Raw genomic sequence first — 144,179 nt, forward strand, 5'->3', positions numbered from 1 at the left:
AGTGGACTTGACAAGATTGAGCTGAAGTGAATGAAATATGCTGTTTCTATGGAATCAAATTTTTGTTTCGACATGACCGACTTGTTCAGATATGTTTTAACTATTTCTAAAACGTCACCTCTAGAAGTTTGAAGACCATTTTACGGGACACGATTAGGTGGCTAGGTGCAGCTGGTAAGAGGCCTTATATCTTAACGTCCGATAGTCGGATCTGAGGGTTTTATGGAGAGCAATTGGTGTGCTACAGGATATTTCCCAGTAGACAACGAGTTGTGGTCTGTACCCCCAACCTCGCGAATCAAAGCGTGGCGGGCGAGACTTCTAAGAACCGTTTCACAAATTGAGAGCTGATCTACGTCTGTCAATCATTATTTGGTTCACAGACAGAGATGTAATTACGGCATGCGTCCCTTCCGCAGCAGCGGAGAAACGTTGCTTGTCGAGAAATTTTTACGAGTGACTGAAAAAAGCAGGATGTCAGACTTTATTAAACACTTTGCCAGCATCAATGCTGCATTTATCTAGACAGCGCAATTTGCAACTTTTTTTTCTTTTTTTTTGGGGGGGGGGGGAGAAGTAGTTGTGTTATGGCTTTCAGGAAACCTGATTTGTTTTCGCTAGCAGAAAAGTGTCCGAAGTCGAAGTGCACCAACTTGAAAATGCATTTTATAAACGTGACGTATTATCTGAGTCACAGATCCCATGAATACTGGATGTCATTAATTGCACAATTTACCAAATTCTACGAGAGAATCAACTATAGCACAGAATATTGGAAATAATTGTTATTTACATTATTTTTATCTAGAAAGCCTGTGTTGTTTTCAGAATGTGACCAGTTGTTAATGAGAAACTTCATATGCTGTTGTCAAATCCTCGTGGTTAATATGATGTTCAAATGGACTTATTTTCGTCGAGACATTGCGATCATTCGGAAGGTCTTTATGTACCTTGTATCGCCAGTCACTCAGAACAATAGAAAGGCTTCATGCAAAGGACATGGACGACGACTCAACGGTTTGGTTTCCTCGATATAGGATCTTCCTCCTCGACTTAATAGATGATATCTCGCAGGCGACATAAGATTAATTACAGGGCAAAGAAGCTTTTTGGTATTTTTTTCTTAATGCCCAATCTTCGCACAAATATAAAAATCCGTACCAGCTATCCTGAGTTGCAGCCTACAGGACGGCGTTTGGAGTTAATGTTCCTGGCCCTTAAACTGAGTGTCCAATGTCTCTACGAATGCCAGCTGTCTTTCTTCTTCTGTTCTGGTGATGAAGTTTGTCAGGATGAAATGAAAAAAAGTTATCCTTTACTGTTTTAGCCTATTAATCGTGACTAGCAAAAACAGTGAGAAAATCTATGGTACCTTGCTTTGCTGTGTTGTATGTAAAAGTCACAACAGACACCTCTTCGTATCCCTGTGTTTCTGTTCGACGTCAGAGTCCAGTGAATATTTTCCTTAAAATGTTATTAAAGCGTTCTTTGAAGGCATTTGTCTATAGGGGTTGGTAGGTGTCACTCTGTGGACGCTGTTGCATCGTGAAATTACTCCAGGCATCGGCCGCGATGGAAACAGTTTATAACGACCAGAGATCATTAAACTTTGGTGCTATATATTTCAAAACTGTGTCTACTACAAGATACGTGCCGACTTCCAGAACTTTGTAGTCGGTACAGTGCTGAGGTGTGGGTTTGATCTGTTATTCTGCGCAACGGATTTATCTGAGATGTACACTTTACCCTGTGGCTCCTGCAAGATGGAATTTTCACCCCCACACTACTACAGAAGTCAGACAGACGCTCCTAACGTTCTAAAGAGAAATGCCTGAAAAACTTTCAGCAATAAATATCTTCTGGAGTCGTCCGCTGTCAGGAAATGACACAAAAATTCACAAAATTTCTTACGTAACTAGTGGGATACTTGGGTACTGGAGTAGTGCTAGTTAGTGTAAGAAAAACATGAAACTAACGAAAGTTATTATTTATTTTGCAAAAATTCTGAGAAATCACAACGGTACTTTTAGTTATGAATTGAACAAGTTATATCCTGGTTCTTTTTGGAATGTGAAGTTACCTCTCAAGGACAGGATTCGATAATGAAATTTCTATACAAAGTTTCAGATGGTTGTTGACTTGGCAAAATGGCTGAGAGGCACGCCTACTCAACTTGAATAATTATCCTTTAGAATGTTGCTAGGTACTGTCGAGGCTGTCGTGTGTGAAATGCAGTGAAGTGTACTGTTGTGGAGGAAATATGGGGCTCGCAATAGCTGTAGCTCACAATACCATAAGCTGCGATGACTGCTGTCTGCGCCGCTCGTTGCTGAAAAATAAGGTAACTCTCGTTCTATCTGGATTGATCTTCGCCAATCAAACTCTCCCTATGCCTTGATGAAGTCAAGGATTCCTATTCGCCCTTAGTCTAACTATTGGCGTGGTACACCGGTCAGATAACCAGTCCACCGTGATGCCACTCAAAATTCGCTCACAGGCATTTAACTATAACTCTGTCCGTTCACACTGCACAATAAATGTGTCGGCCAACACAGTGAACAACGCTTAATCGCAAGGACTCAATATAGAGTAGCACTTCGATTCACTCTCGACAGAGGTGCTCTCCCAGTGAAGTACTGAGGAGAGATTTGTTCCTCGCTCTTCGAGTACACGTACGAGCGCGCACGCTCTCGTTACGTGTTCTCGCTCCAAGAGCGACAACAGAACGGCCTCTCCACGCTAGACGTGAAGGGGTATATCTTTGGTCTTTTCCATTATTCCTTCAGCTCAAGGCGTCAGAAATATCGTCTGCCAATCAGCATTGATCTTCTAAAACGGGAGAATGGCGTTTCGTTCAAGGCGACCAATCTGGAAACCTGTAGTATTGGCGTTTGGCGTTTGCTGTCTCCCTGTGAAAATCTCTGAAACTGCGTCCTATGTGTAAAGAATGCGTAGGCTGGCCGCTCCCACACAATGCAGCGGAATTTGATTTCAAGCCAAACACGGGGTTGTTCCCTCCTTTTACTCGGGCCCACGCTGTCCGCTACACGGGCGGTCACCAGCCGACATAGGCTGGGTCGTCCTCTGAAGGGACCAGCGTCCCATTGTGCGGTTTCCCTCCAAAACTAAAAGCTCCTGTGACTGTCATGTCTGGAATGTAGGTGTGTACGCCAGCCTCGAGTATTTCAACCACGGTGCGCTTACTTGTTAATTGCATATCGTTTACATGAATTCATACAACATTGACTTTATCTTATTGAGTTTGGGTTCGAATGAAGCGTCTTGATGTGGGGAATATAATTGTGAGGGCGGAGTATGTAAGCAATGAAGGTCAGGAGACCACGACGTCTTACACAGTTTTGTTGATGGTGTGGAAAATAAGATGATTAGCGCATATTAGTAGCCCTTTATTACCATCTGTCGGTGTGGGGAACGTCTCCACGATGTCGTTTCCATTCCGATGAAATGGAGCAACTGCACGAGCATCGGTACCAGATGACTGGGGGTAAGTAAGAGACATGCTTCAGTCGTTGGCGTTCTGTAGTACAATGATTCTTCTTGGAGAAGTATGGATACAACTTATTCAGTTCCAGGCTTGCGTGCCTCTTTAGGAGAGGAAATGAATTACCGAATAAAAAATACAAGGTGCCATTTAAAAAAGTCAAAGCGCTGTTCGTATCTTTGTAAAAAAAAAAGCTACAACGAATCTTACTGATGTCCTTCTCACGGCTAAAGAACATTTGCTTGAAACATTTTGTAACTTGCATCTGGACCAACAGTTATTTATGGTGGTCGAGATAAATGGGACATCCTCTAGCGTTATTTAACTCCGTTGGGGTGCTCTCCAAACTACCTTAAAATCTGTCGATTTTGCTCCATTAAGAGTGAAGAGTGGTTTGTCAACACAAAGTAACGTTTCGTAATGAATGCACGTTTCGTAAGCGCTCACGAAATTGCGGACCTAGCTGAACTGCCTGCTTCTGCATTATCAATACATAAACCGTTCTAGCTCAGTATAATTTTAATATGTGATAATATATCTAACTACACCCCTACCAATGAACCATGGACCTTGCCGTTGGTGGAGAGGCTTGCGTGCCTCAATGATACAGATAGCCGTACCGTAGGTGAAACCACAACGGAGGGGTATCTCTTGAAAGGCCAGACCAATGTGTGGTTCCTGAAGAGGGGCAGCAGCCTTTTCAGTAGTTGCAGGATGACTGACCGATCTGGCCTTGTAACACTAACCAAAACGGCCTTGCTGTGCTGGTACTGCGAACGGCTGAAAGCAAGGGGAAACTACAGCCGTAATTTTTCCAGAGGGCATACAGCTTTACTGTATGGTTAAATGATGATGGCGTCCTCTTGGGTAAAATATTTCGGAGGTAAAACGGTCCCCCATTCGGGTCTTGAGGCGGGGACTACTCAGGAGGACGTCGTTATCGGGAGAAAGAAAACTGGCGTTCTACGGATCGGAGCATGGAATGGCAGATTCCTTAATCGGACAGGTAGGTTATAAACTTTAAAAAGGGAATGATTAGCTCAAAGTTAGCTGTAGTGGGAATTAGTGAAGTTCGGTGGCAGGTTAGGTTACGTTAGGTTAGTGTTTAACGTCCCGTCGACAACGAGGTCATTAGAGACGGAGCGCAAGCTCGGGTTAGGGAAGAATTGGGAAGGAAATCGGCCGTGCCCTTTCAAAGGAACCATCCCGGCATTTGCCTGAAACGATTTAGGGAAATCACGGAAAACCTAAATCAGGATGGCTGGAGACGGGATTGAACCGTCGTCCTCCACAATGCGAGTCCAGTGTGCTACCACTGCGAAATCTCGCTCGGTCGGTGGCAGGAGGAACAAGACTTTTGGTCAGGTGAATACAAGGTTATAAATACAAAATCAAGTAGGGGTAATGCAGGAGTAGGTTTAATAATGAATAAAAAATAGGAGTGCGGGTAAGCTACTACAAACGGCATAGTGAACGCATTATTGTGGCCAACTTAGACACGAAGCCCACGCCTACGACAGTAGTACAAGTTTATATGTCAACTAGCTCTTCTGATGACGAAGAGATTGATGAAATGTATGATGAGATAAAAGAAATTATTTAGATAGTGAAGGGAGACGAAAATTTAATAGTCATGGGTGACTGGAATTCGATAGTAGGTAAAGGAAGAGGAGGAAACTTAGTAGGTGAATATGGAATGGGGGTAATAAATGAAGCCGCCTAGTAGAATTTGGCACAGAGCATGACTTAATCATATCTAAGACTTGGTTCAAGAATCATGAAAGAAGGTTGTATACATGGAAGAGGCTTGGAGATACTGTAAGGTTTCAGATAGATTATATAATGGTAAGACAGAGACTCAAGAACCAGGTTTTAAATTGTAATCCATGTCCAGGGGCAGATGTGGACTCTGACCACAATCTATTGGTTATGAACTGTAGATTAAAACTGAAGAAACTGCGAAAAGGTGGAAACTTAAGGAAATGGGACCTGGATAATCTGACAGAACCAGAGGTTGTAGAGTTTCAGGGAGAGCATAAGGGAACAATTGATAGGAATTGGGGGAAGAAATACAGTAGAAGAAGAATGGGTAGCTTCGAGGGATGAAATAAAGAAGGCAGCAGAGGATCAAGTAGTTAAAAAGACGAGGGCTAGTAAAAATCCTCGGGTAGCAGAAGAAAAATTGAATTTAACTGATGAAAGGAGACAATATAAAAATGCATAAAATGCAGCAAATGAAGCAGGCAAAAAGGAATAGAAACGTCTCAAAAATGATATCGACAGGAACTGCAAAATGGCTAACCGGGAATGGCTAGAGGACAAATGTAAGGATGCAGAGGCATATCTCACTAGGGTAAGATAGAGCCTGCCTACAGGAAAATTAAAGGGACCTTTGGAGAAAAGAGAAGCACTTGTATGAATATGAAGAGCTCAGATGGAAACCCAGTTCTAAGTAAAGAAGGCAAAGCAGAAAGGTGGAAGGAGTATATAGAGAGTCTATACAAGGGCGATGTACTTTAGGACAATATTATAGAAATTGAAGAGGATCCTAAGTCGAAACAAGTCCCCAGGAGTAGACAACATTCCTTTAGAACTACTGACAGCCTTGGGAGAGCCAGCTCTGACAAAACTCTACCATCTGGTGAGCAAGATGTGTGAGACAGGCGAAATACCGTCAGACTTCAAGAAGAATATAATAATTCCAATCCCAAAGAAAGCAAGGGTTGACAGATGTGAAAATTACCGAACTATCAGTTTAATAAGTCACGGCTCCAAAATACTAACGCGAATTCTTTACAGACGAATGGAAAAACTGGTAGAAGCAGACCGAGGCAATACAGACCCTACGACTTGTCTTAGAAGATAGATTAAGCAAGTAAAAACTACGTTTCTAGCATTTTTAGACTTACAAGGGGAGGCCACGACGCTTGGAACGCGGATTTACTGCAAACTTCGTATACTCGTAGTACTCCATGAGGACAACAAAATGTCTAAGCAGTAGCGCGTACTTCTCAAGCGTTATTGAGAAAATTGCAAGATAATTTCGGTCGTCAAATATGCATCTGTACGTGGCCATTTTTACCATGAAGCGGCGACAGCCGAGTGGCTGTCGGCACGGTAGCTCAGCGTGTTCGGTCAGAGGGTTTAGTTACCCTCTGTAATAAAAAACTGAGTAGAATGATCAACAAACGAACTTGAATGGACGCCATGTACCGTCCGTAATGACCAAACGCAACGATCAACAAGGAACAAAATGGAAAAAAGTGGTTAGCGTTCAATCCCTGTAATCGCTGGATCGAGTCTTGTTCGTCAGTTTTTCTTTCATTTTCACCACAGTCATTTTCTTTGCTATTTATATTAAAATTGATATTATGGGAAAAATACGTGTAATCGGATGAACTTCTATTAAATTTACGATGTTATTTGGTAGTCTACAATTTTTTTATCACAAATAATATAATATTCATAACTATCGACTAGTAAACGACCAAACGCATAAAGTGATACTGAAAATGTGTGCTTGTCCGTGTCTTCAAAATTGTTCGTATTTAATCACAAGAGAAGGAGAAACTGCTTCTCGTGAAGACACTATTAAAAAACACTCGATACCGCATGATCAATTATCAGCGCCGATATTTAAGGAAATACTGCGTTATGCATGGTTTGCTTTCAAATTATCGGCTGAAAGAGAGGTTTTTGAAAATGTTAACGAGGTTTGTTTTTCCAAGGAAAACCTCAAAAGACCTTGTGTATGCGGAAACATAGCATTTATTCAATGCAGCTGGTGCCGTTTAACTTTATGTTTTCCATGTTTTTACGAAAAATCCACCCTGAAAATTGTACCCGTAATGTGGATAGCGACGATTAATTGTACATCTTAGAAAGCCGTCTGTTGCGGTCAAAACTTGCAGGTAACAAGTAGTTTCGGGCTCCTTCCAGACATAAGGGATTTCTCAAATCACGGAAAAGCATACATTTTCAGTATCACTTGATGCGTTTGGTCCCTTATTAGTCGATAGCTATGAATATTATATTATTTGTGGTAATAAAAATTTGTAGACTGCCAAATAACATCGTAAATTTAATAAAAGTTCATCCGATTACACGTATTTCTCCCATTATATCAATTGTAATATAAATAGTAAAGAAAATGACTGTGTTGAAAATGAAAGAAAAAAAAACTAACGAATGGAACTCGATCCAGTGATTACGGGACTTGAATGCTAACCACTTTTCTTTGTTGTTCATCTCATTTTGTTCTATTTATTGTTCGTTTAATTTGTTCGTGGCGGACGTCCGATGACACTCGCTCAGGTTGCTCATTGATCCGTTCACTCAGTTTTTTATTACAGAGGGTAGCTAAACCCTCCGACCGAACACGCTGAGCTACCGTGCCGGCAGCCACTCGGCTGTCGCCGCTTCATGGTAAAAATAGCAACGCACAGGTATATATTTGACGACCGAAAGTATCTTGCGATTTTCTCAATAATGCTTGAGAACTACGCGCTACTGCTCACACATTTTGTTGTCCTCATGGAGTACTACGAGTGTAAGAAATGTACAGTAAATCCGCGTCCCCAAACGTTGTGGCCTCCCCTTGTCAGAGAGAGCTTTTGACAATGATGACTGGAATACTCTCTTCCAAATTCTGAGGGTGGCAGGAGTATAATACAGGGAGCGAAAGGCTATTTACAATTTGTACAGAAACCAGAAGGCAGTTATAAGAGTCGAGGGGAATGAAAGGGAAGCAGTGGTTGGGAAGGGAGTGAGACAGGGATCGGTATATTGAGCAAGCATTAAAGGAAACAAAAGAAAAATTCGGAGTAGATATTAAAATCTATGGAGAAGAAATAAAAACTTTGAGGTTCGCCAATGACATTGTCATTCTGTCAGAGACAGCAAAGAACTTGGAAGAGCAGTTGAACAGAATGGACAGAGTCTTGAAAGGAGGATATAAGATGAACATCAACAAAAGCAAAACGAGGATAATGGAATGTAGTCGAATTAAGTCGGGTGATGCTGAGGGAATTAGATTAGGAAATGGAACACTTAAAGTAGTAAAGGAGTTTTGCTATTTGGGGAGCAAAATAACTGATGATGGTCGAAGTACAGAAGATATAAAATGTAGACTGGCAGTGGCAAGGAAAGCGTTTCTGAAGAAGAGATATTTGTTAACATCGAGTATAGATTTAAGTGTCAGGAAGTCGTTTCTGAAAGTATTTGTATGGAGTGTAGCCATGTATGGAAGTGAAACATGGACGATAAATAGTTTGGACAAGAAGAGAATAGAAGCTTTCGAAATGTGGTGCTACAGAAATAAAAACTTTGAGGTACGCCAAGATTGCTGAAGATTAGATGGGTAAATCACATAACTAATGAGAAGGTGCTGAATAGAATTGGGGAGAACAGAAATTTGTGGCACAACTTGACTAGAAGAAGGGATCGGTTGGTAGGACATGTTCTAAGGCATCAAGGGCTCACCAATTTAGTTCCAATGGTTCAAATGGCTCTGAGCACTATGGGACTTAACTGCTGTGGTCATCAGTCCTCTAGAACTCACAACTACTTAAACCTAACTAACCTAAGGACATCACACACATCCATGCCCGAGGCAGGATTCGAACCTGGGACCGTAGCGGTCGCTCGGTTCCAGGCTGTAGCGCCTAGAACCGCTCGGCCGCTCCAGCAGGCACCAATTTTGTATTGGAGGGCGGCGTGGAGGGTAAAAATCTCTAAAAAAATGGTTCAAACAGCTCTGAGCACTATGGGACTTAATATCTATTGTCATCAGTCCCCTAGAACTTAGAACTACTTAAACCTAACTAACCTAAGAACAGCACACAACACCCAGTCATCGCGAGGTAGAGAAAATCCCTGACCCCGCCGGGAATCGAACCCGGGAACCCGGGCGTGGGAAGCGAGAACGCGACCGCAAGACCACGAGCTGCGGACTAAAAATCTTAGAGGGAGACTAAGAGATGAATACACTAAGCAGATTCAGGAGGATGTATTTTGCAGTAGGTACTGGGAGATGAAGAAGCTTGCACAAGATAGAGTAGCATGGAGAACTGCATTAAACCAGTCTCTGGACTGAAGACCACAACACATATTACTAAAATATTTCATAAACAAGAAAGTCCCAGAAACTTGAAAAAACCATACATGATAATCTTTAAATAATTCTAGGATGCGGGAATGGAAACGGTGAGCCAGACGTCGCCTGCCAGTGACTATAATAGTTATAACAAGAGCGATACACCTAGCATGCTGCAAGATATAATCACCTGTGCGTAATGCAACTCTTATATTTAAATGGAAAATTGCGTTATTTTATTAGTCATTTTGCACTAAAAGAAAGTAACCACATTAAATGAGTTTTCGACAGTTAGATACAAACATCTATCTATTAAACGGGGAACAAAACTTTTAAAAGCATATCCTAAGACACAAAAAACGACACACCACGAAGGAATTATCCGAAAGGGACGGAAATCGTTAGACGTGATGTACATGTACAGACTAATAAATGGCCCCTTACGGCACAGCGGCATGTCGACGACATTCTACACCAGATTTTGTTGCTCTTCCTGTCACCGCTAGCTGAGTGGACAGTGCTGTGCTGCGAGGCGGTCACGCGCCACAGCGCTGCAGCCGAGGGGCGCAGCGTGTGTTTGTGTTTACTTCGGCCGCTGTAAGTGCTGTTTCTCTTCTAGACCACCATGGCGCACAAGTATCGCAAAAAGACATTACCTTTCAACTTTTGTTTCGACTTCTCCCGATCCAAGGCAGTGGAGGTAGAATGATTTATTGGCGATGAAGTTGAAATACCACCAACGGATCTAATTGGTATCCACTTGTCATAGTTAGCAGTACCGTATACGTCAAAATGATCAACGATACGGCCTGCGACAAGGTGCTTCAAGAGGCAAAACGTGGACTGCGCCTCTGTCATTCCGACGACAACGTCGGACCCGTTACTGTCGATCACGCAGGTCTCGGCTCACGAACGATAAGCATCTTCGAACTGCCGTTCGCACTACCTACAGACGTCGTCATCGCGGCGCTCCGTACCTGTGGCAACGTTCTGGAGCATGTCGCTGAACGATGGGTACAATTTCAAACCCATCCCGTTTTAAACTGTGTCAGACAGGTCCGCATCGAGTTGCAGAAACACGTGCCTTCCTATCTACGTATCGGAGGCTGCCGTGCCATTATAATGTACGACGGCCAATATCGGACCTGTTCAGGTTGCGGGAAAGAAGGTCATCTACGGTCTGATTGCATTCAACGACGTGTCGCGCAGCTCGCGTTGTCGGAAGCGTCCGTCACACACATGATGACCGCCCTACCGGTCACTTACACAGCGGCTCTCGCCACGTCTACAGTCTCGTCCAGTCGGTCGCCCGGTCTCTCCAATCGGCACGTCCCACCGTCCCAGACACCTACGGACGGTGCAGACGTCCCACCTGACAACATTGCCGCCGAACAGGCTCCCGCACCGGACGCTGAGGAGACCAGTACTTCTTCACAATATCTGTTTGACAATTTCATTTTACCCACCGACGCCTTCGAACCAGGTCGACGCTCCTCCTTGCCATCGTCCGACACTGGGGAACACGTGCGCAAACAACGCTCGCCACGTGGGCGCAACCGCCGCCGACGTTCACCCACGAGCTCTCAAATCGTCGCTACCAAAGACGACGAAGACGACACCCAAGCAGCCGACATTTCCACCCAGAGGTCGGCGGAGAGCTTTCACGATGAACAAGACGTTTCGCAGGACGGGACCACCATGCAGGTCGCCACGCACAATGAAACGATCGGTGCGCAGGTTGAGACGCCTGTCTCCCCGCCGATAGCTCCAGGTCTCTCTCACCACGACGCAATACCCTTGGACATTGGACAGACCCACAGCACAGGAGCATGGGTCGACGACGTTGAGGAAGGTACGCCCCCTCCTCCGGATGAGTTGCCTCCCCCTGACGAGGCTGCCTGTTAACATCAAAAGCGAGGCACTGCAGCTGATGGGACGGGGCTTCCTGTCGTTGCCCTCCTCATACTTCCTTTGGTGATGGTAGATGCGTGTCCACAACCACTGAAACAAACGTACCGGTTCGCCACACTGAACAACAACATGATCGGGACTGCACCCAAGCTGCAGCTCCTATGTCACATGCTTCGGGCCTCTGACGTCGGTCGCCCTTCTTCAGGAAGTACGCGTTGCCACGCTACCACCGGTCTACGCTACGACTCATACACTTCCACATGTGGTCAATCAGGGCGTGGAGTGGCTTTCTATACATGCGAAGGAATCCCACTCACGGACACGACAACCCTTCCCTCTGGTAGGGACATGGCTGCTACCATCTTCGACACGCGCGTCATCAATACCTACACTCCGTCTGGCTCCACGAACCGTCGGCAGCGGTGTACTTTTTTCGGACATGACGTGGCCGCCCTATTTTCTGGGTACTATGATCGCCTTATCATGGGAGGCGATTTCAACTGCGGCCTCCATCCGCAGGACCAAATGCCTGGCTATTCGCCAAGCCCGGCGCTGCTCACCTTAATCGAAAATTTTCATCTAATGAACGTTTGGGAGAACATTCATGGAATACCCCAGGTTTTACCCATTATACAGCACATTCTGCGAGCAGACTGGACCCGTTTTATGTCTCTGCCCACATTGGCAACAAAGTCTCCCAAGCAGAACGATGGCCCCTTGCATTTTCGGACCACTGCGCCGCCATTTGCTCCCTGGCTTTGCCACCTCAGTCTGTATGGCGCATCAGAGGTTACTGGAAGCTTAATACCTCCCTCCTTAATGATCCACACTGCCGACAATGTATTGCCACTACATGGGCGTCTTGCGAAAGACGATTCCCGCAGTACACATCCACATTCCATTGGTGGCTCAAATGTGCCAAAGCTGCGATCAGAAAGGTGTTCATGCAGTGTGGCAAGGAAGCAGCAGCATGGCATCGAGACACCACAAATTTTCACTACGCCGTCCTCCGTAAGCTCGATGCGCTCCCTCCATCACCTGAAACCCATAGTGAACGACAGCGTACTAAAGATCGTCTCCTCTCTCTCCAACGTGCAGGACTGCATGGTGTCGTGGTGCCTTCCCGACGACAGGACCTCCTCCACGACGAGACGCCATCCACAATCCATGCCGCATCCGACCGTCGCCGTCGACATCGACTTTTCGACCCCAGCATCACGACCTCCGACGGTGTTCTCCACACAACACAGGCGGCAGTGATGTCTGCCTTTGCTGAACTTAATCGCCAATTTTATGACGACGAACCGATGGCAACGCCAATTCCTAATGATCTTCGTCCTTCCCCTGATCGGACCCTCACCGTCGCTGAGTCAACGTCCATGATGTCTGCAATCACCGCAGATGAGGTGGTAGATACTATCAACAAAGGGGCCAAGAACTTATCACCAGGACCGGATGGTCTCCCTGTGGAGTTTTACCGGGCGTTCACCACGTTAATGCTTCCTCGCTAGACGGAAATGATTCAGGAACTCTTTACTCCGTCCTTCCCATTTCCCCCTGAATTCGTCACTGGCATTCTTCTGCCTGTGCCTAAGCCGAAGGGAGGGTCTCATGTCTCTGCATATCGCCCCCTTACATTAATGAATACAGACTATAAAATCTATGCACGCCTCTTAGCAGCGCGCATACGCACCGTCTTACCTACTTTCCTTTCACCAGAGCAAACTGCACGTGGTACAAAGTTGTGACCGCGCATAGCACCCTCATCCGAAAACCATCTTACCGACAAACTTTTGCCGGTTATCTCCGCAGCATCTTCCTTGACCCCCCTCAAAGTTGGGGTGTGCGATGCCTACCCGTCACGTAATGCAACACCCTTATCCACGTTCTCATGCATCTCAAAAAAAGCAAGAAGACAGAATATGTTATATTTTGTTGTATTTAATGTTTTTCTAATATTTTTGTTCAACTTACAATCATTTGTATATGTTTAAATGATACCATGCAGGACTGTTGCATTGTATATATATATATATATATATATATATATATATATATATATATATATATATATATATGTGTGTGTGTGTGTGTGTGTGTGTGTGTACTGTTAGTTTTTTTCAATAAAGACTACTGAAAAAAAAGCGGTCAGGGTGACGGATTGCTGTCCTACGGGCCCGGATTCGATCCCGGCTGGGTCGGGGATTTTCTTCACTCAGGGACTGGGTGTTGTGTTGCCTTCATCATCATTTCATCCCCATCCGGTGCGCAGGTCGCCCAATGCGGCGTCGAATGTAACAAGACCTGCACCAAGGCGGCCGGACCTGCTCCGTGAGGGGCCTCCCGGCCAATGCCACCAAACGCTCATTTCCGTTTTTTCCATGGCAAGCAATGCTATGCTTCATTTCAACAATATAATGCCCCTCTGCACACGGAGAGAGTTTCTACCACTTGCCAAGCCCCTCCTTGGCTAGCAAGGTCGCCGGATCTCTCCCGAGTTCAGAGCATTTGGAGCATTATGGGCAGGGCCTTCCAAGAAGCTCGGGATTTTGAAGATCTAAAGCGCCAATTGCGCAGAATTTGGCACGATGTCCCTGAGGAAGACATCCAACAATTCCGTCATTCAATGGAAAGCCGGATAACTGCCTGTTTTAAGTGGAGGTACCGGTGAAATTTCAACCCGGTCGTAATAAAATCACAAGAGGCTGAAAATTTATTTCATAATTTGTTTTGGCATGCTGAATTAAATAAGTAAATCCAATTTTCGGAACGAAATTGTTTTCATCACTTTCGAAGTTTTGGTTATCGAGAAATTTTTTTATTGTGACCATTTTGTCTCAAAAATCTTAAGAATATTTAGTTTTCTATCACTAGGTAGATATGTACAGTGCAGAAATTTAATTGAAACATTAATGTTACGTATGTCAGTATACAGGGTGAGTCACCTAACGTTACCGCTGCATATATTTCGTAAACCACATCAAATACTGACGAACCGATTCCACAGACCGAACGTGAGGAGAGGGGTTAGTGTAATTGGTTAATACAAACCATACAAAAATTCACGGAAGTATGTTTTTTAACATAAACCTTCGCTTTTTAAAATGGAGCCACGTTAGTTTTGTTAGCACATCTGAACATATAAACAAATACGTAATCAGTGCCGTTTGTTGCATTGTAAAATGTTAATTACATCCGGAGATAATGTAACCTAAAGTTGACGCTTGAGTACCACTCCTCCGCTGTTCGGTCGTGTGTATCGGAGAGCACCGAATTACGTAGGGATTCACTATGCTATTTGTTGTAGCTTACCCGCACTCCTAATTTTTTTTATTCATTATTAAACCTACTCCTCCATTACCCCTATTTGATTTTGTATTTATAACCCTGTATTCACCTGACCAAAAGTCTTGTTCCTCCTGCCACCGAACTTCACTAATTCCCTCTATATCTAACTTAAACCTATCCATTTCCCTTTCTAAATTTTCTAACCTACCTGCCCGATTAAGGGATCTGACATTCTACACTCCGATCCGTAGAATGCCAGTTTCTTTCTCCTGATAACGACGTCCTCTTGAGTAGTCCCCGCCCGGAGATCCGAATGGGATGCTATTTTACCTCCGGAATATTTTACTCAAGGGGACACCATCATCATTTAACCATACAGTAAAGCTGCATGCCCTCGGGAAAAATTAAGGCCTTAGTTTCCCCTTGCTTTCAGCCGATCGCAGTACCAGCACAGCAAGGCTGTTTTGCTTAGTGTTACAAGGCCAGATCAGTCTATTATCCAGACTGTTGCCCCTGCAACTACTGAAAAGGCTACTGCCCCGCTTCAGGAAACATAAGTTTGTCTGGCCTCTCAACAGATACCCCTCCGTTGTGGTTTCACCTATTTCACCTACGGTACGGCTATCTGTATCGCTGAGGCGCGCAACGGCAAGGTCCATGGTTCAGGGGGGGGGGGGGGGAGGGGGATAAGAGTACTAACAACAGCTATTCAATACAGCAGCCTTTTATTTTGAAACAATGTCACATTCACAAATGCTTTTAAGGCAGTGAATAGTGATGTTAAAATTCTTATTAGAAGTCTTAGTCCTGCAAGAACTTATGTGGTAATTCATATCCAGATCCCACACTGTTTCCCTCCCTATGACCATGAATGAATGAAACTGTGGGCAATACAGGAACAGATCTCTCACAGATTGATTACCCAGTGAAGTGGTGTAGTGGCTAAGATTGCAGTGTAGGAATTTGGAGCAACTTAGGTCATACCGCAGTCCTGTTGCCGTGTTTGTGTGGACTATAATATTTTTCCCTGACTATTTCTGAAGAGCTGTTAGTATCTCTCTCTAATGACTCGCACGACACTGAGTCATTATACGCTGTCAAGTGACATTAAGTGACCATCTGGCAAACAAGAGAGTCAATGAGTTTCTGGAAAGTGTCAACAGGAATGTGGAGCCATGACGACACAATAGTCATGGTCCGCTGCGCTTGGTTTTCCCGTTGAAGATCAACGGTGCGAACTGCCCGATCGAGGTGGTCTCACAGGTTCTCTATTGGGTTTAAATCCGGGGAATTTGGTGGCCAAGTGGCTACGCTAAACTCCTCCCTATGCTCTTCGAACCACGCGCGTACACTACGAGCTGTGTGACGCTTTGCATTGTCCTACAGGTAGATGATGAGGAAAACAAACTACACTACTGGCCATTGAAATTGCTACACCAATAAGAAATGCAGATGATTAACGGGTATTCATTGGACAAATATATTGTACTAGAACTGACATGTGATTACATTTTCACGTAATTTGGGTGCATAGATCCTGAGAAATCAGTACCCAGAGCAACCACCTCTGGCCGTAATAATGACCTTGATACGCCTGGGCATTGAGTCAAACAGAGCTTGGATGGCGTGTACAGGTACAGCTGCCCATGCAACTTCAACACGATACCACAATTCATTAAGAGTAGTGACTGGCGTATTGTGACGAGCCAGTTTCTCGACCACCATTGACCAGACGTTTTCGGTTGGTGAGAGATCTGGAGAATGTGCTGGCCTGGCCAGGGCAGCAGTCGAACATTTTCTGCATCCAGAAAGGCCCGTACATGCGGTCGTGCATTATCCTGCTGAAATTTAGGGTTTCGCAGGGATCGAATGAAGGGTAGAAAATTGTTCAAATGGCTCTGAGCACTATGCGACTTAACTTCTCAGGTCATCAGTTGCCTATAACTTAGAACTAATTAAACCTAACTAACCTAAGGACATCACACACATCCATGCCCGAGGCAGGATTCGAACCTGCGACCGTAGCTGTCGCTCGGCTCCAGACTGTAGCGCCTAGAACCGCACGGCCACTCCGGCCGGCAATGAAGGGTAGAGCCACGGGTCGTAACACATCTGAAATGTAACGTCCACGGTTCAAAGTGCTGTCAATGCGAACAAGAGGTGACCGAGACGTGTAACCAATGGCACCCAATACCATCATGCCGGGTGATACGCCAGTATGACGACGACGAATACACGCTTCCAATGTGCGTTCACCACGATGTCGCCAAACACGGATGCGACCATCATGATGCTATAAACAGAACCTGGATTCATCCGAAAAAATGACGTTTTGCCATTCGTGCACCCAGGTTCGTCGTTGAGTACATCATCGCAGGCGCTCCTGTCTGTTATGCAGCGTCAAGGGTAACCGCAGCCACGGTCTGCGAGCTGATAGTTCATGCTGCTGCAAACGTCGTGGAACTGTTCGTGCAGATCGTTGTTGTCTCGCAAACGTCCCCATCTGTTGACTCAGGGATCGATATGTGGCTGCACGATCCGTTACAGTAATGCGGTTAAGATGCCTGTCATCTCGACTACTAGTAATACGAGGCCGTTGGGATCGAGCACGGCGTTCCGTATTACCCTCCTGAACCCACCGATTCCATATTCTGCTAAAAGTCATTGGATCTCGACCAACGCGAGCAGCAATGTCACGATACGATAAACCGCAATCGCGATAGGCTACAATCCGACCTTTATCAAAGTCGAAAACGTGATGGTACGAATTTCTCCTCCTTACACGAGGCATCACAACAACGCTTCACCAGGCAACGCCGGTCAACTGCTGTTTGTGTATGAGAAATCGGTTGGAAACTTCCCTCATGTCAGCACGTTGCAGGCGTCTCCACCGGCGCCAACCTTGTGTGAATGCTCTGAAAAGCTAATCATTTGCATATCACAGCATCTTCTTCCCGTCGGTTAAATTTAGCGTCTGTAGCACGTCATCTTCGTGGTGTAGCAATTTTAATGGCAAGTAGTGTACATGGTCCCCAAGGATAGATCCATATGTCTGTTGATCAGTTGTTAAGAAAAAGGTTCCTCAGACCATAACGCTCCTTACTCCGGCCTGGGCCGTCCGGACGACTGTTGCACGTTTTTGTTTGCAGACGATTCACGTCTATTGAGCATGAAACGTGATTAATCAGAAAAGACCAAATTTCACTACTCAGTGGACGTTCAGTTGCGCTATTGGTGTGCTAATTGAAGCCTTCGTCGTAGAATGAACAGTCAGTGTGGGGGCATGGTCCAGGCACGTGCGGCTACGTTCGGTGAACGGTCGCTGAGGAGACATTGTTGGTAGCCCTCGGTTCATCTGGACGGTCAGCTGCTTAACATTTGCACGTCTATTCGCACGTAAACATCTCCGCAGTCGTCACTTACGGCCCGTGCTGCACCAAAGTTGCCCAGGCGCTGTCTTCGCATAGAGCCATTTTGCCATGTAACGTTAACGACGTTTACAGACTTCGGGGTTTCGGAAGTACTTCCACTCTTGGTCCTAAATCCATTGATCTTGCCCTATTGAAGGCTACGTAAACTGTTCCATTTAGGCATCACGACAATGGCTGCAGTTTTTTCCGCGTAACCCGGACACGTTTTATGTACCCTCCACTGCTAATGCTACCATCTGCCGTCTGTGAATGGTTATTGCATGCTGACATCGAACATAGGTGGTGATCATATTTATGTGATTGAACCGTGTACAAGAAATCCCTGAAATAAATAAGGTATAAGAAATCGACTGAGTGTAGACATCTGTGATCATGTCGGAAACATTTTTACTTGTTTGCTACTGCTAGATTCCTAAGCCAAATAGTATATGTATGTGTATTTTGAGGTTATAGAATGTTTTGTTACAATAATCTTAGAATGCAGTGTTACAATTTTTTTTCAGCACAGCAGTGCTTGTGCTTGATCAATAAGTGATTATAATAAATACAAAATTCTGGAAACATCCCCCAGGCTGTGGCTAAGCCATGTCTCCGCTATATCCTTTCTTTCAGGAGTGCTAGTTCTGCAAGGTTCGCAGGAGAGCTTCTGTAAAGTTTGGAAGGTAGGAGACGAGATACTGGCAGAAGTAAAGCTGTGAGTACCGGGCGTGAGTCGTGCTTCGGTAGCTCAGATGGTAGAGCACTTGCCCGCGAAAGGCAAAGGTCCCGAGTTCGAGTCTCGGTCGGGCACACAGTTTTAATCTGCCAGGAAGTTTCATATCAGCGCACACTCCGCTGCAGAGTGAAAATCTCATTCTGGAAACATCCCCCAGGCTGTGGCTAAGCCATGTCTCCGCTATATCCTTTCTTTCAGGAGTGCTAGTTCTGCAAGGTTCGCAGGAGAGCTTCTGTAAAGTTTGGAAGGTAGGAGACGAGATACTGGCAGAAGTAAAGCTGTGAGTACCGGGCGTGAGTCGTGCTTCGGTAGCTCAGATGGCAGAGCACTTGCCCGCGAAAGGCAAAGGTCCCGAGTTCGAGTCTCGGTCGGGCACACAGTTTTAATCTGCCAGGAAGTTTCATATCAGCGCACACTCCGCTGCAGAGTGAAAATCTCATTCTGGAAACATCCCCCAGGCTGTGGCTAAGCCATGTCTCCGCTATATCCTTTCTTTCAGGAGTGCTAGTTCTGCAAGGTTCGCAGGAGAGCTTCTGTAAAGTTTGGAAGGTAGGAGACGAGATACTGGCAGAAGTAAAGCTGTGAGTACCGGGCGTGAGTCGTGCTTCGGTAGCTCAGATGGTAGAGCACTTGCCCGCGAAAGGCAAAGGTCCCGAGTTCGAGTCTCGGTCGGGCACACAGTTTTAATCTGCCAGGAAGTTTCATATCAGCGCACACTCCGCTGCAGAGTGAAAATCTCATTCTGGAAACATCCCCCAGGCTGTGGCTAAGCCATGTCTCCGCTATATCCTTTCTTTCAGGAGTGCTAGTTCTGCAAGGTTCGCAGGAGAGCTTCTGTAAAGTTTGGAAGGTAGGAGACGAGATACTGGCAGAAGTAAAGCTGTGAGTACCGGGCGTGAGTCGTGCTTCGGTAGCTCAGATGGCAGAGCACTTGCCCGCGAAAGGCAAAGGTCCCGAGTTCGAGTCTCGGTCGGGCACACAGTTTTAATCTGCCAGGAAGTTTCATATCAGCGCACACTCCGCTGCAGAGTGAAAATCTCATTCTGGAAACATCCCCCAGGCTGTGGCTAAGCCATGTCTCCGCTATATCCTTTCTTTCAGGAGTGCTAGTTCTGCAAGGTTCGCAGGAGAGCTTCTGTAAAGTTTGGAAGGTAGGAGACGAGATACTGGCAGAAGTAAAGCTGTGAGTACCGGGCGTGAGTCGTGCTTCGGTAGCTCAGATGGTAGAGCACTTGCCCGCGAAAGGCAAAGGTCCCGAGTTCGAGTCTCGGTCGGGCACACAGTTTTAATCTGCCAGGAAGTTTCATATCAGCGCACACTCCGCTGCAGAGTGAAAATCTCATTCTGGAAACATCCCCCAGGCTGTGGCTAAGCCATGTCTCCGCTATATCCTTTCTTTCAGGAGTGCTAGTTCTGCAAGGTTCGCAGGAGAGCTTCTGTAAAGTTTGGAAGGTAGGAGACGAGATACTGGCAGAAGTAAAGCTGTGAGTACCGGGCGTGAGTCGTGCTTCGGTAGCTCAGATGGTAGAGCACTTGCCCGCGAAAGGCAAAGGTCCCGAGTTCGAGTCTCGGTCGGGCACACAGTTTTAATCTGCCAGGAAGTTTCATATCAGCGCACACTCCGCTGCAGAGTGAAAATCTCATTCTGGAAACATCCCCCAGGCTGTGGCTAAGCCATGTCTCCGCTATATCCTTTCTTTCAGGAGTGCTAGTTCTGCAAGGTTCGCAGGAGAGCTTCTGTAAAGTTTGGAAGGTAGGAGACGAGATACTGGCAGAAGTAAAGCTGTGAGTACCGGGCGTGAGTCGTGCTTCGGTAGCTCAGATGGTAGAGCACTTGCCCGCGAAAGGCAAAGGTCCCGAGTTCGAGTCTCGGTCGGGCACACAGTTTTAATCTGCCAGGAAGTTTCATATCAGCGCACACTCCGCTGCAGAGTGAAAATCTCATTCTGGAAACATCCCCCAGGCTGTGGCTAAGCCATGTCTCCGCTATATCCTTTCTTTCAGGAGTGCTAGTTCTGCAAGGTTCGCAGGAGAGCTTCTGTAAAGTTTGGAAGGTAGGAGACGAGATACTGGCAGAAGTAAAGCTGTGAGTACCGGGCGTGAGTCGTGCTTCGGTAGCTCAGATGGTAGAGCACTTGCCCGCGAAAGGCAAAGGTCCCGAGTTCGAGTCTCGGTCGGGCACACAGTTTTAATCTGCCAGGAAGTTTCATATCAGCGCACACTCCGCTGCAGAGTGAAAATCTCATTCTGGAAACATCCCCCAGGCTGTGGCTAAGCCATGTCTCCGCTATATCCTTTCTTTCAGGAGTGCTAGTTCTGCAAGGTTCGCAGGAGAGCTTCTGTAAAGTTTGGAAGGTAGGAGACGAGATACTGGCAGAAGTAAAGCTGTGAGTACCGGGCGTGAGTCGTGCTTCGGTAGCTCAGATGGTAGAGCACTTGCCCGCGAAAGGCAAAGGTCCCGAGTTCGAGTCTCGGTCGGGCACACAGTTTTAATCTGCCAGGAAGTTTCATATCAGCGCACACTCCGCTGCAGAGTGAAAATCTCATTCTATAATAAATACACTTATGCCATTTGAAGTTGAGGACCAATGCATTCCCAACTCTATGGTTTTTATGTGTATTACTGTTAGTTTGTAAATTAACAATGAGAATATTGCGCACCAGTCGTCTAAAGTGTGTAATTTATTTACCAAAACATGTTTCGGGACTACATAATTCCCGTAGCAAGTTCTATGACACATGGAAATACAAATCATTGCTTCGCATTACTAGACATACTGACACACATGCAGATTTATCTACTTTGGTCTATAGCATCAAATACATAAAGTTAATTTGCCATTCGTCACCATAAAAAGTAGAAAGCAAGTAGTAAATATGCAACGAAAGCATATAAAACTTTTTCTTGCACATCTCATATTGGCGCGTAACACTCCAACAAAAACACGTTCTTGTGTTATGGATTACACTATCATTTTATGTATAGATCGTACCCCCCACAACTATACTGCCGTCTACAGTAAGTTTATGTCTGAAGTCATAGCAAATTCTGAAAAACAATGTTTCACCTATTTCGCATTGTCAGCATCCACTGAGAATAACCAACAACTTAACGGCTGCTAGGGAGATTAGGTTGGTGGCTGGTTCTCACGATGACGTCACTGCAGTGGGCTCAAAAATGCCCCTTGGACACTCCTGTATCATCTAATGGGCAAAATAATCTCTGTTTCCCCAAATTTAACAGTGAACCATCTTTTCTCCCACGTACCATAAATGGATACTGTCTGTGACGGTTCCCAAGAAATCGTGATCAATCTTGAGGTACTTTGCTACCATCGATGAACCATTGTCTTTATTATTATGCTCTTCAAACCAACAAAGCAATGTAAATCCACAGAAATATAGAGTCATGCCATATTGGGTAATTATCTCATTTAAAAGGGCAAGATTATTCAACAACAAAGGTGTTGAAATTGCTTTCCAGACGGACAACGAAATGAAGCATAAGATGAAATGTAAGACTGACATAGGTGTCAGGATTGTGAGATGAAGCATGTGGTCAAGTACGAAGAGTCTTTAAAATAAAGTTTAAATCTTCATTGTAAAAAACAGATGACTAAGAAATTATCATTACCAAAAACATTTAATGTGTACCATCACTATAATAGCATGTGTAATGGAGTATTAAGGTGATAAATACAAGCTTGAGACTGAATACTGCATCATTGTTACCGTTTGGTTGGCTGTGCTGCATGGCGGTGGCACAGAGGCAATCTTTGCTAAAGGCTTAACGCTGCTGTTATACTTCTCTCTCTCTCTCTCTCTTTCTATCTATCTATCTATCTGTCTGTCTTTCTCTCTCTGTCTTCTCCCCATCACTCAGTCTCGCTCTCTCTCACTAGGAACGGCCAGATCTGATTCTCTGATCAAGCAGGAAGGATGATCTCCTAGGAATCAAACTATATTATAAGTCAGCGCCTTTATTTACATGGCATAAATACACAGATGATCAGCGAATTCCAGGGCAAGAGTTTATGTAATAGTCATACGTCAGTGGATGTCTAAAAAAGGTTCAGCGGAGGTAAGCTCTACCGTACGGGTAGAGAGGGGCAGCGTAAGCAGCCCTGGCGAAGGGTGCGGCGGCGTAGGTGGCGTAGGCTGGAGCTGCGATGGCTGCCCTGGCGATGGGGGCGGCTGCGATGGCGGGGGCGGCGACGGCGGTCCTCACCACAGGGGCGGCGGCCACAGCAGGGGCGGCGATGGCTGTCCTAACCACAGGGGCGGCGGCCACAGCTGGGGCGGCGATGGCAGCCCCGGCTACGGCGGGGGCGGCCACGGCCACAGGGGCGGGGGCGGCGACCGGCGGGTGGACTCCGCCCTCCTTGTGAACGACGGCGTTGAAGCCGTTGACGGGGTCTGCGGTGTAGTCGACGGTGCGCACGGAGCCGTCAGGCTCGACCAGGCTGTAGCTGCCCTGGACGACGTCTCCGTCGCGGCTCTCCTGATGGGTCTTGGAGTCGCCGGTGAGGGCGTCGGACACGCTGTAGCCGTAGCTGTACTGCGGGTGCGGGTCGTACTCGGCGGCGGCCACGGCTGCGGGGGCGGCGGCGGCTACCGGCACTGCGGCGGCCCTCACGGCGGGGGCGGCGACGGCCACAGGGGCAGCGCGGACGGCGGGGGCGGCGACGACGGCGGGGGCGGCGGCGGCGACTACAGCAGGGGCGGCGGCATAGGCGGGGGCAGCATAAGCGCGGGCAGCGTACGTAGCATACGGAGCGTCCAGGTAGATGGCGCGGGCCACAGCCACAACCGCCGCGAAGATGATCACCTGGATGGAGAATAAGAATAAGTATCATTGTTGACAGAATAAGTATCATTGATGTCTCCTATAAACACTGGTTTACATTCTGAAATTTGGGGTAACTAATCCGGCATATGGAATAAAACTTCTTTTACGTTGTGGCTACTAGAATACTCTGATCATATTATAGTTTCTATCACTGCTTGAATGTGCACTAGGACATTTAAAAATGATCTACCTAGGAGATACTAGAGTGCGAGTGCCGCATTACTAGCAGTCATAGCTTTACATACGAAAAACATCACTAAGTAGTATGTGGCTGTGTCCAACCAATACATGGACTCTCCTTCGACGAAATATGTTAACTGTGTGGCTAATGACGCTGTATGTCTTAGGAGGGGGAACGTGGAAATAGTGATAGAAGGGGACCACTCTGGCGATTTTCCAACTAATTCCCTACAGTCACGGGCTTAAAAGTGAGCTCAGTTACTGGCTCTTTGTTTCCTGTGCAACGCCAGCTGAGATTTGATGAATATTTGATAGCATCTGGTGGTAGGATGACATCGATGCTCACCAATGAGCGTTCGTGACATTTATCGTCACTGAATGAAGTATTTTAAGCCCCTGGCATAAAATGTGGTTGCTGTTAAGGAATGTAAGTTAACTGTATATACCAGGCGAGGTGGCGCATTAATTAAGACACTGAATTCGTGGTTCAAATCCCCGTCTTGTCCCAATATTAGTTTGTACTTCTCCTCTAATGACTTCGTAGCCCACGGAACGTTAAGCTCCTATGTTCTTTTTTCAACTCTTTGTAAAAGAAAGTAATAATCTTCGTAAACATGCATGTAGTGAGATGGAGCGGATCTGGGTGGTAGAAACAAGGAGGGCATCTCGAACCAATGACATGAAAGTGTTACTAGTTGCAGAATGATAGCAGAGTCCTTCATCCATCAACCCAACGAAGCTGATGGAAATGGTACGCACTGAAACACAGAAAAAAAAGCATGTCGACGAGGTATTTATCACTGTCAGGTGAAGAATCAAAATTCTTGTCTCATAGCAAAAGTCCATTTTTTGTGAACATTTGTGAACTTTTAGCTATAAAAATAGCCAAACGTGACACCTAAGGAAGGAGTGATAGTTTTGTTTGTGAATGGAAAGTGAGGACAAAAGATAGGAATTGTTTTATTCTGTAAATGAAATAAGCTTAGATTCGTAGAGTATAGGTTTAGATAGTGAGACGAAAACATCGACTGACTGAGTATTCTTTTCACAACTAACTGTAAGTTTTACAGCATTCATTCGTCAGATTTTAATGATAATTTATATGCTTCTAGGTCCCCTTTGTGTTCCATAATTTTAACAAGCAGGAAAGAAATCAGTGGTTGATAAATTTTGGGCTTCCTGCATTCCACAATTTTGAAATTATAATCAGGAATTAAGCTAGTGATTTCGATCGAACATAGAACAAAGCCAGTTAAATGAAAGACAAATTAACAGACGCTCAGAACGTAAACCAATACACAGTACACGTGCCACCACAAGCTTCAATTTATTTTTGTCTTTTGTGGCTCTCATTCACTCTGTCGTCACTGATAAGCTAAAAAAAAAGCAATTTCTTCGTAGTAAAGCTAAACGTAAAGTGATATAGACGATGATGGTAACGCTCTATTTTTCTCGCGGTTTCATGAACACTGATAATGAATCATGTTTCTCTTACAATGATATTAGTATTGAAACGTCCCCTTAGAAAAGTTCATGAATTACTGTGCTGATAAACCCCTTACGTTATTTGATTTTCGAACAGCTGAACAAAACTGAACGTACTCAGACATTTCTCTCTTTACTTATTCTGATCACCACCAAACTGACACACAATATTTTTTGCGCAACGCAATCTTTCAACAATCCCTACAAAAGAATGGCCCTGACTAACAATAACTTGTAACTTTCATGAATCACTTACCTCACAAAAATCTTCGTTACTCCAACTACTGCAATACAAACAGCGCCAATACTGGTAGCTAAATAAAAGATACTAACTACTGAAGGCCGTAACTACTGATAGGCATAGTTAGCGAATGAAAGATTTTGATAGAGAACAAACAATGTATTTACCTTAATAGTGTTCAAAAGTCATAATATATATATATATATCAGTTCATGACATACAGTCTTACAAATTTACTCTTTCTGATGGACACACGTCCAGATCATCCGCTCTCAAAACTCCGCCATCTCACTCCCCACATCCACCACTGCTGGCGGCTCACCTCCAACTGCGCAACGCTACGCGCTGTTTACATCCAACTGCCCAACACTACAGTAGAGAATATTTCAACAATGCCAACCAGCCACAGACTGCACACAGCACAGTCAGTGATTTTCATATAGAGCGCTACGTGGCGTTACCAACATAAAAACCTAAACAGCCTACTTACAGTATCATTGTAAAATTGTTCGAGTACCATCCTGTTAGGTCCACTATGCTCCACTATGGGAAACAAAACCCCCTGCTATTTCATGTTCAAAACAGATTATTGTTTAGGTCAAAACAGAGTATTGCTTACGGCTGGAAACGCCTCTGTTCTCAGATAACGAACAGTGGAGGTAAGTCCTAGCAACAGCTTTCCGAATTCAGCGTAGAAAAAAAAAATACGCCTGTTTCCTCGAGACACAGAAGGTGGGTGCAGTGAAGAGACAAAGCGCGCGCTCGCCTACCTTGTAAGCCATGCTGCTGCCCGGATGCTTTGCGAACTGTGCTGGGCTGCCCTCGCCGACTGGCTTTTATAGCGCTCAGTGCGGGAACAGATGGCCGGGCACCCAAATTCTACATCATGCACCTGACACGTTACAGAATCGACTGTGCAGCAGCGCCGTAACTTCAAAGTCGAGCCAGATATCCTTCTGTGTTGTTCGTAACGTTGTCCATTGTGGGTGCTAGAGTCACTATAGGAGCTGGGGGTTCAGAACAAAGAAATGGCGCAAGCTTGGGCGCGTCTTTTTCACGAATGCATTACGAGACTAGTGCTTCAGACTCTTCAACAGCTGTTAGCTATCTTCCAGTAAGGTACGTTGGAAGTCGATTTTTGTCTTCCGCTGAGGGACGCTCGGGCAATAGCAATACATTGAAAATACACACGGCCAAGGAATCTCCAAAAGGTAGAAATTATTGTACTTAATATCAGTTTAGGAAGTCAATAACGTAGCAAAACTTTAGACTGTTTTGCACTTCTAAAACACTGCAAGACAGATTGTCATGTTGGTTTTTCTAGCTTGTAAGGCATTCATTAACATTTAAAAAAATCAGTTTTATGTCTTCGTTTACTGTTTTTGTCTGCATGCTGAGTGAATAAGTTTTCGTAACACAATAATGGTTAAAATCTAAGGTCTCTTTCTTTCTTCTGTCAAACCGAATAAATGTTGTAAAACTGACATCAAGTAACTGTTTCAATAATTAAAAGTACGACATGCGTCGTCGTTCAGAATCTCGTTGATAAGTTTTGATAAACGGATCGCCGTACAAAGGGTTGTCATTTTTTTTTTAAGGTTCATATCCTTATGACCCTTATTCGTCAGTTACGAGGTGCATTTGTAATGGTATACAATGAACGACAGTTCTATGGCAGTTATTTTATTTTTTGTTTTGCCACTTCTATATTTTATATGTGTTAATGTGTCACATTTCTTTAAATTTATTTATATTTATGTGTGGTTAAAAAACAAAATAAAATTAGTAGTGTACTAATGATTTGTACGAGGCTCTTAGGCAGTTTTCTGTGTTGTAGGAGGTTCTGTAGGAGGTTCTTACACCATTCGTATTTAAAATGGCAATAACTGAGTTAAGTCATGGAAGTATAATTAGACAGTGCCTTGTGTATTTCGTGTCTTTCAGCTTTGTTAGCTAGTGTGCAGCAAAAAGCGTATCCCATTTCTTCAAGAGTCTTGGAGCCGTCCTTGTAAATTTGGACGTAATTCGTTCAGCCGTGTTTCATAGGGGTAATTTTGCACTAACTGTCGATGAGGACATACCATATAAAATGATATCCGAGAAACTTGCTCGCTGTTTTACTGCTGAACTGCAAGTGACGTAGTTCGGATCGGATGCTGTCTTGTTTTTAGAAGAGTCGTCTATAGACATGACTCTTGGTTTTGTGGCGCATAAGTACATGTAACAACTGTATCGTACTGACCATCACCCTGTTCGAATTTCTTTGACTATGTAGTATGAAAGTCTTTGCTAACAACTGTTGTCATCCGTAGATTTTTTTTTCTGCAAGGAACGCGTTAGTCGGTTATTTATCATTACGCTCAAAAATATTCACAGTACACAGTAGTGTAGCTTTCACAAGTTTTCTAGTAAATAAAACTGAGTGTTTCTGAACTATATGCTCCCGTAATCCATTACAGAACATATTAATTAGAGCTAGAAAGGGATTCCGTTTCCCATCAAGTGTGTAAGAGAGATCGAAGGGTCGAAGGATATTGTACGGCTTCATTAACTTTCAATGTGGCCTATTCGAAATGTGGATGCCATTATAATCTGTAGGTCAGATGTATTCTTAGGAAGCTGACTGAGGATTTATTAGGAAAAAAGAAGGGAGATGAGGTTTTCACGTCCCTTCTATGACGAATGAGGTAAGACAAAAGCTCTGTCTGAGGACGATTAGGAAAGAAAATCAGTCGTGCCCTTTCAAAGCAACAGTCCCGGCTTCTGTCTTACGCGATTTAGGGAACACAGTAAAAGTAAATGTGAATCTTATCACTGTGCCGCTTCGCTCAGTATTTTTAATTGTTAAAAGTATAACTTATTTTGTCATTAACACATTTTTACCACTTAGGATGCAAGAGTATTATGACAACTCTGAAGCATATCTTCTTCTTGTTTTCGTTACCGCTTACCTTGTCTTAGGTAACTTAGGTAACTTTAACTTTGCGGTCTGATGCTCTTCTTGTCGCCACAGTCGTCAGTCATCTGGGGGAGCGAAGTCGTGTTCGCCTCCTGTCTGAGAATTTTGCGAACTTTGACTATGTGTCATCGTATCTTAAGTGTTAGAGCAACGTCCTGTCTGAGGCGGAAAGTGGAGACCAGTGCAACATTTGCCTAAATGAGAGTGCGAAACCACCTCAAACCACAATAACGCTGGCTGGTGCTGTAGCCACTGTCGTCAATCCGCCGCGCGGATTCTATCCCGGTGTGGGTCACCTTGGTGTCCCGTAAGCACGCACACTGCACACTGCGCTGCACGAAGAATTATTCTGAAGCACTTGTGTACTAAATGATTTCGACTGGTTTCCGGGCAGGTCAAAAGTCGGTGTAACATTACTATTACATTCAAAGTTTGTCTATATACTTTAAGAAAAATAACGATGTACCGCGAACGAAATATGCGAATGGGATGGAAATCGGTAGAAGTGACGTGCATGTACAGACGAACAAATGATTAAAATTTCGGAGAAATTCGATGATTCGTTCAAGAGAAAGAGCATTAGAAATTGAGCAAGTCAAAAACGCGTTAGTCTAGCTCTGGCCCTTATACAAGCAGTTATTCGGCTTGGCACTGATTGACAGAATTGTTGGATGTCCCTCTGAAGGCCGGCCGTTGTGGCCGAGCAGTTGTAGGCGCTTCAGTCTGGAACCGCGATGCTGCTACGGTCGCAGGTTCGAATCCTGCCTCGGGCACGGATGTGTGTGATGTCCTTAGGTTAGCTACTTTCAAGTAGTTTCTAAGTCTAGGGGACTGATGACCTCAGATGTCAAGTCCCATAGTGTTTAGAGCCATCTGAACCATTTTTCCCCCTGAAGGATATCGTGCAAAATCCCCAGCTGCCTCGAGAGCCCTGCCCCATAATTCCCCATACCTTCTCAGTTGAGGAGAAATGAGCAAACGTGCTGGCTAAGATATGGTTTGGCAAACGCGAAGACAAGCAATAGACACTCTCATCGTGTGCGGGCGAGAATTACCTTGCTGAAATGTAAACCTAGAATTGCTGCAAAACAGATAGTGGAATATCGTGAAATAACACTGTGTTGTAAGAGTAACTCAAGTAGAATTCAGTGATAAGTCCCGCTTCGAATTTAGCCCCGATGACCAACGAAGACATGTGTGAAGACGTCCCAGAAAGCGGTAGGATACGTAACGCATTGTCGCCCACCACACAGCCCGACAATCAAGAGTGGTGGTCTGGGGTGCCGTTTATTTTCATAACAGAACCTCTTTGGTAATCATCCGGGGCACCCTTACATCACAGCGCTACGTCAACGATAATCAACTCCCAGTTTTCTTGCTCTTCGTGGTAAACCATCATGGGCTTATACACTGGTGTCCAAAACTAAAGCAGCAAACAGAAATTTTGCAAAATTGCGTTTATTTTGCCACAAAACTGTAAAAACAGGGATAGTAAAATGAAAACGATCTAAAGAATACAGAACATAAATAACTGCAATATGCATAACGGTAGACAAAGATGTTTTTCGGTTTTTCCAACTTATAAGATTTGCACACACATCCCGACAACTGGTTGATGTGCTCAGTATAGAGTGTGACCGCCTCTGGCAGCAATACAGGCTTGACAACGATGTAGAATGCAGTGAATGATGTCATCAATCTCATGTTGAGGCAATAACACCCATTCTTCCTGCAGAGCTGCTCTTAAGTCTTGGAGAGTGGCTGATGGGTGCTGACTTATGCAACCCCTCTCCCTAATGCGTCCCAGACACGCTCTATGGGATTCAAATCAGGAGAGCGAGTAAGCCACATCTTGCGTGCAATATCTTCCGTTTCCAAGAAAACATCAACCACCCATGCCCTATTACATCGAGCATTATCGTCCATCGATACGAAATGCTGAGCGGCTGCTCCCGCGGAGGTTCGAGTCCTCCCTCGGGCATGGGTGTGTGTGTGTTTGTCCTTAGGATAATTTAGGTTAAGTAGTGTGTAAGCTTAGGGACTGATGACCTTAGCAGTTAAGTCCCATAAGATTTCACACACATTTTTTTGATACTAAATGTGGGCCCACAGCACCTCGTAAAACCCCCCATGAGATCCTAAGATCTCGTCCCGATATCTGAGAGCAGTTAAACCTTGCCGAGTCACCTGTACAGTTTCATGAATAGGTGTTCGAGTGGTAAAAATAATCCCTGCCCATAACGTTAGGGATGCTCCTCTATATCGGTCTCTTTCCATAGCGTTTGAGTCCACAAATAGTGTTCCATGTTCCCTCGAGATGCGAATCCGTGAAGAATCACTCTCCAGCCCGAATCGGGACTCAAGAACAATGCCCACAGTGCGACCGTCCAGGTGTCATGTTGACGACTCCACGCTACACGTTCCCTTCTGTGAAGACGCGTCAGAGATACACATACAACAGGTCTCCCACAACAAAGGCTACTCTGCCAAAGCCTTCTTTCACCGTTTGCCTCGATACAGCACATCCAGTGCATGTTGCCAGGTGATATGCCAGTTGCCGTGCTGTACTAAGGCGGTACTGTCGTGCTCTTACAGCCAAATAACGGTACTCCCTTTCTGGTGACACACGTGGTGGACCCTGCTCTGGTCTCTTGGATACAGTTTCTGTCTCTACAAACTATCGCCACATCCGAGAAACAAAAAAGTGGTTCACTTAAGCCGTCGGGTCACATCAGTTTGCGACTCTCCTGCTTCCATTCTTCCTATGGCTCTCCACTGCAGAGACACTGGTAGACGTCTTCTTTGTACCATAATGCACCGTCTGTGTCTGCGTCTACAGCGATTGTGGATGTAGAACTACCCGGCGAAGACTACCTCGTTTTAGAGGTACTGTGACGTCATCGCTGGCGTGGGTGTCCGTTGACTGGAATGCCATCTTCCGTGTAGAACACGATCGTACGGATATCTGTTGAGAGTTTGTATGATTATATCGTGAAGTGGACACGGGACTGGGAAATTGCGATTTGTTCAAAATGGCTCTGAGTACTATGGGACTTAACTGCTGTGGTCATCAGTCCCCTAGAACTTAGAACAACTTAAACCTAACTAACCTAAGGACACCACATACATCCATGCCCGAGGCAGGATTCGAACCTGCGACCGTAGCAGTCGCGCGGTTCCAGACAGTAGCGCCTAGAACCGCTCGGCCACTCCGGACGCCTGCGGTTTGTTGCTTTAACTTTGTTCACCAGTGTATTTCAGCAACATAATGCCGCCCGCACATGGTGAAAGTTTCTCCTACTTGTCTTCGTGCTTGCTAAACCCTACCTTGGCTAGCAAGGTCGCCGCATCTCTCTCCGACTGAGAAAGTCTGGAGTATCTTGGGCAGGGTCCTCTACCAACTCGGGATTTTGACGATACAAATCGCCAACTGGCACGACAATCCTCATCACGACATCCAACAACTCTATCAATCAAAGCCAAGCCGAATAACTGCTTGTGTAAGGGCCAGAGATGGACCAACGCCCCGGCCGGAGTGACCGTGCGGTTCTAGGCACTACAGTCTGGAACCGAGCAACCTCTACGGTCGCAGGTTCGAATCCTGCCTTGTGTGTAATGTCCTTAGGTTAGTTAGGTTTAATTAGTTCTAAGTTCTAGGCGACTGATGGCCTCAGAAGTTAAGTCGCATAGTGCTGAGAGCCATTTGAACCATTTGGACCAACGCGTTGTTCTCAATTTGTGAAGCATTTTCTCTTGAATAAATCAGCCATTTTTTTCTGAAATTGTGGTCATTTGTTTGTCTGTACATGTACATCAAATGTACCGATTGCTGAACTATTCGCATAGTTCCTTCGTGGTGCGTCGTTTATCTCTGTCTTTTTCTTTTTTTTTTTCAGTGTGTACAAGGTTTACTAGTGGTGTATGTTTCTCAATATTTCTACGGTCATGTCGAAAATGCTGCACGTTTTAATTCCTGTCTGTGTCTGTGTGAGTTCCATGACGCGAGATGTAGGCCGCTACCGTAGTAAATAAACAAGGTAGTTTTGTTAGCATTCAAACATTTTTTACACTGATTGCAGTCCGCAGCGCCAACTGCATCTAGACGCGTGGAGAACAAATCATAAATAATTACTGCATTCTATAACTGGAGAAATATATAGCTTTATTAGGTACCTCGTGCCCAAGACAGCAACGTAGTAGGACAGTATATGTGTCTCACATGCAATCAAAGAGGACACAAACTTCACAACTTTTCCTGGTTTTCTAGCAGCTCTTCGCGTGAATAACGCTTATGTTCAAATGTGTGTGAATTCCCAAGAGACCAAACTGCTGAAGTCATCTAGACTTACACACTACTTAAACTAACTTGAACTAACTTATGCTAAGAACAACACACACATCCATGCCCGAGGGAGGACTCGACCTCCGGTGGGAGGGGCCGCGCAATCTGTGACATGGCGCCTTTAATTGTGCGGCCACTGCGAGCGCCAGCTCAGTGTGGCAGTAACGCTAATCACATTTCTTTAGTTCCATATATATTTCTTTGGCTTTGCATACATTTACTTATTTGATAGAGCTGTGAGAACGTTATATACGTCCTACAATTCTGTAGCAAGACACTGCAGTCATACAGATCCATCTTTTTGTGTTTAATTATACACGGTTGAGTCACATTAATGTGACCAGCGCCTATATTCGACGTCAGTGTGCAATAACTACTCAGAACGGCAGGTGGAAGCACAGTGAATGGTATATAAAGCGTGTCGTGGCGGTGGCGGTGGGCCGGCGGGGGAAGGGGGGGGGGGGGTTGTGGTAAACGGTGCAATCATTGTCACAGTGCAGCAATGCAGAAACGGAGCAATTTATCTGACGTTCAGTAGCCCATGATCATTGGTTCTCGAGCCGTGGGTGAAATGATTTCTGAAATGGCTCAGTACGCAAATTGTTCGAGTGCCATAGTGGTTAAAGTACATTGGACACGCCCAAATGGCGCAATCCAAATCGGGCGGCGAGGCAACTGAGGGGCACCATGAGCTGTAAATATCACAGTGAACGATGGCTGCGGAGATGTGTACTGGTGAATAGACGTGCAACTGTAGAATTATACGTTTAAAGCCGGCGGCAGGCATAAAACATCATCCGAAATTGTACTGAATGCTTTCTCAGAAAATTATTTTGAACAATTAGATCATGAGTCCACTCGAAGCGTAAATCGTTGCGAAAGCATACTTACCTTTTAGCAACAAATAATCCTGGACAAATAGTGATTGTTGTTACGAATACAGGGATTAGCGACCACAAGGCAGTTGCTGCCAGGCTGAATGCCGTAACACCTACAACCGTCAAAAAGAAACGCAAAGTACATCTATTTAAAAAAAGCTGATAAAAATGCTCTTAACGCCTTTTTAAGAGACAGTCTTCACTCCTTCCGATCTGATCATGTAAATGTAGAAAAGTTGAGTTTTGCAGAAGTTCGAAATATAGCGCGTATTCAATGCGAGATGCTTTTAATAATTTCCACAGCGAAATTCTGTCTCGAAATCTGGCAGAAAACCCAAAGAGATTCTGGCCATACATGCTGCACACCAGTGACAAGACGCAATCAATACCTTCACTGCGTGATAACAACGCTGAAGTCACTGATGATGCTACTAAAGCAGAGTTATTAAACACGGTTTTCTGAAACTCCTTCACCAAAGAAGACGAAGTAAATATTCCTGAATTCCATTCAAGAACAACTGCCACGATGAGAAACATAGAAGTAGATATCCTCGGTGTAACAAAGCAGCTTAAATCACTTAATAAAGGCAAGGCCACCGATCCAGATTGTATACCAGTCCGGTTCCTCTCAGAGTAAATATCTCCATATTTTGCAATTATACACAACCACTCGCTCACAGAAAGATCCGTACCTAAAGACTGGAAAAGTCACACCAATATCCAAAAAGGAAAGTAGGAGTAATCCGCTGAATTTCAGGCCTATATTACTAACATCGATTTGCAATAGGGTTTTAGAACATACACTGTATTCGAATATTAGGAAGTACCTCGAAGAAAACGATTTATTGACATATAGTCAGCACGGATTCAGAAAATATCTTTCTTTTGAAACACAACTAGCTCTTTATTCTCATGAAGTAATAAGTGCTATCGACAGGGGATGTCAAATTGATTCCATATTTTTAGATTTCCAGAAGGCTTTCGACACCGTCCCTCACAAGCGTCTTCTAACCAAACTGCATGCCTACGGAATATCACCTCAGCTGTGCGACTGGATTCGTGATTTCCTGTCACAGTTCGTAGTAATAGACGAAAAGTCATCGAGTGAAACAGAAGTAATATCCGGCGTTCCCCAAGAAATTACAATTACAAATAACCTAAATTGGAACGATCACATAGATAATATTGTGGATAGAGCAAACCAAAGACTGCGATTCATTGGCAGAACACTTAGAAGGTGCAACAGGTCTACTAAAGAGACTGCTTACACCAGGCTTGTCCGCCCTATTCTGGAGTACAGCTGTGCGGTGTGGGATCCGCATCAGGTGGGACTGACGGATGACATCGAAAAAGTACAAATAAGGCAGCTCGTTTTGTATTATCGCGAAATAGGGGAGATAGTTTCACAGACATGATACGTGAGTTGGAGTGCCAATCATTAAAACAAAGGCGTTTTTCGTTGCGACGAGATCTTCTCATGAAATTTCAATCACCAGTTTTCTCCTCCGATTGCGAAAACATTCTGTTGGCACCCACCTACATAGGGAGAAATGATCATCACGATAAAATAAGAGAAATCAGGGCTCGCATAGAAAAATTTAAGTGCTCGTTTTTCCCGCGTGCCGTTCGAGAGTGGAACGGTAGAGAGATAGCTTGAAGGTGGTTCATTTAACCCTCTGCCAGGCACTTTATTGTGAACAGCAGAGTAATCACGTAGATGAAAACTGATCGCCCAGGTAAACCAAGGGGTAACAACACTGTCTCCTCAACGACTGTTCAGTGAACGTTCCTGCGTATGGGTGTCCACAGCAGGTGTCTGGTTCTCGCAGCATTGCTGACTGCTGTTCATCGGAGACGAAGGCTGAAATTTGCACGCAAGTATCGAAACTGTCAGTCCACAGGGCAGCAGTTGGTGGCCTTTTCATATGAATCACATTTTATGCTCCATCGGACCGACGGCCGTTGGCGTGTACGTCGTTAAACGTCTGAAAGCGAACACCCTGCGACAATTGTCGGAAGACACTAGGCCACAGGAGGGAGCGTTGTGCTCTGTGGAATATATTGGTGTCACTCGTTGGGTGATCTCATCATTCTGGAAGGCGCACTGCATCAACACAGGTAAGCGTCTATCCGTGGGGATTATATTCAAGCTTATGAAAGGTGGTCACATTAATATGGCTGGACAGTGTAGATAACTCTGTTTGAATGACTGCTGCTGTCGCTGGTTTCATCTGAACTCTAATTCTCTTACCCTTACCATTTATATTCTTTCTAAGATGGGCGCTGTACGGATACATCTATCTGCCGGTGCTTTTAGGGTGTAAACAGCTGCTACTTCTATCGAAAAATTAAATAAATTGCTCAAGTTCCGTTCTGCTATTTATTTCCATACGCAAAATTATTCTTAGAAGAGGTTGGTAGTCTCTGAACTGATTGTTTACTCCTTGATTTGCAGCTTTGCTGAGCTACTTTCTCCAGTATGTGAAAATATTGTCTGTACCACGTCGACGACCACTTGAGATCATGTGTTCGATTCAGCAGAAAGACGTTTGTCATGTGATCCATATTCTCTTGCTACGTGATAGTTGTTATAGTTGAATTTACATTTCTCAATAAGCTATTTGACTTCTTGATGTTCACATGCATGGTGTTTCAAAATATTGGCGACAAACGTCGAGGAGTAATAAATCACCTCGTCGGGAACAACTTCTGTTCGAGACAAAATATTCGCTGACATTTCCCAGCGGTGCTAGGTGTCCTATAGTATTCGCCGATCCTGAGACGACGACATTTCACAGAAGTAGTAGGATCCACTAACCAGGTGCGCAACATACTACCTACTTCAGTAAATTGATAGTTTATTTTGAGCAAGAAAACGGTAAGAATGACTGCCTCTAAGCGGAGGAAGACATTTTAGAAACGAATAAGGAACTCCAATTTTGTGCGACCTACCGCATTCCACACGGAACAAATGACTGAGTGACAGGAAACAGACAATGCGCCACAGAGTGCCTATGCGCTGCCACCTCTCAGTAGATCAGTCAACGAAGTCCGGGAATGATCGCATAGGGGGAAAAATACTGTAGTCGCTAACTTTATTGCTTTGGTAGGAATGAGTGACATGAACAAAAACTAAAAATCGCCACCGGTGGGATGTGAGCGTTGGGAGGGAGGGCGGTTTAAGGTCACAAGATTCAGAAAACTACGGGTTCCGGCTTCTAGATGTAGATAACCGAACAATTCTTTCAATAAATGCAGAAGTACGAGTATTAACAAGAGCATCAGACGTTCTTCACTCATGAGCAGTACCTGCTTTAGGGGTTAAAATTGACATCACACCAGGTCGACTAAATCAAGGAACATTTAGAATAAACCGACCTGGACTATTTTTCGGCCAATGCTCAGAAATTTGTGGAGCAAACCACAGATTTATACCAATTGTAATTGAAAGAACTTCAGTAAATTTATTTATCAAGTGATTATCTAAGATAATCTAAGGAGTTAGTTAAAATGTATAACATTAGAGTGTCAATCTAAAATAACTATGGTCGTATTATTATTAATTACGGTAATTGTAGGTGATGCCGTAAGTTATATATTATTTATTGCTTATACAAACCGAAACGTACTTCATGGACATTTAATTGAAACCATCTGAACAGCATTACCAGTAATTACCCTAATTTTTATTGCCCTCCCATTACAAATGATCGCATAGGAGGGAAAATACTGTAGTCGCTAACTTTGTTACTTTGGTAGGAAAGAGTGACATCAACAACAACTAAAAATCGCCACCGGCGGGATGTGACCGCGGGGAGGGAGGGCGGGTTAAGGTCACATTTGTATGTTTTTCTTGGATAACTCGCAAACCGCTGCTTATAGAAAAAGCGTTTCCAAGTTCGAAATTGAACTACATTTAAATTTCGTGTAAGAAATGTCATATTCATTTTTGTCAAGGACTTATAATTTCCCCGTTACAGGGGATAGAAAAATTGCAGATTATAAAAAATAATGTTTTAATCGTATAAAATTAATGTTACCCGTTAAATGAAGTGGGTTAAGAAGAAATGTGTGTACTCAAAAATGGTTCAAATGGCTCTGAGCACTATGGGACTTAACATCTGAGGTCATCAGTCCCCTAGAACTTAGAACTACGTAAACCTAACTAACCTAAGGACATCACACACAACCATCCCCGGGGCAGGATTCGAACCTCCGACCGTAGCGGTCGCGCGGTTCCAGACTGAAGCGCATAGAACCGCTCGGCCACTGTGTGTACTCTTCTCATTGTTTATCGGAACGTATTATACTTAAAAGCTCACTTAATAACTTGAAATAAGTACTCATTTAATAAGCTGAAAATAACTCCACTGCATAAACGTAAGCTTAGTCATTTGGTCTATTCACATACGAGAATTGGTCATGAAATGCTGGAGAGGTATAGCTTCTCTGCAAAATAAAAGGCAAGCAGCACTCGCATTGAAGAAAATCTCCTTCCCTGAACGGATGTTAGAGTTGCCGTACGGGGAGACTAAGAATCAGTCTCTCTCCCTAGCAGTGTGCAACAGTGGGCAGAGATTTACGTAGAGTCTGTCCATACGCGTTTCTTGTGTTCGTATTATTAGTAACTCGTATCTGTACCCCACCTAGTGTTAACGCACTCTGTGGAAAATACACAACATCCGGCCATGTCTAACCACTGTATCGTCAGTGATTCCTAAGGCGCCCTGCAGAGGGTCGCTGTAACTTCGTGGAACGCCCTGTAGTTGCTTCGTGTGACATATTAAGTTAGGTCGAGTGGAGAATACCTGCTCACTTTGCAGTTTGCAGATATTTGAAGCAGGGAACTGCATGACCACAATCTGACGACCTACCTTTCCTGGCAATTCATGGTCCACCTGCCCTGCCCTCTCCACGCAGTCTGACCCGACAGCACAGTTTATCCTTCAACACGGGTCTGTAGCACTTAGACGTGATACACACATTTAATTTTGTATTAGCCCACTTATTGAGCAATAAACTCTAATTTTATACCACTGCAACACTATTTTTATTGATCTGTGATTTTTCCATCCCCTGCCACGCGGAAACGAGTAGACCTCCGGAAAAAAAAATGAATACGATCATGTTTGTAGAAAATTTTATGTAGTTTATTTTTGTACTGGGAAACATTTTCGTTGGAAGTCGTGGTTTTTGAGCTATTCAGTAAAAACATACAAAACTGGCCCTTAAACGTTGCCCCCCCCCGTCCCCCGCCCGTACACTCACGCTCACACCCCAACTGCGGGGCATTTTATTATCTAGTACATGACACTTCCTCCTACCACTGTACAAAAATTTGCAATTACAGGAATTTTCTCCTGAGTTTATTTGTCTTTTTTCACTTTTCTGCTGTTTTCATTTAATAATGTTGCAGCAGAACACTGAAAAATATAAATGAACTCGTAGCACAAATATAAGACTTACATATCCCAGAAACCTCATCACTCATCTTTTTCGACATAGAGAACATGTACACCTCCGTACTCACTGCAGGCGCAATAAAACTAATTGAAGAAAACTAACAGACGTACAACAAACTACCTGCAGACAATATTAATGAAATAACTAAAACCCTTGAAGCAATCACATCCCAAAATTACTTCAAATTTCAAAAGGAATTTTATTTACAAGAAGATGGGCTTCCAGTGGGATCCCCAATATCAGGAACACTGGAAAACATATTCTGTCTTTAGTTGCATAGATTGAACATACTTCCATGAGCTATCTATCTACGGGTGGCAAGAGACCGCGACAGGACAGGTGTTTCGCGTATTTTGTATATAAAGATACTGCTCATCGAGAAATTTCATGTGCTTTCACGTCGCTAAAAATTGCTGTCGACGTGGAACAACGATTGGGATGGATTTCATGACGAGCAACAATATGAGCGCAAATGTTAACCAGTAGCATCAAAAAGGGCGGAAGTGTCAGACCATTGCAGAAGCCAAGAAGTTGTGGTGTTGCTCCTAACTTACCAGTCAGCTCCTCTAACGAGTGAAACGAAGGAAACAAACCGTCTTCCGTGTGGCCTCGGAAACAACGCGTTTGATTGTGAATCGAGCAGTGAATGATGCGCTGATTAATTAAAGTTAACCAAGGGAATATGACTGAACTGGAACGACCGTACCACAGTCGTAATAGCGGAAAGAAGCCAAATTTTACTCGACGAATAAAATGTTTTGTGCAGTTAATTAAGCAAACAAATAACTGATGTGAATTCATAGTGTTACCAAGTCTCTAGCGCAGGTTTTCCCAAATTGTGTCCCGCGTAACACTGGTGTTCCGCAGGTAGTGAATAAGAGCTCTGCGAAAACTATTAATAACGTGCCGATTTTTTCCGACATTTTGACGATACTAATTGTTTTTAAAGATTTTATTATGATTTCTGCGTTATTAGTTATGATTTAAAATTGAATTAATCAGAAGCTAAAACAAATTTTTTCTCATTTTTTAAAATTTTCTTAACCTCTAAAATAAACAAGCAGTTCGTTCAGATCACAGATGCAGTACCAGGATTCTCAGACTATTCAGTCAGAGAAAAAGTGAGGGAACCCCTGCCCCACCTTACAATAGAGAAAATCATGAAGATACTTCAGACCTCATGAACGGTAAATGTTACTATCTGTATTAGGTGCACTTAGTATTCCTGTATGTACGTCTGCTCTCAGTACAATTTACTCGCCAAAAAGACACTTAGGAAGGGGTCCATTGCGGTGGACACTAACAACCCGATGTAGACGTTAGAATTCAGAAGAATTTCAGAAGAGTGACAGAACGGAGACCTTGCTAGGACTCATTAAAGGAACCTGTCTCAGCAAGAAAACACGATTTTACGGCGTTTGTCGCTGTTTTCTACTAATACAAGATAACATTAGAATCCAGTAAGCTGCCTCACAGCTTAAAATCCAACAAAGACAAATTTTTGAACCTAGATTTAAATGCTTTTAAGAACAACACCCCCAATAAAGCTGCCCTAATTAACGGTGCATGACATGCTTTGAAAACACAGACAATAATTTAACATTGCTTCGTAAACTAAAAAATGGACACAAATTGAACCTCTATGAAGAATTTGAAATTTTTATTCACAAGTGAAAATAGACAGAACACGCTCAATGACAAAGCTGAGAAAGTGGCAGAGAAGGTTTTTATAAGCTTCTCAAGCATACTAGACGATACACAGTAACTTTTGCAACTATTTATTTTTGAATGTCCTAAATCATAAATCACTCCCAAATTCCCAAACCGAAATAAATAAATTTCATATTCTTATTTTTTGCGACAGTCGTTTTCTTAAGATAAAAGGTAGGAAAGAATTAAACACTTATATATTTGTTACTGGTGTCTTTGACTCTCAATATATGCTAGTAATGAGTACCCTTTGAGGTACAAGGCACTGTGTGTCTACATCTGTACAATCTCTGTACTGTTGATTTTCTTGTTTCGTGTTTTTGTGACATCTAAGGTTGAAAATCTATATTCATGACGAATCTCAAGGTTTTAGTAGCGAAATGATACTCAAAAGAGACAATTGGCTACGTCCAGCAAACAAAAATGTGATGTAATCCATTTATCCACTTGAAGATGAATGTGTAAGACCTTGAAGCGCGCCTTGGTAGAAAATAAAAAGTGATTGACTCATATAATTGTTTTAAGTTACCTGTTGTTGTCGTAAACAGTAGCAGTTTCCTAACAAAAGTTCAAAATGGATGACATAAGGTAATTTTCTACTGCCATCCTGAAAGAGCGTTCCTGGAAATAACTAGTTAACTTTCACAAGAGCATTCTGAGGGAACTCCGCAGATTTGTTACATTGCAATTATCTGGCTGGTAAAACCGCTAAGGCTCCCGAGATTATTAAAGGTACTTAAATTTTGTCCTTGATGTTTACAGCGCCATTACCGATATTATACGGAAAAAATGATCTCATTCTTTGTCACGTTATGAGGACTCCAAAACCAGGTTATCGAGAAAAAACACAGGGAAACTTTGGAACATGACGCAACAAGTGGGGCGGATAAAGGAAAGCAGGGAGGATACGAAAGAGCTAGAATTAGCCCTGGCGATTTGCAAAACAAAACATACAATTTATAGGAGCTGAAAACATCGAAATGTAATTTATACCAAAAGCAGACAAATGTCAAACAAAAGAATGTTTACAGATGAGGAACGACAAAAACAAAATATGTGACATAATAATCGAGTACTTGATATGCAAAACAGCAGTGTATTTTGTTGATCAGATTATCGCTCTCAGAAATAAAGAAGATCTAGAACATGAACAAATAGGAATAGAGATGGATGAGTAATACCAACTGTTAGAGAATCAGTGATTAGTAGTAAAAAAAATAGATTCAATGAGGCAGATAAATGTGGTACTTATAAAAATAGAAATCAAAAACATTTGCAAAACGTGATAAAAGTTCAGAATAATGAAATGAGAAAAGAAACTGGAATTTGATGGGACTACGGCACAGACTAAAATTAGGGCAGGATCACGTGCATGCAGCACTCAGAGACTTTCGTCCAATAAAAAATCTGATAATGAAGAGTTCGTGCACCCCACTGTTTCGCCTGATTTGTGCTTCAATCCGTTCCGCGACGAATGTACAGTGCCAAAATGATCACAGCTCCCTGGCTGCTGAAGTGGTACAGCCTAGGCAACAACGCGTCGCTTCACAAAATGAAAATGTCATGTAGAGCGTGAGTTACTATTAATTAAAAACTGTCAGATCTTAATGCTGAATCCTCTATTATCCAAATTCCTCTTGCATTAGTTACTCCCAAACAAAATGTACAACGTAAGATCTTTCACGTTGTGACATACATTAAATGATTTTTGCTCTCTGTTCGCACATTCCGACTAGAGTAGTTCTAGCTGCCTGATTTCTAAAACTCCTGTCATTGTGAATCTGTTTGTGAGTCACCCAAAGATGGAAATTTTGTGCTGCTGTCACCGATATTCAAGAAAGGTAGTAGGAGTAATCCACCGAATTACTGGCCCCTATCATTAACGTCGATTTGCAGCAGGATTTTGGAACAAATATTGTGTTCGAACGTAATGAATTACCTCGAAGAGAACTGTCTATTGACACACAGTCAACACCGATTTAGAAAACACCGCTCTTGTCACATATAACTGGCTCCTTACTCACACGAGGTGATGAGTGCTATTGACAAGGGATTTTATATTGAATCTGTATTTATAGATTTCCAGAAGGCTTTTGATGCTGTACCAGGCAAGCGATTTATAGTGAAATTGCCTGCTTATGGAGTATCGTCTCAGTTATGTGGCTGGATCCGCGATTTCCCGTCAGAGAGGTCATTGTTTGTAGTAACTGACGGATAGACACCGAGTAAAACAGAAGTTATTTCTAGTATTCCCCAAGGTAGTGTTACAAGTCCTTTGCTTTTCCTTATCTATCTAAACAATTTACGAGACAATCTGAGCAGCCGTCTTAGGTTTTTTGCAGATGATTCTGTCGTTTATCGTCTAGTGAAGTTATCAGAAGATCAAAACAAATTGCAAAACGATTTAGAAACGGTGTCTTCATGGTGCGAAAATTTGAAATTGACCCTAAGTAGTGAAAAATGTGCGGTCATCCAAACGTGTGCTAAAAGGAATCCGTTATACTTTGGTTACACGATAAATCAGTCAATTAAATGGACGTAAATTCAACTAAATACCTAGGAATTACAATTTCGAACATCGTAAACTGGGAAGAACACATAAAAAAAATGTTGTGGGGAAGGCGAACGAAAGACTGCGTTTTATTGGTGGAAGATGCAACCGATCTACTTCAGAGACTGCCAACACTACGCTTGCTCGTCCTCTTTTATAATTCTACTGCGACTCCTTACCTGATAGGATTAACAGAGTACATCGAGAAAGTTAAAAAAAAAGCAGCACATTTTGTATTAGCGAGAAATAGGGCAGAGAACGTCACTGACATGATACAGGAATCATCAAAACAAAGGCGTTTTTCGTTGAGACGGAATCTTCTCACGAAATTCCAACCACCAACTTTTTCCTCTGTATGCGGAAATATTTTGTTGACGCCGACATACATGGGGAGGAACGATCATAATAATAAAATAAGGGAAATCAGAGATCGCACGGAAAGATATAGGTGTTCGCTTGTTCTGTGCGCGGTCCGAGATTGGATTACTAGAGAGTTATCGTTAAGGGGGTTCGATGAACCCTCTGCCAGGCACTAAAATATGATTCGCAGAGTATCCATGTGGATGTGAATTTGCTGTAGCACTACGGCATTTTCACGTGTAAATTTTCACGTAGTGTATGCTTTTAGCTATTGATCAGTCGCACTTTTCTCGAGTCTTTAATATTAATTTCCCACGAGTACATTACATTGTGCTCACATGTAGGGCAATAATTACAATCAAAATAATATTTTCACTCAATTACGTTTAGATATAGTATAGACATAGTTAAATTATTCTATAATTCTACCTTTCTGCCTTACAGTCAAGGACAAGTTTCCCCATCCCTATGGTCGTATCTGTGCGCAATCCGAACATTCTGTATCCCACAGATAAATTAATAGACTTACTTCCATCCATTGTTTCCAGAATGAGATTTTCACTCTGCAGCGGAGTGTGCGCTGATGTGAAACTTCCTGGCAGATTAAAACTGTGTGCCGGACCGAGACTCGAACTCGGGACTTTTGCCTTTCGCAGGCAAGTGCTCTACCGACTAAGCTACCAAAGCACGACTCACACCCTGTCCTCGCAGCTTTACATCTGCCGGTACCTTGTCTCCTACCTTCCAAACTTTACAGAAGCTCTCCTGCGAACCTTGCAGAACTAGCACTCCTGAAAGAAAGGATATTGCGGAGACATGGCTTAGCCACAGCCTAGGGGATATTTCCAGAATGAGATTTTCACTCTGCAGCGGAGTGTGCGCTGATATGAAACTTCCTGGCAGATTAAAACTGTGTGCCGGACCGAGACTCAAACTCGGGAGAGCTTCTGTAAAGTTTGGAAGGTAGGAGACGAGGTACTGGCAGATGTAAAGCTGTGAGGACGGGGCGTGACTCGTGCTTGGGTAGCTCAGTTGGTAGAGCACTTGTCCGCGAAAGGCAAAGGTCACGAGTTCGAGTCTCGGTCCGGCACACAGTTTTAATCTGCCAGGAAGTTTGCATCCATTGTATTTAACTACGGAGCATTCATAAGTTCAGCATATGAGACTACATACTACAGAGATCAAGAAGAATAGAAACAATTACCATTCGCGACGGTGAATAAAACTTTTTCACCACAATTGTCAACACGTCGCTCCTGGAGGCTTTTCATTATCTCGCTGCAGCCATATGAGGATTCAATAGTACGTTTTGTTATTATGTATTATTATGTGTCGTATAATGATGTGTGACATAAACATTTTCTTGTATGTTTCAAGTGTTTTCACCAAGAGCAGCTGAGACAGTCTGAGACAACGACTTATATTCACTTCATTTTATAATCTTCTCATAAAATTGTATAAGATTCATGTATACGGGTGTAATCGCATTCATGCATATGAGGAGGTACGTAGAGTTTGAGTACATTAGTAGCTGACATGGTGTTTTGTGTTCCTTCAAGGCTAAGGTAAAACATTCTTCCTTCCGCTTCCAACAGCCGTATACCAAGTTCCCGTATGGAACTAATTATTATTCTTTGATGTACCGATTCGTCTAGCAAATGTCCGAAACAGTACTGAGACATGGCATTGTCGATGCGTTGAGTGTTTTCAGCAAGTGTAGCTGAGACAGTCTGGGACAACGACTTATATTCACTTCATTTTACAACTTCCTCTCATAAAATTGTATAAGATTCATGTTCGTGGGTGTAATCGCACTCGTGCATATGTGGAGGTACGTAGAGTTTGAGTACATTAGTAACTGACATAGTGTTTTGTGTTCCTTCAAGGCTAAGGTAAAATATTCTTCCTTCCTCTCCCAGCAGCCGTATTTGTTTTTCCTGCGCGAATCATCATTTCTATCGCCTTTATCATATATAATATCAGTTAGTTAGTAATCAATTAGTTAGATTCTGGTTCCCACGGATCTACCAGGTTGTTCATACATTCATACTCATTTACACAAATGGTTCCTAACGAAGAATATCTACCAGCAAACTAACATGTAGATATTTTTATACTTTCGGATTACAGGTATTTCAATTAAGTTTATACTTCTTTCCTGTTGTCGACTCAGCGTAACTTTGCTGTCTGATGTTTTTCTCCTCCTTTCCTTGGAAGTAGTTCGTTTTTAGTATCATACGGTATACTAGATTATAGCTTTAGGTTTAATATTTACTTCAGTTTTAGTGTAGTTGTTAGCTTAGACTTAGTGTACATATTTATTTAACTAGACATGGTTAGTTTGTAGATCGTTGCGTTGTTATAGCTGTATACACTGATAAGCCCCGCGACGCTGGAAGCCGCTTGGTGGTGTTCAGGGCAAGTGTCGCGGTAAGGAAAATATGTAAGCGGAGCAAACACGGACAGGGGATCACCCTAGCGAAGATGTGGGCTACAAATGGGGAAATCCATTGATATAAGCGACTCTGGCGAAGGGCAGATAATTATTACGCAGAGTCTGTGCAGGAGGATCTCGAAAACGATCGAATGTTCACGTGCTGCTGTCGTGAGGATCTACAGAAAGAGGCAGAAGGACAGTGAAACTACCACCAGGCGTTAAATCGTTGGACGTCCACGAATATTCACAGAACGTGGCTTCTGGTGGCTTGCCTGCTTTGTAAAGTAGGATAGATGGTGATCTGTGCCATCTCTGCCGAAAGAGCACAATGCTGGTGCACGCACAAGTGTTCAGGAGCACACCGTTCATCGCACATTGTTGAACATGGAGCTCCGTAGCAGACCACTCCTACGTGTGCACATGTTGACCCAACGACATCGACAACTGCGATTGCAGTGGGCACGGGACCATCAGGATTCGACCGTCGATCAATGGAAACGTATCGGCTCTTTGGGTGAATCACATTTTTGCTACACTAGGTCGATGGGCGTCTCCACAAACGCCATCATCGAAATAAACAGCGGCTCGAAGCGTGCAGTTCGCCTTGGACGCTGGCTGGTGGGAGCAGTATTATGCTAAAGGAGAAATTCTCCTGCGCTTTCATGGGACCTGTGGTAGTAAAAATGGTTCAAATTGCTCTGAGCACAATGGGACTTAACATCTGAGGTCATCAATCCCCTAGAACTTAGAACTACTTAAACCTAACTAAGGACATCACACACATCCATGCCCGAGGCAGGATTTGAACCTGCGACCTTAGCGGTCGCGCGGTCCCAGACTGAAGCGCCTAGAGCCGCTCGGCCACAACGGCCGGCCCTGTGGTAGTTATCGAAGACATGCTGGAAGTTGCGAACTACCCTTCATGCTCGATGTCTTCCCCGACACTGATGTCATCTTTCAGCAGTGTAATTGTTGTGTCACCGCCAGACACCACACTTGCTAGGTGGTAGCCTTTAAATATTCCGCGGTCCGTTAGTATACGTCGGACCCGCGTGTCGCCACTGTCAGTGATTGCAGACCGAGCGCCGCCACATGGCAGGTCTAGAGAGACGTCCTAGCACTCGCCCCAGTTGTACAGCCGACTTTGTTAGGAAAGGTTCACTGACAAAATACGCTCTCATTTGCCGAGACGATAGTTAGCATAGCCTTCAGCTACGTCATTTGCTACGACCTAGCAAGGCGCCATTACCAGTTAATATTGAGATTGTTATTAATGTATCAACAAGAGCGATGTTCTCCAATTATGGATTAAAGTTAAGTACTACATCAACTACGTACTTTATTTGCTACTATAAATTCCCTTAACTGTTCCAGACCTCACGCCAGTCTGCGTGAGATTAACGCGTGCCTTTCGGCATCCTCGCATAGTGACTTGGCTGTCTTGCCAAGTCACAACAGTAATTGTCCATAACTCGCAGCCAGAACCGTACTTCGATGGTTTGAGGAGCATTATATGAATTCTCGTTAATGTATCGGTGACCAAATTCGCTTAATGTAAGTCCTATGGTTCCCACCTGGGTCGCTTTCTGGTGCCACCACTAAGTACGCAATCAGCGGCCCACTATATGATCTGTGCGTAGTCATCTAATGCCACATACCTCCACAAAACTACCAACAAACTGTTGGATCCATGATACGCAGAATCAGTGATGTATTTCGTTCCAAAGACGGACAAACAACCTATTAAGCAGGCGGTTATAATGTTTTGGGGGTTCTCAGTGTATATTCAAGTATACTTACACATATCTTTTAGCTTAGCATATGTGGTTCCACTGTATCATATGCCAAAAATATGCCACACAATTTATGTGCATCGATTGTCCTCCATAAAATATTCAAAACTCTCTTACGTGCGTCATTTTCAGGTGTCTTCCCAAGTAGAGAGGCAAAATGGATCTTTATCCATGTGCCTTCCCGCAGGACAATGCTCATAATTTAAACTTATTACTAACTATATTTTAACTTATTACTATTTATATATTTACATCATTCGACCTTTTATCCCAGACTTCCTGTGTTCGTATGTTTACCGAATAAACTTCTTCATATCTTTGTGTGCATACAGTCGTTTCACCTTTCCGAATTTGGGAGAAGGTAACAAATAGCATCGTTTATGTGGAATGTTACCAGGAAAGGTTCTGAATGTAGTATTTTCCACTTCTTGTTTGCCTTTTAACTCTACTAGATTTCTGATGTATTCATAACACAAGGTCTTCTATCAAGAAGGTACAGATCTAGCTTAAATTCCTGTCATGTTGGGTTTCTTTTTGTGCCTGTTCACTCAGAATAATTGCAGCTTATATTATTTTCTCTTTGAGTGAAGGTTCTTGTACTGGTATACATGGCAAATGTTTTGACCACTTGTAAAGTTAGTTTTTCCGTATCATTAATTCAGTACGAATAAATCCTATAGATGGATGTGGTAAATTATTAACTGTGTGTTGAAAGAGAGCAATGTGCTCTACCCATATCGTTTGCTTACTTGGTATATAAATCCTATCAAAGCTATTACACTCTTTAAATATACGTTTAACTGGACTTGCTTCTTCGTGAAATCGGGCTACTAAAATGTGTTTTACTTGTTCTTTGAGAAAGATTTTCCATTTAGGATTTGTAAAATATGATTCATTGTAAGTTAATATAGCCTTAGGTTTACCTGTTCTAGGAAAATATTCCTCTACTATCCTCCTCATAATTGTACTAGTTACAATGGTTCTCATAGCATATGTAGGTGACAGTTATTGAACTACACGAAAAAAAAACGTAAATTAGTTACAAACTACCGCGAGCATACACTTTATTCAACATGTAAACGTCGCTACAGATATTCGGATTTAGGTTATGACATGTTCGACTGGGCGATGATGTAGCGCAGACGAATAGCGAAATTTTTATGACTCGCTGAAGTGTCGGAACATCGATGCTGCCGATGACCTCGTGAATGGCTGTTTTCAGCTCAGCAATGGCTTGGCGATTATTTCTGTACACCTTGTCTTTAATACAGCCCCACAAACAGGAGTCGCATGTATACAGATCCGGAGAATATGGTGGCTAATCGAAGCCCATACAAGTGACCTCTAGGCACCCCAGAGCCAGAATGCGATCCCCAAAGTGTTCCTCCAGGACATCACTCTCCTGCTTCGATGAGGTCGGGCTCCGTCTTGCAAGAACCACATCTTGTCGAAACCTAGGTCACTTTGGATAATGGGGATTAGATCATCTTCCAGAATCTTCGGTAGTCACTGTGCCATCAAGGAATATCGCATCGACTTTTCCGTGACTGGACACTTCACACCACAGTCACCCGCTGAGGGTGAAGAAACTTCTCGTTCGCGAAATGTGGATTCTCAGTCCCCCAAATGCGCCATCTTTATTTATTGACAAACCTATCCCAATGAAAGTGGATTTCGTAGCGAAACCAAACCATATTCACATCAAAGTCCTATTCGTCAATTCTGTGAACAATAGTGTTGGCGAAACACAACCGCTGTTCCACGGCCCTGGGGCTTAGTGGCTGATCGGTCTGAATTTTATGTGGGAAGAGATGCAGGTCTTCAACGACAATTTGTCGCAGTCTCTTCCAGTTGATTCCCATCTGTTGTGCAGCTCGTCTGATCGATTTCATACGGCAAGTTTTCATCGTTTTTGGACGACCGACATTGCCAACACTGTAATCATGAAAACTACCCATTCTCTCAAACATGCGAATCAAATGCCTGATTGTTAGCATACTTGGACCGGTTGTCTTCAGCTTGAACTCGGTCGCAAACTTCCTTTGAGCCGCAGTTGGGCAATTATTGCTCGCATAGTAGGCCTTCAAACGCGCTATATACTCAGGCATTTTCACGTGCAAATGGCTGACAGCAACAAGGTGCGTGCGCATATGTGCATACTAATTCCCATCACTCCCCGCGGCCAGCAGCGCAATTTGAACGTCCTAACGCAAATCGTTCAGAAGGTATGACGATTTTACTTCATGTAGTTCAATAACGGTCACCCTGTACATATGCATTTTATAAAGACATTGTACGCAGCACCTCTTCTTCTCCAAGGAAATGGTCCAGCAGTGTTAAGTGAGGCCATTTCTAGTGGTTTCGTTGTAATGATAAGATGTAATTCATTCATGCAGAACAGATTCGAATGTCAGGCCTTCTGACATATGATACACATTTTTATTACTCTTTGCACCTTGCGTAGCAAATTTGGACAGTAACAATACAACATAAATTTCTCACTACACTTCTTTAGTCCACAATGACACCACGTGTGGTGTGTAAACCTAACAACATCGGTTACGTAGTCTTCACGTATTCAGACGCACCATTAGTTTAATTCCGGCGCTCGTCCATTAAATAGCACACCCCTTTGTAAATTATGTAGTACGTACATACCTAGATTTCCAACTTTCTTTTTATTAAGTTTCTCTTTTACCTTCCTTCAAGGAGGGTCCCTTTCTCCTAATTTCCCAGTTCCTGACACAGTTTTAAGTTACAGAGTCTGTAATTTTTATTTTGTATTAATAAGATTTTAAAATCTGAAATCTGTTCATTTAGTTCTGTAAATTCCTTTAATACTTGTGGGAATCTCGAAAGTGCTATATGTTTTGTACCCCTTTCATATGTATTACTTCAGAATTGATTTCTTGTAAAAATAAGGACCAACTTGTGTAACAACTTACAAGTAAACAAAAAAGATAAAGCTTGGTGGACACAATAAACTTTAGTGTGTTTTCCCCACAAATAGTATTGAAACTTCCGAAAGGCCCACACTGTGGTTAATGTTTTGAGTGCGGTAGCCGAGTGTGATCTTTCTCACTCGGTGAGTGTTCAGCTAGCAAAACTAATTACACGACTCGTGCTCTTTCCGTCTGTTTCTCTAATCTGAAACAGACAAGCACCGAGACCCTGTAAAGATGGATCTGTGCTTAAACAAAAATCTTGTGTCATGTCTGGATGGTGTCAAATATTTTCATTAACTAAAATTTCCTTTATGGCCCCGAAGTCTCTTTGACATTCTTCAGCCCATACCCAGGTATTACTTTTTCTTAACAGGTTCAGGAGCGGATCACTATTTAACAGTTGTTTAGGTACAAACTTTCTAAGTAACGTAGGTAGTCGTAGAAAAGCGTTTGTTTCCTGTTCTGTGATGTAGAAAAGTTTTTGAAGCCGCACTCTTCCGGGATCAGGTAAAATATCTGTGAGAGAGATAAAGTGATCAAAAATTTTATTTTTTCTTCCAAATTTGATCTTTTGTAAATGAACAGTAGCAAAATATTCAAGAGTTTTCTTAAGTACCTTCTCATATATGAGGTAAAAGGCATCAACGACGGATAGAAAATACTCTAAATGTTTTTCTGGTATAGTGACTAATTTCTCCTTGATGTGTACAGGTAGTCTACCCTTTAAAATTTTAAGAACATTTACATGTGGCATAGGTTTACTCCAATAACCAGTAGTACTCAGATATTTCTCAAAATACTTCCTTAGTGATTTTGTCTATTATTAAATGGTTCCGGGTCAAAAAATTATCGTCTTAGTTGTTCTTATACTCCATGTGACCAAAAATTAGCAAGACAAGCCTGTTCAAATTGATTATAAGCTTCAGAATCCTCAGCAGCTAATAGCAAAGCGTCCCGTTGTGTGTCTTGCACTACGTAACGAATCTTCTGCTGTTCATTCCAGCAATGCGATGTAATATTTCTAAAAGATCTAAGGAGTACTATGACATGTACATTCTTTGTTTCAGTGAAAATACCTGAAATTATGTTTTAATAGGCTTTCGTCAGTCAAGATTGTCGACAGGGAAGATATATTACCGTGTGTAGGCGTACAGCTGGCGGCGTCACGTATCGATAATTTCCTAGCTGTACACAATGTACTGATCACTTTTGTCTTTTCGTTATTAATGACAAAAGGTTCACTTGAACCCAAGCTTCCTCCGCCTGTTTCATTACATATTTGTTTAATGGCAGTCTTCAGTCGCTATCGAGTTTGTTAACAATCTTATCCTCGTGATTCTTGAGATTCTCCCGGCGTATTTGATAATCAAAATATCCACGGGTGTGCTGCCGGTCTATAGTGTCCAACGGGCACAATATTTCGGCGATCATACATGTCTCCATCATCAGGTGAACTGACGGACTGAGCTCCTGTGAACGTGCCGGCACGGAGATCCGTACGTTATGGCTGCTCAGAGGGAACTGGGTTCGGTCACGGCGGCGGCCGATTTAAATACCCTCCGCCCGCGGCGCGCTCCCTCCGCCGTACGCGCCCCGCGCCACGGTCGCGCGGTGGAGCAGATTGCGACGGCGTCTGAGATGACGTCGGTGTGATGGCTCTGTCCGCCGTGGTCGTCACAACTATACGTTTGCTCGATTTACTCTTGATTAACCCAATCGCTGGTTCCCAAGCCTTGCTAAGATTATAGCCACAGTCACGGTTTATGAGGTCGTCATTGGTGCGAATTTCGATGGCCTCTCTAACAACGCTGTCCCAGTATCTCGACGTCTGTACCAGAATCCTCGTGCGGTCATACTCCATGGCGTGATTTTCCGACAAACAATGTTCAGCACGCACTCCGAGCTGCGATATCGAAGCGAGAGGACGTGTTTGACGATCGAGCGAAGGGTGTGGCGGATCGCTGTCCGGCGGGGTCAGCTCAGGTGACTGAGTTGCTCCCGTCGGCGGCCCCATCCGGCCCCCCACTTATGACGAACCGGCGCCGACTACCTGACGATGACTTGGACGTTTTTTTTGGTGATGTTTCTCGCTCCCAGCAGCGCATGCACGTGCGCATGCACAAGCTTGCACATGGGGGTGACTACCCCGGTTGTGAGGACGACGTAGCTGCCGTGCTTGCATACTGCAGGATCCGGAAGGCTGCTGCACTGCCGGGCTCGGGGCGACAGGCGACCTGGTGGGGGCCTCGCCAGGCGCAGTCTGCGTCCCTGGCGACGGCGGTCTCACAGGGTGCGCCACAGGGGCCGGCCATGCAAGAGGTCCGTTCGCTCGTGGCTGCTCCTACAGCCCTGCAACATCAAGAACCCGTAGCCACGCCAGTTTCTGCCACGCCCTGCGCGAAGGGCACTACCGCGGTCTGGGCGGGTGCAAAGCCAGCTCAAGAGGCCGCCGTGATTGCCGACGACGACGATTTGCCAGACGCAAATCTTGCGGAGGCCATTGCAGACGCAGACAGACGTGACGCTGACGGTGCTCGTGCGCTCCGGAAGCGCCGTGCTTTCGCGGCCGACGACTCTGACGTCCGCTCCCAAGCCTCCGACACTGCTCGGCCGCGGAAGAAGGCCTCTAAGGCCTCCCGCGCCGCCGCTGCCACTGCGGCCCTGACGGTCGCGACGACGGTGTGCGCGAGGGAGCAGCGGTCCTCCACAGGGACTGCTGCTGCGCGCCACCTTGATGAGGACGGTTTCGTCACCCCTGCCAGGCGGCACACGGCAAGGGCGGCTGTCCTACAGCCTGCGCTGTCGCTACCGACCGCCAACGCCTTCCAGGACGCATCTGATGATGTCTCGGACGACGCCGGGGTTCCGCCCCGGCCTGCTGCGCCGCGCCCCCCCGCCGATTGTGGTCCAATGGGACGGCCCTTATAAGCCGTTCGAGTAGAAGATCATTCGGGTGGCGCCCACTGCCAGCATCAGGACTGCTGGCAATGATCTTTACTGGCTTTTCACGACATCTGCCGAGGACTACCGTGCAGTCATGGAGGTCATCTGCAAAGATGGCCTCCATTGCTACACGCACCCGTCGGAACCACTCAAGCTGTTGAAGGTGGTGTTCCGCCGCCTCCCCCTCCAGTTTGAGGCGGATTACCTACGTGAAGAACTGGAGGACATGGGCTTCAGCATCCGCCACACGGGGCTCATGAACTCCCCACGCACCCACCGACCCATGCCGCTGTACCTGGTCGTTCTTGTCGACAACCTGGAAAATCGCAAGATCTTTCAGGTGCGGCGGGTTGGGCGGGTCGACGTCGAAGTGGAGCCACTGCGGGCCAAAGGCAGGAGGGCCCAGTGCTTCTCCTGCCAACAGCTCGACCATGTGGCTCGCTACTGTTCGATGCCGCCCCGCTGTGTCAAATGCGGGGCTCAGCATCAGAGCAAGGAATGCACGCTCCCACGAGAAGATAAACCGACGTGCTGCAACTGCAGTGGCGCGCACGTTGCGAGCTACCGGGGATGTCCAGCCTTCCAGCGTGGCCGCCATCAGCACTGTGGCCGGGCTGCCCCTTCCCGCAAGGTACAGCATGGCACCAGCTTCGCTGATGCCGCCAAGGAGGGGGGAGCCCGCCCCCTCCACTCAGCGGCCTGCTGCCTCCGATAGCGCTGCGCCGCAGCAGCCTGCCTCGTCCGATGTGGCTGCTGCCCCTGCACCCACGCCTCCCGCACCGGCTGCCGCCCCCCGCCGGCGCCGCCGACGGCCGCGGCGTACCGCCCCCGCGGCGGAACGTCCGGCCACTGATGCCCCGCGACAGCGGTCTACCCCTCGGGCCGTGCCCCCGCAAACGCCGCCTCCTGCGGTCCCACCGCAGCTTGCTGTTCCTGCCTTGGAGGCCGCCCCAGGGGCCCCCACGGCTCCTGATGCGGCTGAGCTCCGTACGCTCCTGCGTTCGGTGAGCCAGCTGCTCGAGCAGCTGCCGGTGCTCGTCACCGCCGTCACGTCCGCCCTCCAGGCCGGCGTTGTTCCTGCTGACCGCCATGGAGAATGAGCATGTCCATGGGCTCACCGTGTGCGGCTTTAACGCTCGCGGCTTGGTTCCCCAACAAGGGGATTCCGCCAATTCCTCCAAGATGAGGCGATAGACATCTGTCTCGTCTGCGAGACGTTTCTGAAACCTGGCGTGGCCGTCGGGGTGGCGAACTATCGCTGCTACCGCACCGACCGGTCCACCCATGGCGAAGGCACCGCCATATACGTGAAGAATTCGCTGAAGCACCATGCAGTCCTGATGCCGCCTCTAGCTGCGGTGGAGGCCACTGGGGTGGCTGTCACCACCACAGGGGTGTCATTATCTTCGTCGCCATCTACAGGCCACCGAGGGGCCACCTCCTGGAGGCCGACCTTGATGCCCTGCTGACGCTGCGTGGGAAACTGTTCATTGCGGGTGACTTGAACGCCAAGAGCCCGCAATGGAACTCTCGAGTCACCAACGTCAGCGGGCGACGCCTTCTCCGCATCACTCAACGTCACGGCGCTCTCGTCCTGGGTCCATTTGACCACACATTCTTCCCCAACAGAGGCCAGTCCGACGTGCTCGACGTCGCAGTCCTGAAAGGCGTCGGGCACTTTACGTCGGCTACTGTCCACTGCGCCCTGTTCTCCGACCACCTTCCGGTGGCCTACGACATGGACGTCGTCGGCGCCTCTCTGTCGCCTGCCCGCCGCACCTTCCGCGGCATTGATGAGGCCCGATTTCAGGCCAAACTGCTCGGTCGCTTCGACGGTGCTCCAGATCCTGCACTGGAGGGGGCCGATGCTGCGCTGGCCTTCTTTACGCGGCACACCCTCAGCGCTGCTGCCGCTGCGTCTCCCCGACAGCCGCGGCGGCCCCGCGAGATGTCCCAGCAGCTTCCTCCGCACATCTTGGAGGCTATAACGGCCAAAAACCGTCTCTTCCGTGAGTGGCAGCTCACTCGCCAGCCTGCGACCAAGCGTTGTCTCAATCGGGCACGGCGGAAATCCGGGCCGCTATCGACCAACACCGGAACCGTGACTGGGCTGGCCTTGTGGCCAACCTGAACACGACTGATGGGAGTGCCTGGCGGACCGCCAAGCGCTTCCTCCACCGCCATCAGCCTGTTCCTCCGCTCCACGTCGGCGACGAGGTTGTCTGTACCCCGGACGCCAAGGCCAACGCCCTCGCCGACGTGTTCGCCGACAACTTCCGCCCGGTCGCGGACGTTTTCGATGCCAACCACGTCCATCTCGTGGAAGACCGCCTGCCAGTTTTCCTCGCCGCCAGGGCCGCTGACGATGTGATCACACCCATCACAGCTGATGAAGTTGGACTCCAGCTCCGCCGCCTCAACCCGAGGAAGGCGGGTGGCTCCGATGGTGTCACAAACCACCTGCGGTTACTGCCGCCGGCACTCCATCAATCACTGGCGGACACTTTCAACTGTGTTCTCCACTCTGGGATCTTCCCTTCCGCTTGGAAACACGCGGAAGTGGTGGCTTTCCCGAAGGCCGGCAAGGATCCGCGTCAGGTGGAGCACTACCGGCCGATCAGCCTGCTCCAGTCTCTCTCCAAGATCTTTGAGAGACTGTACGTGGAGCGGCTGTGGCGCCACGTCACTGCCGAAGGGCTCCTTCCAGCGGAGCAGTTCGGATTCCGGCGGGGCCACTCGACCACGCAACAGCTCCTACGCCTGGTGGAACAGGCGATGCGGGCGCTGGAGTCGCGGGAGTACCTTGGGGCGGTGCTCCTCGACGTCTCCAAGGCGTTCGACTGCGTGTGGCACGAGGGCCTCGTGTACAAGCTCCTTGTACATGGGGTCCCGACGTCCCACGCCCTTCTACTGCGGTCCTACCTCGAGGGCCGCACCTTCCACGTCCGGGCCGCCGGCGGCACCCCCACCGACCGGCCGATTCGTGCAGGGGTACCGCAGGGGTCGGTTCTCGGCCCCCTGCTGTACACCTTGTACACCGCTGACGCACCGCGGGTGGCGCGTGTGGAGTTGGCTCTTTACGCCGACGACACTGCGCTGTTCACCCGCAGCATGAACGTGGTCGCTATGTGCCGCCGACTCCAACTTGCGTGCGATGTCCTGGGGCGTGGTCCACCAAGTGGCGTCTCAAATTTAACGCCGCCAAGAGCCAGGCGGTCGTCTTCACTCGGAGCTGCCTCCTGCCCTGCCGCCTGTCTCGATCTCGGGAGGCCCCATCCCGTGGTCACCAACCGGCCAATACCTCGGTGTGACGCTGGACAGGCATCTCACCTGGCTGCCGCACATCCGAGACATCAGGGGGCGGGCGATTGGGCGTCTCTGGGCGCTCTACCCGCTGCTGAACCCCTCATCCACTCTCCCCCCTCGGCACGGCCTGACCGTGTACTTGGCCCTCGTCCGGCCGGTACTCGAGTACGCCGCCGTGGTGTGGGGGAATGCCGCTCCGTCGCACGTTGCGATGCTCCAACGTGTCCAGAATGGGGCGCTACGACTCGCTCTCCACAAGCCGCCTCGGTACTCCACGAGGCTGCTTCATGAGGAAGCTGGCGTCCCGTTGCTGCGGGATCGCTTCAGGCAGTCCGCCAGGGTGTTCTATGCCTCTGCAGAACACTCTGGCAGTCGTCTTATACGCAGACTGGGACACCAAGTCCACCGCAGGCCAACCACGCGTTGGCCTGATCTGCTGCGGGAGTAGTTTCTTCCGCAGCCCCTATGACGCTTTTGACGCAGCGTCCGACCTCACGCGGCCGCTCTATAGGCCAAACCTAACAGTGAGGCCATACAATAGTTCTTGAGGTCCACACAGGAACAGCAGCTTCGCTGCTTAGCCTGTCCCCCTCCTGGTAGATGAAACCAGAGATTTGCAGTGCAGTGCAATGCAGACCTAACCCAGTTCCCTCTGAGCAGCCATAACGTACGGATCTCAGTGCCGGCACGTTCACAGGAGCTCAGTCCGTCAGTTCACCTGATGATGGCGACATGTATGATCGCCGAAATATTGTGCCCGTTGGACACTATAGACCGGCAGCACACCCGTGGATATTTTGATAATCTTATCCTCCATTCCTGTTACCATCCTTTCGACTTCCGCAACATAAGTGCTATGTTGCTCTGCCACCTTTTCTACAAGTGTAGTATCACTGCCAGATATCCCAACATCAGTACGATTGTTTAATTTTTGCACATCGTTACCGACGCGTTTTTGTTCTATTTTAAGAAATCCCGTATCCTTCGACATTTTTTGCATTTCATCTGGAAAATCACCGCATGTGTTGTGTAAATCCGACATGCTAATTTGCACCACAGATAATGCATTTGCTAAGCTATCATGTACTGTATGTAAACTATTTAAGACAATCTCATCTAACCGTTGAGTGTTTTTCTTCTGTTCACTTATAAGTTCAGAAAAATTTTGAGCAAACTTGTGTTCTAACTTACGCTCAAAACTCGAAAATCTTGTTTTTAAAAACGAAAATTCTGTTTTAAACTCGGAAGTTTCCGGTCAAATCTAGATGACATTTGATCCAACTGCGCCGGCCGCGGTGGTCTAGCGGTTCTAGGCGCTTAGTCAGGAACCGCGCGACTGCTACGGTCGCAGGTTCGAATCCTGCCTCGGACATGGATGTGTGTGATGTCCTTAGGTTAGTTAAGTTTAAGTAGTTCTAAGTTCTAGGGGACTTATGACCACAGATGTTGAGTCCCATAGTGCTCAGAGCCATTTGAACCATTTTGATCCAACTGCTTAGACTGTTCAGACTACTTAGACATCTGTTCCAGATACTGTAGTATAAGACTGTCACCCCTAGATGGCGGTAAGACGGGATTTCCTACTCTTTGGTGTTGTTTCTTTTCAGTTGGTATTTCCTGTTCCACTATTTGCAGACTAGTAAAGATATGTAATTCACGTACATCATCACGTTAAAAACTATCGCGTGCGAATGCGCTTGTGAGCGTCGATCGAGACGGCCACTTATCTTAAGTTATCATTGTGGGTCATCTATTTTTGACAAACCATTCTTTGTTATTTTTACTGTTTAAAATACGGTTATCAATTGCCCTACTTCCATTGCTTTCTTGTGTTGCCGCAGTTTCCATTGTCGACTCGTTACCAATTTCTGGTACATTCATATCGTCGGACTGCACTATTTCGTCCGGTTTTCCAGTAATATTATTCACTTCTATAGTAAAATTCTATCAGTGATTTCTATATTTACTAAGAGATACTACTTGTTACTGTGTTTATGACTAGTTTACTGGCAGGATGTTTTCCATCTACACCTAGAATGTAACAACTATACAAACGGCTACGCCATTGGCCAGTTCTGTAAGACGCTATTTCAGTAAGAGAAATTATCTGTACGAAAGAAAGAAAGAAAAACTATTTTCCTAGAAATACTAAGACTAGATTTCCATAAAAATTGTACTGTTGTTGTTGTGGTCTTCAATCCAGAGACTGGTTTGATTCAGCTCTCCATGCTACTCTATCCTGTGCAAGCTTCTTCATCTCCCAGTACCTACTGCAACCTACTTCCTTTTGAATCTGTTTAGTGTACTCATCCCTTGGTCTCCCTCTACGATTTTTACCCTCCACGATGCCCTCCAATACTAAATTCGTGATCCCTCGATGCCTCAGAATATGCCCTACCAACCGATCCCTTCTTCTAGTCAAGTTGTGCCACAAAATTCTCTTCTCTCCAATTCTGTTCAATACCTCCTCATTAGTTATGTGATCTACCCATCTAATCTTCAGCATTCTTTTGTAGCACCACATTTCGAAAGCTCTATTCTCTTCCTGTCTAAACTATTTATCGCCCACGTTTCACTTCCGTACATGGCTACACTCCATACAAATACTTTCAGAAACGGCTTCCTGACACTTAAATCTATACTCGATGTTAACAAATTTCTCTTCTTTAGAAGAGTCTACATTTTATATCCTCTCTACTTCGACCATCATCAGTTATTTTGCTCCCCAAATAGCAAAACTCCTTTACTTCTTTAAGTGTTCCATTTCCTAATCTAATTCCTTCAGCGTCGCCCGACTTAATTCGACTACATGCCATTAACCTCGGTTTGCTTTTGTTGGTGTTCATCTTATATCCTCCTTACAAGACATTGTCCATTCCGTTAAGAGTTGTACAAGTGGATGCAAATGTGCCGAGTATGATTCAACTGATACTATTAACTGAATTTTTACTCATGTATTTCAAAATGTCGTTGCCTGTAATACTTATGCTTCCTTCGATAATTATATTCTTTAATTATTGTTACTTTTCCAAGATTCGTCTTATCACGTGAATAAATTCCGTTTCCGATTATATATCGGAAAGTTTCATCATACTTACTTACACTGGCCACAGAAACTGCAGCCGGTCCGTAGCCTCACTCAGTCCAACCATCCCCACTTCTGCACCTTCATCTCCCAGACCAGTAATTGCATGTCTCCCATGGTATTATCCTTCCACCTCATTCTCGGCCGTCCTAGTGGTCTCTATCCTTCAGCTTCTCCATCCATTACAGCCTTTATTACCGTGTTCTTTACTCTCCTCCTCACATGTACGTACCATCTTAAATGGTTCAAATAGCTCTGAGCACTATGTGACATAACATCTGAAGTCATCAGTCCCCTAGAACTTAGCACTACTTAAACCTAACTAACCTAAGGACTAAGGACATCACACACATCCATGCCCGAGGCCGGATTCGAACCTGCGACCGTAGCGGTCGCGCGGTTCCAGATTGAAGCGCCTAGAACCGCTCGGTCACACAGGCCGGCACGTACCATCTTAGTCTCTTAATTTTCACACTCTCTAAGACGTCAGGCAGTGTGTATAACTGAGTTCTCTGTTTTTCCTTATTCTCCACTGTTCATTTTCTTTCACTGGTCCATATATTTTTCTCAGTACTTTATTTTCAAAAGTGATGAGTTTTTCCTCTGTTTTCTTTGTCAGGGTCCATGTCTCACTTGCATAGCACACTATTGGCTTGATGACGGTCTCATATAATCTTATTTTTGCCTGCTTAGACAGTAACTTCGATCTTATGATGTTGTGCTTAGCTCCTGGACATCTCAGCCCAGCTTGAATTCTTGTTACTATCGCTTGTTCCATAAGGCTTTGTTGGTTGATGTTGACACTGAGGTACGTGAATGAAGTTTCTTCATTAAATGGAAAATTGTAGGCATTAGTACGTTCGTATTCGAACTATTCTGGAAAATCATACTCAAACAGTTTTAATGCTACTGTTTTTACGAGATCAAAACTCTCTCGTGATTCGAATAAAAGGCACATAATTAGAATTTTATACAGGTCCTGCCACGCACAGACGCCATTATATTGTAATTTATACAGTATAGTCGGTGTAACGGTGACGATACAACGGTGTGACTGATCTCGGAAAGTTACATATGTGTTACAAAATTCATTACAATTGAGTCCCGATACAAGTTTGGAATCTGCGTATTTCATTTAATGTGTATGCAGTTTCTTATCAAGCCGTTGTGCAGGGATTTTATTTCGTGCGTGAGAAAAATTCTTCCGACGTCTTTTATAGCCACGATGTTGAATCTCTTCATTCTTGACCGTATCGCCTAGATTTTGAAACAATGAACTTTACTTCTGAGGATGGCTTATGAGAAGGGTCAAAATAAATTTTCTTTCTTTTGCAGCTGTACAGTTGATGTACGTACAGCAGCGGTACACTATAACTGATATACTTTTTCACATCACTGATAAATTCGCTTCTATTTATTATATAGCAACGGAAGCAGAAGCTCAAATAGTATAATGTTCGTAAAACTTCGTATGATACCACGTCTTCTAATGTGGAGTAAGCTACGGGGGTTGGAACTTTATAGTGGCAACTATTAATCTACAGCTCGTGCAAAATAGATACGTGTTTCAAAGTTTTAGTGACCTTTAAAGTAGTCATTAGCATTGTGTATAACCCGTTGCCAGCGATGTGAAAGTTGTAGGATACTCTTAGCAGTGCCAGTTGTGTTGACAGTTCGAGCGGCGCGGTCTATTGCCCGACGAATTTTGAGCCGTTCTGAAGCGAATGCCGTGAAGTGTTTCTTTCAGTTTAGAAATCGAGTTGAACTCACGAGGGCTTAAGTCAGGGGAGTGCAGTAAGTAGTATAGCACTTAACAGCCCCATCAGTCAAACAATTCAGTAAGAGCTTGCACTGTACGTGCTTGAGCATTGTCCTGCAAAATGATGGTCAGGTCCTGCAGAAAGTGTCATCACTTCTGTCTCTAAGCTGTTCACTTTTGGAACACAACCTACGACCAGCTACACTCCCCTGACTTAAGCCCTCGAAAGTTCAACTCGATTTCTAAACTGAAGGAAATACTTAACGGCATTCGCTTCAAATTCAAATGGCTCTGAGCACTATGGGACTTAACATCTGTGGTCATCAGTCCCCTAGAACTAACTAACCTAAGGACATCACACACATCCATGCCCGAGGCAGGATTCGAACCTGCGGCCGTAGCAGTGCCGCGGTTCCGGACTAAGCGCCTAGAACCGCTAGACCACCGCGACCGGACATTCGCTTCAGAACTGCTTCAATTTCGTCGGGCAGTAGACCGCGCCGCTCGAACTGTCACAACTGGCACTGCTAAGGTGAAATGGTCCTCATACCGAAAACAAGGGGTCGACCTGATCTTGAGTCACTTAGTCCGATTACTTTCCTAAACTTCGAATATAAAACCGTCGCTCGAGCTAGAAACATGCGTCTCTCTTAGTTGCTCGACAAGAGCATTACCGTTCACGAAAGTTGTGCGCCTAGACGCACGATACTGACTCCAGTCATCGAATGCCGAGATGTTGTTCGGTGGCTGTGGCCACTAATATCTCCAAGACCTTGCATTTCCTCGACCTACACAAGACATTTGACTGTGTCAGTCACAGTTCCTTTAATTAGTGTGTTAACCGCTTTGGGCTTAACTTACGGCACATGCAGGTGCTAGACAATTTTAAACCGGTATCCACGCCTCAGTGGTTGTGAACGCTCACCTTAACCCCCTTCCTAGGGATTTCGATCGGGTGTGGTCTATCCGAGGGAAGCAAGCCCCTTATCCATGTCACTCTTTGCTCTTTGCTTTGTTCTTAAAACCCTTGCTTCGGCGTATTGCCACGCGACTACGTGGCTGGACTATACTGGGAGAACGATTCTCAATCCTCACTTAGGCCGATGACGTCATGGTTTTACTACGAAATGCCCACCACATTTCCTGGCTCGAGGATGCCTCGAATTGCTTTCGTTGCCTTGCTGGTGCTCACATTAATGATCGCAAATGCATGTTCCTGTCGTTACGGGCTTTAACTAAGTGGTAATTCCTATGGCGACGGTGGTCGATCGCCACAAGACTTTAGCGATCATAACACATCGCAACCCGACCATAATGACGGCTTTTAACTGGCAGGAGGTTACGTCTCTTGTTTAAGGAGTGATTCTTGAACACGAACGCCGTTCCCTTAACCTCCATCCCTAAGAGCCGTTCTTAGACACATGCATTTTCAGTAAACTGTATTACATTGCTCAGTTAGCCCTTCTTCCCGAGATGATGGCCCGCAGACTCAAGCAACGACACATCTTTCTAGCTCAGTGTGAAGCGGTGGCACAGGCCCCACAAGCTCCGAGGGTTAGGTCTTCCCGATACTAAAGTAAAGGCGTCCATCTTGTTTGTACTTCACAGTGTCTTAACATGTACATGGGGGCCATATTCCGTTACATCTCTTTTATTTTCCTGTCTCCTGCCTGTCAGTCGGGCTCCGCCCGTAGATACTGGACGTGTTACCCGTACATTGCGACGTATCGGCGAATATTTCACAGTCGTCAGATTCTTAGGTGCTGATATCCTTTCAAAGACGCACTTGACTACCGGCGATTTATTAACCGGCTCGGATCAACTACTTTTTTCTCTTCCCTATTGAAATAGCTTCCCCGTCAACATACTGGGAAACTGTCTGGCCTCATCCTCATATTATCTATGGAGACTGCTTCGCCATGATATTGGGTCGTTCATCGTACGATACCGATTGGCGACGGTCTTTTTCGCACAGGCCTTCACCCGACTGGTCAGTGTGACAAATATCACTACATTGATACCTTACTTCACTGGATGGTCTCTTAGTGACGGGATCATTGGCTCTGGATTCGTCGCCAGTTGGCATTTCTTTCCTCAGAACTTGAATCCGCTTTTTCCCATGAATTTCTTATTCGTTCGGACGTATCCTTTTTACCTCAGACGAAAACAAACACGGTGGTCTGGCTCCTGGGTCACTACGTTGTTGATGGATGGAACAATCCTGATCCCCATCTCTTTCACCATTATCTGGAGGCCGCGCACTGGAAGTGGCTATGGTTCCCATGTTATCCAGCGTTTTTGCAAATATGCTTGTTTTTAATCAACATGATGTTGGTTAAGTACCCCTGTGGTCTTTGATTCCTCCATCTTTCTGGTACAAGTCACGCAGAGCATTGCTTTCATCACTATTCTTCCTTATACACATGAAAAATTTGCAAAAATGTAACACAAAATAAAAAAATCACAAATAAATTAACGTATTAAAAACAAGCAATAGGCCGTGGGTTACTTTTCTGGTTGCTTAGGCTCTTTTTCTCTCGTTTGGTTGCTAATAATTACCTGTTTTCTTAATTTTTAGCTCATATTACTTGATGATTTTTACTATGCTCGTCTGAATTTCCATGAAACTAACAAATGAATCTGATAATAAAAAAATTGAGAATGAGTGGCAGGTGTCCAGTTGAAACTGTAGACTACAGGCAGAAATCTCTAAATTTATTTGAACAGTCGAAACATTGTTGCATCTAGAGTATTAAACTTCATAATTATTTTGTTTTCATAATGATCCAAATTATCGGCGAATTTTAGAAAAGAAAACGTTGTCCTTTATGGGCTGTACAATTTTCAGTTTATAAACTGAAGGAACAGTGTTTGCTTTTCTATACTTTATAAGTTTGCAATACAGCACATTTTACTTTTTAGTATTCGCTGCAATAAAAACAATAAATTTCAAGGTAATCTGCACATTTCAGCGCCTGCAATGGCGAGTACAGTCGTTTCTGCTTGCCGGTTATTGGATCGATGGTAAAAACCCGAAGCAGTGGGTACGGTACTTAATTGTTTCCATTTAGGTAGGTACTGGTCACAAAATTTTATTTTACTCTCAGATGCATAGACTCATTATTCGTAAACAGTGATTTTTTTATTAGTATGTGAATGGAACTGATAAAAGTCAACTGTGATGGGTATTTTGAGTGATGTTGATAATGTACTAAGATAAAGTTTCAAAAATCATAGCATCTACTTACTACGTGTAAATTAATACAACAAAATTTTACTAGATGTTACCCTCACATAGAGAGACCTCCGCTGTTAACGATGGGAAAGGACAGACGATGAGAAATAGATTTATGGCTCCTGAAACATGGATAACTATGCACTTTATTCATATAAGTTGACAGTTCCACGATGAGACGAGATATGGCTCCTCTATCTCAGATTTCAGGTTCTCACTAATGGCAGCTTTGTCAGGATGGGTGCACGTAAACAGTGGTAAGTACCAAAATATAGCCAAGGGACGATTTTACGAACCTGAGAATGATGCAGATGATTACGATTCGGATAAAGACCCTGAATATTTTTCTAAGAGGAAATGCCCTTCAAAAGTTGTTGCTAGTCATGTAAATGAGAACATTTATTTAAGCATGCAAACGATACGGTGTCCCTTACCATAGTTTAAGGTCGGCCGGTGTGGTCGAGCGGTTCTAGGCCCTTCAGTCTGGATCCGCACGACCGCTACGGTCGCAGGTTCGAATCCTGCCTCTGGCATGGATGTGTGTGATGTCCTTAGGTTAGTCAGGTTTAAGTAGTTCTAAACTCTAGGGGACTGATGACCTCAGATGTTAACTCCCATAGTGCTCAGAGACATTTGAACCATTTGAACCATAGTTTAAGTGAATTTACACGACTGGGTGATGGTAGAAATGTTAAGTGTCTTCGTACATATTAATTGCATATGGGTGCTGAAACATACATTCTTGAGATTGTTACACTAAATTACTGCAAAAATTGCTAATGGAAATCTTAGTATCTAACACTGAAACGATTCGGACCTTTTAAATCTGAATATTTGAGACGTTTGGCAGCAAAGTTTCGTTATTTCGCCCAGAATGATAGGTGGCATTCAACCGCAGTGCTCATGTACGTACCTCTTCAGGGAGTTGGATATTTTAAGTGCAGCATCACAATGCATATATTCGCTAAAGAAATTCCATGACAGTTTAAGAATAGTAGCAAGTCAACGCTAACCGGTGTTAAATGCATTCAGTTTTGCTAGTAGAGGAAGTACCAGCTGACGTATTTTTAAGAATAAAATTTTGTGTAAAATTTTCAAGTTTAAAAATGTCATTAACGTAGATATCTTGGAAAACAATGATTTATCTGAATTTAAAAAATCGCATTGCATGTGCACGTACGCATTTGAAATGTTTTATTTATGATATCTGATTGAAACTTTACTGTGCAGTTTCTTAAAACAACCAACTTGTCCCTTGTGACTGTTTACAGCCGGGATCTTCATATCATATGCAGTGATACTGTCACCAGTCCAAATATCGATCTCAACAACATGGTACTTCACTAGACTTTTGTTCTTTTAGAGATGGTGTACGTTACGTTTCCCAGATCAACGAACTTAATTCCCCAGGCAATGATAGAAAGACCGTCAGTTTAACACGGATTCCGAACCATAGGGAAACTCAGCAATTTTCATATCAACAAACACTGGCAGATGGGAAAGAAGTAAAAATAACAGTCACATATTATACGGAAGTACAATAATACATTTAACAATTATGCGTGTATGTTGTTTAATAAAGACCCCCTCATTTTATCAGTACTCGGGCCCAAGGCGAACTTAAACCGGACCTGGCTCAAGTGTGCGGCTGTAACACACGTACTAATGAGGAAATTCAGAATCAAATACCAACTTCCAGATTAACATTCCTGCACCAGTAAGACAATGAACGCTGCGTTATGATTCAGTTCTCGGCCTTCCTACAAGCAGGGTTTTCTTACAGAAGCAAATTCCCCCCAAAGATGGAGCAAGGACGTAGGAGAGACAACCTGCTTTTGTCCACCGAGTGCAAGGACGTCGGCGGCCTTGGGCGAAGAGAACGGCGCGACAGATGGCTGGCGTCGCCGTGCAGATGACGCTGACTAGGAGGTCGGCCGACCATCAATTTGGCGTCATGGCGACGGCCTCGATACCGTTACTGCTCGCCGGGCCTTATGCAGGAATTCAAGCGCCTGGCAATGGTCGCTGGGAGGGCAGTGAAAAGGGCTGACCGTGAGGTATCCTGCTACAAAGAAACGACAAGCTTCCAGCGTGGGTAGGACGAGTCGAGATGCCCACAAAGAATCCAGACTCTATGAGGGCACTAAATGTTGGATTATTTCTAAGCGGGACTATGTTCTTAGTCACAAAAATCGAATCTGCGGCTCTTAGCTAAGATTATATTCCTCTCTCTCTCTCTCTCTCTCTCTCTCTCACTCGCTCACTCTCTCTCTCTCGCTTTCTCATTTTCTCTCTCTCTTTTCCTGTTTTTGATATTCCTCATTCTGGATTTAGCAGATTTTACATTTCTGTAATGGGATGTTATTCACTTATCTGATACGCGCGAGTAGTCTCTGTATGCGTAATTCTCTGAATGCTGTTTAATAGAGAGATGAAGGTAAGATATTTGCGACTGTATGTATATGTAGGTAACCCCTTATAGTGAAAGGCTCTGAGCGAAGAAATATCTCAAAAAATAAAAGCAATAAGTCAGAAGGTACTCCTTTAGTTTGTGTTTCAAAATCCAAAACTCACTGTACACATATTTCAGTCTCATTAGAAGCACATTGAAAATTCAGTATGCAGAACAGTCCACATTTCTCTTCGATGATTTTGAGAATGGGCTGTACAAATGCAAATCTTTCTCTGTTCACCATGAATTAATGCAGCAGTTCTTTTCAGATAGATCATTTTAAAACTCATGTGGCATCAAAGCTTTGCGTTAAGATGCAAGAGTTACAATTCGAAGAGGTAGTAATAATGATCCATACGAAGTTCGCTAACTGCCTCGCAGGTAGATCCGTTCGCTCTTCGTTGGGTTGAGAATATTCTTTGTCAGTTCTCAAGGTTGTTTCAGAATCTGCTACTATAGTACACCACCATCAGCAGCAGTATCATCCACAGTTTCACAACCATAGGTGAATAACGTCTTTCTCCCGACTTCTAGATTTATTAAGATCTTCATCCAGACAGATGAAAATATGCAACTCTTTAGCCTCTTCATAAGACAGGTGACAAGAGAGATTTAAATAACTATCATCCAGTTTCACTACTGACATCTTCTTTCAAAAAATCGAAAAACTATGGTGCTTAAGGCTACTCTCAACGTAGTACAAACAATTTACTTAATATACCAGAGTTGGCTTCCAGAAAGCTTACCCAACTGAGTTTGCTATTTACACATTCAACCACCAAATATTGCAGCCTTAAATAACAAAATATCGCCATATATCATTACGTGACCTGTCGAAGGAGTTTGACTGTATAGATCATGTTACACTCTTAGAAAAACTGAAGTGTTATGCTTTACACACAACTGGTTTGAATCATACTTAAAGAACCAAATGCAAAAATGTGTGCTGCATAATTCACACAATATTGGAAAAATAGAAAATTTTGGGAGGAATCACAAAGGGATTAGGTCCACTCCCCATTCCTCTCACATGTGAATGGCCTTCCACTTAATATTTAATAACCAGAACTGGTATTTTTTGCGAAAGATACTAGTGTTATATAAATCCCATTGGAGAAAAAGCAATAGAAAACATTGTTAATCCCGCTTTAAAAAGAATTATTCAGTGATTTTTTGAAAACGGACAACTTGTAAATTCTGCAAAACAAACAGTCACACCAACTACTGATGTAGCACATGAACAGGAGTCAATAAATAGGGCAGAATGCTCAAAATTATTGGATGTATGCAATTCCTGATGACAACTTGAAATGGAAGAAGCATATTACTGAAGTTCTCAAAGAACTGAGGTCAGCTAGTTTTTCTCTCTGTGTATTTGCTAACCTTGGAATAAACAGATCAATCTCCTGACATATTTTGCATATTTCAGATTAGTAATGTCTTATGGAATGATTTCCCATGGTAAATCTTCACTCAGAAAGAAAGTATTGATTGCATAAAAGCGAGTGGTAGGAATAATAGGTGGCATTCAGCCGCAGTGCTCATGTACGTACTTCTTCATGGAGTTGGATATTTTAACTGCACCATCACAATGAATATATTCGCTAAAGAAATTTCATGACAATTTAAGAAGAATAGTATTATATCCATACTTACAAAAGGACCTTTATTAGCCATTATTAAATATGTTAGTGGCTCAGAAAATAGTTCAACATGCAACAACGAAAGATTTTGATCACCTGCCCAATATCATAAAATGTCATACAGACATCAAAGCAAGTTTTAAGTCTAACCTAAAATCATTTCCCCCGGACAACGCTTAATTCCATGGACGGATTTCTGTTTAAAAACTGATAGCCTGCAACATAATATCGTTGGCTCATATTTGAACTATCTACGCTTTGCCGATAATGTTGTGTCGTAAGTGCAGATTCTGAAGGACTAAAGCTTGGCTCTGCAAAGACTGCCTTCATATTAACATCAGAAAAACAAACCTTCTAAATAAAGACAACCACACACTTGTAGTCGGATACCAATCTACAGAGACTGTTCATGAACACAACTGCCTTTCTCACAAGAGTAAACTAAGGAAAAACACTCAAAATTCAGAAATTCCTCGCAAAATAAGATCGACAGGAATTAAAAGTCATCCTCAAGGATGGCCTAAATAACGAGAAGGTCTATAATATGTGCATACTGCCAGTTACAACCTAAGGTCTAGTAACTACGACTGTGCCTAAGGCAAGTGCTCGTAAACTAGATAGGATTCAATCAGGGATCGGATACGTACCTCCACAAGATTAGAGCAAGTGGAATTGTTCACTGGAAGTCACAGGACCACAAGAGAGTTAGCGGAAGACACCAAAAGAAATGGCGTGATGGTGCGAAGCTGCAACGCGATGGTATTAGTTGGTTCAAAAACGAAGACAATAGAAACAAATGGGGGAGTCTTATATCCAGCAATGGACTGACATGGTCTAGTAAGGTCTTGTAGGTATTAAGCTGTACAAGAAAATAGTAAGCTACACACATTTTTAAATATGATGCTATCGCAGAATATTAAAAATTATTCAGATACTTAAAGTACGAAATAAATGAAATGATCGTATGGCATTATTGGCCGGGAGAACCCGTCCGGGTTCGGCAGCCTTGTTGCAAGTCTTATTTCATGTGACGCCACATTCGGCGATTTGCGCGTCGATGATGACAGGATTGAGAGGACAACACAACACCCAGTCCACGGGCGGAGAAAATTTCCAACCCGGCCGGGAATCGAATTCGGGCCCGCTGTAAGGGAGACAAACACGTTACCACTCAGCTAAGCAGGCCGAGAAAGTACGAAATGAAGAGGTACTAAAAGAGCAACTGAGAACTAAAGTGTGTGGAAAACATTTACCAGAAGAAGGGACGAATCACTAGGACTTCTACTATAGTATTCAGGAACTGTTAATGTGACACTGGAAGGAGCAGTAATTGGAATAAGCCTAAAAGGTTATACAGGATTTTGGATGTGTGGGAGAGTTGCCAAAACTGTTTCACTTTAAGGATTTTATTTATAACATAAATAGTAAGTCACAACAAAATTATTTAAACAATACTATTTTCAACCGCAGGACGTTTTTCTTGGTGTCTGATTTATTTCTGTGGAGGCTTCCCCACAGAGGCTCCATTTTTCTTTTACACGTCTTGCTCTTCACCTCAGACGCTCCTCACCGACGCCCTGATTAGATGAAATTTCTTGCGTGGACAATTTCAGCCCACATTCTATCTACCATGACTTCTTGTGCATTGAAATTGTGGGGAAATCCATTTTGTTCTGCAATGTCGAAAGCAAATTTTCTTAAGTCCAACATGCTTAAAACGAACACTCGTCTTCAAATGTGGAAGTATGCTTTTTCACTTCGTTTTTAACTCCGTTGGAAAATATTTTACTGCGGCCAAACTTTTTATGTACTCGTGTGTATTTCTGTTTTTATTTTCAGCATTCCTCTTAATCTTCTTTGTATATAAAACGAAATGTCCTGACTGGTTCACTGACTTATCATCGGACAACTCAAGCCGCTAAGGATAGAAACTTGAAAGTTGGAGGGGGTTTTCACCTTACACTATAGACATCGTTTAACAAGTGACTTTTTAAAATACCACGCCTAAAAGAGTGAAATAGGAGATGAAAGATTGTTTTTGAAAATACGTCGGTATTAAGGAAATTTTGAAGCTAAAAACAGGAAAACTTTTATTTCGTTTCTCGGTCAGAAATGAAAAAAGAATACGTGTTTCAGCATTTGTGGGAATTTAATCCCAAAGGAAGTAAAATAGCAGATGAAATTTGTTTCTAAATAAATTATTATTATAGTACCACTAAAGAAGTTTTAAAATCACGTCTAAGAAAATTCGTATTTCACTCTCTGTCGGAAATAAAGAAATATGTGTTCCATTGTTTTAGGAAATTCAGCCCCTAAGCGGGTGAAGTAGGAGAATAAAATTTTAGGAAAATATTTCATTAAGAAAGCATTTTTAAAGCTTAAATCTACGAAAATTTGCCTTTGGCTTCTCGATTAGAAACAAAAGGAAAAATACGTGTCTCAGAGTTTTTTCAGATTCAGCACCTAGTAGGGTGAAACAGGGAACGAAAATTCTGTATGAAACTTTCCGTTACATTAAAACATATTTAAAGCTAAATCTACGAATATTGGTATTTGACGTTTTGGATGGATATAATGGAATATATGTTGGGGATTAAAGTATCTAGGGCAATAACACTAAAAGAACTCAAAAGGCAGGATTAACGGACACCTCCGACTCGAGCTGCCAGAATCGCTTTCGGTCAGACGTACATTCGGAAAAGGCCTTGCTTCCATGGCCTTACTTAGCATGAAAAGGGTGTAATTTGCGAACTGAACGAAAGAAAGCTATTTAACAGTCACCGCAGAAAATAGGCTTTGTCAGAATTGCATAGAAAAAACTGAATCTTTAGTACATAATTTTTCAGACAGCCTAATATATGTCTATGAAATTTTTCTCTTTGTAATAACAATACAAACTAATCACCGACGATTACAAAATAGATACCACTTTTACATGCGATTCCATGTACAGGAATATCTGTCAGAGGGAGAGAATTCAGCACTGGTTTTAAGATTTACTAGAATAACTATAGAACCACATATCCTATTTTAACTATAGAACCACTTATCCTATTTATAGAGGGTCTATACAAGGGCGATGTACTTGAGGACAATATTATGGAAGTGGAAGAGGATGCAGATGAAGATGAAATGGGAGATACGATATTGCGTGAAGAGTTTGACAGAGCACTGAAAGACCTGAGTCGAAACAAGGCCCCGGGAGTAGACAACATTCCATTGGAGCTACTGACGGACTTGGGAGAGCCAGTCCTGACAAAACTCTATCATCTGGTGAGCAAGATGTATGAGACAGGTGAAATACCATGAGACTTCAAGAAGAATATAATAATTCCAATCCCAAAGAAAGCAGGTGTTGACAGATGTGAAAATTAGCGTACTACCAGTTTAATAAGTCACAGCTGCAAAATACTAACGCGAATTCCTTACAGACGAATGGAAAAACTGGTAGAAGCCGACCTCGGGGAAGATCAGTTTGGATTCCGTAGAAATGTTGGAACACGCGAGGCAATACTGACCCTACGACTTATCTTAGAAAATAGATTAAGGAAAGGCAAACCTACGTTTCTAGCATTTGTAGACTTAGAGAAAGCTTTTGACAATGTTGACTGGAATACTCTCTTTCAAATTCTGAAGGTGGCAGGGGTAAAATACAGGGAGCGAAAGGCTATTTGCAATTTGTACAGAAACCAGATGGCAGTTATAAGAGTCGAGGGGCATGAAAGGGAAGCAGTGGTTGGGAAGGGAGTGAGACAGGGTTGTAGCCTCTCCCCGATGCTATTCAATCTGTATATTGAGCAAGCAGTAAAGGAAACAAAAGAAAAATTCGGAGTAGGTATTAAAATGCATCGAGAAGAAATAAAAACTTTGAGGTTCGCCGATGACATTGTAATTCTGTCAGAGACAGCACAGGACTTGGAAGAGCAGTTGAACGGAATGGACAGAGTCTTGAAAGGAGGATATAAGATGAACATCAACAAAAGCAAAACGAGGATAAAGGAATTTGGTCGAATTAAGTCGGGTGATGCTGAGGGAATTAGATTAGAAAATGAGACACTTAAAGTAGTAAAGGAGTTTTGCTATTTGGGGAGCAAAATAACTGATGATGGTCGAAGTAGAGAGGACATAAAATGTAGACTGGCAATGGCAAGGAAAGCGTTTCTGAAGTGGAACGTGGACGATAAATATTTTAGACAAGATGGGAATAGAAGCTTTCGAAATGTGGTGCTACAGAAGAATGCTGAAGATTAGATGGGTAGATCACATAACTAACGAGGATGTATTGAATAGGATTGGGGAGAAGAGGAGTTTATGGCACAACTTGACAAGAAGAAGGGACCGGTTGGTAGGACATGTTCTGAGGCATCAAGGGATCACAAATTTAGCATTGGAGTGCAGCGTGGAGGGTAAAAATCGTAGAGGGCGACCAAGAGATGAATACACTAAACAGATTGAGAAGGATGTAGGTTGCAGTAAGTACTGGGAGATGAAGAAGCTTGCACAGGATAGAGTAGCATGGAGAGCTGTATCAAACCAGTCCCAGGACTGAAGACCACAACAACAACAACATCCTATTTATATCTTCCTTTTTCTTTAACGCACTACGTGAAATTAAATTAAAGCCGTTGGAACACTTTAATTACGCGATTCCCTCTTAAAGTCTGCATTGCAGTGACGATAAATAAATCTCAGGGCCAATCATCAAAGGTGGCAGACATTGACTGGAGGAGGATTCCTTCCCTCGTGGGCAATGCTATGTCGCCTGTACAAGACCCAGATCCAGCAGCAACCTGATGTTTTTGCAGCAAACAGTACAACCACCAATGGTATACAGAAAGAAATACTTCAATAAATTCCAAACTCCTGTCTGCGGCTTTGTTTGTGTAGACTAGACTATTGATTTGTGTGTGAACAGTGTGCGTAAGAATATATTCAATTAAATTAAAAGAAATACAAATCTTATACGAGGAATTCTTTTATTAAATTTTAATACCCTCTCTTGAACTTTGTCTACGTCGACGAGATACGCTGTCTGCATAATGTGTACATTTACACATGAGCAATTGGCGTACAAAACACGAATTCGGCTAAAGAAAAACATAAATAAATAAATAAATAAATTTATGCATCCCATACAGTCTGCACGAACAAAACAGAGGGCGCTGAGCTAGTTGCTTTATATGCGTTCGTATTATTAAATCCATTATGCCCATTTAGAGATGCTGTTACATCTAAATGCAGTTTATCCGTACTCCACTTCCCACGACGCCTTTCTGTTGCGATACTGTTAAACAAAATAGCCATATAATAAATAACTTATAGTAAAGAAAGCATCAGAGAAATGGCTGTATCATTTGTAATCATTACGTTGCACTAATAATGATATACGAATATTTTGAATTTCACTACAAGAGCAAGTTTCTTAAATTGTAGTGGTACTACAGGCAACGTCGCCATTTTCTCTCTGTCAGTTTCCCACAAACGAACCACGACGAATACTGGTTCATGACTGCGTGAAAACTAACGATAACTAGAGCGCTCCATCATAGCAGTTAAAGCGATAAATTTAGCAGAATGTTGCCCCAAAAATATTTTGGTGCTTATAGCCATTTTCTGGATGTGCTGCTTATGATGATGAAGTTATATCCACTTGATTAACCTAAGTTCCTTATTAGAAAGAGAATTCGTCTGTAAGAACTGATGAGCAAAAAATACATTGCGCAAACCAACATTATCTTGAGTGATCTCTTACATAATGGACCCATTGTTCGATGGTAGTGTATGAGTTACCAAGCTGCAGAGAGCTGTAGACTGGCAGTTCGTCATTGAGATTAGCAGAGCTGTTGATAGACAGTATCCAACGACGGAATGCGGCAACAAGAAGTCTCTCGCATGGGATTTCAGGCACAGGGTCAGTCAATAATTAAATCGCTGAAGACTAAGGACTCTCATGGATATGATGGAGTGCCTAGCAGAAATTAAAGTACTGTGCTGCACATGTTAGCCCTGTATTTAGCCATGTTTGTCAGTTTCAAAAATGGTTCAAATGGCTCTGAGCACTATGGGACTTAACATCGGAGGTCATCAGTCCCCTAGAACTTATAACTACTTAAACCTAACTAACCCAAGAACATCACACACATCCATGCCCGAGGCAGGATTCGAACCTGCGACCGTTTGCAGTCGCACGGCTCCGGACTGAAGCGCCTAGAGCCGCTCTGTCACCGCGGCCGGCTGGTCAGTTTCCTGAACGAGTAAAGTACTCAGTAGTATGGCCGCTTTATAAAAAGGGAGAAAGAGGTAATAAAGACAATTTTAGACCTATTTCTATGCCATCAGTGTTTGCCAAAGGTGTTGTGTATGTAAGGATAATTGATCATTTTATATCACACGATATGCTATCAAATGTTTTGTTCTGCTTTAGAAGTCGTTTAACAACTGAAAATGTTATATTCTCTTTTCTCTGTGGGGTACTGGATTGGTTAAACAAAAGCTTTCAAATGCTATGCATATTTTTTGATTTAACTAAGGCGTTTGAGTGTTCATCACAAAATGTTGACCCAAAAGTTGGACCATTACAGAATACGGGGAGTAGCTCCCAATTGGTTCACCTCTTACTTTAGCAACAGACAGCAAAAGGTAATTATTCACAATGTCCATAATGGTTATGATGTGAGGTCTGAGTGGGGTACAGTCAAGTGGGGTGTGCCCCAGGGATCAGTTTTGGGGCCACTCCTGTTCTTTATTTATTTAAATGATATGCCCTCTACTATTACAGGTAACTCTAATATTTCTTTTGCAGATGACACTAGATTGGTAGTAAGGGATTTTGTGTGGAACATTGACTCGGTATCAAACAATACAGTTCATGACATAAATTCATGACTTGCTGAAAATAAATTAACGCTAAATCACAGTAAGACTCAGTTTTTACAGTTTCTAACACAGAATTCAACAAAACCTGACGTTTTAATTTCATAGAATGGGAATATGATTAATGAATCTGAAGAGTTCATATTTCTAGGTGTTCAAATAGATAGTAAACTGTCGTGGAAAGCCCACATTCAGGATCTTGTTCAAAGACTTAATGCTGCAATTTTTACTATTCGAACGGTATCTGAAGTGAGTGATCGTTCGACATGAAAATTAGGTCGCTTATCTTCATTCCTTATGTCTTATGGTATTATATTTTGGGGTAACTTCCCATTATAAAAGGATGTTTTTGGCTCAGAAACGGGCGGTTCGGGCAATAAGTGGTGTAAGTTCACGAACCTTTTGTCGATCCCTGTTCACGAGTCTGGGAATTTTGACATTGGCCTCTCAATATATATATTCCTTCCTGCCATTTCTTGTTAATAATATTAGCTGATTCGCAAGAATAAGCAGCTTTCACTCAGTTCATACTCGGCAGAAATAAAACCTGCATTTGGATCGTACTTCCTTTACTCTTGTGCCGAAAGGTGTGCAGTATACTGGTGCACCAATTTTCAATAAGCTACCACTAGAATTCAAAAATCTTAGCAGTAATCCACGCGCTTTCAAATCGAAACGGAAGAGTTTTCTCATGGGTCACTCCTTCTATTCTGTCGAGGAGTTGTTGTATTGTTGATTGCGTTTACTTCAACTTATGGTTTTACTTTCTTCGCGATCATAAATATTTTTAAAAAAATGGTTCAAATGGCTCTGAGCACTATGGGACTTAACTTCTGAGGTCATCAGTCCCCTAGAACTTAGAACTGCTTAAACCTAACTAGCCTAAGGACATCACACACATCCATGCCCGAGGCAGGATTCGAACCTGCGACCGTAGCGGTCGCGCGGTTCCAGACTGTAGCGCCTAGAACCGTTCGGCCACTCCGGCCGGCATAGTGCAGAAGATTTTAATTGAGACTAATATACAAGTAAAAGAATACTATGAGAGCCAACGTATGACGAATATTTTGCTTGTTTTAAAAACAACGAAACCGGACGGGTGCGAATAGAACTCTCACTCTGAAGGTACCGTACAAACTTAATTATGTATGTAGATAGTTCTTTACATTTTTTCGATAGTGAGTTCCGAGTCTCAAAATGCGTGACATAAATGCCGGTAGCTTTTGATTGCACTGACTTAGAAGCTTAAATGTTTTACACTATCAAGGGACTGTAGACTTTACTATTTGCATAAATTTCAACTTGATACCTCTATCCGTAACTGAGAAAAAGGGGTCTTAATAGACGGCCAGACAGACGGACGATAATGTGACACTATAATGATTCTGTTTTTACTGACTGACGTATAGAACCGTAGAAAATGTGGAATTTGTTTCTCAGATCTAAGCAAGAATGCAGATCCATGGGACTAACGAAGCAATAGCGATATTAACAGTCATTTAAGATGTTAATTTTCGTTATTGTATTTACTTGGGACAAGATTAAGCCAGACGAGCATTTACGATTCTTATTGTAAGAAAGATCAATTCACCAAAGTTGTTGTCTTACAATAAACTACGAACTTCAGGAGTGAATCAACAAGTGTTATCCATAGTGCAGTTCGAAAGCCTCTGTAACGAACAACTATGATTAATTGTGCCTTGGCTGATCAACAAAAACGGAGACTTTTTGCTTTTCGCGTACTACCAAACTTACGAAAAGCTGTAGCAAGTTTGCGGTGAAGATGCAACAGTGTTTAGGTGGCTGAAGAACTTCAAAGAATGCCGACTTCACTGTGTTAAGCCAGGCGACCTGCTGTTTAGAGATAGGGGATCCGCTCCTGAACTAATTCATAGAGTTGAATCTTTCAAAGGAGTGAACAATCAGTGATTCAGAAAAAAAGAACGGTAGCTCCAAACGTTTCCCACAGCAGAGAGAGAGAGAGAGAGAGACGGAGCATATCAGTGGGGCCTCTGCTGGTCAGAGCACAGTCCACGCCACACAACACAGCCAGCGCCGGCCTCTGCCCTGCTTCTGCCTTGGCTGCCTGCATTGTGCAGTGCCCCATTGGATTTTGTGTTTCACATATGCCGTGCCCTCTCTGTGCTTCCTCTGCCGCGTACAGTGTCTGGCGCAGCTTAACTTAGCTAGCACTCCGTCGGCGATCGTTTCAGTCGCACGTCCTGCCCTCTGTGCAGTTGATGCGAGCAACAGGACAGAGAGCCTCCTAGCGGAGAACATAAGAACTACTTGCAACAACCTGCTCGCAAGAGAACGGACGATTCGTCTCGGAGCGGGTGAGTGGTGGCCGCTCACCGCTCCCCCCACCCTCGGAACTCGCCCGCTCAACGCTCACCCCACCGTTCTCGACTCTAGCCAGAGCGTTGAGCAAAGCAACTCAGGTGTCACTCTGGTCTCTGCCGTCTTAGCTCACGCAGTAATACAGCTCGCGGCTCGACCTGCTTGACTCAGTGCCTCTGCATCGGAGCTCGCCTTAGTGGATATTGTTCTTCGTAGTAATACCGATTTGTATATTACATAATTATGTTGTGTATACATCATTTGTTTTTATTTTATTTTTATTTGTTTAAACTGATCAGATGAGGTTCCTGATGGCTCCTCTTACTATAGGATTTTTTATTATGGACACTCGAATTTACACTTTAATTACGAGCGAACCAATAAACGTATCGCAAAATGTGATCCACCAATATTTTCCTTGTTTTATTCTGAGTAAGGCTATATGCAGCACTTTGCTCTTACAGTCAAATTTATATTTTTTTTCTAATTGTAGTACGGATTTTGCGATTTTGGGAGTCTTCAGAAGGAAACGTTCACTTTAAAAATATATGGCTTGGGATGTATTTGTACGAGGTTAATGAAATTTTAATACATTATAGCAAAATACATTGTTAATGTAAATCTCAATTTACAACATTTTCCAATCACCCAAAAAACCACGATAGTGCAAAATAAATCGATAGTCAAAAACTTTGTCATATCGTGGAAATTTCAATAAACAATACAAAATTCTTACTCATTATCTGTGTTACTTCAAAATAGTATCAAATAAGATCAAAATACAGCTATAGTACTGGAATAAACCAAGTTTAAAGGGCAATGTGCCTTCCATTTATTTTCTATTGTAAATGAGTCGTGAGTCATGAAAAAGACCAAGTTCATTTCAGGGAGTGAACAGTTCTGATCCAATCTCTGAAAAGAACAGTTTTGCCCATCTCTACTGCTGTTCCGGCATCTGCTGTGGCTGAAGACATTAACACAGCTGCTGCGATTGTCCGTGAGGGTCGGCAGATAACATTACGCGACTTCTGTGAAGTATTGAGAATTTTGTACGGTACTGTCTTTACGATTGTGCATGATCATCTCTATATGGTTCTTGTTTGTGTCCTTTCGGGTGCCATGTCTGTTGACTCCCGAACAAAAGGCTGTGCGAAAGGAGACAAGCTGTCCAATGCTGCGCCTCTTTGCTCATGGAGAGGATGCGTTTCTGGAATCGATTTTGACCGGTAATAACTCATGGCTCCATCATTAAGATCCTGAAGGAAAGCGAGCTAGCACAGTGTAGAAATCGGTAGGTTCTCCAGCACCAAAAAGGCGAAAGCTTTTCCGTCTCCAAGGAACGTGATGGTGATCACATTTTTTTTACTGTTATGGAATGATTTACCAAGCCAGCATTTCCTCAAATGGTTCAAATGGCTCTGAGCACTATGGGACTTAACATCTATGGTCATCAGTCCCCTAGAACTACTTAAACCTAACCTAAGGACAGCACACAACACCCAGTAATCACGAGGCAGAGAAAATCTCTGACCCCGCCGGGAATCGAGCTCGGGAACCCGGGCGTGGGAAGCGAGAACGCTACCGCACGACCGCGAGCTGCGGACAGCATTTCCTCATCACACTACTGTTACAGCAGCATACTGCATGTCAGTATTGACTGAAATGAGGAAGCACATTGCAAGAACTTTCTCGGACTTGGTGGTGACTTCATCATGACAATGCTCAGCTTCACGTCACAGATGAAATGATGCAGTTACTGCATCAATTCACCATTACCTGTGAACCGTATCTGCCTTATAGTCCCGAACTTGCACCCTGTGATTTTTTTAATTATTCCCATCATTAAAGGCAAAGCTTTGGGGCAATCGATTTGAGAAGTCTGAACCAGTGTTTAAGAAAAGTGAGGCGATTCTCAACGATCTGACAAAGAATGGTCTGTACCATGTGTTTGGGGACTAGCAGAGACGCTATAAACTGTGGGGGCGTACTCTGAAGACTATCACATAAACATTGAAAGGGAGTAATGGATATTGTAAAAGATATCAACCGTCATAGTGACTGTTCGTGGGATACACTAGCAGAACTAATACACTACTGGTCATTAAAATTGCTACACCACGAAGATGACGTGATACAGATGCGAAATTTAACCGACGGGAAGAAGATGCTGTGATATGCAAATTATTAGCTTTTCAGAGGATTCACACAAGGTTGCCACCGGTGGCGACACCTACAACGTCCTGACATGAGGAAAGTTTCCAACTGATTTCTCATACACAAACAGCAGTTGACCGGCGTTGCCTGCTTAAACGTTGTTGTGATGCCTCGTGTAAGGAGGAGAAATGCGTACGATCACGTTTCCGACTTTAATAATGTCGGATTGTAGCCTATCGCGATTGCGGTTTATCGTATCGCGAATTGCTGCTCGCGTTGGTCGAGATCCAATAACCATTAGCAGAATATGGAATCGGTGGGTTCAGGAGGGCAATATGGAACGCCGTTCTGGATCCCAACGGCCTCGTATCATTAGCAGTCGAGATGACAGGCATCTTATCCGCATGGTTGTAACGGACCGTGCAGCCACGTCTCGATCCATGAGTCAACAGACGGCGATGTTTGCAACAACCATCTCCACGAAGAGTTCGACGACGTTTACAGAAGCATGGACTATCAGCTCGGAGACCAAACCTGGGAGAACGAATGGCAAAACGTTATTTTTCGGATGAATCCAGGTTCTGTTTACAGCATCATGATGGTAGACTCCGTGTTTGGCAACATCGCGGTGAACGCACATTGGAAGCGTGTATCCGTCATCGCCATACTGGCCTATCACCCGGCGTGATGGTATGGGGTGCCATTGGTTACACGTCTCGGGCACCTCTTGTTCCCACTGATGGCACTTTGAACAGTGGGCGTTACATTTCAGATGTGTTACGACCCGTGGCTCTACCCTTCATTCGATCCCTACATTTAAGCAGTATGATGCACGACCGCATGTTCTAGGTCCTGTACGGGTCTTTCTGGATACAGAGAATTTTCGGCCGCTGCCCTGGCCAGCACATTCTCCAGATCTCTCACAAACTGAAAACGTCTGATCAATGGTGACCGAGCAACTGGCTCGTCACAGTACGCCAGTCACTACTCTTGATGAACTGTGGTATCGTGTTGAAGCTGCATGGGCAGCTGTACCTGTACACGCCATCCAAGCTCTGTTTGACTCAATGCCCGGGCGTATCAAGGCCGTTATTACGACCAGAGGTGGTTGTTCTGGGTACTGACTTCTCAGGATCTATGCACCCAAATTGCGTGAAAATGTAATCACACGTCGGTTCTAGTATAATATATTTGTCCAATGAATACCCGTTTATCATCTGCATTTCTTCTTGGTGCAGCAATTTTAATGGCCAGTAGTGTATATCACTGCGAAATTACATTTCAGTTTTCGGCAGCAGATAATGTCGGGAACTCCTGTTGTATACAAAAACTGCAACTGCAAGCGTAAGAACTTTTCCATACTGCAATGAATAAAACTACTGACACAGGTTTTACTCGTTTATTCTTAACGATAAAGCCCGAAAGGGTATAAATAATATTTACAGAGTCACAGTGGGAGAAATGAGCAGAGTTGGAGTTTAGCCGTGGTAGGCCTTGCCGTAAGCCAGAGCAGGGGCGGCAGCGATGGCGGGGGCGGCGGCGACGACGGGGGCGGGGTGGGCGCCAGCCTCCTTGTGCACGACGGCGTTGAAGCCGTTGACGGGGTCAGCCGTGTAGTCCACGGTGCGGATGGAACCGTCGGGCTCGACCAGGCTGTAGCTGCCCTGGACGACGTCACCGCTGCGGCTCTCGTGCTGGGTCTTGGAATCACCGGTGAGGGCATCCTGCACGTTGTACGCGTAACTGTACTGGGGGTTGGGGTCGTACTCGGCAGCGACGGCGGCAGGGGCGGCGGCGACGGCGACGGGGGCGGCCCTCACGGCGGGGGCGGCGACAGCCACAGGGGCAGCGCGGAGAGCGGGGGCGGCGTACGCCACGGGAGCAGCGTAGGCGCGGGCGGCCAGTGGAGCGCCGGGGGCGTAGACAGCAGGGGCGCCCAGGTAGCCGGCGCGGGCCACGGCCACGAGGGCGGCGAGGACGACGATCTGTGGGGCGGAAGACGCTTTCACACATCTGCTGCGCTGATCTGCTCTGGTGAACTCCTTCAGACATTCAACTCCCAAGTCTTATCATACATAACATCATATATTTGCGTCTAACTGTTGGAGACTTTCTATAGATTGTTTTTTACTGACAGTAGACATGAAAGTCCTCATGTTATTAAATAACTGAAGTCAGGAAATACCTCCACGTGTACAATCTGAGATCACTTTTACACAACGAGAGAAGCGTATAGAATTTACGTTTTTTCTTAGGTTTCCGAGAGGTATTTAAATATGAAACTTCCTGCCGGATTAAAACTGTGTACTGGACCGAAACTCCAAGTCTGGATCTTTGCCTTTCTTGGGCAAGTACTCTACTAACTGACTCACGCAAGTACGACTCCGAAACCGTCCTCACAGCTTTATAGCAGTGAGGACGGGACGGGATTCATTGCACGCGGAAGACAAAAGTCCCGAGTTCGAGTCTCGGCCGGCACACAGTTTTAACCTACCAGGAAGTTTCACATCAGCGCACACTCCTCTGCAGAACGAAAATTTCGTACTGGACACAGATTTAAATACATTATGGTACCCTAGTTTTGACATGCTGCTGCTTGTGGATATGATCGGATACATTCTGAGATAAGCGTCTAAAGCGAGATCCCCAGGATGGCTTCTTGATATAGCCCCCATTATTTGCAAACGATAATAACTTTATATAAACATATATGTAGTGTTATATAACGTGCATTGTTATGGTACATGTAATTTGTCAAAGGAATTAGGTTTATAACTTTGTTTCCGCCGTTTTGCAGTAGATGGCAGTAGCCGCAAGTCATGGTGCAGGCGGTAGATCGTATGCGCCATACAATAAGCTTAGACATTTGCAAACATAACGCTATCAAAATGTTAGTAGATTTGTGATTGTATCATAAAATTATTATCTAATTAATATGTCAATTACGAGTCCAATTCTTGTCATTTGAGGGAAGTTTTAATTTTCTGCTGTAATATGAAGAAATCTGCGGCTGAGGCTCATAAAATGCTGGGTAAGAATTATGATGAGGCTCTTATTAGTGAAGGAAAGTGCAGAGAATGGTTTTAACGCACTAAGAATGGTGATTTTGACGTAGAAACCGGCATGTTGGTGGAAGAGAGAAGGTTCTCTAAGCTATTGAAACCAATGGAAACAATCACAGGACATCGTTGTCGAAAGCAGTTCATGCGTTTCAGCCGAGCATTGAAAGACAAACGGCCACAACACAGCGATAGGCATGAAAGAGCAAATTTTGCAGCATAACAATGCTAGACATCCATGTCGCAAAAAAAAATGTAGTTGGAAACGTTGAAATGGAAAGTCTTACCCGACCCACCGTATTCTCTAGAGATTGCTCCCTCTGACTAACACCTTTTTCGATGACAGGCACACGGTCTGGCTGACCAGCACTTCAGATCATATGAACAAGGGCAAAATTGGATCGACTCATGTTCCTCCTCAAAAAACTCCTAGTTCTTCCCCTCGGAATTCTCACGCTGCCCGAAAAGTAGTGGCTGGCGATGGCCCATTTTGTATCGTAATTTTTTTTAAAGTTTTTCACAATGAAGCCTCTAACTCCGAGAAAGGACGGAGGAAGCGAAGTTGTAGGCCTAATATGACTTGTTTTAGAGATTCAAGGTAAGGTCTACAACTTATTGTGTATCAACCAATTGAATTGCATTTAGCCTTCAACAATTCTCTCCCGTTTTTCTTTACCTACATTGTATTTTCACCTAACGCTACAAGAAATAATAATTCGAGCTTTTAAAATATCTCTACTTTTGTAAATATTTATGTGTATATTTGTCATATCTAGAAAAATTTTTGTTGCTGCCATTTGCATGATGCAGCTACGCGTCAAGCAAATTCCCAATAATAATCCACTCTCCAACGGTTGTAAACAGAACTCATGTCTAACACTCGGTGGTGGATCTAAACGTAACACAAAACACTGCTAATTTATTCGTTGCTATTTACATACGACCTTCGACCTAGGGGCAAAGACAAGTCAGATTTATCTCTGTTTTGCAATTGGACATGTATTAGTTAAAATCATGTAACTAATAAACCAGTTGCATCAACCAACAATGTGAACTTCGCCCTGTTTATTCTCTGAAATTCTAACATCACTGAACATTAAACAATAAATAGTTAGTCTTTAGCTAATGCAATGCTATGCTTCGTTGTCACCTATAACCTGAACTACCAGTACAATAATGAGCTAAGACTCGCAGCCCTGGAGAAGATGTCGAAACGGGGGTGAATTCATCTATCAGATTAACCACAGTTCGTCTGCTACGCCCTTCCAAGCTGATTGAAGTTTACAGACAGTTTATTATCGCACTTGTGCCAGTGACGAATTGATCTCCTCTTTCAAACTGCAGTGTATAACGTACACGCAGCTGAAATAACAGAACCCAAATCAGGAGATGCGTAACTTAGTCAGTCGTTTTTCCTTCGCTAGTTTAGCTTAAGACGAATTTGTTGCTGCTACAGAAAGGGCAATCTGCCGTTTAAATGTTATGTAATCGTGCTGAAAGCTGGCTAGGCTGTGTGTTTGTTTAATGAACCAAATTTACGGGTTCCAGCAATATTTTATATAGTGAATTATTGATCATTCATTGTCGAGTATTAAGTCAATCTCCTTACCCCTGTTGAAGTAAAATGGCTCATAACTGTGCGAAGAACATTTTTATGTACCACTTACATCTTACGGAGATTTCTGCACGTCTTTGTATCAACTACGACAAACCATTTAGATTTAAACGCGCAACGACACTGTGAGTTATCCTTGGTCGTGGAAGAATAACTAAACAATATTTTGTTTTTAACATTAAAATCTATTAGATCATTTTTGCATTTTGTGAAAGAAATTGCACACCTGGCAAACCGCGAAGGAGAGATCGTGGCCTGTCTTGCCACCGCTGATAAAAAAAATCATTAAAGTTTGTTAAAACGCCTGTGTTCAAGCAAATAAAATAACGTTATGATAAGTATCACAAACGACAAGAACAGAGTCTGGGCAATGTTGTTTCAAGATTGTTAAGGCTTTCGTGACCACTTGTTGACAAAATGCCTATTGGCTTCTGTCTCGGGTTCTTTGCGAGTAAAATCAACAGATGAACGTCGGCCGAAGAACCCGAGACAGAAGCCAATAGGCAGTTTGTCGTTGTTTCAATAATTTCACAACACTGCCCTCCTCCCCCCCCCCCCCTCTATCCACACCGCAGCCTGCATCAAATTATCTATCTCATAGTCCTGTATGACCCTAAGAAAGCTCAGTCTATGACCCATAAATCTTTCGTTGGTAAAAATACCTCTTTAATTCAGCTCAAAACATTTTCTAACTCACTGACCGGCATCATATGCAAGACGTTTTTGCAGTTCACTACTAACGGTACGAAAGTGTGGACGCCTCACCTTGTAAGCCATGCTGCTGTGAGAAATCGCTGTGTTCTGCCCCAGGTGTCGGTGACCGGCGCTTATATACGCTAATGTACTGCGCTGTCTGGCGAACTGGATCTGAAAGGTGCTTAGCATTCCTGGTACGAAATCTGACCTGCTCAACGTGTGGTGTCGCAAATGGGACAGGTGGGGGCTATGAGTCGGCCCACAGAGCAAACTTTGCGGCCAAATGACACGATGCAAAAAAAAGTCAAATGACCGTTTAACGCAGCCATTTACCTGCCTTAGTAGCAGCGCAGTCGGCGTGTACGAGAATTTGCATATCACTTTCTCTGTCACAAGAAATAGTGTCTTGCTTTGGCTGCTGCTGATGAAACGGAGCATACTGCCAATTCTTTGAAAACAATCAACTTTGAATACTGAATTCTTTCATACGAATTATTAAGTAATTGTATCTAAAGGCGTCGCTAAAATTAAGTAGTTACTAAGCGCTAATTATGTTCATGAATACAGCGAAACATCCTCGTCTGGTGCTCTCTACACTCGAAACTCGCCAGTTTCCAGTTGTGAACTATACCACGGGCATTTGAGCACAAACGACATACCAGAGGCCAACAAGCGGGAAATACAGCTGGGATTATTACAATATTACATATACAAAGAAATAGAGCCTATGATGAAGACATGCGTTGTAATGGTGGACAAATGAATTCTATATAGCTACAATTTTGGAGAGATGGAACTACTGCCTTCTTCATGACAGCACAGCTTATCCTGTTTCCTGGACGTGACGTCACTGGACCAGACAGGGCCGGCGAAAGAGACAGTTGCAAACGGGATGGGTAAAACAATAGAACTAAGGGCATTTTATCTCGACCATCACATTAGTCCTAGACATGAGGTAATGAAGATACCGGACGAGCCACTGTGTCAAGGGTCCATAACAGTTATACGTATTTGGTTCAAACTGCCGCAGTTTCTGTAAAACTGTCCTTTTCTGGGACACTAAACTATCCAGACTCACTGTGTAGTGCAAATGCTGCCATATAAAAAGGAAATTTAAATACCCAAACAATACCAATAATTTTTAAGTTGGATCTATTTATCACTCAGGTACTATAAATTATGTTAAGTACCATCAAATACTTTACCTACAGTTAAGCTGGAATTTCTAAATTTGGTTGATTTAAAAGGCACACAGTCAATCCAACTTTCAGCACGAACACCCAATATTTAAACGACAGTTCCCGTAGGAGCAACAACGCCATCTTAACATAAACTACTGAGAAGGGAAAGCTACTGACTAAATTATGCGCTCCACCTACCCTATTTGTGTTCACATATTCGTTGAAGGTAAACATTCTTCCCTACAATCAATTGTGCCGTAGCCTCATGATAAAATTATACATAAATACATTAATGACAATTACTTTCGAAATATTGTGGAACAAATTGTTTAAAACCAACTACGTTGATAAAAGAGTAGATCTCTTTTGAAAACAATATTAACTGTTAGCACTGGAAAAAACATTGCCGGCCGGAGTGGCCGTGCGGTTCTAGGCGCTACAGTCTGGAACCGAGCGACCGCTACGGTCGCAGGTTCGAATCCTGCCTCGGGCATGGATGTGTGTGATGTCCTTAGGTTAGTTAGGTTTAAGTAATTCTAAGTTCTAGGGGATTGATGACCTAAGATGTTAAGTCCCATAATGCTCAGAACCATCTGAACCATTGGAAAGAACAGTTACTCAAGGTGAACCAAAATTTTCTATTCTCAGTTAATAAACGTCTAACTAGGTCTTTCGGTTAAGATGTTTTTCTACGTGCAACTGGGCCAAGGAAGTCTGCCGATGGCAAAATAACGGCTCAGAAGATGTGATACACTAATTAAGAAGTTTGAGCCGAAAACAGGGTATTGGAAGTCTTGTCTCTCTTTTGGCATCTTGTTTCAGATTTATCATAGTTTTCTCAAATCAGAAACATAGTGGAACCATCTCTCGAGTACTGCGTTGGACAATACTTCCATATATCCCTGAGGGACTTAACTAGTCTTGAATTTTATGGTGACAGACAACAAAACTTTAATAGCCTTCTCTGTTTCGCATGATATTTATTTTGTGTTTATTGTTCACTTAGGCAAAAAATTGTACTGAATTGTTGTGTATATAAAACAGATCGTATGCGCAGCATGTAAGTATACATGTATGCGTGTATGTCCATCATCTCCTAAATCACCTTATCGATTTTCGCTAAATTTGACGCACATTCTGCTTGCTTTATGAGAATCAGCACTGTGGGTGTTACAATCTCCTAGCTACTGTAAGACTGGACAAACAGACAGAAAAGGGTTTCCTACTTCTGACATGTAGGCTGCTGGGTTAGTATCATATGCCTTGAAAGGGCTGCACATGCCGATGGGAATAGCTGAAGAAAGAGTGAGGGAGGAGGTGAATAATGACAGAGGACAGAGGCTGAGAAGGTGGGGGAAAGGAGAGGTGAAGTGATGGACAAAGAGAGGGAGGGGGAGCTGGTGATGCAAAGAGAGAAGGGGAGGAGAGTTTGGCCAGAGAGGCAAAGAGGAGGAAGATGAGATGGACAGAAGGAGTGAGGTGTTAGGAAAAGATGGGAGCAGTAGAGGAGAGAGTCTGGAAGAGGAGATGGATGTAGAGAGGGGGCAGGGAAGATGGACACAGAGAGAGGGATGAGGAGGGGACAGCCACAGAGAGGGGAGGATGAGATGGGCAGGAAGACATGGAGGAGAGGGAGATGCAGGAGGCAGATGGAAGGTATAGAGGGATAGTGGACAGGAGGAAAAGAGGGGGAGGAGAATATGGACAGACAGGATGAGGAGGATATGGACAAAAGGAGATGGGAGGAAGATATGAGGGAGAAAGGGACAGAGGAGATGGACAGAGGGGGGAGAGGGAGATAAAGAGACAGAGAGAGCATGGAAGAGGGGATAGACTAATAGATATGGGAGGATGAGGTGGTCATAGAGGTGAGAAGATGAGGTGAACAGAGAAATAGGGGGAGTAAGAGATGGACACCGAGGAGAGACATGTGTGCAACAATGTATGTGGAACATACACACAGGGGAAGACATGTAATAAATGGGGTAGTGGCTACTCTGTCTCTCTCTCTCTCTCTCTCTCTCTCTCTCTCTCTCTCTCTCATATATATATATATATATATATATATATATATATATATATATATATATATATATATATATTATGAAACGTCCCCTTAGAAAAATTTATACATGACTGTGCCTAAAACTGACACACAATATTTTTAGCGCAACGCAATCTGACTTTCAATAATCCCTACAAAAGAATGGCCCTGACTAACATTAACCTATACCTTTCACAAATCACTTACCTCACAAAAATCTTCGTTACTCGAACTACTGCAATACAGCGAGCGCCACTACTGCCAGCTAAATACAAGATTCAAACTATGGAAGGCACTAACTACTGATAGGAATAGTTAGCAAATGAAAGATTTTAATAGAGAACAAACAATGTATTTACCTTAATAGTCATAATATATATATATATATATACCAGTTCATGACATCCAGTCTTATAAATTTCAAAACTCCGCCATCTCTCTCCCCACATCCACCACTGCTGGCAGCTCACCTCCAACTGCGCAACGCTACGCTACGCGCTGTTAACAGCCCAGCTGCCCAACACTACAATGGCAGACAACAATGCAAACTAGCCACAGACTGCACACAGCACAGTCAGTGATTCTCACACAGAGTGCTACGTGGCGTTACTAATAAGAAAACCTAAACAGCCTACTTACAATATATATATATATATATATATATATATATATATATATATATATGTATATGTATATGTGTGTGTGTGTGTAGCAATTCCTCCAAAGTCATTAGATTGATTCCAACCAAACTTGGTTCACATCCTAACTGCTATCTGGGCATCAGGACTTAGGGGTTAGAAACTCACGGCACACATGTGTGGGCAGAACAGGTTCTTCATCCCCTGACATCTAAGTTGCACTGCACAACATATGCGTGCTGTGAGCAATTTTGGCATGCATTGCAGGGGCTACTCATGCATATGGGTGTGTCTAAGCAGATGGCTTGGAGGGAGGAGATGGATAGTGAGAGGAAAGGATGAGATGGACATAGCAAGGGGTAAGAGGATATGGATTGGACAGAGAGGCAGAAGCAGGAGATGGACCTAGAGAGAGGGGGAGGAGGAGATGGAGAGACAGAGAGAGTGGAAGGAGGCGATGGAAAGATGCAGATGAAAGGGTGAGGTATACAGAGGAGGGGAGGGGAGAATTTGGACAGAGAGAGGGGAGATGAACAAATAGAGAGAGGGTAGGAAGAGATGGATCCAGGCACGCGAGAGAAGGAGATGGGCAGAGAGTGAAGGGATGGGGAGTACGCCTGTGATACTGGGGAGTGGGAAATGAACAGATAGAGGGGAAAGGAGGAGATGGAGGATTATGTGGTCCCAGAGAGGGAGTATGAGATGGGCAGAGATATGGGAGATGGACACAGAGAAGTGTGGTGGATGACATATACAGAGAGATGGTGGAGTGGGAGATGGTCAGAGAGAGGGGGGTGAACGAGATGTACAGTCGTTTGGTACACGTTTTAAATGGACGGTGGATACATATACAGTGGCAACAAGATACTCCAATAGTCGATACAGCGTAAGTAATGTCCTCATAAGTTTCAACTTTGAAGCATAATCAACTACAAAACCAAAACGATAGCTGTCAGTATGGCATCAGCAGCACTGAGGCGTTAACATACAGACGTTCACAAATTCGCCTTCCCACGAATAACTTCCGGAGACTGCAATTTTCCATGCGACTTTCACTTTCGATTGCAATAAATAAGGCACAGGGGCAGTCTATTATATACTGCGGAGTAATTTGTCACCTCCGTGTTTCTCTCAGGGTCATTTATACGTTGCTTGCACAAGGGTGGACTAACCCCAGAAGTTATTCATCCTAGCGCCTTCAGGTGTAACGGAACATTGTGTACAATCAGATCTTGAGTTCAATAAATATTAGTCAACTGTGCATATTGCGTGCAACTTTCCTTGTTGTGGATGATGTTCATACAGATATGGTATTCCATTTCTTTAATCCTCTTTGTCAATATTTCTTAATTTCTACTCTGCAGTCTCGGTTACATGGAAATGACACTTTCTCGATATGGCACTGCAAAGACAATGCACATTGTTTCATTTACAATTACAGATTGGAATGAATAAACACTTCACATCTCCCGCACAGAGTGAGGGAGGGGGTCGGGGAGGGGAGCGAGAGATAGTCATAGAAAGGGAATAGGAGGAGATGTATGTGATTTATGTGTCGAACGCGTACACTGGTAAAGCCACGGGGGAAAAGGCTAGTAAATATATAACGGAATTCATTCAACATACAATTCTGTTTCACATAAGAAAGTACTTGGATACATGAATGTTCAAATACATACATTTTGTAGGCTTTCGTTAAAGCAACTCTGAATGTGAGTTCAAACAAAAGCCTCATACCAAATTCTTGAAGTGTGAAATTTGTCTCGAAAGAATACTTGGTTTTTACAGAAAAGGGCGGCCGAAGTGGCCGCGCGGTTCTAGGCGCTACAGTCGGGAACCACGCGACCGCTACGGTCGCAGGTTCGAATCCTGCCTCGGGCATGGATGTGTGTGATGTCCTTAGGTTACTTAGGTTTAAGTAGTTCTAAGTTCTAGGGGACTGATGACCTCAGAAGTTAAGTCCCATAGTGCTCAGAGCTATTTGAACCATCTACATAAAACTGCCTTTTCCTGTTGCTACTTAGTTTATTTACCCCTTACGCGGTTCGCCTTGTCTTGTTTTAAGGCACCATCAGTGGGATTTATAAAGATACAGTTTTGTTAGTTTTAGATTGTTAAACGGTTCACGTCGCGATTTTTTTGGAAAATACTAATTACTTACGAACTGCCGAGTTGCGTTTCCTCACATCTGGTCTGGAGGTCGCACTACCATTTTTATTACTGCCATATAAGAACAATTTTGCTTGGCCGAGCTTTTCTAGACGCTTCAGTCTGGAACCGCGCGACCGCTACGGTCGCAGTTTCGAATCCTGCCTCGGGCATGGATGTGTGTGATGTCCTTAGGTTAGTTAGGTTTAAGTAGTTCTAAGTTCTAGGGGACTGATGACCTCAGAAGTTAAGTCCCATAGTGCTCAGAGCCATTTGAACCATTTTTGAACAACTTTGCTTTCTGACCTTCTCCACACTGTTCACCATGTATCTCAATCTTTTTGTGGTGTTCTATTGTTTCTTGCCACTCGATATATCTATTTCGCCGAACCCTGATTTTCACAGCGTAAATATCGCGACTCCATTACGTGTTTCCTCCTTTTTGGCGTGTTTACCCTTAAAGTCGCGTGCTCTTTCTTCTTATCTCGTGTTTTCTACTGAAAATCTCATGCTTGTACTCTTGGTAACTTTACTATTACAGAGATCAGCTAAATTAACTCTACTTTTTTATTGGTCCTGTGCGCAACAAATAACTTACTTGGGCTTTCTGCTGCCACTGCTTGATCTGCTGCATTCCATTATTTAACAAAAACCTAAAAAAACCCATTATTCATGCTGAGTGCAATCCATGTTCTGTATGGCAGCTCCTGCTGTTGCTGCGGCTGCTGCTGCTTACTACAACTACATATAATTCAAGAGAAATGGTTTGGTCAAATCTAAACTCGATAAATGATAACCCAAACAATCCCTTCTTTTTTTTTCAAAAACTATATTCTGAAAGCGATTCTTTCTCGTTCAATTAACAAAACGCTAGAAGCTCTTTGAATAATCGCTTCGTATGTAAATCTGCCTCCAGTGGCATTAAAGCAACATTACAAATTAATCAAACTCTTGAGACAGGCTGAAATACTTCTCAATTAAATACATAGTGAAACAATTCCCTGACAATTACAAAAGAAATCAATGGCAAAAATCAATACTTAATCTATTCGCCTAACAATGGTTTCCCTTAAGAATTCTACTCCTATCATTGTCAAAATTACCGTGTGCTGCGACGCACATACACCTCACTACCAAATCCTGTGTCGCTGCTGGCGGACACAGTAGTACGGCAGCTCGGCGACGACCCCTCGCCCAACACACGTGCGCACCACAGCAGGCGGGCTCCTACACTGGCTTCAAAACTGCCACTAGCTAATTCGTGCGCTGCGAAGTGCGACAACAATATCTTAGATTCCAGAGCTTGTGTATGCGTGCTGTAGCCAACCTTTAAATCCTAAGAGAGTTTTGCCAACTCTCAACCTACTTATTGCCAACCTAACGAAGTATGAAGTATATTTTCAAGACTGATTTCTATTCATGATGTTTTCACAGTTTGTTTGTATAAAAGAGAGAGAGAGAGTGTGTGTGTGTTGACGAGTGCTTTTTTTTTTTTTTTTTTTTTTTAGATTGGTGGTTTGAATTGTATGGTGCTGTACTAGTTGTTAGCGAGTGATTGAAAACTTTGGTGATAAGGGATCTGACTTCGTTTTAATATTCTGTGGTAGGTTTGATGGATAAGTGCGCGTAAAGATGTTGGGTGGTATTATTATTATATTGGGCAGTATTATTATATCAATCCTCTTTGGGAGCATTAGTCTATTATGTTACGTATTAGTGTAAATTATGAATTGCTTGGCATGCATACTTGGTCATTCAACAGGGTTTTCCTTTCTGCTTTGGTTTTCTGTATGTGGTAATTTTCTTGCAGGGTTAGGAGGTGTTTTTTTGTTGATTCTAATTATTTCCATGTCATCTTCTGTGGTGGTTGGTTTATGGTCATGTTCTCTTAAGTGATCTGCAAATGTGGAGTGGTTTGTCCCGTATTTCCAGGCTCTCATGTGTCTTTTGTATCTGGCATCAAATGTTCTACCTGTTAGTCCTATGCATCTGCCTTCACAAGTGTTACACTGTACTTGATATATACCTGCTTTCTGATATATGTCTCTGTTTTTTGTCAGTTTTGGGGTGTATTGTTGTATAGAAATGCCTGTTGTGTGTGATATGTTTATTCTCTGTCTTTTGAAAACGTTGGTGATTTTATAAGTGAGTTTGAGTTTGTATGTCATTGTGTACCATCTTGTGTTTTCTTTCATCTTTTTCTGATTATCCTGTGTAGTTATTGTGGGACTGCATGTTTGTGTTTGGTTATGTTGTGTCGTTGTCTGTAGTTTGGTGCTTTCTGATTTCCTTTTAATTTTAATTTTTTGTTTGGGTTTGTGATTATCTTATTATTGTAACCATTATTTTGTGCTATCAGCATTCTTATGTCCAGTTCTTTTTGGTAGCTTTCTTTGGTGAGTAGTACTGTGTTGAGTCTATGGAGCACATGTCGAAGTGCTGTTTGCTTTTGTGGTTCGAGGATTGGGGAATGATAATGTCCGTTACCAGATTGAAATTTTCATTTTGCAGCGGAGTGTGCGTTGATATGAAACTTCCTGGCAAATTAAAGCTGTGTGCCTGACCGAGACTCGAACTCGGGAAAGCCAAGGTCCCGCTTATCGCTTTGTTTTTTGATTGTTATATCCAGAAAGTTAAGTAGCAGCAAAAAAAGGCAGTTTTATTTACAAAACAAGAATTTATACGATTGCTGCGGAGGATGGCCACACAAACATACTTGTTTCTCTCTCCATGCACCAGTCTTGGCAGTATTATTCCGAGGTAAACAGTGCTATGAGCTCCGTGGATGCAAGACAGATCCTGTAATTGACAAAGGATGATTAAAGTCCGGAAAGACCAAAGCAAGCTCCACCATCTACAAGATATCCATGAATGAGACTTAACAGTATGTCTACGACTATGGTATCTACTCTTCTACGCAATCTTTCGGTAACTTCGGGTAAGTGCCAATTTTATGGCCTTCACGAGGAACTTCGTTCACTACAGTAACAATATCTTCTGACAACGGACAGTATTATTCAACAGAAACATGGGGTGAACCAAAGGAAGCATTATAGGACTACTAATGTTCCAAATATAGATAAAAATTTCGCTGACAGACATCAGCACATACAGACTGTTCGCTGACTGTGCTGTTAAGTATATGATATTATAGTAGTGGGCAGACCGTAGGAAAATGCAGAAAGGCAAAATGTCCACCTGATGTAATGAATGGCAGCTCTCTATAAATGTAGATAAATGCAAGATAAATACTACAACAGGAAGGAAGCCGATAGTATCTGATTTCGAAACTAGCGCTGAATGTCTGGGTCCTGAAACATAATTTGAATAGATAAGGCAGGACTCAGTAAGAAAAGAAACAACAATCAAAATCTGCAGCAGAGTAAACAAGTGGTACATCTGTTAGAAGAGTTGTCAGAAAGTGCATCTGTAACGGGAGTCGCTTACGAGGCGCTAGTGTGACTAGTTCTGTAGTTTAGGTTCAGTGTTGAGAGTCCTTATCAACGATGCAAGACTCGAATATCTAACGAAATCAGAGACGCGCCGCTGGGATTGTGACAGGTCGATGTAGCCAATACGGAATTGCAACAGAAACTCTCGGGATTCTAAATGGGAAATATTTGAAAGAGAGCTAACATTATTCTGACTAAATCCTGCTATGTGAATTTTCTAACATTCTGCGTGGTGTCTGTTGTTCTATATCGTGTCTCCCTACCACTTTCGCGCAACGACGCTCTGAGCGTGTTTTTTAGGGAATTGACTAGTTTGAACCTGAGACCTGTTGCTGGTAAGGAGACGTCAGACCACACATGACATGTAGAGTTCAGAAGAGTTCAGTGAGACTAGCGATGATATAACCAAATACTTAATTATTTCAGCGTCAGCTCCACTGCACCATCTGCAAAAGAATCTTAATACTAACTAAGTTTAGTGGAAGGGCTTCAAGACTTTCCTATTTTTAGTTAGCTGGCAAAATTACATCGAAAAAGCAATTAAGTTTACCATTGGAAATTTTATTCTACTCACAAAACATTGTTTATAAATTGCACTATTGATAAAAGGAAATGTTTTAATACAGGATGATAAAAAACCAACTGCGTTCAACAAAAACGAATATTCCCTGAATGGGTTTCCAAGTACTACAATGGATCGAAGGATGACCTATGCCATATCACATCTATAATCTAGGTTTAAATTAAGTTTCACAAGAGAGAAAACTATCAAAATGGTCTACAGTGACCCTCAATTATCTTTAATTACTTATCTAACTTGTCATAAATTAGAGTGCCTGATGTGGCTTCTCAATAACTATATAACAGAATAATCATCGCATTTCAGATTTTTACTTCAAGTGGTAAATGTGAAGACCATGAGCTTTAATTGACGATCGACACTAGTATTGCGCAAAAAGGGGGTGTAACAGATGAGACTTCTGCAGTTCTGAGTGAAGCTTTATGCGCTGTTATGCGGCACCGCGTGCGTTCATTACCTTGTCGGTGTTCGTCAGGGGGCGGCGGACACCACAGCTCCGCTCACCTCGCCATCTCGGAAGCAACTCTCTCCTAACTTCTCCTTACTACAATTTACTGAAGTTGGTTTAAAAAAACTATCTGGCTGTGTTTTCATCTGACCAATCAGGGTCTCAATGTTAACCTTAAGCTCTGCCTACAAAAATTCTGTCTATCCAATGAGAAACGTTACACTTTTCGTGGTGGGGCAATGTTTTTAAAGTTTGCAACGTAACAGAGACGCGAAAAAATCTCACGCTAAAACTTGCAGCTGGTGTGGTCCTTTTAGTGTTATCGTAAGATCTATACTGTTCTTCTGGAGGGCTCTATCTTTTAACATAGGCTGGGGGGGGGGGGTTGGCCATGACGTAACAGAGACGCGAAAAAGTCTCACGCTAAAACTTGCAGCTGGTGTGGTCCTTTTAGTGTTATCGTAAGATCTATACTGTTCTTCTGGAGGGCTCTAGCTTTTAACATGGGCTGGGGTTGGTCCTAGCGGTTAGCTGGCGACGTGGGTGTCCGTCCCTTATCGTAGGGCCTTCCAGCTTAACACGGTTCTGCTCTCGGCTTCTGTTCTCGTTTCTCCCCTGCGTCTGTCTCACGGTGGGAAGGTATGACATGCATTTAGACATTCTTGTGTTAGTCTGTGGTATTCCATTTGCTCACTCGTTACTCGTATTACTTTGGTTAATTTAATGTCACGATTTATTCGGAGCTATGTGACATACTACTGGATTTGCCTATCATGTCAGGGTTTTCATGGAAGGTGGTGGATTTGCCTGACACCTTACATATCACCACCCTTCGAACTTAATTTTTGCACTGAAGTTAGGCAATGATTGAATCGTTGTCTAAGTGTGTCAAAAATTATTCCGTTATCTAAATTTTGTTGCCTACTGTTTAGCCACGTTATTCTGTTCTATGCTAGTTTGTATTACTAATTTATATTTTTATATTCTTCCACATTATTATCAAAAATATGTTTATATTGACAAGGGAAGAATATTTTTATTCTATTGTAATTATTATTTTTTAATTGTTTTCTTTCTTTATTTAATTGTGAAGTTTGTTTTTTTAAAAGTTTGTTATCGAAAGTGAGGAGACTTTCACATCGATTTTCTTAGAAATATTGTTTTTATAAATGTAGTAATTAAGTAAAATCTATTCCTAACACATTTTGTAAATATCATGTACAAGTAAAATGTTTTTGTTTCTAGACACTCGTTTCAACATTGTTACACTAACAAATAAGAATTATTTCCAAGAATTGCTTTGAAAAAGAAATATACATACACAAGTATTGAGATATTATCCTAACAAATGGTACAAATGTTAAAAAAAAGGGAAAACATCCAACAAGATAATTTTTTATTCTTTGTTTTTATAAGGAGAACATAAGTAAAATATAGTTATTCTTTTATTTTTATGAGGAGAAAATAAGTGGCATATAGTTTTAGTGTTTATTATGCCTTACTTTTGTTCTTTATATACTGTCCATTTCAGAACTAATGACTTATTTTTATCGATAGTCTATTTTTTACGTAAGTCCATAGTCAGTGACTGTTATTTTGTAGTTTATTAGCTGTCTGGTGTGCTTAACTTATTTAGTTTTTCACACGTTTCTTTTGCACAATTCCTACATCACATAATTTGATTTCACACATTCACACAATCCTATGAATGTTTAACCGTGAGGTTGGCGAATGTTTTTTGCACGAAGGTGATGGACTTGAGCGAGATGGATGTGGGCAAGTATTTGATGTACAGCTTTGTTCGTCGTTCCTTGTTGGCTTTGCAAGTGTGTGTTGCTGTTGTGGAGGTCCTATAATGGAATGGAGCTGTGAGTGCAGAATCTCGTGGTTTATTGGCTTTGTATGCGTGAAAGACATCGTTATGTGTCGCTGAAAGCGGTCGTTTTTCGTTGTAACACTTCGCAGACGACTAGTTTACAATAGGATAGGGATTTGGGAAGGTATGTCATCTATTCTTCACCCATCTTCTTTCTTGGTCTCAATCTTGCGAATCTTCAACTTCTGTTCTTCCTGCTTTTTCTCTGCTTCTTACTTGCTTCTTGGTTCGTCTCTGGGCAGGATATGGAAATATTTATTGATAACTAGTCGCTTTGAAGTTCTCCTCTTAGTAACAGTTTGATAAATTGTTTGGGCGTGTCATTTTTACTTTGTGGAAGTTTTCTTCAGTTTCGTGCATCAGTGTGCTGTTTAATAGTAGTAGTTTGACTTTTACACATATTTTTTTGCCCAAGTGGTCTTTTCGTTGGGCCGTTTTTTGCTCGCTCCGCTGAGTCGGGGCGCTCAGAGAGCCTTCTGGCGTTCGGTGTCCTGTCGTGTCTCTGCCACTGTGTGGTTCTGTGTTCTGTCCCAGCAGGGTTCTGCCACCCTGTGGTTCAGCTTGGCAGCAGATTTATTTACTGTCCACTTTGGCTACAAGGGCCTTCTGTTGATCTCGCAGTCCTTTCCCTTCTCTTGACACTTCTGCCTTGTAGTAATCATGTCTTGCTAATTACGTCCTTTCCTTTCTTGATACTTCTCGCGTTGCAACTTGTGGGTCATTGCATCTCGTCCTTGCTGGAGTTTTTACAATGATTCTTACAAAAAGTTTTACTTATAATCATCTAACATATGTCTCATACCTACATTGTTTTACGCCTTCTTAAAAGCTTTACAAATTTTGGCACCCTTTCCATGTTACAATTCTAAGATATTTTGAGTCTTAACGTCTACAAGAATCCTCAAATTCGTTTTTTATTTTTTTGTAGTGTCATGGTGCATAGCATTTTAGTATTTCATGCTGTTAGACTATCTACACTTTATCCCTTCACCTTAATCTATGGTACTATTGGTGTTATTTTTGTTTTTGTTTTTATTGAAACTACTTTCTTTTTCCCACCTTCCTCTCTCTTCATTCTTCTTTCTCCTGACGATCTTATCTGCAACATAATCTTGAAATATTGTGCTGATTATTTACCAGTAATAAAATTAATCTTCAAACTTTTTGATATGGCTCACATGGTGAAGTCCTAAGGTTTTGCCTGTTTTTGGGTTCATTAGTTCCACAGCATTATCATGAGCAATTCGGCTAATTATGACAGATCCTTTGTATGCAGCGTAAAACTTATATATTTTGTGTTTCTGTTTGCTGGAGAGATGGTGTGTTTTTACAAATACTTTCTGGCCTACTGAGAATGTTCTTTTAATTGCTGTTCTATCTCCTCTTTCTTTTCTTTTCATGGCTGCCTTTCTGATGTTGGAGAGCGCTGTTGCTATGACTTGTTTGTGCTGTCTATGTGGTACAATAGGAAATCTAACATTTGCTCTGGTTATGTTTGGGGGTTCAATATTTTTAAGTACAGTGACTGGAGGTAGTAGTGTAGTGCTATGTGGCATTTCATTTATTACTTCTTGAAAATCTTTAAGGTGTATATCCCAAGTGTTGTGTCTTTTGCCTGCATATAATCGGCATAAAGTGCCTATGTTCTTCATAGATCGTTCTGCTGGATTTACGCTAGGTTTGTACTTAGATATATAGATGGGTTTTATTTTGTGTTGTTTTAACGTGTTCTGTCATTGCACTGATTTGTATTGTGGGCCATTATCCGAAATTATTCGTTCCACTCGACCTACTTGTCTGAGAAAATCTTGTCTAAATGCTTTACTTATAGTAAGACCTGTTGCCCGTTTTAATGATGTCAAGGTAACATATTTATAAGTAAGTTCCAAAACGACAAATATGAAAATATATCCATTTTTTGTGCGTGGGAAGGGCCCCATCAAATCTGTTGCAGCTATTTGTTTTAATCTTTTAGGGATTATTGGAAACATAGGTGGTTTGGTTTGGAAAGTGACGTGTTTAGCCCTCATACATTTTTTGCATTTGACTAATACTGTTCTAATTCGTCTTTCCATATTAGGAAAATGGCTTGTTTGTTTTATTTTTAAAAAGCATTTCTTTGGTCCAAAGTAGCCATTACTTAAATGTGTATACCATATGTACTTATTAATTAGTTCATCTGGGGTATAAATTAACCATTCATTCGTTGCAACATTTCGTCTAAAAAGTAAAACATTGTTTTTTACGAGATAGTGCTGTCGAATGTCTGGAAAATCCTTACTTCTCCACTTGTGTTTGATTCCTAGTATTTCGGGATCCTTGTCCTGTTCTTTGCCTATGTTTTTCAATGCTGTCGTAATGTAGTTTTCGAAAGGTACTTGTTTCATATAGTACATTGTAAACTGGTCTTCTGCTGCTTCCAAACCTATGTTATTGGATGCACCCTGTGGACATCGTGATAAAGCATCTGCTAATACATTCGCTGGTCCTGGTATGTGTGTAATAGTGCAGTCAAATTCTTGTAGTATTAACATCCATCTGGCTAACCTCCCATGAGTTAGTTTGGCGGATAACAGAATTTCTAATGCTTTGTGGTCAGTGTATACTATTGTTTTTCTTCCGAATAGGAAGTATCGAAAACGTTGGAAGCCCCATACAATGGCCAATGCTTCCAGCTCCGTGACTGAATAGTTTTTCTCGCTTTTTTTGAGTACCCGACTGGCAAATGCAAGTGTTCTATATGATCTTAGCCTTGCTTGTTCGTATTCTTGGAATAAAACAACTCTTAAACCTGTTTTCGCGCTGTCAGTGGCCATACAAAAATTTTGTGTTAGATCAGGATGTGCTTAAATCGGTGCTGTTGTTAGTGCGTTTTTCACTTTTAAAAATTCTTCATTTGCTTGTTGATCCCATACCCATGGTGTGTTTTTTCCAGTCAATGCACATAGGTGTGGTGTTGCGAGAGAGGCGATCCAAATAAATTTTTTATAGAATCCGGCGAGACCTAGAAATCCTCTGAGAGTTTTCTTATTATATGGAGTACAGAATTCTTTGATTGCTGTTAGTTTTTCTGGGTCGGGCATTACCCCTTTCTCGGAAATTATGTGTCCTATAAATTTGACCTCTCGCCTTCCAAATTTGGATTTTGTTATATTTACTGTGACCCCATGCTCGTTCATGATCTGTAAAAACTGATTTAATGTGTCGTTGTGATGTTCCCAAGAGGGTTCTGCTGTAATCACATCATCAACATAACAAGTACAGGGTTATTACAAATGATTGAAGCGATTTCACAGCTCTACAATAACTTTATTATTTGAGATATTTTCACAATACTTTGCACACACATACAAAAACTCAAAAAGTTTTTTTAGGCATTCACAAATGTTCGACATGTGCCCCTTTAGTGATTCGGCAGACATCAAGCCTATAATCAAGTTCCTCCCACACTCGGTGCAGCATGTCCCCATCAATGACTTCGAAAGCATTGTTGATGTGAGCTCGCAGTTCTGGCACGTTTCTTGGTAGAGGAGGTTTAAACACTGAATCTTTCACATCACTATGCGTGAAACTTCCCCGCACGCGTTCAACCGTTTCTTCGCTCACTGTAGGCCGACCCGTTGATTTCCCCTTACAGAGGCATCCAGAAGCTTTAAACTGCGCATACCATCGCCGAATGGAGTTAGCAGTTGGTGGATCTTTGTTGAACTTCGTCCTGAAGTGTCGTTGCACTGTTATGACTGACTGATGTGAGTGCATTTCAAGCACGACATACGCTTTCTCGGCTCCTGTCGCCATTTTGTCTCACTGCGCTCTCGAGCGCTCTGGCGGCAGAAACCTGAAGTGCGGCTTCAGCCGAACAAAACTTTATGAGTTTTTCTACGTATCTGTAGTGTGTCGTGACCATATGTCAATGAATGGAGCTACAGTGAATTTATGAAACCGCTTCAATCATTTGTAATAGCCCTGTAATTTTTTGTAAAATTTCAGGACTGAGTATAGTATTAAATCCCCTAATAAACGCTGCTGATCATATGTTTAAACCAAATGGCAATCGTTTAAACTGGTAACATCTACCGAATACAATAAATGCCGTAAATTTTCTACATTCTGGGGCCAATTCTATTTGCCAGAAACTACTCCGTAAATCAATTGATGAAAATATCTTAGCACCGTGGAAGTTTTGTACCAATTCCTCTAATTTTTCTGGGCGATCTGTCTCAGTGATTATGATTGTGTTGATCTGTCTGGAATCAAGCACTAACCTGATGCTCCCATCTCGTTTTTGTACAATATGGAGTGGGCTGTTATATGTGGAGGTAGCTGGTTCAATAATATCGTCATCTAACATTTTAGATATCTCCTGGAATACTTTATTCCTGTAGGTTAATGGGATTGTATAAGGTGGCACCATAAGTGGTTTGTGCTGTTTTACTTCAAACTTGTACTGAAAGTGTTTAATACTGCAGCCTTAGGTAAAAATACCTCTGCTTTATCTCGTAAAATACCCTCTAATTTTCTTTTACTCTGTTCCGAAATGCCTTGAACTTCTTGCAATTTGTCGTCGATTTCTTTATGGACTTCTAACATGAATTGAGGCGATTCCTCCTTTTGTGCATACCATTCTAATTCTTCATCCTCTTTATCTCGCGTCATTCTTAATTGTTTGTTCATAACTGGTATTTCTTCTAATTTTAGCTTTTGCTCAAAGAGAAGTGTGACATTCCCGAATGTTAAGCTACCTTTCTCGTCTCTCATTTAAAAAATCTGCACCTATAATCAAATCTACAGTTAGCTTAGGTATAATCACGAAGTTGGCGTCGATCTTTTGACCTTGACACGAAAGAGTTAACCTTGTTTGTCTCGTAACTTCTGCAGCATTGTTTCTAATAGGACCTCTTACTTTAATCTTACGTGTTTTCAGAACTGGCAATTCCTCATTGGCATTACACTGCATGAATAAATTTTCTGAGCTCGCAGTCTGTTCACTTCCGCTATCAATTACAATATTGACTGGGATATGCTTTACCATGGCCCTCACAATTGGTTGAATTTGAAAGGGTTGGTTCTGTTCTTCTCCTTCTTGCATCAACGAATCCTCCACTGAATCATACATGAGTCTTTTTAGGAATTTCCCTTGTGAATTCGAACTTTCTGTAGGATAAGCTTCGACTGCTACTTCTCTCTCTTTTATTTCCTCTTCTCTATTTCTTCCTTCATCTACGCTTTCTTCAACATCCTCTACTTTTTCCTCATCCTCGTCTATCTTCTCCTTCTTCGTCGCTACTTCCACATAATCGCATCTAAATGCTCTAATTATCGCTTCATAACTTCCTTCATTATATACGTTGGGTTGTGTGCCCACTCGTTACTTATTTTCAACTTCTGTCGACTGCGCATTATCCTCATTGAATTCCCTTGCCTGGTTTCCATCTCAAATAGCTCTGCAATACTCATTACTTCGTCCTTTCCTCCTACATTCGCTGTGTATGCCTCTGGTAATTCATCTTCCTCGTCGGTATTCTCCCAATTAATTTCGTCCCAACATGATATTGTTATTTTCTTGTCTTCGTTTTCATCTAGTTCCTGCGGATTTGTTTCTTCCTTCTTCTCTTCTCGTGATAAGATTTTTACTTCTTTGTTCAAGGTGCTGCAATTGTCCTTGGTCGGTGCGTCATTCTCTTTGGCATGGGCGCTTACCTGTCAATTCGAACGTTTTTCGGGGTATGGTGGTCTTACCTCCACCTCTTCTATCTGTATTCTCTTTTCTTGTTCAGCTTGTTGATAGTTGTTTCTTTGTTGATAATTTGTCGGTCTGTTGGTTCTCCAGTACCCGTTCCGGTTGTCATTATTCCCCCTGTAATAGTTGTTGCCGTTCCTGGGTGAATTATAGTTATTGCCATATTCTCTTGTAAATCCATAACCGGTTCTTTGTCGAAATCTATTGTCGTTTCTTGCTGCGAAGTTATCACATGGTTCGTAATTATTGTTTCTTCGTACTGTGTCTTGTGGATTCCACTGTTTTTTGCTTTCGTTTTCACGTGCGCTTCGTCTTTTTCTTGCGTCATCTTCCGAAAATATGAACTCTAGTTCCCTTAGAATACCTTTAAATGCTTCGACGTCATTGCCTCCGCGACCTACTAATGATTGCTGGTATTTCAATGGTAACTTCATCGCGCATAATTTAATCAACTCTCCGTCACTGTATGGTACATCTAAGCATTGATTTTTCTTTGCCATTAATTCGAAAAATTTCACGGGACTCTTCTCTCCTGAATTTTCAAAATATGGGTTCTGTAATAATTCGTACTTCACTCTGTTCTGTGCTTCGCTGGACGAATATCGTGAGAGAAACTTCTCTCTGAAATCTTCGTACGATCGGCATGTCGCTGCAACATTCTGCGTGGTTTCTGCGACTGTTCCTGACATGTGTGCACATATAAAGTCTAATTTGTGTGTTAGCGTCCAGTGTTCTGGTAATCCTACTCGGAATTGATCAATAAAAGTTCGTGGATGTAATGAGTTTCCTTCTCGAAAGTGTTGAAATTTTCTGACTGTGAGGAAATGATCGTTGTCGTATTTCGTCATAGTTCCATATGAAGTTCGCGATTCTTCGCCACTTTTGTTTCTGATCATTTCTCCCGTCGTTCTTTCCGGTTGTGGTAGATCCATTGGATATTGTCCACTGTAACTTTCGCCTACCCTTGCGTAGTATCGTTGGAGTGGTACGCAATAATTTTCTTCCATCGGTTGTGAACGTGTAGCTGAATGCATTGCACTGTACTCTTCGCGACCTGGCTTTCCATTGTCAGGTATTGGTTCAGTATATTGTCTGGCTAACCTTGCTGCTTCATTGCACGATCCAAACTGTCTTGAAACATACATTTGTGGTTCCGCATGTGTTTGTGATAACGTTTGTTCATCAAGAATTTCGAAACGTGTTTGTTGCTGTGCAGGCTGTCTGATTTCACGTATGTTGTTTTCCGCCTGTGATTGGAATCGCAAATGCGTAATATCTTCGTTAATTGCTTGTTTTTCCGGTGCTGTTACAGATACGGATGTGGTTGCAGACTCTGTGCTTGTTCGATCCTGTTCACTACGCTCTTCAATGGTTTGCACCAACTCTATTCGTAATTTCTGAAATTGTCGCTTCGTTTGCGCTTCTATTTTGACTATGCGGTTATCATATCTTTTCAGCGCTGCTTTTGTGAAACGTTTGTGTAACACACTGTTTTCAACAACTTCACGCGCTGTACCTGCTGCTTGTCTAGTAATTACGTTTATCTGTTTCTCTAGTTTCTTGATTTCTCCCAGGGTGTTGTTACGTAATGTTTTGATCTCGTCCTGAATGTCATTACGCAATGTTTGTACGTCCACTTGTACCTTGTCAATGTCTGTTCTCAATTGATTGTGACCTGTTATTAAGTTTCCTATTACTTCTCGAGATTCTTTTGCCTCGTCTTCAATATGACTTAGGTGCAACTGAATTTTTTTGTTTTGTTCTTTAATCGCACGCATTTGTCTCTTGGTTTCTGCATTCTGAATTTGAATTTGGTTCGCTATGTCTTTATTTTGCCTTGTCATGGTTTCCGTAATTTGTTGTAATAATTCTGCCAGATTGATGGGTCCTATTGCGTATTCTTCCACCGTCCTACGCTCTGTGTTTTCGCCAAAGTGTTGGTTCGCAACCGATTGAATTGAACTGTGCTGTGACACGTTTCTGCTCGCATCCCTTGTACTCTGTGGTGAGGGAGCTCTGATTACTTGTACTATGGGTTCTACGTATTCAAGACGCAAGATAGAATCCTCATCGAATGTCTCTCTACTTTCCTGCTCCTCTATCGTATGCTGACTTACGTTTTCTATGCCTTGACGTACATTATCCTCGTTATGGTGCGTTATATGTCCTATTTCTCGCGATACTGCATCGTCTGTTGTACTTTCCTCTATTCTCTGTCCATTTTCATGCTGGGTCTCTACCTCAATTCGGTCAAGGTCTCGATCTGCCATTGCTAATCTTTCCGAATCCCTTATTTTCTGTTTTATAAGCAATTCACGCGACCTACTTCGAGTCAACATGCGCTCATACGATCTCACGCGTTTCATAAACTTTTTGTTCACACGACTTGACACTTATTATACCCAAGACTGGCAATCCATTCACTTACTTGTTGGGTCAGAACCAACTTGTCAATGATGTATCCGCCACCTGTGCACTTGCATTAATTCTAACAAATTTTAAAATTCATAACTTAATTATGCTATTGTTTCTGCTAGAATGTCTCACTATCTATCCCTGCAGCTACTGTTTTCAACTATTTATGCCTTTCAAAAAAATTATTTTTTTATTACGAAAAATTTTTAACTGGATATTTTTCTGACCTAGCTAGTCATGTGGTCGACCTTCAATCATGGTATTTTACCATCCTGGCAGGGTCGCCATTTTCTAACATTCTGCATGGTGTCTGTTGTTCTGTATCGTGTCTCCCTACCACTTTTGCGCAACGACGCTCTGAGCATGTTTTTTAGGGAATTGACTAGTTTGAACCTGGGACCTGTTGCTGGTAAGGAGACGTCAGACTACACATGACATGTAGAGTTCAGAAGAGTTCAGTGAGACTAGCGATGATATAACCAAATACTTAATTATTTCAGCGTCAGCTCCACTGCACTCCCTGTGAAAGAATCTTAATACTAACTAAATTTAGTGGAAGGGCTTCAAGACTTTCCTATTTTTAGTTATCTGGTAAAATTACGTCGAAAAAGCAATTAAGTTTACCATTGGAAATTGTATTCTACTCACAAAACATTGTTTATAAATTGCACTATTGATAAAAGGAAATGTTTTAACACAGGATGATAAAAAACCAACTGCGTTCAACAAAAACGAATATTCCCTGAATGGGTTTCCAAGTTCTACAATGGATCAAAGGATGACCTATGCCATGTCACATCTATAATCTAGGTTTAAATTAAGTTTCACAAGAGAGAAAACTATCAAAATGGTCTACAGTGACCCTCAATTATCTTTAATTACTTATCTAACTTGCCATAAATTACAGTGGCTGATGTGGCTTCTCAATAACTATATAACAGAATAATCATCGCGTTTCAGATTTTTACTTTAAGTGGTAAATGTGAAGACCATGAGCTTTAATTGACGATCGACACTAGTATTGCGCAAAAAGGGGGTGTAACAGATAGGACTTCTGCAGTTCTGAGTGAAGCTTTATGCGCTGTTATGCAGCATCGCGTGCGTTAATTACCTTGTCGGTGTTCGTCAGGGGGCGGCGGGCAGCACAGCTCCGCTCACCTCGCCGTCTCGGAAGCAACTCTTTCCTAACTTCTCCTTACTACAATTTACCGAAGTTGGTTTAAAAAAACTATCTGGCTGTGTTTTCATCTGACCAGTCAGGGTCTCAATGTTAACCTTAAGCTCCGCCTACAAAAATTCTGTCCATCCAATGACAAATGTTATACTTTTCGTGGTGGGGCAATGTTTTTAAAGTTTGTAACGTAACAGAGACGCGAAAAAGTCTCACGCTAAAACTTGCAGCTGGTGTGGTCCTTTTAGTGTTATCGTAAGATCTATACTGTTCTTCTGGAGGGCTCTAGCTTTTAACATGGGCTGGGGTTGGTCCTAGCGGTTAGCTGGCGACGTGGGTGTCCGTCCCTTATCGTAGGGCCTTCCAGCTTAACACGGTTCTGCTCTCGGCTTCTGTTCTCGTTTCTCCCCTGCGTCTGTCTCACGGTGGGAAGGTATGACATGCATTTAGACATTCTTGTGTTAGTCTGTGGTATTCCATTTGCTCACTCGTTACTCGTATTACTTTCGTTAATTTAATGTCGCTATTTATTCGGAGCTATGTGACATACTACTGGATTTGCTTATCATGTCAGGGTTTTCATGGAAGGTGTTGATTTGCCTGACACCTTACAATTTAAGAAGCATAATTTGAGATAGGCCGTGGGGCAGTGCTGTAGCCACCACCGTATTTCTCGTGTGCTGATCGCGAGAAAGAGATAAAGGAGAGTAAGACTTGTACATACACTTAAGGATAGCAATTTTTCAATCGCTTAATACACGATGCTGATATGTCATAAAATCATTACTATTGGTACACGGCTAGAATGTGAGTCTGTTGACTTCAGCCTGACCGTTGTTAATAAACTCATGAATTCTACCAACCGATAATCTTCCACTTGTGCTCTTTGTACATTATACCTCTACGCAGGTTTGCCGTTGGAGTAGAACATGACTGCTGGAATTTACAACTTTGCCAAAAATGAGGCGGAGTACTTCACCGAGCGAAATGGGAGGGGGGATGAATGAAATATTGGAACCAAATCAGCCTCAGCAAACAAATGTAGCCTGTGGGTTAAATGTTCACGTACTGTGGCAAAAATTTCTCCAGAACTCCTAAAGTGATAACATAGTGGGATGTTTTGAGACAACAAACGGAGGAATGTTCCCTGATTGTTGGGTAAAGCATGCTAGCCACAGGGAGCTGATGAAATACATTTCATTAAAGGATTAAACAATATGAGAATTGCCTTAGCGGTAGTCAGATTATCGTGATCCTAACGTAACCGGCAGTAGAGGAAAAATAAATAAAGTAATATCTAAAATAAAATTTGAAACAGTGTAACATATCCAAAGCAGAAATTATTCATATACACTACTGGCCATTAAAATTGTTACACCACGAAGATGACGTGCTACAGAAGCAAAATTTAACCGACAGGAAAAAGATACTGTGATATGCAAATGATTAGCTTTTCAGAGCATTCACACAAGGTTGGCGCCGGTGGCGACACCTAAAACGTGCTGACATGAGGAACGTTTCCAACCGATTTCTCATACACAAACAGCAGTTGACCGGCGTTGCCTGGTGAAACGTTGTTGTGATGTCTCGTGTAAGGAGGAGAAATGCCTACCATCACGTTTCCGACTTTTATAAAGGTCGGATTATAGCCTATCGCGACTGCGGTTTGTACTGTCGCGACATTGCTGCTCGCCTTGGTCGAGATCCAATGACTGTTAGCAGAATATGGAATCGGTGGGCCGTGCTGGATCCCAACGGCCTCGTATCACTAGCAGTCGAGACGACAGGCACCTTATCCGCATGCCTGTAACGGATCTTGCAGCCACGTCTCGTTCCCTGAGTCAATAGATGGGGACGTTTGCAAGACAACAACCATCTGCACGAACAGTTCGACGACGTTTGCAGCAGCATGGACTATCAGCTTGGAGACCATGGCTGCGGTTACCCTTGACGCTGCATCACAGACAGGAGCGCCTGCGATGGTGTACTCAACGACGAACCTGAGTGCACGAATGGGAAAACGTCATTTTTTCGGATGAATCCAGGTTCTGTTTACAGCATCATGATGGTCGCATCCGTGTTTGGCGACATCGCAGTAAACGCACATTGGAAGTGTGTATTCGTCATGGCCATACTGGCGTATCACCCGGCGTGATGGTATGGGGTGCCATGAGTTACACGTCTCGGTCACCTCTTGTTCGCATTGACGGCACTTTGAACAGTGGATGTTACATTTCAGATGTGTTACGACCCGTGGCTCTACCCTTCATTCGATCCCTGCGAAACCCTACATTTCAGCAGGATAATGCACGACCGCATGTTGCAGGTCCTCTACGGGCCTTTCTGGATACAGAAAATGTTCGACTGCTGCCCTGGCCAGCACATTCTCCAGATCTAGCACCAATTGAAAACGTCTGGTCAATGATGGCCGAGCAACTGGCTCGTCACAATACGCCAGTCGCTACTCTTGATGCACCGTGGTATCGTGTTGAAGCTGCATGGAAAGCCGTATTGTACACGCCATCCAAGCTCTGTTTGACTCAATGCCCAGGCGTATCAACGCCGTTATTACGGCCAGAGGTGTTTTTCTGGGTACTGGTTTCTCAGGATCTATGCACCCAAATTGCGTGAAAATGTAATCACATGTCAGTTCTAGTATAATATATTTGTCCAATGAATGTCCGTGTATCATCTGCATTTCTTCTTGGTGTAGTAATTTTAATGGCCAGTAGTGTAAATTCCACTGCCTTTGCAACAAATACTCACAACAATAACTAAGAAGCAGTAATAATGAGAACACTAATATTGTATTATTTTCACTACTACTAATAGCAAATATAATGATAGGAATACGATACAGATCGTTCAGCCTGCCTCACATCACTTGCTACCTTTTTAACTGACGCACTCTGAACGTAGCAGTGGTGTCACATAAGTATACAAGCCTGCTTCAAAGACGCTCAATAAAAATCAGCTGTTTACTAACCTTAGTATGTGAACGTCATGTTCCGTTGAGAAAAGCCAATAGAAAACGTCACCAGCGGTATCTCCAGACAGCAAGAACTCTGTATCGGGTGCTCAGGGAGAAGACAGGTTTGTCTGGTCACATCCCCGATGTGGGACAAGGCTTCCAGTTTTCGAACTTCTTTCGTTTGTGAGCTCGTACCGTATTGTTATTTCTGTTTTTAATTGGCGCGGGGAAGTCAGCAAGGAAACTAACGTGAGGCTTGCTAGTAGATTTGGAAACCTTTTAGAGAAACCATTCTATAAACCACCCCGAAAAAAAAAGGCAAGACTAGTAGACATCTCTTGTTTAGGTTATTTGCGGCCCATTGTGATAATGGAGACAGATGGGTATTGACATTCTGGATGGTCTCTTTCTCAATTTCATTGATATTGCTCTCTTGTCTAATTGAATATCGCCATTGTACATGTATTATCTGTAGTGAAACAGAAATGACGACAGGTTACAGATATTTTTTGATAAGAGCAATGAACTTAATACAAATTTGTGGTCGACATTGACACTACTTATTCCCTTTGCAGCTTTGTAGTTCGAGACATTTCGCACTGTTAGTGGAACGTCACGTTAGAGCGGAACAATTTAAGCTAGCCTAAGGTCGTCTATCACTTTTCTAAAGCATATACTTAGCTACGAACTTGCTGGAACACAGATTAGTATTCGACTGGTGGTTAATCTTCTTCGAATAGTCGGTTGTGGGCCAGATCTTCTAAGTACTTAGACAGCAGTAGAACAAGGCAGACAGGACGGAAGCCCTACTTGTGTAGTGATTTGACAAGTCCCTATCTCCATGCCGCCGGTAAAACGCTTGTGGTCAGTTAACGGTTGAAACTACTCGTTGCCGGAAATAGTGTGTCAATATTAAGCTTCATCATTTGTGCTGTAATTCCGTCGTATTCCGTAGTGGCTGATGCGACACCGACGATGGATTTTTTGACCGTGTTGTCGGTAACATACTTATGAAATAAATTTTCGCATCTACCATTATTTTCTCCCATTATATCAACCTTGTTGTTCAATGGTGCTAGTGAGTAAACTGAAGTACTGACTGCTCCGCAGGAGCAAGACGTTTAGCGTTAGCTTTTAATTTACTTGTCCATACAGTAAGCAGGCTTTCCCATTGAACAGATGGTTGGAATTTATTGTCAGTTAGTGTACGGCGTGTTTGAATTTTGCGCTCCTCTCAAATTGACTGATTCGGCTTGGCATTTGACGTTCAATTCCTGTGGAGTTCACACATCAGATGGTAAGGCTGCCTGGGCACTATCACACATCGTTGCATGTGCTGTATTGCTGATGGATGTACTTGAAACTACTCAGTTCTTCACTTGACAGTGACACTATAAAGTATACTGAACGTATCTATATGTGCTGTATTGTGCATTATGTTCCCATGTCGAGCACAAATTATTTACCTGAAACTATGTTTTAATGTTACATTTATGCCATGTCTTTTGTTACAGAATTCAGCGAAGTTTTAGAACGTTAGTCCATAAATAATTGAGTAATTGGTATTTCTACGAGTTCTCTTGATTTATGGAATACCATTGTAGTTTATAAATGGAACTTCACCTATAAATTTGCCTCGAGAAGTGTCCTGGGTAAATATTGCATTATTTAGGTAATTTCCTTATACACGAGAGGCACCGAGTGAGGTGGCGCAGTGGTTAGCACACTGGACTGGCATTCGGGAAGACGACTGCTCAAACCCGCGTCCGGCCATCCTGATTTAGGTTTTCCGTAATTCCCCAAAATCTCTTCGGGCAAATGCCGGGATGGTTCCTTTGAAAGAGAACGGCCGATTTCCTTCCCCATCCTTCCCTAATCCGATGGGACCGATGACCTCACTGTTTGGTGCCCTCCCCCAAACCAACCAACCACGAGAAGTGTTGAATTCTAATACGTGGTTCCGTCGAGATGGCCATGTCCGATCCCCTAATCCATCCTCGTTGAGGCAGTGCTTCGTCTGAAATTTATCCCTTCATGTTACAACGGAATAAGCACAAAAAGTACAGGACGAACTAGTGGAAGGTTGTAACAAAGGTATCCTTTGCGTCTTGGAAAGGACTGATAATTATTTTCTTCATTTTGTACAGCACATGTGGATGCAGGACACATGGAAAGAGATGGAGGAAACTATGTGGCAAAATTATCACACTATTCACAAATCTAATGCTAACTGTATTGTTTAAAAGTCTGACTGTTGATATAGTTAGCACAGACACTATGTCATGGAATAGAGCAAAGAAACAGCCAGTTTAGTATCAGGTGCTGTAAAACCACTGGTGTTGTGACCAGACGAAACTACTTTCGTCTGAGAATAACTGTGAGTTCCTTAATTGCTTTGGGAGAACGCTTCTCGAACTAGAACACATGAGATGTTATTTCACTGTATTACGTAAACGAATATAAGATTTACTTAACTTTCACACAGTACTTTGCCACAGGATTGCCTGACAACTAACAGCTGTCATTGACTATGAATTCATCTCTTGATGCATAGATTAACGATTTCTTCTGTTGAGGAACGTTTACAACAGTAGAAATTCACCTGAAGCTTTATCAACTTGTTGATCCTACATTATGATGTTGGCTGCCGTAGCTGAGATCAGGAACTGGCCAGAGTTCTTGCATGCTAGACACTATATTGACCACAGTGTGAGGGCGCTGCCGTGCTGAGAAGGGAGGCGTCCTCTTCAGGAGCGCTTCCCGTGCGTCGTTGCGGACTGCAGCGAGACCTCGCTAAAATATGTGACATCGACTGGCGTGGCAACGCGATCTCTGGACGATGTCAGAATTGGAAATTGGTATGCAGGAAAATACAGGGAGAAGACGGCTCGCAAGGCTTGGGGAAAGCGACAAAAAGTCGTAACAGACTTTTGTAAAAAGATGGAGGGATGTGCCGCGGAGAAACTCCTCTGAGGAGCTGGCGCCCGTGCGCCCTTGGTGCCGTGGGCAACGGACCGGCTGCCTTAGCATCTTAAGTGCTGTTACTCGCCAGGAAACAATATCAACGAACCACAGCAGCGCATTTGAGATGTGTGTGCCCCCTTTGCTATAAATAACAAAGAAAATGTTCAAGATATATAGGGGAAAAGGAAATGTCACCCACCAGATCATCTGCGTAGATTAACTACTTTTCTAAGCCGTAGGTGCTATAAAAATAATATTTAAATCTGAAGTAGCATTGAGGAGGGCACTGGCTTTTGATTGGCTGATTCGAACACTCGCTGTGTGAACCAGTCTGGAGAACCGACTGGGGTAGCGCAGTGGTCAGCACACTGGACTCGCATTCGGGAGGAAGACGGTTCAGACCAGTGTTAAACATTAATCTCCTCCTCCAGACTCTACTCGAAAAATGAGACTTGTTGCTGAGATCCATTCAGCAGCTGAAACGCCAATCGATAGGACTTAGTAGTGATGCACAACATTGGTGAGATGTATATCAGTTACCTTGCTCGACTGCTGTTGGGCATACCTCTCCGTAACGAGTTTCTGGCGTAACCATTCTAGCACAAGTAATTACCGTAGGATTTAAGCTGTTCTTCCAAAAAGCAAATAATTATTGTGTTGTTAATGCAGCGTGATTATCGAAATAAAATCAAGTCTTATCTTAATTCAGCTTCCTTTATTCCGGGCTGGGACCCGGTGGCGTTCCTGGAGTTTTATTAATTCCTGTTGGAGTTTTTGTATCTGTTGTAAGCAGAGGTTTGGGTTTATTCACTACACATCAGGACACAGAGGTCAAAATACGGGTTTGGAACAGTTGCGTTGGAGTATTTGGTCAGCTGAATTCCGTAGGATTCTGCATGCAGTAGCACAGCCCTGTAGCAGCATTTCACCCTCCCCACCTCTCCACCTCAAAATTCTACTGCCAACGTATATCCCATCGCACCTGCAACGTGGCTTACAGAGTTACATGATGTAGTAGATGATGTATTTGTATATGAGAGAAGGAAAACGACGAGAATGAGACACAGATTCGTCAACTTCTCGTTTTGAATACTATTATAATGGATAGCGAGCTTAATTCCGTCAGCAGACATTTATACATTGCCACTAGCCCAAATTCCTTAGAGACTGCTGGACAGCTTGGTATGAACGCACATAGTATCTGATTATAAGAAATTATAGGCTACAAAATGTCAATTGCCTTTTCTGGTCAAACATCAACAACTTCTTCTGTCTAAGCATTTAGAACTCGGAGCGTCGATCCGGGATACGCTGGTTCGATTCCTAGTAGTGGAAACGATTTTCACTGCCAGTATTTGGCCAACAGGGGAAGGAGAGGTGGCGGTGTAAAGTTTCTGATCCCCAGACTTTGCACTGATGTCCTAATTTGAATTCCAGACTCATCCGATGTATCTCATGAAGTGAGGGCATGTGACGCTCTTGATGGTGACACGTCCGTCGGATGGGAACGTTAGTTTGGCAACCACCTTGGTGCTATTCGCTATCCGCCGGTACTGGGTTACACCCTATCCCTTGTCACATCACCATCATCGGAACACATACACTCCACTCCAGATACACACACTTCCTTTCAGGAGTGCTAGTCTGCAAGGTTAGAAGGAAAGCTTCTGTAAAGTCTGGAAGGTAGGATACGAGGTACTGGCGGAATTAAAGCTGTGAGGACGGGGCGTGAGTCGTGCTTGGGTAGCTCAGTTGGTAGAGCACTTGCCCGCGAAAGGCAAAGGTCCTGATTTCGAGTCTCGGTCCGGCACACAGTTTTAATCTGCCAGGAAGTTTCACACACACACACACACACATATATATATATATATACATATATATATATATACTCTGTGTGTGTGTGTGTGTGTGCGTGCTCTCATATATATATATATATATATATATATGAGCGCGCGCGCGCACACACACATACACACACACACACACACACACACACACACACACACACACACTACATACATGTAGTTTTATAGTGGAGCACGCTGCAAATAAATAAACAAAAAAATAAACTGGGAGCGTTAACCACAGGGTTATTTATACATGTGGACAGGATCAGCTATGTATGCGGGTACCAAAAGTAGTCAGCTAGAAAGAGCATGTATGACATGGTTACAAAAACAACTTTGACAAGTATTGTATTTGAGCGACTATTTATTGAGGTGCGCTAATGTATAGTAGTGGGTATAAAAGTTTGTACATAATGGCTATGAGAATGCGTTGTGGTCAGATGAGCGTTTAGCCGTGATAAGCCTTGCCGTAGGCCAGCGCAGGGGCGGCAGCGTAGGCGGGAGCGGCGGCCACGACGGGGGCGGGGTGAGCGCCGCCCTCCCTGTGCACGACGGCGTTGAAGCCGTTGACGGGGTCGGCCGTGTAGTCGACGGTGCGGATGGAGCCGTCGGGTTCGGCGACGCTGTAGCTGCCCTGGACGACATCTCCGCTGCGGGTTTCGTGCTGCGCCTTGGAGTCACCGGTGAGAGCGTCCTGCACGTTGTAGGCGTAGCTGTACTGGGGGTTGGGGTCGTACTCAGCGGCCACGGCGGCGGGGGCGGCGTACGCCCTGGCGTAGGGGGCGGCGTAGGCGCGCGCGGCGTAGGCCGGGCCGGCGGGGGCGACCACGGCGGGGGCGCCGAGGTAGCCGGCGTGGGCCACGGCCACGAGGGCGGCGAGCACGATCAGCTGCGGACAGGGAAGACCAGCGTGAATCGCACTGCCAATTTCATCACCCTTAGAGGTAAAAAGAGGAATGCGCTCATCAACCCAAAGGTTAGTTTGAACACTGTACTACTTAACTGAGTACCGTTCTAGTGAATCTGGTATGTTGTTCTCTTCCTCCGATCTTTGAACTTATTTACCCAGTCAGTTGTAAGAGGATTAGCACACTATAGCTGTATTCGGAAGGACAACGGTTCAAACCCCGTCTGGCCGTCCTGATTTAGGTTCCTCGTGATTTCCCAAAATCGCTTCAGGCAAGTGCCAGGCTGGTTGCTTTGAAAGGGCACGTCAGATTTCCTTCCCCATACTTCCCTAATCCGAGCTTGTGCTCCAATGACCGCGTTGTCGACTGGACGTTTTAAACACTAATCTCCTACTCTTTCTCTTCTAGTTATAAGAGGACCTGCTGGTTAAGGTGGAGCGTGAATCACAGTGAATCTGCGCATTTTTCACGTTAACAAACATTAGTAGAGGTAAAATATGTGGTAAGTGAAACATGATTCTAAAACTGACCGAGGATCGAAACTGGCACCTTTGGATCTGCAGTCTAAGGCTACACCAGTACACTACCGAGCCACACGAACGTTAGGGCCTACAAACGAACTGTTATCTCACAGTGGCTAAGTCAGTTTCCTACTAATAATGGCAACTCCTATGAAGGGTACACTGACATAATACGTGGAAGACGAATTCTTCTTTATTTATTTTCTGTACAACAACCACACTATCTATGTGAACTTTGGCTTCGTCCCACGTACTGCCTCGACATACTGTGTAAGAGACTGACATCTGATGCATTAGTAAAGTTTACGCTCGCCACCCTCAACAGCTCGAGACGTCAACACCATAAACCAAGAGCTGCTATTCCGTCTTATATCGGCTGAACTAATCCATTTGCACGATAGGTGTCTCGTTCCCAGTACGCTCTGTCATAAGCTGAGAAACGTCTCTCCTACTTAAACTGTACAACCTGTTGAGCACGCAGCCATCCTCCCTAGCTTTGACTCGTCGTCTCCTCTCTCCGGACAGCCCGTAAATGAAGTTCGCGGATCTAGATCCAGCATGAAGACACTATACGCGATTAGATTTGTTGTTTAGAATTTTTTGCTTGTTTGTATTTTGCTGATTGTTCGGTTTTGTATAGAGCAACGTGGAGTGGTGACGTCGGGAACGACTGCTCCAAACCACCATTAGGACTTTACGTTTTGACATCTCTGAAAGCTGTCTTAAACGTCATCAGCAATTAAATTGAAGAAAATTTATAATAATGGCAATATATGATAGGCAGAGTGTTCAAAACAGTTGAATATTTTGAAGCAAGGGAAAAGTAGTTCAGTAAACACAACTCTAATCATCAAGAAGTGTTCAAATTTCAGATAACTTGCCTTTAGGGACTCAGGTTTACTGGACTTGTCTTTCTAGACGAATATTCGACACTGAAAATATTCGACACTTTTTTTGACGTCCCGTATATGTGACATGACATCTGAGTATTAACTCTTAACTACTTCCGAATAGATATTATGGTTGCAGTGTATAACACAGCAAACTACATACAGATATAAGCACTTCAATTAAACAGATGTATAGTTCGATGGGAGACCTCGTTTTGGCGAACGAGAGACAAGACGTTTGGCAACTTGTCACGCCGCTTACCGTATTGAACTCTGTCCTTTCCGTGTTCTGGTGTACTTCTGACACCTAAGTGTTGCCACATGTTGTAAACTAAGTCCGACGTTTCGGTCACAGTTAAGATACCTTTCACTAGGTTTGGAAACCACATTACAGCGCGATACAACAGGACAAGCCAGAAGCTGCTTACCGCAGAAGACCTCGAATTCGAAGATCTGCACTCATAGCTGAGGCTTTGCTGAACAGCTTAACGCGCAGCGCGCTAGCTAGCTAGGCAAAGAGGTTTGACAGATCTTGCCCGAGTCGGTTCGGAGGATTAATCATAGTTGATCAGGTAAACATGCCAGATTAAACGTAGTTTTCAGTCGATTTTTCAAGCTCGTTTAGGGAAATAGTAGGCTGTCCTCAAACTCTGCATCAGAAAATGTCATACAAAAACACACAAAAAAGTTTTCACGATTCAAAGACAAATTGCCATAAGCGACTTCCGTCACTTAGGCTGACTGATGGCAATAGCAACCGGGATAGCATTCGGCCACAAGGGTGAAAAAAAATAAAATAAACTTATAAAACAGCGGACCCTGAGCGATGGGATAATCGCTAGGAATGAGAGTTGATGGTTAAGAAAGAGCGTTTCAGGCTTAATCTTGAGGTCTATTCGTTCTTAATGGAATTGCAAGTGGTCTTGTTCGTCCTATAATTTGCGTATCTAGTTTGGTTCACCCTTTAGTTTCCAAAAAAACTGTCCGTTCGAACACTGCTAAGAATGCAAAAGTAAGCTTAAGATTTTATCGTTCCACTGACAAGGATGTCCTTTGATATCGATGGGCACAAATGGTCTAAAACATGGTTATCAAAACAACTTGGCTGTTTTATTTTTCAAAGGAATCGTTCGCGCAACTCCCAGTATAGGTAATTAACGGAAAATCTGAATGAGGATAGCCGGACGACGATCTGAACCCCGATCCTACAAAATGTGAGCACAGTGTGTTAACCTCAGCATCAACTCACTCCTCTATTGGAAACAAACGTATAGTTTCTTCACACAATGTACACTTCAGTACTTCGTGGCGTGTAACATACCACAACAGTCATTGCTAATAGTTTCACGATAAAAGAAAATAACATCATTGCTATATGCAGTAAGAGTTCCGTTCAGTGAAACACAGCGCCCAAGGGTATTTTACTTTTCCTTTTTTTTTTTTTTATTGTGAGACCATGATAACTTAACTGACGTTCTTGTATCCGTAGACTTAAACCCTGTATCTCTCTCTGCTCCCTTTCGTACATATATTGTGTGGGACGCGTATAAACATTACAAAAGTAATCAAAACTGTTATAATGGCAACTAGTGCCACTAACACAAGCATCACTGGGAGTTAATCACAAAATAGTCTGTATCAAATATACATGTACGTTGTCCCAAATCTTGAATTCTGCCTGATACTTTGATCTCGTAAATGGCGTACGTAAGTATTTTCACAAATCCACACGCTACAGAGAAAGCTCTCCAATTATAAGAGACCCTTCCAAAATATGCCGCACCAGAATTTTACGCTCACGCGCTGCCTACTCGTAGAGCAGCCCGCACGTAAAGTTCGCCAGGAGAAAAGATATGGTTGCCTCACCTTGCAGGCCATGCTGTTGAGTGGTTGTCGGTGGTGTCTGCCTGCGGTGCCGCCGGCCTGCTCTTATATAGGCGATCGCTTGGCCCGTCCAACTGGATGTGAAACGCCGCCGCTTCCATTCTCCAGACAAAGCGCGCCCCACCCTGCGCCTTCGGTGAGCACGTGCTGGTAATAAGGGCAGTGGTCAGCGGACGCCATTAGCCTAAAGGGCATCTGCGAATTTACACGGCGTTACCCGGAATCAAACGAGCGCGTTCCAACAGGTATTACTTCAGGCCGTTTGCGTGGCGGACAGAGCTTGCTTTGTTAAACGTGAGCTTTCTCCTCGCCGAAAAGATGCAGCGAGTAATATCGTTGACAATCAGGGCGGCGGGATCGAAATGTTAATTCCCAACCTGGAACCAGCTGCCTAGTATCCACTGCTCACACATGTTCAGTCCGCAGTAGCAAAAGCCGCATTGCGAAAGTAGAAATACTTCTTAGTTGAGAAGAAGGATTGTAAATCTCGCGCAGAGTGTAACTGAATAATTTGTTTCCAGAGCACGAAGCCAGGATGTCTAAGAGTGTAGCCTAGAAATTCCACCTCTAAAATTCCCTTGTGGTGGCATCTTGCGTTAAAAGGTATTGCAGTTTATGGCAGCAGAGATTTCCGGCGAGGACAAGAGGCACGTTTAAAGTTGCACGTTTCAAAAATAAAATTTTGCGCACGACTAGCCTAGCAGGTAAACAAGAAAGACAAGTGCGTATTAAAAAAGAGTGTAAAGTAATTTCCGTTTACAATTTGTATCGAAGGAAGGAATAAAGCAGTGAAAGAAAATTTGAGGAGACGAATATAAGTGCACAGAAAATAAAGCGAAGGCACGAGTGACAATAAAAATTAATTAGATGATCTGTTAAAGAAAAAGCCGCAAATAAAGAGTGAAACAATTCTGTCAACTGACAATAAGACGAGACAGGAAGATCAAAGCAATGAAGAGATTACAGCCAAACAGATGATGTCAGAAACTGGTTACGTCAACAAGATAAGTAGTCTATACTTAGTAATTCACTGGTACAGAATTTTAGAAGTTTCTGAAACGCTGTATAGAAGTGACAGTAGCAATGGAGGGAACTGGATGTTTGTGCTGTTCTCATCATTCCATCATCATCCATGAAAGTGACTAGACTGGACTGTGTATAGATTGGGAATGTGTACAGGCACTGATGACTGCGCAGTTGTGCGCCCTACAAGTAAAACATAATCATCATCGTCAGTAGCAATGGAAAAACTGAAAACTAGGATCATTTGAAATTTTGTTCTCTAGAAATCTGTTACAAATTAATTTTAAATATGAAGTACGATATGAATAAATTAGAAAGAACATAATAATAACACAGTCTACGGAAAACACTGATTAGACACAATGCGACGTTGATAGCGCATCTACTTCGGCATTTAGGTATAATTCCCTTTTGCTCTGGATCAAACACTACTTACAGAAACTGTAGGAGAAGACAAAGATCAAAATTTGTACGTCAAAATTAATAGTTTCATTGGTTGTGGAAGGTTGTCATAGAGGTTGAAATCAGGCTAGGAACAGGTAGATTTACGATGCCGTAGGGCAGCCCAACATACTTGTTTTATTTATCATGGTCTGAGCTATTAAAATGATTTGAGTGCCTGAAATGGTAATGTGAGTAAATAACACTGACTATGAACTAATAAAATTAATCCTGTAGTTGCTGCCACTAATAGTAATAATAATAATAATAATAATAATAATAATAATGACAATAATAACTTACAAAAATCATCAAGAGTAAAGAGCCATCCGGAGTGTAACTTAAGCGACTTAGGGAACCAAGGAATATGAGCCTGAATGCCCGGGCACTTCTCTCCCGCAAGAAACCCACTGTCTTATTTAGCACTGCACGACCCGGCGAGCCATCTAGTACATAGAAAAGTTTTTTACCTTACGTATTTTTGTTCTTTGCATGAATTTTGTTTTGCGATTGATTTGTTACTCCCCCAATATGCTTCTCCTTCCCCCTTTCCTCCCTTGTTATTCTCTCTTCCCTTTCGCTACCGGCTCCAAAATGAACCACATGAAACATTACTGCACTGTTGGGTATAAATTTTAAATTATTGTATTTAGTGTTATATATAGTTCTTTGTTCCTATTTGACCTACCCGGTTAGCCGAGCGCGCTGACGCGCTGCTTCGTGGACTCGGGCAGGCGCGCCGGCCCCGGATCGAATCCGCCCGGCGGATTAACAACGAGGGCTGGTGTGCCGGCCAGCCTGGATGTGGTTTTTAGGCGGTTTTCCACATCCCCCTAGGTGAATACCGGGCTGGTCCTCGCGTCCTGCCTCAGTTACACGGCTCGCAGACATCTGAACACTTTCGCACTATTCCATAGATTACACTAGTCGCAGACAGTTGGGGTACGCTGATTCCTTCCTGGGGGGTACGGGGTGGTGGCAGGAAGGACATTCGGCCACCCCTTCAACTAACATTGCCACATCCGATTAACCATGCCGACCCTGCGTAAACGCGGGAAAAACGGCACAAACAGAAGAAAGAAGGAAAAGATAGTTCTTTGTTCCTATTTCTGTACTGATTTCCAGTATTATTTTCTTACTAAGTTGCTGATTTATTTCTGTGGGCGCTAGTATCACCACTATGTCCATACTGTCACGTTATCTGGTGGCATATTTTTTAGCTAGGTTGTATAATGGCGACCCTTCATTAGTTGAGAACTGATGGTGAAGACCCATACATATGACGATATACTGTGTGAGGGGCAGTTCTATTTGGTATGATTATTTTATTTTTAAACATATTTGTAATACCTTCGATAACTTAACACTTTTGTAATTTATTCTTGTGCTTATAGCTTTGTATTCGTTTAGCGGACGTTCTGAATATGTTCCGCGCCCGAAATGCGTCAGTTTGAGCACCAAGTGACCAGTTTATATCAAGCGAGCCATTTAACATTGATGTAAGAAGTGCTCTCAATTTTACAACGTTGTCGCATACCTGCTGGGCGACTTCATGTCTTAACTAAAGTGTATTCTACTTTCCACATTTTTCTTAAAACGGAGGTCAGGGAACATACAAATATGAGCAGTATGAGATTTTCACTCTGCAGCGGAGTGTGCGCAGATATGAAACTTCCTGGCAGATTAAAACTGTGTGCCGGACCGAGACTCGAACTCGGGACCTTTGCCTTTCACGGGCAAGTGCTCTACCATCTGAGCTACCCAAGCACGACTCACGCCCCGTCCTCACAGCTTCAATTCTGCCAGTACCTCGTTTCCTACCTTCCATACTTTGTAGAAGCTCCCTGCGAACCTTGCAGAACTAGCACTCCTGAAAGAAAGGATATTGCGGAGACATGGCTTAGCCACATTTCCAGAATGAGATTTTCACTCTGCAGTGCTAGTTCTGCAAGGTTCGCAGGAGAGCTTCTGTAAAGTTTGGAAGGTAGGAGACGAGGTACTGGCGGAATTAAAGCTGTGAGGATGGGGCGTGAGTCGTGCTTGGGTAGCTCAGATGGTAGAGCACTTGCTCGCGAAAGTCAAAGGTCCCGAGTTCGAGTCTCGGTCCGGCACACAGTTTTAATCTGCCAGGAAGTTTCAAATATGAGCAGTGTTCAAGCAAGCATCACTCTCTTTCGTTTCTCGACGCAGATTTCCATGCGCACGAAGTGAATCCAAGGTTGTTCCCTGCGGCACTTGCCGCTTGTGCCGGCGATCTCTCGGCGTCTGCAGCAGCGCGGCTGCGCCGTGTCAGTGACCCAGGTAGTGCTGACATAACGCGCCGGCCGCCACGTCACGCCGTGAGGTCACCGCGGCCGGCTTACAGCAGTCGACTGGCTGGCAGCTGGAGGACGCCGAAGAAAGCGGCGGGGATCCCTCAGCAACTCTCCATTTCACCGCGCCAACGCGTCTGCGTCCGGCGGCCCAAACTGGGTCAATGCCGAGGCTTTCACTGACTGCTCCACGCGCGTCGTCGACGTATGTCCGTACATAGAAACGTCAGATGGTTAAAAACTCCCTTCGAGAACAGGCAGCTGCGATGAGATCGGAGATTATTTCGTTTGCCTTCTATTATTTTCTCCGCGCGCGAGTTACGTAGGCAAGAACTTCAGTGTCTATTGTCTCGACAGACAGATCTTTTACTGCCACTCTGGTCAACAGCGAACCTGTTTTCTCTACGAATGCATTGCTGGCGATTACAGTTACAACACCACGAAGGCGGCATGCAACTAACATCGAATTATCTGGCGCCAGTAAACGCCTAGCATACCAGCGCAAACGCTCATAATACAACGTAGGAGTAAGACCAACTACATTCCGTATACAGGGTGTGTGACTATTACAAATACAAGCAAAAGGAATGAGTAGAGCACAACCGAGCGTGCAAATAATTCTAATTTCCCAATAATCCGGATCCAACGGTTTCCTCAATATGATGTATTGCGCCTGAATACATGGACACTTTATAACAGAGTCCCGGAGGAGTCAAACGGCAGACATACTTTGAAGGACAAGCACAATACAACAAGTGTTCCAAACGGTCACAGTTCATGTGAACGCAGTCTTCATCACGTCTGTTCATCGTTGCCCGTACACGTTCAAAAATCCCAACTCTGTTCCGAATGCATCCACAACACGTTCCCGGAATTCGACACTGTCAAGAGGGATGGACTACACCAAAGCTTTTAAATGGGGTGAGTCGAAGGAAGATGATAATCGTGGCATGGTACCTATTTGCTCATGTTACTTCATTGTGTCAAGAGAGCAGCACTTAGTGGTCCATTGCTTCCTTGAGTCCAAGTCTGAGCGGAAAGCGATAGGCACAGTTGCGATATTTTTCATCTTTTGGACCAAAAAATGCGGTGCGTACGAAAACTTACACTGGATAACAATCAAAAATCTATTTAAAAACTATATTAGTGATTTCTATACATTTTTGTCAGTTCTAACAGCGTGTTTGTCATGTACTCTGCGTCGAAGTATGTGTATCACAATCTACTTCCTGTTCGCTGCCATAGTGGAACACATATTAAACAGGCAGCTCGTACCCGATACCTGGGATAGAGCCCATATTTTCTTTAGGATAAGATGGAAACTCGTAATAACATTTTAACATTTATTTATTTGCAGACCGTGCCTAGAAATTACGTAATAATGACAAATAGATGCAAGTGGATTGGAGAATGCCTCCAGTTAGCAAAGGATCACATAAAAGTGTTGGCATGAACTATTTTCGAGTTTTATGGGAGTATGGGATTCCATATGGGATATGTATAATGACTGTGCTGTAAAACAATACATGTCAACCATAGAACGGTCAGTAATTGCAATAGAAAAAAACTGTTACCGGATATAATATTTTCCCATACACATCGCATCGGTTTTCAGTTTGAAGAAACCTGACCAAACGTGTTATTGATCTCGTTTTGGAAATCTCAAAATTTCCCATTTTAATGTATAGCATTCAACTGGGTCAAGTTTGGGGACCTATAACGCCATAGTAGTGCCGAGCCACCACCAACTTACTTGTTGTCGAAGATTCGCTCTACGTATTCCCGAACAGTCTCATGAATGTGTGCTGGTGCACCATCGTGCGTGTACCATGTACTGTATATATCTTTTCACCGTAAAGAACACCACGCAAAATGAAGCCATAGACATTAGCAGTATTGTAACACTGGCATGACTGCACCTGTGTGTAAGTCACATTGGGGAAGCTACTGGTTTCTGGACCTATGTTTATTAGGATTACATGCTTTTTTCATTGTCCTATACTCGCCCCTTCCGTTTGTACCTGTAACGGCCAAATACCTATACAAGGAAATATTGCACAGCCAGTTTCTCATTCAGAGATCAGATCTGAATATTGGTTAGATCTCAGAAGACCGTGTAAGGCTCCGTTAAAGAACGGGAAGTGCCTACCAGCAAGTGTTAGAGATGGGCAGCTGCAGGCTGATGGCACATCGGGGCTGCAGTGTAAACCGCTCTCATGTTCAGAAAAAAAAGCAGAACACCTGGACGATTAGAGATAGGACGTTCATATTCACAGGATATGTATATTAGTATGTACTGCAGAAATGATAAGCATTTGAACCATGTCGGGCCACGGGTTGAAGGTCAACATCGATATCGCGGCGCAACACCACCTACTGGTAAAATGTGCCAGCAGCTCTCGTCACTTTAAACCGAAGGTAATGGATTAGTGCGACTTGAGCAGATGTGCACGGTGCCTCGTAGACGTATGCGCGGACCTTAACATCAAATCAGTGAGTTTTGAGGAGGGCTGATTATTGCCATGGGAGAATGTGATGCTTCCATCAGGAAATGGCTGTTCGTGTGGCAGTACAACCGGTGTGTGCAGAATGGTTCATGGAAGGCCGCAGAACACGACGAGATGGGTCAGGTCGCACCACAGAAACCATCCCTCGAGAAGATCAGCACCTCATTCGAAAGGCATTGCAGGACAGATCTGCGTCCTCCTCTGCTCTGGCGCAACAATGTAACACATCGTACACTATCAGGGGTGACAGTCCGTTGCCTTTTATTATGGCATGGGTTGCATGCGCGTCGTCTACTTCTCCGTCTACCTTTGACGAATGTGCGGAAACATCCTAGATGACAATGGTGTATGGAAACGTCACTGGGAAAGGAATGGCATCAGAAAGTGTTTTCCGACGAATCCAGGTTCTGTTTGTTTGAAAATGATGGCCACATTTTGGTTTATCGCAGACAGGTGGAGCGGCATCACACTGACTGTATTCGCACAATACATACAGTACCAGCTCATGGCCTTATGATGTGGGGTGCTATTGAGTACTGCCACAAATCACAGTTGGTGCGTGTCCAGGACACTGTGATCAGTGTGGCGTATGTGAATTACATCCTGCAACTCGTAGCCTCACACTTCCTGCACAAAATCCCAGACGCCCTTTCTCGGCTTGGCAATGCACGACCACATGTTGCTGCACGAACATGTGCCTTCTTGGTGTGACAGGATGTCAGCCTTTTGCTCTGGCCCGCCAGGTTGCTAGAATTGTCGCCAATCGAAAATGTGTGGTACATGCTGAAACGACTGTCGCAGCACTGTGACCCTATGGCAACCACGATAGATGAACTTTGGAACCAGGTGCATGGAGAAAGTTATCAGGGCTCGTGGTGGACCCTGTTACTACTAGGCAACAGCATACGTGCTGAACCGAGATGACTGAAATGCTAATCATTTCTGCCAAACATACCATTGTAAGCGTCCTGTGAATATGAACGTCCTTTCTCTAATCGTTCAAGGTGTTCTGTTTTTTTTTTTCCCCGTTGGTCGGTATCCTGAAATTGTCAAGCAAACATGGATGGAGTCGATGGATTTCGGAAGGCCACACTCAGTGCTATGCAGGACTCAACAGCCTGACACTTCTAGCGCCCAGGAAGATATTGGTCGTTCGGCGATGCAGGATCGTATAGCCACGTGACGTACCTTGCGTCAGGAAATGGGCTTTTTTGCAAGAAGATATCCACGCGGACAGTGCGTCGACGTCTGGAGCACCACGAACGGTCAACGTGGGGACCGTTGTTGTGACTTCCATTGGCGTGGCAGCAGAGAGGGAGCTTCGACAATGGTGCTCCCAGGGACTACAGTGGGTACCACAGATGCGGCACTGCGTCGCCTTTTCAGACGAGACTCTGTTCTGCGTACAGCATCTCTATGTACGTTTCCATTTGTATGGAGGCTCCGAAAAGAACAAACGTTGCGAGACTGTATTCGTCTTCGTCGTACAGGCCCAGCACCGGGCGTGATGATGTGGTGTACCACTGGATAAGCCGGTAAATTTGACAGCCGCTGTTACATTTCTGACCTGTAAAGGTTGCTAGCTGCGCCTAACTTCGAGGTCTCTGAGACGCTATCGTTCAACAAGACAACGCAAGACCGCATGTTGTCCCTGCTGTCTTGCTCTACCCCAATACAGACTGTGTTCTATGGTTGCCCTAGCTAACACATTCTCCTCATCTGTCACCCACTGAACACATCTGGTCATGAGTTTCCGAGGGACTGGAGTACTACCACCCTCTAGCCACGACGGCTGATGATCTCTCACAGAGAGTTGAAGTAGCATGGAATGGCGAACCCATATCTCTCATTCAAACTCATTTCAACTCGATGCCCCGCGGCACTGGCGCCATTCTTTCTGTCAGATATGACATCTCCGTGTAGCAAGTTTCGCACCCCGTATGGCCACAAATCACCTGCACATTATACAGCATTCTTTCTCTCAGGATGGTTACAGGCTCGACTTCTTTACAAAGTTAAGAGTCTCATTTGAGCGTTGTTGGGGTAAAAGGCATCTTGTTGAGGGTTCAGGTTAATGGGGATTAGTGAAAGGAATAACTAATATTTTTCTTCGTGACTTGTCTACGACATGTGTCGCTGTCTCAAGCACGAACGTGCCACGTAGAAATCGAAATTGATAGGCGAGTGATTATTGCCAGTCCTCAACCAACAACCAATGAGTCCTGCGGTAGTAAATTTTCCGTCCTTGAAACTATTTCTGGCTGTGATGACCTCCTCATCGACGGGACATTACACAACAGTTTTCTCCCTTTCTTCGTATTCGTCAGGACTTCGATTCATATCCCCGTCCGGCTAACAACATTTAGGTTTCGCGTGGTCGTCTTCAATCGCAGAAGGTAGAGGTCGGGACAGTTAATGTGTAAAGGACTCACCTTATGTCCTTCCCTATCGTTGCTCGTTCTGAGCCTGTGCTCCGTCTTTAGTGACCACTTTTTCGACGGGGCGTCAAGTCCCAAACTTCCTTTCTTCCAAACACTGCAGAATCTCTCTTCCATACAGCTGTGGTACTATCACTTTGCTGAGAATGTATGTAAAGATTAAATTGGCTATTCCGCAGCTTCAGCGCATATTTCGCTTAGATGGCTAGTTTGGTTATTCCGCAGCTTCGACTTATATTACGCTTAGAGAACGAGATTTTTTTTAACAACGTTCAAACTATGAATAAGTCAAATCTTCGTTAAGTCCTCTCCTTCAGAGATGCTGGACTCACAGTACCTTTTGAGAGTTTCTGCAGCACTCATGACATTCGCGCCAGTTTTTCCTAATTCGCCCTTCTCACTACGAGTTACACTACTCTTTAAAGTTCACATGGTACACCACCTTTCACCAGGACCACTCCAAAGCTACTAAACGTCTCCCAGGACCTCTCTCTCCCCTGAGCGCAACACGAGGCTCCTCATTCACCATTACGCTTCTCCTCATTAACAACCCTCTCTAACAGTCCTCTACACAGCTGACGAAATCGAGATTTAGTTTCTCTAAAAGGTCGTTCTACTTCTCGAAACGCAGCTTGGCTCGTAATTACACTCTAGCATAAAAAAGAAACGCCCTGCATGGGATGGAAATCGATAGATGTGATATACATATACAGCAAACAAATGCTTACAGTTTCTACATCTACATCTACATGGATACTCTGCAAATCACATTTAAGTGCTTGGCAGAGGCTTCATCGAACCACCTTCACAATTCATTATTCCAATCTCGCGCAGAAAGAATGAACACCTATATCTTTCAGTACGAGCTCTGATTTCCCTTATTTTATCTTGGTAATCCTTCCTCCCTATGTAGGTCGGTGTCAACAAAATATTTTCGCATTCGGAGGATAAAGTTGGTCATTGGAATTTTGTGAGAAGATTCCGTCGCAACGAAAAACGCCTTTCTTTTAATAATGTCCAGCCCAAATTCGTTTCCATTTCTGTGAACTCTCTCCCATATTTCGCGATAATACAAAACATGCTGCCTTTCTTTGAACTTTTTCGATGTACTCCGTCAGTCGTATCTGGTAAGAATCCCACACCTCACAGCAGTAATCTAAAAGCGGACAAACAAGCGTAGTGTAGGCAGTCTCCTTAGTAGGTCTGTTACATTTTCTAAGTGTCCTGCCAATAAAACGCAGTCTGTGGTTAGCCTTTCCCACAACATTTTCTACGTGTTCCTTCCAATTTAAATTGTTCGTAATTGTAATACCTAGGTATGTAGTTGAATTTACGGCTTTTAGATTAGACTGATTTGTCGTGTAACCGAAGTTTAACGAGTTCCTTTTAGTAATCATGTGGATGACCTCACACTTTACGTTATTTGGGGTCAACTGCCACTTTCCGCACCATTCAGATATCTTTTCTAAATCGTTTTGCAGTTTGTTTCAGAAAAATTGGATGATTCATTCAAGAAAAAGAGCTTCACAAATTGAACAGTTCAATAACTTCTTTGTCCACCTCTGGCCCCTATGCAAACATTTATTCGGCTTGCCATTGATTGACAGAGTTGTAGGATGTCCTCCTGAAGGCTTTAGTGTCGATGGATACAGTGGCATCTTACATCGCCAAATTCCCTAGACGGCTGCAGAGCCCTGAGCATACTGCTCCACAAGTTCTTAACAGGAAGATAACCATCGACGTTGCTGGCTAAAGTACGGATTGGGAAGCGCAAAGACAAGCAGCAGAAACTCTTTCCGTGTGCTGAAATGTAACCAGAGGATGGTTTACAATGAGGGGTAACAAAACGGGGTGTAGAATATACGACCTACTGCTGTGCTGTCGCAGTGCAGCGGATGAAAACCAGAGGGGTCCTGCTATGAAAAGAAATGCACCCCAAACCATCACTTCCGGTTGCCAGGCAGTATAAAGGGCTGCAATCAGGTTGGTTCCCATCACAGTCCAGGGAACCTCCAGACACGTCTTTGGCCTGGAATCTCGTTGACTCGAGTAGAATTGACTTCTGTCATGAGACACACTTCGAACTGAGCTCCGATAACTAGAGAATACGTGTATAGAGACACCCACCAAACAGAGGTGGCACACCAATCAGACTGTGGCCCGCCGTAAGGCCCAACAACCAGTAATGATGCTCTGGGGGGTCATTTCTTTTCATACCAGGACCTCTGTGGTTGTCATCTACGGCATCCTTAAAGCACAGCGGTATGTCGACGATATTCTACATACCGAGTCCGCCTCCGTAGCCCAGTGGTAGCGTTACCGCCTACCACGCAAGGGGGTCCGGGTTCGATTCCCGGCAGGGGACTGGGTGTTGTGTCTCCTTCATCATCATTTCATCATCATTGACATGCAAGTCGCCGAAGGGGCGTCAACTAAAAGGACTTGCAATACGGCGGCCGAACCCCGAAGGGGATATCCCGGCCAATAAATGCCATACGATCATTTCATTTCTACATACCGATTTGTTACCCTTCATGGCAAGCCATCCTGTGCTCACATTTCAGCAAGATAACGCCCGCGCACACAAGCGAGGGCTTTCTACTGCTTGTCTTCGTACTTTCGCCAGCATGGTCACCGGATCTTTCCCCCAACAGAGAACGTTTCGAGCGTTATCGGCAGGGCTCTCCAACCATGTCGGGATTTTGACGATGTGACGCAATTGTACAGATTTGGTACGATATCCCTAAAGAGGACATCCAACAATTCAATTTTTTTCAAAATTGTAATCATTTGTTTGTTCGTACATGTACATCACATCTACGGATTTCCGTCCAGATCGGATAGCGTCGTGAGTCGCTTTCTTTTCTTTTTCAGTGTTTTCTTTTTTCTTTTTTTAGTGTATATTGCTTAAGAGACAGTCTATAGACTTCAACTGAACTACAAACAGCTTGTGACATATTGTGATCTCTAATATATATCTTATCAAAAGAATGTACGAACATATATACTGATGTTGCGGAAAACCATGGCTATTCCAGTAAACAGGAAACGCTAAAGAAAACGAGAGTAGATGTCGTACCACGTTTTATACGGCGTGATTCAAACAAGAAGTAATGTCTTACTCAGCGTACCTAAGTTCGCACAAGTGACGAATACCTAAAGTTCTCCTCGTGCCACCTATCAGCTGGACAAGGTCCTACCAAGAGTTTCAGCCTTCGTCAGAAGACATCAAAGCACTTACTTTTCTACTGCAGGAAACACCACACTGTATACGGATCATCGATCACCACAACGTCCTGAAACTATACAGAGTGAATCTGAACTACACATTCAAAATTTCCTAATTTTTTCAGACATTTATTCTGAGTATTTTGGTGTAAGAGTCCTGTGGTCTCCGGTGGTTCGTTACTGAGTAACTGCACTTCATTAGATTCCTTACTTCGTTTTATATTTGTGTCTGCGTTTCACTGAATGTAAGCTTGAGGGCGAAGTTTTACTACAGCAAGAACCGTGGGAGAATAGAACAAGTTTCGCACCAAACTAGACGCAGTGCATACAGCAGGCATTGCCTCTCTTGTGCCGATATTTAGTGCAACACACGTACAAAGATAAGTGGGGCTAAAAAATGAAACAAATTGTAATTACTCTATAACAAGTCAGACCACGGGTCGCTCATACTGAAACACTTATGTGACACCGTTGAACGACTTCAAAAATATTGTCCAAGTCAGTTTACCTTGTATATAGTTCCAGTTAGAGCTTGTGCAGTTTTTTTTTTTTTTTTAATCTCACTACATCAAAGTAATAAAGTACATTTGCTCTGCACAAGCACTTGAACGAGCCATCACAAGGCAAACAGGATTCACCGATTAATAGACACCGTGGAAAACGGAAATTAGAATGAGCAAACATGTATTTGGTGTGATATTTCCCTTCCACAACGTAGGTGTTTCACCGCTAACACCACCTCTTTAGTGTTGTATATACGGAATGAATTGTTGACTACTTAGAAATTTCTCCTTCGAGCAATGCTTTTTCAAGGTTTAGTTATCGTAGCATTTTTTTTTAGTGTCTGTGTATCCTATTTAGAAATGTTTATCGCCTTTTCTGCCTAAAAGACAGAAACACAAAGTGAGCAGAAGGGGCTTAATGTTTCCCGAGAGTCTTGAATCGACTGCAAGCTAATAGCGTTACGCACTCGCCAACCAAATAAAAATGGAATGGACGAGGTCAGTGAACATGGACCATAACTTCAAGGGAAATGGTATTGGGAGAAGTAGCAACAGATTCCGCACTACTCTTGGTTTCTCAACTCGATGCTCATGAGAGAAGAAACTGCTACTATCAACAGACTAAAAGAATAGGTCAAATGAATATTAATACAACAGGATATTCGCTAAAACTAATACCATCTCTAAGCTGATATTTCTGCCCCACTACTAATAGAATTTAATAAATAGAATCATGCAAAACAATTACACTGTACAATGTAGAGGCTGGTTGCACATGTCCTTGAAAGAACAAGTGACAAGGGGCCGTTTGAGATGGCATGGCTGTGTCAAAGAAATGGACGAGGGGAAAAATAGCAAACCGATGGCTACGCACAGATGTGATTGGTAGAAGTCCGGTAGGAAGACCACGGAAAAGAGGGCTGAACCAAGTGAAGGATGAAGTAGGAAAAAGATAAGTCAGCCGGGATACAGCCCTGAGAGAAGAATGGTACATCGACAGACACAAGGGGAGAACGCACGTAAACCACACCAGGACAAGTGGAGAGGAAAAACTATGATGATGAATATTTGAAATATTAAGGATTATTTTTCTGTTAGACTAGCTCTTAGCTGCATTGGCAAGTCCGTTTCCAAATTCACTTGCCATTTAATCCGTCTTTGTAAAGATTAAAATTTGAGAAGATTTTCTTATGTTTCTAGTCTGAACTGTTCACTGCGTCTACCATGGAGAAATAACTTAACAAACGTGTAGTCATGATATGGATTACATAAACTCAATAGATATCGCAAAATATTAAACATTAAAAATATTTAAGCTAGCTGTTGGTGTGACGCTCTGGCTTCCTCTATAGCCATTATAAGAAGAGAAAATAAACGGAGTGGTCTGAAGATTAATTGGTTAGAAAATTCGCTGCAGCTACTGCTAAGAGGTAGAGTCTTGATGCGGCTAAGACATCATGTTGGTTGACGGTACGTAGTTTCACATCTCCGTTGGTGATCAGTGAATGCAGGTATCTGGCACACTCAGAGGTACGGGATGCTGTAACCACATATGTGACAGTTTACAGTAAAAGTTAGTCATACTTTCTCTTTATGGATAATGATGCCCATGTATGTCAAGCTGTTCTGATGGGTGAGTTCGTCGTAATTGAAGGTATCTACCACATGAACTGGTCAGAGAGATCAACGGATCTGAATCCTACGGAATATGTCTGGGATGCTATTGAGGAGACGACCTGCAACCCGTCAGTTGACAATAAGGGCTTTTATAGGCTTCCAATTAGCCATGGTTCAGGAATGTGTTCAGCTACCAGTAGGGATATCCAGTTACATCACAGAAAGCTTCATGTCGTTTCCTTACACGTGTAGAAGCAAGATGTAGCCATATCTCTGATTATCTGTTTCGTTTTTATGGAAAATAGTTCCCTGTGTCGTTTCTTTATCAGTAAATGGTAATCCCTGGAGGGAAGGCGATATTCTTTTCGCCAAACACTACTGAGAATATTTAGAGAACCGGTATTTGTAGTTGATTGCCGAACGATTCTACTATGGTCGACGTACATTGCGCACAGGGACTGTGAAGACAAGATAAGAGAAATTAGGGTTCGCACGAAGGCTTATAGATCTTAGGCACTGTATAACATTAAAACACTTGATAATGGCACTTTAAAGCCGAAATCCTGATCGTGTAAATGTAACACAGCAAATAAAAGACAGTCTAACGGCGGTACTGACTTTAAAGGTTTATAGATAGTCGTCTTTCCCTCGCTCTATTTGCGAGTGGAACAGGAAATGAAATGTCTAGTAGTGGCACAAGGTACCTTCCGCCATGCACCATATGGTGGCTTGTGGATTATGTACGTGGGTGTAAAAGTAGAAAGACATGCCTCTGATTATCGAACAATTCTTACATTTGTGTTTCACCGTTAAAATACTTGAGGATTTGTGTCAGTGGTTGCTTAAAATCTGGAAGCGAAGGGCAAAGCCAAAACACTAGTATAAAATTTATTCGTAATTATGAAGTTTAAGAAGTGTGGGCTGAAATTATAGATGATTGTCTGGTATGTTAATGTTGTATCACCACTTCAAATTGGTAGTGTCTACTTGGATTTTATTTAGAACGTTCTACCAAATTTACTACAGGCCGTAAAAGTGCAAATAGGGGGAAGCGTGTGGTTTCTACGCAATGGAGCTCCAGAATGTTGGATTTCGAGACTGGATCATCCATTTTGAGCCAATTTAAGACACTGGTTAAGCAGAAAATATTCCTAAATCAAAGACGTTTCATCAAGGCGTCATGCTAACAGAGATATCATTTTAAACCATCTGAACGTGTATGAGAGGGGTTGGTAGTCCACTACCCAACGAGTGCATGCGTGTGTAGAAATAACTTTGGCATATTTTGTATATTTTTCACGAGATTATTATGAGTAAATTATGTATATATTCTTTAATTAATACCACAAAAAGAAGGATTTTTTTAATTATAAACTGTTCAAAAAATGCTTAAAAATACTTGCGAACGTGTGTGAATTTGGATTCAAGGGAAATAGGCAATGAAAGAATAAGACTTATTTAAGCAAAAAAATTACCCAGGTATGAGTAGGACTCGCGCACTGAGGGTTCCGTACAAACTTCTATATGTGTACAGACAGTTCACCCATTCCGGCAACCGAGAATCTCAAGCATTGGTCCCAGAGATTCCAAGATTTTCGACAATATTTTAACTTCAATAATATAAATGTGATATAAAATCATGCAGAAGGCAGGCGACCATATTTGTAATAATCATTACTTCCCCATTCAGGCTGAAAGGGTCGCAATGGTTAAAGTCAAACATCAGCAAGGAATGACTTTACCGCTCGTATGAGGAGTTTCGGGATTTATTCATGATCAGATATCCTGGAGCGATTACTACACGTAGATATGGCGTTTCAAGCTGCATGAGAAACAAACATTCGCTGGCTAGTCTGCGAATATTTGTTTCACATACAATTTGCAACGGCATTGTGTCATATACAGCTTGAAATGATATATCCGTTAGTCTACGAATATTTGCTCATATACAACTTGAAACACCATACAGGTATGTACGTGCGTTAATCGCTCCTGGATATGTGATGATGGATACATTGAGAAACGCGTCTTATGAGCGATAAAATCATTCCTTGCCTGATGTTTGTCTTTTACCATTGCGATCCAGTCGGTCAGAATGGTGAACTACTGATCGTTATACCGTTATACAATAATTTCGAGTTGACATCGGGTAACAAATTACAAAGGATTTTTTTTTCGTGTGATGTAGTTAAAGATTAATAATTTTCGGCTTTTTACGTTACTTGTACTATGCAACCTTGCTTCTCGCCAAATTTTATCATTTTAGATCAACGGGATGTACCTCATACGTAGGTTTTGATGAATAAGATTGCGAGAGTCAAAATATGTGACATAAATGGCCGTCATCAGTGATGACGTGGAAGTTAAAGTTTATTACACCGCCAAGAGACCGTACACTTTGGTCTGTAACACAAATTTCAGCTTGATGTGTCTACCCGTTTCTGAGAAAAAGGGGTCTTAACACACGCACGGACAGACAGTTAGATGAGAAATTACAAAAAATTTGTTTTCGTTTGATATAAAGACAGATTTACAGTTTCCTGATGTTTTCCTTTGGTTGCACTGTGAAACTTTCCTTTTTGCCAAGAGAAAAGTGTACGGTCACACGTGTATCATTTGTGCCCAGATAACACATGGCGCACTGAGTTAAGAAGGAAAGAAAACCAAACAAACTATGATCCAATAAAAATCGCAAAGCATTTACAAAGCGTCATTGACACAGTGACTAAATCAACTGTATTACCATTCGGATGAATTAACAGTAAACAGATTCTGAACGGAGCTGTGAAACATGCTCGCCTCAGAAAGACCCAATAACCATATGTGACACGCGATTCTAGTTACAGCAGTTCCGCGGGGTGAAACATGAAAGAGTTAAACACAAATCACACAAATGTCGTGAATGACTAACAGCGTCGTATCGCAAGTGCGCATTTCCTGACCGAAACCGAGCAATGGCCACCACTTCAACGTCCAGCGTTCACCAACTTTCACCATTCAGAAAAAAGTACGTCTTCCTTCAATATGGCGAAAGGCACGGGTGCCTATTCAGACTCATGACCCAGAATTCTCCGCAAGCAGACCGTGACCTGGTTGGTCGGTTCATCTGAAACTAAGAAAGGCTTTCTGGATGCCTCGCAGGCTAATTCCAAAGATAACTAAGTTGTCTGTAGTCGATACTAGGGACAGAACTGTATCTCTGCAGTAGGTCTGCGGTAAACTAGTACACGAAAATGATTGAACTCTATAACAGCAAATTAAATATTGAAAGTTGCAATGTAACATTAACCATTAACTTTTTTGTATGTGTGCCCCCCCCCCTCCCCCCAAAGTTCGTAAAATAATTTCTGAAACTCACTTTGTATATTAAAAATTAAGTCGTATATTTCGGGCTACATAGGACGTTTCAGAAATGAATCGTAACATAATGTGTGTGGTTCACATAAAAAGTCTTACATTTTTTGGTATAGACTGATATATATTAGATAAAAAAATCTCAAAATAAATAAGAGTTCTTCACAGATCAATACTTATGTTAACTGCACAGATAACAGAAGTAGCATATCGAGACTTACTAATTTTGCATTGAAAGAAAATGTCACAATGTACGACATTTTTGGTTTCCTACATTATCGTGGACAAAGGCCCATCGATCTTAAACATTTATTCCTGCATATCAAGAGCAAACGTGAATCCATTGCCGACGCCAACCAACGGTGCAGTGACACCATAACATCCTTTACCAAAAATGATCACACTGCATCCATGGCCCATTGCCAATGCAACCACTTCAAGTATATTTTGGAATATGACGTTGCCTGAGGTGGGTTTTTTTTTTTAGTTTCGTGCTAACCAATGAGGATCATGGTTCACCTTCAGTTTCTCTTCTTACTTTGTTGAGTGTTGTTCCAATGGCCTTATATCTTCTTCCTGTTTTGCGTTTCCTTTCTCTTTGTGCGTACTGCCCCTATTTTTTTCAAAAAATTCTTTCCTCACAGGTATTTTTCTGGATGTAGTATTTGTGTCGCAAAAGAGTTTCTTTTATTTCTGATTGTTGCCTACTTATTGAATCCAGATATCACAGTGGTTGAAACTATTCTAATACTTTTTTCTTGAACGAGTGGGATATTTGGTAACTATTGAAATATTTGCTAATAAGTTTTAATTCACTCTATACGGAGTTGCCCAAATTAGGTCTGAATTCGCATTTCTGTTACTTCTGATGTTCTACGTACGCTTCGGTGATTTTCCTCTTTGATCCCCATTTTTCATCTATCAAAAATGGTTCCAATGGCTCTGAGAACTATGCGACTCAACTTCTGAGGTCATCAGTCACGTAGAACTTAGAACTAATTAAACCTAACTAACCTAAGGACATCACACACATCCATGCCCGAGGCAGGATTCGAACCTGCGACCGTAGCGGTCTCGCGGTTCCAGACTGACGCGCCTAGAACCGCACGGCCACACAGGCCCGCCCTCTATCATCAGCCTGCATTGTACATATTATTTCTCTTGTGCAGTTCTCTTTTTCTACTATCTGTAGTCTGTTTAGTTCTCCATCAAACGTCCTCACAACTATAAACATACTACTGTAACTACACTAATGAAGTGCGATAATTTTATATTTCGACTACCACCTTTGTTGTATAGCTTGCATTGTAGACTATTTGGTCTTTCCACACTACCGTTTCTTCCTCTTATTGCCGATCTTTTTAATCAGTTTTCGTTTATGTAATTTTAAAACTTGTCACATTTTCTAATTTGCTATTTCTTTTAGATATCTTGCACTTTGGTGCATTCTCGAGTTGTTATGTCAACAGGATTGCATTTATTGACACGTTTAAAAAGAGGTTTGTGTAACATTGTCAGTTCGAGTACATTCCTTCAGATTTTCTACATGTAATAATTGATTTTGTATGAGATTTTGTAATGGTATTTCTTCACAAATATTGGTTACAAATTGTACCGAAAGCGTTTTTTTTTATTTTATTAAACTATTAATAGATACTGTGGTGTAAGGTTGAGAGTAGCTGCAGCAGTCACTTGTAAAATTTGGTTTCCGAACAACAACAAATTAATGATCAGTCGATTAATACAGTATGTAATAGTGCAATCAGTCTGAAATGTGTAACAGTTAATGTAGAGAGACAGTGTTTACTGGAGGGATTTGCAGGAAGCTTTCACTGGGTGTCATATAAAAAGAGGCAGTTAAGGTGGGTATAGATATATTTTAGAAATATATCAAAGAGTAACTATAAATACAAACAAAGAAAACAGGATTGTTAAAAGACGAGACTAGCCGTGGTAGGCCTTGCCGTAGGCCAGCGCGGGGGCGGCGGCGTAGGCGGGGGCGGCGGCCACGACGGGGGCGGGGTGCGCGCCGCCCTCCCTGTGCACGACGGCGTTGAAGCCGTTGACGGGGTCGGCCGTGTAGTCGACGGTGCGGATGGAGCCGTCGGGTTCGGCGACGCTGTAGCTGCCCTGGACGACGTCTCCGCTGCGGGTTTCCTGCTGCGCCTTCGAGTCGCCGGTGAGGGCGTCCTGCACATTGTACCCGTAGCTGTACTGGGGGTTGGGGTCGTACTCAGCGGCCACGGCGGCGGGGGCGGCGATGGCGGGGGCGGCTCGCAGGTAGCCTGCCCGCGCCACTGCTACCACTGCGGCCAAGACGATCAACTGCTGGGCAACAAGACATCGCAAAGAATCACACATTGGACTTCTAAGGCAGCAGCATGAAAGAAAATTGTCAACATTCAAGAGCGCACTGCCGTGCTGTCATATACAGAAAAACTGCACAAAACTCGCACTAATATTTTTAACACCACGTCAGCGATCCCCTTGGTTGCAGACAGAATATAGGCAGGTCCACTCTACTCTAGCTATTCTAACCGCCTGCACCAATTGTCAACCGACTCCAATTTACCATGGATTCTTAAACGTACTTGTTCTCTAATAAGTTGATACGCACACACACACTCAGCTTCCTCCCTATATACTAGCTTCCACTTCCATATTAGAGATGATCAGTCTGTATGTATTGTATTCCCCCTGATCTTTGAACTGGCTTACTTAGACAATAATAGGAGAAAAGTTTTACGTGGAATCCGAACCATTTTGATATACACAAGGGTGATTCAGCAGGGTTTTATGCAGTTCACAGTGCCTTCAAATCCAACGTGCAAGAGTTTCATAATCTCTCGCTCGCTACGTGCAAACTATTAGTCCCACAGAAAAATGAACAAGACCTTATGTAGGAAATTTAATGCAGTTAAATTTTTTACTGTGATACGTTTTCGCTGGAGGCCATAGTTCTCGAGTTATTCAAGAAATATGCCTTTGAAGGTCCTTTTGTACGTTTTTCTTGAATAACTCGGAAACTACTGCTTCTATCCCAGTGCAAATGTAACTACATTAAATTTATTATAAAAAGGTCCTGTTCATTTCCTCTGTAAGACTAATAGTTTGCGGGTAGCGAGCGAGAGAATCCGAAAAACAGCGTGCGGTATTTGAAGGCTTTGCGGGTTATATATTAACGCCTTCAAATATATACATATTGTATCGCTTTGTAAATCGATATTCATACTTGTAGGCTATATATACAAACGACGGAAACTATGTTTGTTGTTACATAATTTGATGAAAGTCCGTCTAGTCTCTAGTTCATGACGTCACTTACATGAACACCATCAGTATCTGAGCAATTACATCTCTTCGCCTAATTTTCGCATCACGAACCTAACTTTGCTGTTAAATATCCTGCGTCGATTTAAGCTCTTAAAAATTCCAATCGTTCTAAAAACAAATTGATTCAAACACCTGCGAGCACCAAATACAGCCTTCAACTAGTCTGATGACACTGGTCTTGGAAATCCCTAGTAGTCTCTAACCCCGGCCATGAAATAATTCTTCTCGAAAATGTCTTCAAAATGCACTATGAATGCACTGCACCGTAACTTAAGTATTCGGCACATACAGCTTGCGATTAGATTATTTTCTAGCTCTACTTTCAGCGAATATACCAATGCACGCCATATGGTGGGTAGATGGTTGCCATGTGAGTCAGCCCGAACAAAACGTACAAACTACGATAATTTCATTTAAATAACTTTTCCCTGGTAACTAGTTGGGAAGTCTCGGCTCGTTAGTTGATTCGGGAAAATAGATACTTCTCTGAAAGAAAGAACAAAGACTATAGCCCGTTGAAACTGTATAGCTCAGTGCAGTGACCTCCAGCCGCTAAGACAAAAGGGATCACTCTGTAATCCATTCGTGACTGGACCCGTGTTAGACAAAACCCAGGAAATGTGATTATCGCCGCGACAGTGGGCACTGCGGAGTACGGCCGCGTGGGGCGCAAACCAGATCTGCGGAGAGAGCCGTTGCCGCTGCCGTTGCCTCACCTTGCAAGCCATGCTGGTGCTGGTGTGGGTCCTCGCTGCTGTCTGCTCGCCGTGGACACTCGCCCTGCTTATATAGCGCACCACCTGACAGCCAACAGCCACCGGTCACCACGCCGAATGCGGCCACACCCTCCGACACCTCGCCACAACTGTTAAAAAGGGCAACGCTTGCTTGTGCAGCAGCTGCAACAATAAATTTACGGTTCCTTGCGACACCCAAGAGGCTGCTATACCACAGGTACTTCCTCATGTTGTTGTGGTCTTCAGTCCAGGGACTGGTTTGATGCAGCTCTCCATGCTACTCTATCCTGTGCAAGCTTCTTCATCTCCTAGTACCTATCGCAACCTACATCCTTCTGAATCTGTTTAGTGTATTCATCTCTTGGTCTCCCTCTACGATTTTTACCCTCCACGCTGCCCTCCAATACTAAATTGGTGATCCCTTGATGCCTCAGAACATGTCCTACCAACCGATCCCTTTTTCTTGTCAAGTTGTGCCACAAACTCCTCTTCTCCCCAATCCTATTCAATACTTCCTCATTAGTTACGTGATCCACCCATCTAACCTTCAGCATTCTTCTGTAGCACCTCATTTCACAGGCTTCCGTTCTCTTCTTGTCCAAACTATTTATTGTCCGCGTTTCACTTCCATACATGGCTACACTCCATACATATACTTCCAGAAACGACTTCCTGACATTTAAATCTATACTCGACGTCAACAAATTTCTCTTCTTCAGAAACGCTTTCCTTGCTATTGCCAGTCTACATTTTATTTCTTCTCTACTTCGACCATCATCAGTTACTTTGCTCCTCAAATAGCAAAACTCCTTTACTACTTTAAGTGTCTCATTTCCTAATCTAATTCCCTCAGCGTCGCCCGACTTCATTCGACTACATTCCATTATCCTCGTTTTGCCTTTGTTGATGTTCATCTTATATCCTCCCTTCAAGACACTGTCCATTCCGTTCAACTGCTCTTCCAAGTCCTTTGCTGTCTCTGACAGAATTACAATGTCATCGGCGAACCTCAAAGTTTTTATTTCTTCTCCATGCATTTTAATACCTACTCCGAATTTTTCTTTTGTTTCCTTTACTGCTTGCTCAATATACAGATTGAATAACATCGAGGAGAAGCTACAACCCTGTCTCACTCCCTTTCCAAACAGTGCTTCCCTTTCATGTCCCTCGACTCTTATAACTGCCATCTGGTTTCTGTACAAATTGTAAATAGCCTTTCGCTCCCTGTATTTTACCCCTGCCACCTTCAAAATTTGAAAGAGATAATTCCAGTCAATATTGTCAAAAGCTTTCTCCAAGTTTACAAATGCTAGAAACGTAGGTTTGTCTTTTCTTAATCTAGCTCCTAAGATACGTCGTAGGGTCAGTATTGCCTCACGTGTACCCATATTTCTACGGAGTCCAAACTAATCTTCCTCGAGGTCGCCTTCTACCAGTTTTTCCATTCGTCTGTAAAGAATTCGCGTTAGTATTTTGCGTCCGTGACTTATTAAACTGATAGTTTGGTAATTTTCACATCTGTCAACACCTGATTTCTTTAGGATTGGAATTATTATATTCTTCTTGAAGTCTGAGGGTATTTCGCCTGTCTCATACATTTTGCTCACCAGATGGTAGAGTTTTGTCAGGACTGGCTCTCCCAAGGCTGTCAGTAGTTCTAATGGAATGTTGTCTACTCCCGGGGCCTTGTTTCGACTTAGGGCTTTCAGTGGTCTATCAAACTCTTCACGCAGTATGATATCTCCCATTTCCTCTTCATCTACATCCTCTTCCATTTCTATAACATTGCCCTCAAGTACATCGCCCTTGCATAGACCCTCTATATACTCCTTCCACCTTTCTGCTTTCCCTTCTTTGCTTAGAACTGGGTTTCCACTTGAGCTCTTGATATTCACACAAGTGGTTCTCTTTTCTCCAAAGGTCTCTTTAATTTTCCTGTAGGCAGTATCTATCTTACCCCTAGTGAGATAAGCCTCTACATTTTTACATTTGTTCTCTAGCCACCCCTGCTTAGCCATTTTGCACTTCCTGTCGATCTCATTTTGAGACGTTTGTATTCCTTTTTGTCTGCTTCAATTACTGCATTTTTATATTTTCTCCTTTCATCAATTAAATTCAATATTTCTTCTGTCACCCAAGGATTTCTACTAGCCCTCGTATTTTACCTACTTGATCCTCTGCTGCCTTCACCACTTCATCCCTCAAAGCTATCCATTCTTTTTTTACAGTGTTTCTATCCCCCATACCTGTCAATTGTTCCTTTATGCTCTTCCTGAAACTCTCTACAACCTTTGGTTCTTTCAGTTTATCCAGGTCCCATCTCCTCAAATTCCCACCATTTTGCAGTTTCTTCAGTTTTAATCTACAGTTCATAACCAACAGATTGTGGTCAGAGTCCACATCTGCCCCTGGAAATGTCTTACAATTTAAAACCTGGTTCCTAATTCTCTGTGTTATGATTATATAATCTATCTGAAACCTGTTAGTATCTCCAGGCTTCTTCCATGTATACAACCTTCTTTTATGATTCTTGAACCATGTGTTAGCTATGATTAAGTTATGCTCTGTGCAAAATTCCACCAGGCGGTTTCCTCTTTCATATCTTACCCCCAATCCATATTCACCTACTATGTTTCCTTCTCGTCCTTTTCCTACTATCGAATTCCAGTCACCCATGACTATTAAATTTTCGTCCCCCTTCACTATCTGAATAA

At 43.3% G+C, this 144,179-nt stretch overlaps 3 protein-coding genes across 4 annotated transcripts; all 3 read right to left on the bottom strand.

The window, feature by feature from the left end:
• Positions 1-22,905: 22,905 nt before the first annotated feature.
• Positions 22,906-83,790, bottom strand: LOC124775397. The gene is made up of 8 exons (XM_047250230.1): positions 83,776-83,790; positions 82,423-82,909; positions 56,170-56,515; positions 55,724-56,059; positions 54,847-55,154; positions 53,653-53,889; positions 26,467-26,525; positions 22,906-23,769 (listed from the first exon to the last, which is right to left on the bottom strand). Exons 1-8 carry the CDS (start codon positions 83,788-83,790, stop codon positions 23,014-23,016), a joined length of 2,544 nt encoding a protein of 847 aa, XP_047106186.1. The 3' UTR covers positions 22,906-23,013.
• Positions 83,791-116,150: 32,360 nt separating this feature from the next.
• LOC124775398 (cuticle protein 21-like) lies at positions 116,151-119,966 on the bottom strand. Its single transcript, XM_047250231.1, has 2 exons — positions 119,955-119,966; positions 116,151-116,658 (listed from the first exon to the last, which is right to left on the bottom strand). Exons 1-2 carry the CDS (start codon positions 119,964-119,966, stop codon positions 116,218-116,220), a joined length of 453 nt encoding a protein of 150 aa, XP_047106187.1. The 3' UTR covers positions 116,151-116,217.
• Positions 119,967-139,252: 19,286 nt separating this feature from the next.
• On the bottom strand, positions 139,253-141,474 carry LOC124777616 (cuticle protein 21-like). Of its 2 annotated transcripts, none has more exons than XM_047253079.1 (2): positions 141,445-141,474; positions 139,253-139,720 (listed from the first exon to the last, which is right to left on the bottom strand). In XM_047253079.1, exons 1-2 carry the CDS (start codon positions 141,454-141,456, stop codon positions 139,340-139,342), a joined length of 393 nt encoding a protein of 130 aa, XP_047109035.1. In that variant the 5' UTR covers positions 141,457-141,474; the 3' UTR covers positions 139,253-139,339. The 2 variants fall into 2 exon arrangements, with proteins under 2 accessions (XP_047109035.1, XP_047109034.1); XM_047253078.1 differs by having other exon boundaries at positions 139,253-139,723; positions 141,445-141,471.
• Between the last annotated feature and the right edge of the window lie 2,705 nt (positions 141,475-144,179).

This window comes from Schistocerca piceifrons, chromosome 2 (assembly GCF_021461385.2).
Source record: "Schistocerca piceifrons isolate TAMUIC-IGC-003096 chromosome 2, iqSchPice1.1, whole genome shotgun sequence".
In the NCBI taxonomy this organism is placed as follows: Eukaryota; Metazoa; Arthropoda; class Insecta; order Orthoptera; family Acrididae; genus Schistocerca; species Schistocerca piceifrons.

Bases quoted from the DNA above. Each gene is read 5' to 3' on its own strand.
- LOC124775397 (XM_047250230.1), bottom strand. The intron at 56,516-82,422 runs GCAAGGCCTACC...ACACCATCGGAG, and splicing joins CGCCCCTGCTCTGGCTTACG to CCACCCGCCTTCCTCGGGTT. The intron at 56,060-56,169 runs GTTGGTCGATAG...TGGCCGTTATAG, and splicing joins AGCCCAGTCACGGTTCCGGT to CCTCCAAGATGTGCGGAGGA.